General features: G+C 47.5%; 2 protein-coding genes across 6 annotated transcripts; one reads left to right on the top strand and one right to left on the bottom strand.

Moving 5' to 3' along the window:
• Positions 1 to 5817: 5817 nt before the first annotated feature.
• Positions 5818 to 24468, bottom strand: TSNAXIP1 (translin associated factor X interacting protein 1; the record flags this gene model as incomplete). Its single annotated transcript, XM_082489649.1, has 15 exons — positions 5818 to 6061; positions 6861 to 6967; positions 7298 to 7421; positions 8227 to 8336; positions 9301 to 9462; positions 11489 to 11617; positions 12614 to 12744; positions 13020 to 13179; positions 13771 to 13940; positions 14748 to 14898; positions 16857 to 17053; positions 21180 to 21273; positions 22676 to 22799; positions 24117 to 24220; positions 24448 to 24468. 15 exons carry the CDS (start codon positions 24466 to 24468, stop codon positions 5833 to 5835), a joined length of 2013 nt encoding a protein of 670 aa, XP_082345775.1. The 3' UTR covers positions 5818 to 5832.
• Positions 24469 to 30857: 6389 nt separating this feature from the next.
• Positions 30858 to 112576, top strand: RANBP10 (RAN binding protein 10). 5 transcript variants are annotated; one of them, XM_082489234.1, is made up of 14 exons: positions 30858 to 31073; positions 32056 to 32167; positions 53414 to 53466; positions 80330 to 80497; positions 88974 to 88996; positions 93402 to 93586; positions 100167 to 100279; positions 103349 to 103457; positions 104461 to 104609; positions 107326 to 107521; positions 108543 to 108667; positions 109554 to 109699; positions 110179 to 110290; positions 112054 to 112576. In XM_082489234.1, the coding sequence occupies exons 1-14, from the start codon at positions 30869 to 30871 to the stop codon at positions 112182 to 112184; spliced, it is 1827 nt and encodes a 608-aa protein (XP_082345360.1). In that variant the 5' UTR covers positions 30858 to 30868; the 3' UTR covers positions 112185 to 112576. The 5 variants fall into 5 exon arrangements, with proteins under 5 accessions (XP_082345360.1, XP_082345361.1, XP_082345362.1 ...); XM_082489235.1 differs by having other exon boundaries at positions 109557 to 109699; XM_082489236.1 differs by lacking the exon at positions 30858 to 31073 and adding an exon at positions 31619 to 31709.
• The last annotated feature ends 9857 nt before the right edge of the window (positions 112577 to 122433 follow it).

A 122433-nucleotide genomic window follows, 5' to 3' on the forward strand; every position in this document is an offset into this window, starting at 1 on the left:
CTGTTTGCTGATGTGAATTGAAACTGGGAAAATATACTTTATATATAATTAAATCTTGCAGGGAATTAGCAAGTAATACTCTTAAGGCAATTTGAGAGCTGAGACTTTCTGGTGTGTGCGTGGTAGGTAGACCGGGAGAGGTTCAGGTGGAGTTAACGGTGTGTATGGGGTTTCCGTGGCAAGGTTTTGGTCGTGGGATGGAGGAGGGCTACAAGAGTGGGCTTTGGCCCCCAGGTCGGGCAGAGCCAGTTCCAGCCAACTCCAGAATGGGCCCACCACTGGCCAAAGCTGAGCCCATCTGTGACTCTGGTGGCACCTCTGTGACAATGTATTTAAGAAAGAGTAAAAAAGCTGTGCAGCAGCTGTGGGAGGGAGGATTGAGGAGAAAAATGTGGGAGAAACAACCCTGCAGAGTGAAGAAGGAGGTGCTGGAGCTGAGACTCCACTGCAGCGTGTGGAGAAGACCTGCTGTCCCCCTGCAGCCCGTGGAGTACCATCGTGGAACCGGTACCCACCTGCAGCCCATGGAGGACCCCACACCATGGCAGGTGGACATGCCCTGCAGGAAGCTGCAGCCTGTGGAGAGGAGCCCAGGCAGGAGCAGGTTTGCTGGCAGGGACCTGTGGAGGACCTACGCTGGAGCAGTTCTTGAAGGACTTTATCCCATGGGAGGGACCCCACACCGAAGCAGGGGAAGAGTGAGGAAAGAGCATGAGGCAAAGTGTTACGGATTGACTGAACCCCCCTGTTCCCCATCGCCTCTGCACTGCTTGGTGGGGAGGAGACAGTTGAGTCTGCGAAGAAGGAGGGGTGCGGAGGAGATCTTTTTAATTTTGCCCGTTTCTCACTACCTTACTGTATTTTTAATTAGCAATTGTCCTGGTTTAAGCGACACAGGATTAATTTTCAGTAATTTTACTTTTTGGTAAGATCTCTTTTAACGCTTGGGGAAAACTGCACTTTTAGAAGACTCCAGTGTCTGAATCTGTGAAAATACTTACTTTCTAGCCAGCTGTGGTGCGTGGCTTTCAAGGTCTCGCTGTTTTCGAGCTCGCCAGGTGCGGGGATGAGGAGCAAGACCCGGGCGCTTGACCCACGCTGCCCAACAGGGTTATTTCATACCACGAACGGCACATTCACTGTAAATTAGGAAGTTTGCTGAGGAGTTCTCTCTCTCCTGTGATGACTGCCACCCTGAGAACTCCTCGCCCCCGTGCCGGAGCCCTCAGCCCTTCCCTTCCTCCCGCAGCTGTAGCTCTCGTAGGGTCCCACATGTGCTGTCCCCCGCGGGGAGCGCACGGCTTCCTATGGATAGAATGGGCTGAGGATGATCCTTGGGTGTTTTATATTGGTATTGGAATCAATACTGGTTCTTTAGTGTTACTAATGTTAATCATCGAGTCTTATTCTATTAAATCTGTTTATATTTCAACCCCGGGTTTCCTTGCTTTTCCTGATTTCCCCTTCCCGGGTGGGGAGGGGTCATCGGGTGAGAGAATAATTGTCTAAACACCAATAAATTATTGTGAGTTCCTCAAACCATAACAGCAATAAATGAAATCTTCCCCAAGTTGGGTCTTTTGACCGTGATAGGAATTGCTGAGCGATCTCCCTGTCTTTATCTTGACCCGTGAGCTTTTTCCATCTGATTTCTTCCCCCCGCCCGGCTGAGGAGGGGGAGTGCGGGCGGCTGGCAGCCAGCCGTGGTTAAACCGCCCTGTCGCAGATGAAGGCTGCGCCTCCCCGGGGGTTTTCTGCCGGCCCTGGTGCTGTCTCCTCGCTGTCTGCCTACAGAAATGTGTCTGGAAGGTCCTCGCTCCCGCCTGGCAGCGTCACAGGCAGTGCCAGGACCTGCTCTGCAGAGGTCAGCCCGCTCCCGGCATACGATCGTGTCCCACCTCACCATCCGAAGCTGCGAGATCCAAGCAGTGGCTCTGTAAGTAACAAGCGCAAATAAATCCTCTGCGTCTTTGACACACTCGGGGGGTTTCTGCTGCTCGGCTCCCATGAGGAGCAGGGGGGCTCAGCCTCCCCCCCACCGCTCCATACAGGCAGTTGCGAGTCCGCGCTGCGCTCCCTTGTGTCCCTCAAGTCAGGAAAGCAGAAAAGCAAAGTCATCACGTATGATTTCACTGCTGAGAGTGAACCGAACCCGCGCCAGCAATGAGGTCAGCCACAGCAGAGGGTTTCAGGTGCAAAGGACTGTGACTTCGTAAAAGGATTCACAAGCTGGGAAAGAACGAGGCCCATCACACGCACAAGCTTCGGAGGGATGGATACGGATAGCAGACTTTCTCTCGGGTATTTTTCTTCAGTGTCTTTCCAGGGGATCAGTCTGGCACCCTAATGTGGTTTCCTTTTGTTTAGCTAGTCTGCAATTCCCAAGAGAAGACAAGGGGCTTGTTTAATTTCTGAGAAAAATTATTAGATTTTATTTTTTTCCCCCCTAATTCTTAGTATCTGTGTCTTGAACTTGAAAAACTTGAGCCTTTAAACTGATTAATCTGACCTAAACTGGAGTCTTTTAAATTGATTAATTAATTTCCAGGCATCTGTGAAGCCGGGACGGCTCAAGCTGCTGCTTCGCAGCCTCAGACAGGACAGAGTGGGGCTGAGCGTGATCCAGTCGGGGTAAGTCAAAGCTCAGTGCAAACATTATCTCACCAGTGGCTCTTCCCACGCTCCTGGGCTGGGACAGCATGTGCAGGCTCTGCGTGCACCGGCACAGCCGGTTGATGGTCACACAGCACAACTGCCCACCCCGAGCCCTTCCAAAATCCCACTGGAAGCACGGGTCCCTCTCTCTGCATTAAGCTGTGTGCGCAGTGTAGTTTCCCAAAACTACAGCCAAAGGGCGCAGTTAATACAGACTCCGGGAATTCCAACCCCGCTCTTGGCAGCACCACTTGCAAGTTAAACAGGTTTTGCACAACGCTGAAGGAAATGATGGCCAATAAAGTTAAAATCTCTTTGGCAGGCAGTACCAATACAAAGGTCAGTCATTTTTCAAGTATTTTTTTTTTTTTTAAAGTAATTCTATTAATACAACAAAGGGTTGTTTTTTTTTTTTTCAGTATTCAAAAGGAAGCAGGTTTGTTCTTGGAAAACTTGCAAATATCACAAAACTTGTCCCATAATAGCAGAAAATGTATTTTTAAAAGGATTTTTTGAGCGCGTCCTCAAGGCTTTGTGTGCCAGAGTTTGAAAATTTTGACCTGAAGCAGTAATGAAGTTTGCAACTTCTTTTCTCTGTGTTGCTGATGCACCCCGACGACCCTCTTTTCCAAGGGAGAGACCCTCCCAGGGAGAAGCTGCTGTTCCTCCTTCCCTCCATCCTGCTGCCTCCCCACGCTGCAGGGACAGACATCTGCATCCCGCTTCCTTGGCTGCTGCGTCCTCGTCCGAACGGCTTCCAGCTGTAGGCAGCTGTTGGGGCTTGGGAATGTTGTGAGAGGGAGAGGTAAGACTCCCCGTTGTCTTCTGCTGAGACGTGTTCAGCGTCTCGTTGCAGTCAAGTCGGGGATAACTAAATTCAAGACTTTTAGGGACATGTTGTTCAAGTCCTAACACTGGAGCTGAAAGGGCTAAAGAGGTACCTGGTGCTGTAAACAGATGTGAAGTTCGGGGGATCTAAAGTCGTCGGGGTGTAGTTCCCACTCCCTGCAGCCCACTGCTTTCTCTACCTCACCTTTAGGAGCTTTTCAAAAAAGCTTTCCAAATTTGATGTTCATCTACCAGATGCTTTCTTGGTGTTTAAGTTCCCCGTCCTTTTTAGATCTACTGACTTTTGCCCTATTACACCCCCTCCTTTCCTAGATATACCTGCAGTTAGGACGTTTGGTTTCTAGCTAGACAATGCATTTCCCTTTTCAATCCTTTTCTGGTGCCTTTCCTGGTATTTTGTGATTTGTGTTGGAAGTGCCTGGCAGCGAGTTCAGTATTCAAGGCAGAAGCCCCAGGGCCCTCGTCCCTCTGGGTGGTACTCGCTCTCTCACGCAGGCCAGTTCACAAATGCAATCGGGTTTTGCAAACGCTCACAAAAAATAGTGGTGTGGGTTTTTTTTTTTAATAAGACGACTTATTTCACCTTTCCTCTTTCTACTTTTCAAGCTATGTTATGAGAAAAAGAACGGGTTTTTCTTCTCAGGTTTGTTCCACTTACTCAGCAATTGAGGCACAACTATAGCAGAGCTGTTTTCCTCTGGGCTTTTTGTATCAAAATCCCTTATTCCCCTCCCTGGAGAGGGCGATGTGCTGGATAGAGAGGACGCTAACGAATAGGAAAGATGAATTGATGCCAGTGGTTGGAAAAGCAGTTACCAAAATTCACGTGGTGTCTTTCTTGAAGCAAGGGACAGGTTTCCGTGTTTCTGTGCTCCGATTGCTGTTGCAGCTCAGAATTCGATTCGACCTACTCGTGGGGCAGCACTTGAATTTCTTTCAAAGTGACATCATGCTGGATGACAGCATCGACTCCAAGATAAGAGCCTCCTTGGGGACAGACATGATCGCAAACCTGGTGGGAGTTGAACTCGCCTTTCCCGCACACCCTGACTGTGCTGATGGCACCTTATTTTGCGAATGTTGTCTTTGAAACCCTCTCTGAGCCGAGGAACCTTTAGGCCAAAGGACTGAAGCCACCACGCTGCAGCCTGGAGCGCGATGGTGGCTTCTCAGGTTCTAGCAACGGCTTGCTGGAGCATCGTTGTTTTGTCACCAAGCAGAGAGCCCGACACCCGGGGGTGTGAAATCTCAGTTTGGGGATGAGGAACCCTCCCACGGCAAGTCTCGCTGGGCTGAAATGACTCTGCACAGGCTGCAAAAGCATAGCGGAGCGCTTCGCTGGTTGAGCTGAAAGTGCTACTGATAGCTCAGGCTAGCGTCGCCTCTCAGCTGCTGGTTACCAGCCTGGGCTCTGTTTGCGTGGGAAGAAGGATTTAGCGCAGTAACTCAGACTCTCAGCTTGGTGGCAAAACCTGTAGATCAAACAGGAAGGACGGGGAACTGCTGGAGAGGGTCCCAGCAAAGGGCTCAGAAGATAATTAGGGGACCGGAGCATCTTTCTTACAAGTTGCTCTCTACAACTATCTGAAAGGAGGTTGCAGAGAGGTGGGAGTCGACCTGTTCTGTCAAGTAACAGGGGATAGAACAAGAGGAAATGGCTTCAAGTTGCGCCAGGGGAAGTTTAGATTGGATATTAGGAAGAATTTCTTTACTGAAAGAGTCATCGGGCATTGGAACGTGTTACCCAGGACAGTGGTGGAGCCCCCATCCTGGAGGTATTTAAGGGTCATGTAGATATAGTGCTGAGGGACATGGTTTAGCAGTGGGCTCATCAGTGTTAGGTTGATGACTGGACTATACGATCTTACAGGTCTTTTCCAATCTAGGAGATTCTGTGATTCTGTGAAAGGCTGAGGGACGTGGGGCTTTTCAGGCTAGAGAAAAGAAGACTGAGGGGGGATCTTATCAACGCTTATAAATCCTTCAAGGGAGGGTGCGGGGGGATGGGAACAGTCTTTTGTCAGTGGTGCCCAGTGACAGGACAAGAGGGAACGGGCACAAACTGGAGCATAGGAAGTTCCATCTCAACACGAGGAGGGACTTCTTTGCTGTGCGGGTGGCAGAGCACTGGCACAGCTGCCCAGAGAGGGGGGGAGTCTCCCACTCTGGAGCCATTCCAAACCAGCCTGGAGGTGTCCTGTGCCACTGCTGGAGGTGCCCCTGCTCTGGTGGGGGGTGGGACTGGGGGAGCTCCAGAGGGCCCTTCCCACCCTCACCAGTCTGGGATTCTGTGAAACGGTCCATTTATTCATAACACCACAAGTCTGCTTACTCTCCTTCAAAGCCTCTCGTGCTTCCCTCCCTGGGTGAGGGCCCTACTCGTCTCACGTCTCCGGCGAGCAGTCTCTCGAGTGCCGTTTCCACAGGCACCGCTCCTTGGTTTGCCTCTTCACTCCGGGCCAGGTAAGCCAGGCCAATGTAGGTGTCCAGCGTCTGATCATCAATATCAGGATTGATCGCGCGGAAGGCGGTCTTCAGATCGTCTGCCTTCACCTCTCTGTTCAAAAACAACTTGGTCACTGCCAAAGGAACGCTTACTTATTTGTGTCACCATGAGAATCCATGCTGCTTGAAACCCAGAGCAGAGCTGTCTTTCAATATCATCATCTCTGCCTCCACTAGTAACCTTTTGTTTAGTAAATATGCGCGTAATAAAGACTGCTCAGCACAAGCTTTCAAACTGAACAGAAGTTAGGAACTGTTAGATTTGTGATAACCTGGGAAGACCTTAATTTCGCTCTCTTGTGCACTGTGATATCCTTTGTTACAGAACTACATTTTCCTTTGCTAATTTGGTGCCCACGTCGGACAGGACTTCACGGGCATCTACCCACCTTCGGTGTTCTCAGCGCTCGGTGCCTGGCATCACACTTTTTTTCCTAATGCCGTAACTGCCTCTTGTTTATCTTGTTTAGAGGTGGGAATTATTTCTTTAAATTGGCAGTTGTCAGTCCTGTTCGCTCTCCCCACTCCTCAGAACCAACCTCTGAGGATATACAGGATTTTATCTGCTGGTTTTGGAGAGCTGAGGAGTTGTCGAGACATGAGACTTCAGGTACTGCAGGGGGATTATTGGTACAACCAATCTACTCTACTTGCTGCCAGCCATATCCAGGCCCTTTGGGTCAGGAACTGGGGCTGTGCCGTGTTTTGTAGAGCTGGGCTCAGCCAGGTTTCAGTATTTACTGCGATATGCACAGCCGGGGTCTTCCGTAGTGCAGGAGGCCCCTGCGCTGGCCATGCGCTCCTCTGTCCCCATCTGCTGTCCCCCATCGGCCCCTTCCCTCCAGACTTACGTTAAATCTCCCAGCTTGTTCTTCAGCTGCCTCAGGTACTCCCGCTTCTCCCTGACGTACTGGCTCCTGAGCTTCGCAACGAAAGGTGCGGCGTTCCCCTCCTCATCCTGAAAGATATTACAGGTGCGTTAGCACTGAACGCATGTTCCAGTCTGGAACTGCCCCTCAATGCGTATTAAAATAACTCAGCTCCCCTAGAAATGGAATTTCCCTGTGAAAAGTGGAAATGAAGAGAAAGAATATGGAAAAACTCCTATCGTAGAAAAGGCACGAGCTTGTGTTGCCGTCTTTTGGAGACGGCCTTCGGGTGTTACAGCTTGTGGTGGGCACTGCAACTTTGCTAGTCTGGTGAACCTCGTTAGTCTGATAAAACGAATTTAAGCCCTAAATTAGGCTTAATGTGAATCGAAAGGAAAACTTAAGTAACATAATCTTACTTCTTTGAATAAGGATACATAGTTGATGAGGTCGTCAGTGCTGTCCAGCTCGTACCGGCTTGCGTCGACTAGTTCTTGGATTGACTTGTTCCTTTTCAGGGGAAAAGCTTCTCTCACCGCCGTGCTGTATGGAGACAGGCAACACGGGCAGGAGTGTGTGTGCTGTTACAGTACGAGCACTTCGCCACTGCCAGTGTGGCTGGCTGCGTTTTAGGCTACCAGAGGATACATGTATTCCATGGGCCAGATCTTCAAAAATTCATTGTTCTCATAGGAAACACATTTTGAGAACCTCCTGCACCTTCAGACACCAAAACAAGGGTGAAGCTTTCAGCAGAGCTTCAGACTCAGGTGAGCGCTGGATGCTGAGCTACATGGCAAACTCTGAATGCAATGTGGTGGCCCAGACCGAATTGGTTAGTGTGTCTGTGCCAGAACTGTGCTCCAGCTCGGTGCTGGAAGTGGCTGGTGCTTCTCTTCTGTGCCACAGCCCAAAGAACCGCTGTATGTAGCGTATCACTGATGAGGGCACAGCCGGTTGATTGACTGGGAGAAGACTGACAAACCTTGCACCCCTAGCAAAATTCACAGGAATGCTTTGTGACCTATTGTGGGAGCTCATGGGAGCGCTGGGCAGGGTCCTGTGTCCCCGCAGGGAGCGGGGCAGGGCGCAGGGGCTGCCAGCCCGGCCCACCGCACGTGCAAAGCACCCCATGTCCGCTCCCAGTGCTCTTCAGCGGCACTGCTGGAAAGCTGCAGCATTGACATTGGTCTAAACCTAATGCAGAGGTTAACGGAGTCGATACAGGAGTTTAAAAGAGAGAAAAGCCTCTCCCGGTTGTGCTGGCAGACAAGCAAAGCAGCGTATCACAACATCTGACGTGCGCCAGACGTGGGCAGAGCCCAGTGGGCAACAGTCGGCCTCTTGCCTGAACCGCTCGCTGGTCAGGGCTCCGCTGTGGGCGCTGTCGCGGGCAGCCAGCTCCTCTCGCAGGTTGGAAATGAGCCGATTCTGGCGGTGGTACTGTTCTTCACCTACCTGTGAAACAGGGAAGGTTCACAGGTGAGCAACTGCCCCGTCTGTCCCTTGGACCGCCTTCAAGAGGGAAGCAAAACTGCCAAAGGACTGTGCTCGCTTCTAAAGCAACTTTTCCTGGAGGGGCTTTCAGTGATTTCCAAACAATTACGCAAGTGACACAGCGGCCTGCGGGGTGGCTGTTCACAGTGGCTTCTCGTTGAACAACCTGCTGCAGAGCAGTTTTCCTGCTGTCACGTGCAGGAGCTCTGAGGGCAGATGGTGAGAATGGCCCCGATGGTGTGTCGGGGGCGCGGGGCAGAGGCTCGCCCCTGCGCATCTGGGATGGCTGTCAAACCCCCAGGTGCAGACGCACTCCCTGGATCCCCCAGAACGGCAGTGACCTCCCTGCCTGGATAGCTGGACTTGGTCCCAGCCCCTTTTCCATTTCCAAGCAAGACACAAATATAAGAGGACCCGGGGGGGCGACATGTCTTTGTTTTGCCGGAGATGGAACGATGTGGCCGTGTAGCTGAAGCTCTCCAGCTCTGATGTGGTGCTGGGGAGCAGGGAGCAAGGCTGCCAGGGCCCGCACAGCGCTGCAGTTCAGAGACTATGTCCTGATCTTCACAAACTGCACAGGGACAGATTGTGAGTCAGGAAAGACCTACTGAGAGAGGGAGGTGTGTATGGAAGTGTTGCAAATAGAAGGCCTCTCATTGGAGAGAGCAGATACAATGTGACCAAGGTGTTTGGGAGAAATGAGGTCTTCTAGAGGCTCTGTTGGGAGCAGTAAGAGCCTGCCGTGTCTTGCATGGACAGGATTCCTTTCTCTCGTGTTTACTTTTATTCTCAGGAGAAGGTGCAGCTTCCCAGGGGAAGGAATGGGAGGTGAAGCTGCTTTGCAGAGGAACGCTTGCCTTGCCTGCTGCCTGTCACACCAGGGATGTCTGGGCAGAGGTGCGGTGTTGGGCTGCGGGTTGCTTACCTTCCCGGTGAGTATGTCGTAGAATGAGCTTAGGACATGGTTCGATCGACAGCGCCTCATGTTCTCGTAGAGGGTGTAAGACCATTCCATAGCAGCGGCATCTCCGTACTTCTTCTGGAGGTAGCTGAGAAAGAACTCGGGCAGACTGGATCGCTTCCCCGTCTGCGGATAACAAGTGAGTAACTCCCATAAGCAGCAGAACTAAATCTGCCCATTTGATTCTAACTGTTTGTGTACAGGTGTCTGTCTTTTGGGGATCTCGCACAGTGCTAACACAGCACTAGTGCTGGCTGGAGTCTTCCTCGTCATTAGAGCCTTCAAAACGTCTCTCCCAAGTTTGTTCTCTAAATGTGGGTAAGTTTACAGTGAAGCTCTTCTGTTGCTGAGACCACTGATAAAGTCTCTCTTCTCCTGCCCGTTTTTGTGAAATCTGCAGGAACTTGCTGCCTGTGAGGCACTGCCCTTCTGTCAGACTCAGCTGCACTTGGCTCACGGGTAGAGACATGGAAGCAGTTATTGGAGAACAGTAGAGCCAGACAGCGATAGCAGCAACCCTATTTGCCCAGGAAAGCGAGCTGTAAGTACAAAGACAGCTGCTGTAGAAAACATTAAGCCATTTAGGGCTGATCTCAGAGATGTTTCTAGGCTTCTAGCTCAAGAGAAGAAATCTGTAAAGTGACTCTGCCTCCCTCAAGTTGCTCTCATATGACTGAGGCACCGTTAACAGGGCTTGCCCAGTACCCGAGGAGATGGTATCATACTTGTGCCTAACGTAGGAAGAATTAAACGGCCACTTTTATTCTCTTTTTGAGTCTTGTATTGCCCCAGACAGGCAACCCATAACATCTGCATTAGCAGAGAACACACACCTCACCCCTCTGGCCTCCAGTTGTCACTCCTACCCCACTCTGGACAAAGAAGGGGAAATTCTTTGGGTTTTTATGTAACAAAACCAAAGCACTTTTATATTTATTCATTTATCAATATAAACTATATTTTGCCCCTGCTCCTCATTTTACCGGAGTGACACCTGTTCTTGCATGGGCACAAACACTACGGAGTTTAATGACTGGATGACATGGGTTAAAATCAACCCAGCAATAAAACTCTGGCCTTGCTTTGGCCGCAGAGGTGTCACCAAGGTTTCCACCACCTAAGACCAGACACTGAATAGTCACGATTGCATGCCGGTCTGCAGAGCACCATCACAGCCCAGAATGGCAGCAGTCAATCTAGCCAAGGTCTTAGAATCACAGAATGGTTTGGGTTTGAAGGGACCTTAAAGATCACCTTAAAGTCCCACCCCCCTGCCCTGGGCAGGGACACCTCCCACCAGCCCAGGTTGCTCCAAGCCCCGTCCAACCTGGCCTTGAACACCTCCAGGGATGGGGCAGCCACAGCTTCTCTGGGCAACCTGTGCCAGGGGCTCACCACCCTCAGAGTGAGAAATTTCTTCCTTAGATATTTCTAATCTAAATCTGCCTTCTTCCAGTCTGAAGCCATTCCTCCTTGTCCTGTCACTACATGCGCTTGGAAAAAGTCCCTCCCCAGCTCTTTTGTAGGCCCTTTAGGTACTGGAAGGCCCCTACAAGGTCTCCCTGGAGCCTTCTCCAGGCTGAACAGCCCCAACTCTCTCAGCCTGTCCTCATAGGAGAGGTGCTCCAGCCCTCGCAGCATCTTTGTGGTCCTGAGTGTGGCTGATTCGGCTCAGGGTAACTGCAGTGGTTCCTCCGCTGGTTACCATGCCTTCTGGAGGAGTCTTCACTGACAGCTTCAATGCTCTTGCGCCAGCTGCTGGACCACTGCAGTTGACAGCCCTGGACATCAAAGCAACCAGGGGTGACTTCTGGTTTCCCAAATGCCTCTGAATTCACAGTGGTGGCTGGGCATCACCTGCTCTGTGAACACTCAGCTGTCCCGGGAGCAGGGCTGGCAGGAGAAGCCTCTTTGGCCTGGGATGGAGCTATACCAGTTATCCACGTGACACTGTCCTAATCCACGAGTCGGATCCCTGGGGAGCCCTGGCAGGCACGGGATTACTGCCAACTGAAGTGGTTTGTTCTCACAATGTTTCATGCAGCTCGATCCAGATGCAACACCAGACAGGACAGGGGTGAGACCCTGTCTTCCCAAATGGGCCCGACTGTCACAGCGTAGGCTGTTTGTGGAGAAGGAAAATGGGACGAACCTGCTCTTCTAGTGCAATTTTCTCCTTCCAGACATCCTTTAGGATGTTGACCACATCCTTCTTAGTCAGCTTTTTGTTCTTGACTTCACCTTCATGCCTCAGGTACACAGGAATATCGTCACCTTTGCCCTAAGTAACAGAAGAGGAACACAGACACAGGTAAGGCATTTGCCTCACTGGCAGCGATGCAGCACCAAAGGCACGTTATCGGCATCTAAAGCCATTAAAATGAGTCATTTTGTGGATCTTGTTCCCAGTCCTATAAAACACATCTGTCAGCAGCTCTGCAGTGTGTCTCAAGTGCTCCAGGGTGGACAAAATGGGATTGTGCGAGAGGTTCTTCCCAGCAAAAATAGAAGAGGAAAGATCTTCCTTGGAAACATCTTCCAGCAATGGCAGGGCAAACAGTTCAAGTTTCTGGAAAGGCTGAGGAAGAGCTGTTGAAGGACCAAAGAAATGCTGCTCTGTCCCTGAGAAAACCTTTGGACACAGCAATGCTTGGTATGATGTGGAGAACCCTTGTGACGTGTCCTTGTCCCTGTATCGTTTCCTGATTCCCCCACGTGCTGGGGTGCAGTGCAATGGGACAATGTGAGTAGAATGAACTTCCCCATGCCATGAAAAGGAGTCATTCTGTACTATGTAGTCTCGCTACTTAGTCACTCTCGTGCTTTGTCTGAGTTCATCTCATCAGCAGAGAATTAACCAGTGAAAAAACGAATACTGCTCTGCTGGATTCTTCCCTTTTGCTGCAGCCACTGCCGGGGGGAGGGACAGGGCAGAAGGACGAGGCTTATCAGCAGCAGGAAGCTGTTAATGTGCCTCAGCCACATAGTGCGGCATTAGTAAGGGGCTCTAGGCCTCTAGTAATACCTGCCTGTCTGGTGATTCACGTGGCATCATTGTAAAGTATGGTGCTTCAGCTGTGTCTTCAGTATGCTCGCTCTGTTTCAGCTTTTCTATTGCACCTGAGGGTTCCTAGCTTTAAACTTTTCAGTGGTTACACTAATGGGAAAGTGAATATTGAAGACACCAGCCAGGAAAGCAATTCTCCCACCTTCCTAATGGATATTTATTAACAATTAATCGCAGTGGAAACAAGCAGAGAAGAAAGCTCGCACATACCCATCCAGGGAAGACGTTTATCTCTTTTAGTGCTCCTGTTCCTATTTCTTCCAGAAGCACATCCACGAGCTGCTCGCTGGTCTTCCCCGCAGCCAGACAGCCCCACCGCTCAGCTCCCCCAGGAATCGCCTCTGCAACAGCAAAAAGACACTGAGATGCTAGAAGAGGAGAATGCACCCACGCATGCTGGTGTTGTGCAAATCCCATGATAGATACAGATCTCGAGACATCTAGTTTGTCTCCTAAAATGCCTAAGGCAAAATGGAATACCCTGCAAGCTCCTCCCTCTCAGGCCACTGCCTATAAGCCCAGGAGGAAATGGGGTGTTGCAGGTAAGAAACGCAGCAAAGCAAAGCGTTTAAAGATGAGCTGCCTTAAGCCAACCACTACAGAATACATTTGGCACCTGAACACTTTGCCCAGTTTGGCCGGGGCGTGCAGTTGTGCTGAACTCGCTGGAGTTCAGCGCAGAAGTTGTCTCGCTCTTCTGCGGTCTCTCTGTGGATTTCCAGCAGTGTTTCATATTCCTTATGGAGCCAATCAAAATCCTTCCGCAGAGTCTTCATCTAAAGGACACAGAAAGGAGGATTGCAACAAACCGACCAGAGTAACAGAAAATTTCTGTTGTCTTCAGACAGCCCAGGTGAGGGGGCAGTGTAGCCCATAGACATACGGGGCAGGGACAGCCCCATCGTTGGGTTTGATGACCTTGGAGTTCCAGTAGGCTAAAGGAGCCATTTAGTACTACTGGAAAAGGCAAAAACCCAGCTAGATAACCGTTAGTAGCCCAGCAGCATTTTCAGTCAGCCGTTGTTCGGGCAAAGCTGTGCAATGTATGTGAGGTGAACCTAGTTCATTTATTTACATATATGATCTCAAGCTGTGGGCTCTTGCTGGTCTGCAGGCCAGTATTGCTTTTATGGTTAACTGAGTTAACTCTGTTAAACCTGATATTTGTGATGGTTTTGAGTGCTCTGACAGTTTGAGATTCCAACAGATAAGGACCTTTTGGGGCAGTGGCTTTTCATGTATTTCACGTACAAAGAACAAAGGAATGCCCTTATGTGAGCTCTAGGCTTACTGAGTCCCTATCCCAACCTGAACACTGAAGCAGCATGTTATGTTTGTATTTATGTAAATTAGGAGCTCATGCTCACCTCCTGAAGTAAATCAGAGTATTTTTTCTCCAGTGACTCAAAATCTCTCCTGGGCACAACATCTCCGTAGTCTGCTATCATTGTGTTCAGCTTCACCTGGGCTTTCGTGAGGTCCTGCCGAGCTACCTTTAATGCCAAAGTTAACTTCACCACATCTTCACCCTTGACATCTTTAAACAACAGCCATTGATGAAAGTCCACGACAGCAAAATTGCAGTTGTAGTTTTCTAAATCATCTACTAAGCTTTTAGACCACATAACCCTACAAAGTGTCGGGAAGAGCTGAACGGGTGTAGACTGTATTATTATTAAGGAACCGCAAGTGCAGGAGTACACTGCAGTGTTCACATTCCCCCCCTGCTGTCTTGTCTCCTCTCCCATGCACACATACGTATTCAAAGGCTCAGGCTTGGTTTTGATGAACGGGAAGGACCACAGGTGGGGAGAGCCTTAGGAGATGCAATGGCTACAGCCAGCGAGTAAGAAGCAGTAGCGCTATGAGTGCCTGTGACCCAACTATGGATCAGCAGAGATCAGGTACCGAAAGGGTCCCTACCGCCACGAGTAACCCCTGTGCCGGGTGTTTGTGACACCTGGATTTCAGCAGTTTTGTCCATCTTTGTGGACAGGCACGAAGCTGGCAGCTGTGGCTGGGTAAGACATGCTGACGGTTGGCACCAGAGTCAAAAAACATAAGGAACTTTTGCACTGGGCAGCTCCTGCCTTCAACTGATCTATTGTGCTAAGCAGGAGCGTACAAGACGACAAGCAATGATTTAGTGAATCAGATCAGACTAATAGGTACCTCCCTGCCTATTCCTTTTCTACCTGTTTATGACCTCTGTGTCCCTGAATTTGTCTAACTTCTTTCATGAATCAAAGTATATCTGAAGATATTTCAGAGCTACTCTGAACTTTTCCCACAACGCTGCACCCACGTGTGTGCATCTGAGTCTCTGTGCCGGACAGGTTCTTACAGAGCTCCACTCTACCTTGGGCTTGGCGACGTATCATGTCCAGCTGTTCATTATGTGTATCGTTCAGTTTTGCCAGAAGCAGTTTGCGGGCACCGTACTCGTTGAGATAGCGAGCATACTCCTCAGCTACGCTTGTCTGCAGATGTTCCACCTGCAGGAAACAGAGGCTTGAACTGTCAGGAGCGTAGCATCAGTGGGAACTCTCGGACTGGTTTGCTGGGTCTAGAGCAGAAATTAAGGAGCAGAGAGTGGGATAATGGAAGCGAAATGGGACAAACTGGAGCAGGAGAGTGCGCACAAGAGAAGACTGTAGAAAAGGATGGACCGGATGAAATACAACAGAAGAGTTCAAACTCGGATATAGTGTGCAAAAGGGTGCTCCATCGGAGTGTTTAGCCTTCCAGAGACTGAATTATAAACGTTTCATCACCTGAGTTACATCATTTCATAGAATCACAGAATGGTTTGGGTTGGAAGGGACCTTAAAGATCATCGAGTTCCACCCCCCCTGCCCTGGGCAGGGACACCTCCCACCAGCCCAGGCTGCTCAAAGCCCCGTCCAACCTGGCCTTGAACACCTCCAGGGATGGGGCAGCTACAGCTTCTCTGGGCTCTGTTGTAAGCCTGTATCTAGAAAACCTTCCAGCAATTTATTCTGTCCCTGTTGCTGGTGACACAGGAGACAAAAATGCTGCTACTCTTATCAACTTACTCCACTGGAACTGGTGACAGAAATGGTGAATAAGGAGCCAACATAGTCTGTCCTGAAGCTTGTTCTTCTTCACCTTTATAACTTAAACCTGGGACTTAAACTAGTGGAGGAAAGCAAGTTCAGGCAGAGTTCCTCATGGTGTTATCACACCTCTGACTGCAGCAGAATTGCTGTGTGACAAGGCCAATTTGTTTCTTCCGCCTGCTCGTTTTTCACCAGAAGGATGATACAACCCTGAAACAGGCTGCCCAGGCAGGTGGAGGATCACTGTTCTGGGTGGATCTCAAAACTCGTATGAGACAAGCTCATGGCTGATCTGATATAATGTAGGTGATAGTTCTGCTTCATATGGCTGGTTGGGCTGGAGACTCTACATGTTTCCTTCCAGCCAACACTTATTTGATACTTCCTGAATTAGCTGCAGGAGCTGTCAGGGCCCCGTGAGCCTTGATTGTCCTGATCAGCCCCAGCGGGACCCTCCACCCACGCACCGTCTGCCCACAGCCGAGGACCTCTGTTTAAGCTCAGGCCAAGGCTTTTGGTCTTTGTTGAACTACGCTGTAGGTGTATCTACCGCCAGTCCTGTCTCTGCGCCCTGACTGGACCTTGGACTGATGTTGTAGGTAGCTCTTCTCCTGGATAGACCCCTTTGAATGTCCATTGCAGTTTTGTCTCCAAGTCCTGACTCTGGCCCTATCTGCCACTGCTCCTGAGTGATTGCTTCCTCCACTCCACCACAGGTGGACTCTCGGCTTAACTGCCTCATAGGGAACTGCTGAGGACCACTGCTACCAGCACCTTTGGTGGAGCTGTGAGACTGTGCCCTGGTCGGTGGGGCTCTGGCTGTGCTGCAGTCACCCTCAGCTCCTGGCTTGTCCCTCCTCATGCAGCAGCCTTGCTCTTGTTGCTCAACAGTCGTATCATTTCAGCCCGAGTAGCTGAAACCATTTGAGAACTGTGTAAAGTGGTAATTTAAATTGGAAAGACAACTAATCTTGCCTATAGATATCAATGCGACTCCACTGGCAGCAAGATGAACGATACAGATTTAAACATGTGAAGGGTACAATGTTGTAAAAGAGCGCATGTACTTTTAACTAAGAATTTAAGAACTTAGTACTACAAAGATATTTATTTCCTGCCCCCTTCCAGTGTGACTGTGCAAGAGCCAGATGGGACGAGGTACAAGCGAAGGCTTCTGACAGTGGCAGGACAGCCTGTCCCAAGGGAACAGGATATTCTCTGGAGCTGGCCGAGATGCAGCATCACTACCGTGCCAGATGTTCCAGAACTTCTACTGGCACCAAAGGATGAGAACCTGAGAGGTAAGAGATCAGAGGTACAAAATGCATCCAGCTGAAGCTGGAAAACATTTGACCCATCATTGTCTAATTTACCTGAGTCTGAAGAGAACTCTTTTCTTCCTTCATGTTGTCAATGAACTTTAACAAATGTTGTTTCTCTTGCTTTAACATATTTATTTCATCTTTCTCCTTTTCCTGCAGTGCCAGTATCCGCTGGGTGCACTCCTCAGACACAGTTGTGATCATAGCCTTCAGGGGCTCGAGGGCACGAATTGTCTTCTTCTGATGAGCTAAAGAAAGCAGAGGTGAGTTCTCAGCGTGAGCAACAAAGCCTGAATTTTACTCGGCTGGGCCATTGGATATTCAACCCCAAAACAGTGCTGGTGGGAAGCGGGACTGAACACGGAGCTTTTACGGCTTGGCCTGGTGAGTGCCTAAGGACTGGGAGGAGTATCTTGTGGGATTATATCCGTTGTTTATCCAGCTGTGCACGTGAACTTCATAAGGATTGTTACAGAAGGGTTTCTGATTTGAGCTCATGCTATTTATCCTGGTTTGGAAAACAAAGGAGGAACAGTATTTTATTTTGTTTTCTTGAGCACTTAAGGTTTTGATAAGATATAACGAGCACTGATAGCTTCATCACGTTTCGCTAGGATGGAAGGTGTCACCATTTGAGCACAGGAAGCATATGGGGCTAAAGACAGCTGGTAATTAGCAATATAGCCTCTTTTCTGGAGGCACACTCTTCATGAACTTCCATGTGCTTTCTTGTCTCCAAATGTATGGTCTCACGCAACCTTTTTGATACAAATCTATTGTCTACTCACTCTCCCCTCTTTTTAGGTATGCCTTGACCTCTCTTCTTTGCCTTTCTCTTCAGTACATCTAGTAACGAACTCATGCTCTTCTTGGCTTCCTCTGCTGTAGCGTGAGCTTTTCACTTACAGCTATTTCCCCTTGGACTTGAACATTTTTCTTAAAGATATCTACCTGAGGAACCTAGTGACAGTACTTGGCTCGGGTCCCACGTCCTAGTTACAGGGTAGAATTCTGTCTGATGTCACCTCCTTGGTGTGGAGGCTTGTTTTTCTGACTAGATGGAATTCCACCAGCAGAATAAAATGATCAAAGACAGGATATGGTGTGGTTCAAATGAGGCTGTGAGCAAACCTCATTTTGTTTGTGAATAATGGCATTATTCAGCAATCAAAACTGTTCACTCCCTCTCCTGAACAGGAGGATAGAAATGCTGGTGGATGCTGAATAATCTGACTTGGGAGTTTTTTATCTCATCAATACAACCTGGTATTAGTATTTATGTACAAATACTATGCAACAGATTTTGCATTTTTAAAAGTTAAAACGCATACATAAATCTAAGAACAGGAACTACTTTTTGTATTATACTTGGGTGTGCATTTCCTTCCCATGCTATAACTGTACCAAAGGTTTTGCAAAACTCTTTCACTATGCTACTTGTATCAGGACGAGAGATGACAAAAATTAGAGCACTAGCACAGGGATTCTGCCACTGGGCTCTTTGGTTGCTCAGTGTGACCTTGTTAAAACTTCAGCAAACTTGTTTTGAGGTGTAGTTTCAGTGTTTCACAACTGACTCCTGACGACAAGCAAACCCCTTTAAATTAAGCGCGACAATATTTTTAATTGTACCTGCCTAGTATGTCAGAAGTTAAACCACAACTTGCTAGCCACCAGAGTGATTATTTTGTAGAGCGGACCTTGGCCAGTGCCATCCGAGAACGTTAGCTCTCTGATGACCTCTCCAAACTCTCCCCATGCCAAGGAAGGACAGACATACTCCCACTTTGGAAAGCGTTCAGGCCGGGGCGCAGCTCACTGCATGTACCAAATCGCACATACCAGAAGCCTTAGCACCACAAAGGAGTGAATGTGAAGGCCCTGTGGACACAACAACCTGAGTAGTATTTTAATCAAGAAGTGGATTCAGCTGTGGATAACTTCACCAGGAAGACCTACTCTGCCATTCAGCTTTGTCTGGGAGGAGCTCCCAGCAACATAACCTTTCTCTAGGATCAGGGTAACGGCTGTAGGGATTTGATGGCTCTCCCCTCCACCCTGCTATTTTCCAAATTCTGCTTAGTACCTTCACATTCACGTGGATTGACTCCAGAAACAAAACCTCAGTGCTGGCTCAGCACAACCTTAGCCCCCAAAGAAGCTACAGCTGCAGCTGTACGTCCAGTTCTGGCAGAAGACAAATGGTTGCAAGCAGCCAGTCCGGGCTGCACATCCCTGTTCCCATCAGGGGCTGCTCCTTCTCCGCTCTGCGTGCTCAACTATGCATGTACTTAGACATCATGCTGCCAGAATGATGCAGCTACATATACAGTTTTAGGATGTAATACCTTTTTTTGATTTGTTTTGTTTTTTTTTTTTTTTTGTAAACCAGATTATTCTGACTGAACTGGGAATACGTTGTAAAGCTAGCAGATTCAAGGGGAGAACCCGCTCCGGCAGTGGGTGCAGTGGCGAGCACCTTAAACATCATATAGGCTAAGCTAGTACGGGATCTACGACTAGGGTAGAAAAACCAGAGTAAGACAAAGCAGCTAAATCAGACTACGGAGATAACAGCCAGTTGGCTGAGAAATACAGTGCTGTGGGGTAAAGGCGGTTTGGTTTCAGTTTCAAAAGGAACTGAAATGCTCTAGATGGAGCATGCATGTCAGGTGGAGTGATGAGACATCTCTCGAAGCAAAGTGTTTCATTTATCAGCTCCAAAGCTGCACCTTATGACTCCAAACACTGTAGTGAGGGGACTATAAAATTGGGATGTTAGGAGCCCTCAGAATGGCCACATCTCACAGATTTTAAAGAAGTTGTTTTTGCTAAGCACAGTAATTTAAGAATAAAGGTAAAGATTTAGGAGTACAGTTCTACAAATCAGTAAATTTCCTTCCTCTTCTCTTTCTTTTGTACTCTTTCTGCTCTCAGACGCTTGCTTTTGTCTCTTCCCTGGCACAGACACTTTCTTGAGCAATTCAACTCGCTAAACCAACAGGAAACTTTGCAGCTCTCGGTCTTTTGTTTTTCTTGCTGGGTGAGTTGACTCAGCCCGCAGAGGTGCCCAGCGAGCTGGGGCAGCCCGAGCAGTGGGAGTGCACCAGCAGGACTGGGGCTGTGGGATGGTTTCTGTGGCCGTGAGGGGCTGGATGAGCTCACTGCTTCCCTGGCCGGGCAGGTGAGCTGATGGCTGTGCTGGGCAGGGAGGAGGGAGGCCTGGAGCTTACTTACTGGTAACCCCATCCAACACCCTTAGCTGACGGGGGATGGATGTCATGCCAGCCTCATTGGCAAGGTAAAACCTGTAAATAGGAAAATGAGTCCTCAACATACAGAAAGGTGGGAGGATCCCAATCCCAACTTAAAAAAAAAAAAAAAAAAAAAAGTCCATATATTTTATTCTTGGCATGCTGGTTCACTGGCATTCAGCTGATTTAAAAAAATAAAGCTCTCATAAAAGATACATTTTGCTGGGTCTCCAGAGACTTCAAAGAAAAAAAAAAAAGGGAAATATCACATATTCACAAGGAATATGGAGAAGCCAGTAAATAAATGTTTAAAATAATTAAAAAAAAAAAAAAGCTTCAGAAAGCAGTATAGGATGGACACCAGTAATGTCTCTGGGAGCTGAAGCAAAGAAATGTCTACTAAAGAGCTCTGGAAAGAAACTGATTTTAAAAAATGTGGTTTATATAGTGATTAGAATTGATTTATTCACCTGATTGAAGGCTACTGTGCCTTCAAAATATTTTTGTCTATAATGAGGGACTGTGATTAGGTAGTCCAGGTAACAGGTACCAGGATAAACAATATCTATCCTCTAAGAGACTGTTTTAGTAGAAAGCTGTTGACATTTGATAGCTGCTCCGGGCCCAGTGTGAAATGAGCTCCTGGTTACAGTCTATTTCTAGCCCTCTGTGATTGTTTACAAAGTACTGGTATCGCAGTGGCATCTGAATGCCAGGCAAAGTTTAAAGCACACTAAGAATGGCCAGGGAACAGCCAGTTCAGTTCTCTGCCCTGCCTTGCTTCGGCAGTAATTCAAGCTTCAAGTTACCAGTGCAAGTGCATCCAAATATATTAGTTCGATACACTCCACGAGAAATGCAATTGTCCCAGAAAAACCTCGAGACATTGCTGTTGCCTGAACTATGTGGTGATGAAGATTTAAAAAAAAAAAAGTATCTAAAAATCTTAGATCTAAATCTAGAAATCTACAACATTATAGGAAAAAAGGCCTCCAACAACTTCATCAGTTGGCATCTAATTAGGCTGTTCATCGTACATATGTATCCAACACAACTAAGCTCTGTAAGAACATATCTTCATTAGTGTTTTTTCCCCACAGGTCAAAGTCCAAGAGCTTACCCAAGGTAACTTCATATTCATTCTTTATAGCTGACAGCAAGGGCTTGTAGGTCTTGAAGTTGTCTATGAAGAATTCAAAGATCTCTCTGTAGGGCTGAGAGAAGAAAGAGAGCTTGAGAAAACATTCAGTGGCACGATTTTCAGAATTCAGAGATAGCTGTTTTGTCCAACACAAACGGCATGCAATGACAGTAAGAGTAAGTATAATAATACTGCTGCCACGTTTTATTTTGTCTCTCCACCTTTGGTTCGCCATCCCAAATGCCTCATATGAAGGTGGAGTTCTCTCCCCTGTTGATAGGCACCACAGCATGATGGAGAGCAAACAAAGACTGTAGCGGCCAAAGAGAAGCTGGCAGAGGGCACAGCTCCAAAATATGATACTGCTCAGCCGGAGCAGACTAGAACTCGAGGATGTAACAATACGGATGTTAAAGATGGGTAACAAGGTCATATTGCTGCTCCTGTTGCCTATGTTGTTAAGTGAAATGGCAAGCTCTGCAGAGCAGAGAGGGTCTCTCTGCAGCTGTCCTTCTCAGCAGAACAAAACTTGTTCAGAGAGGATAGTCAAACTCCCATAGTGAATCTGGGCCATGGGAAGGCTTCACTAGCAATAAGGAATGTTCTCTCTGAGTGTATCTTGCTATTAAATACAATTAAAAATGTCATGGAAGACAGTAAAAATATTTTCAAAGCAGTGACGCATTTATGAAACCTCTCTTTTCTCTTGACATTAGTCACTCCGTTTCCCTCCAGTCTCTTCTATCTTTCTCCATCACTACAGGATTCCTTTGGGAGCGAGAATTTGAATTCATTTGTGCAGAGAAAATCAAATCCAAACTTCCCACAGTCTGCTCTAATTGCAGGATGTTACAAAAACAGGAATACCCACTCCTACTCTATCTGTGCTTAAGATTAAAGTGGTGGTTCTCAGTGTTTCCATGAAGTGGGCCCTCAAACACTCACAACACACCCCCCGGGATCAGACCCATTAGAAATTAAGAATTTTGGGGATCCTGATTAGGCTTAGGCAAGAGCTAGATGACAAAGGCCTTTCTTGTCACATGCAGAAACCTAACTTCAGAAATGAGAAGTTTTGCAGTGAAAATTTGGGAACATACACACTTGCTGCTTTATGGGTTTACACAGGAATCTTCAGGAGTTTAGTGACTAAACTCTGTTTCACATCCATTTGAGATTACCATGTCTTTTTGAAGACTTGGGCTTTGATTTGAAAATTGAGACTGTTATAGAGGATGTGGAGTACACAAGAAGATGCGAACAACCCAAGAACATGTAAACCCAACATGGAAACAACAACCCAACATACAAATAACTTGCTTTCTGTGCAGGCCCTCTAATGTGAGCTGCAAACCCGCTTATCCAATACGGCCCATAGGTGCCTACTCTTCTCATCAGTTTTTTTCCTTTGGATGGTCAATTTAAGTGATCCATCTCAGCAGGTAGTTTCAAGTCAAGAGAACCTTGTATCAGACCTGTAACGTCAGTTCTTGAGAGTTCTTTTTAGTCAGATCAAGGGACTGCAGCTCTTTCCTTAAGTAGGACTCCAGTTGCTCCAAGTATCGCGGCTTTGGAACGGTGAGAAGGGCCTGTTTTTTGCTGCAGAGACATAGGAAAAGAATGGACGCATGGAGTTATGTGTGTCTCATACATAAGAATGAACTCATAATAAATCAGCTCAAGGATCTTGGTTTTCTTCCTACTGCCCATTGCTTCACAGCAGAACTTTGTTTTTTACTGTAGTACATATATATTCTGTCAAAGCATACAATGAATTATTTAAAATTCGTTGATGGAGCAGGAATCTAATTCAAGACATCATGCTATTACTATTCTTCAGTTTAAGAACTTCATAATGCTTTTTGATATAAAAAGGCAGGCAAATGGGTTCTTTATGGCAGAAAAGAATAAATGCTAATTACGCTATTTGGAACGGATGAAGGAAGACAGCCATTTGAAAAGAGATCCGACAACATACTACACCTCCTGAGGTTCTAGGTTCCTCAGAAGGTTCTAGGCCAAATGTCCCTTTGCTGGATGTTATCATGCATATTTCATATTAAAACCAGCTAGAACTAAAACAAAAAAGTGCAACTATCCTTATTATATCATCCACAACTGTGTCCTGCAGTCTTAGAGCCCTGAGTTGCACCAACAGGCTGTGCAGGCTCTTCCCCTGCCCCCGGGGGTTTGGCTGCCTGTGGCTCAAGGGGAGCTGGGACCCCACAGAGTGACAGCAAGGCAACCAGGGACAGTGATCTGCCCAGCAGGGCACAGTGGCACAGGACTTGAATAAGAATAGCAGAGCAGGTCCCTTCATGGTAGCCAGGGTCATCCGTAGTTCAGTGACGGTCAGGCAAGTCCACAGCGATGAGGAAGGTCCAATGCCAAGCTGGGAAGTCAGGTCAGCAGGCCAGGGGCAGTAAGGTACAAGATAGACATGGCTACACCATAGCTCCATCAAGAACCAGAGGTGAGCAAGTCTGAGTGAAGTCTTCTCACACAGCTCTTTGCACCATCCGGTCCCAGGTTTACCCAGCTGTGCTGTATCAGAACCAGCCTTCAGCCCAGGCACCCAAACACCAAGGACTGAAGAAGAGCTTGCAGAGCCTGTTGATGCACTCAGAGCCCTGACAGCATCCTATATAATGTCGGTCAGTGAATCATTAAATGATAGCATTTTATGGTAATGTTTATACTAAGCGTGACTCCCTATTACGTAAATACTTGACATCTCCTGTGGCGCTACTAGTCAGAACCAACAATGTCTTCTCTGTTGTGCTGAACTCTTGTAGGGTAACCCGACATCGTTGTCCTCACTAATGCTGGGAGAGGTTCTGCTCTGTAAGGTCTTAGTTTTCAAAACCTGCTTCCAGCAATCCTGGTGACTTAACCAGTAGCACAGGCTGAGCTTACTCAGACTGTCTCTCCTCTGGGGTGCAGCAGGGTCTGTGATTCCTTAGGATGGTCTGCCCAGACGCAAACGCCGGCCATGTGGACCAGTGGCCTCGAGCAGAAAGCTGGAAAGATAGAAAGGAAAAAAAAAAATCCCTTTGCTGTATCCAAGCTCTACAAACTCACAACAAAGACCCAAAATCCAGAATCAATACAGTGAAAGACAAGGGCCATACCCTGAAACTCTTCTCAGCCAGGACTGACCATACCTAAAAACCAAGCAAACTTATTTTGTTCTTTGAAGAAATCATCTTCCCAGACTTGTACCATTTGTTAAACACCGCTGACCAACCTCCTGGTAGCTATCGTTCATGCTGCCTAGATTACATGATTGCGGGAAAGCGTTCACATCTTTGGATGAAAAATGGTATCTTGGTCTACACTGGGACCCCTGGCAGATAAAGCATCACATAAACAAATCAGAATTTTGTGTTAATCCAGACAAAATACAAAATTACAGCTTTGACTGAGGTCTTGTTTCTACTAGGGAGTTTTGCACTGGAGGGAGGGTGACAGCAAGCGCACGTTGAGCTGGGTTAACTCCTGTAGATTATGAGTTTTAAATGCAGGTTGGTGACCTGCACCAAAACCAACAGCTGAATTTGTGTCAGTGCAGAACATAACAAAGATAAGGTCTGAGGAACAGATTTAGGTCTGAGAAACAGTAAAAAAGAATGTGATAAATCAATTTTCCTTCAGAAATTGCAAGCTCTTCTGAAAGCAAAATCTTGTTGTTAATTTTAAGAGTCTGTTCATTTCTACCTTGGCGCTTTCTCAGTGTTTCTTAGGGGGGGAAAAAGCCAGCTATGCTGGATTGCTCTACTTTATCTTCATTATTACAACCAAATAATTAGTAGACGATGGTCCAACACAAATCCCTCCCTATTCCATCTATAAAATCTACAAAAAATTAATCATGGGCAAACAGGAGGGTTTGACTTTCAAAACCCAAACTTCAGACTGACCAAGCCTTGAAACAGTTAAATGTAAAGCCTCAGCAGCTTAAATGCCCTAATTTCAGTGCAATAAGCAGGAAAATTACATTGGAGAAATAGTAAGATTGGAATTTATTGAGAGTTGAAAATCTTTTGTACAATGAGGAAAGAGCTTACAGAATATCCCAGCTCCAGAGATAAAATAATACTTTAAGTTCTTGTGCTAATATAGCACACAGCTTGTCATAGAAGTGGCACATTCCTGAAATACAACCAAAATGCTAATGAAAAAAAAAACCAAACAAAATAAATAACATATGGCTTTTATAGACCTTAAACTCCCATTAGTTTGTTGGTATACACGTTCCTGAAATTTATTTTCTCATAATTTGGATATAGATTTTTCCCATGCTTGTTTATTTTATTTACTAAGACTGGTAAATACCGGGGAGCAGATGTTCCTGTAGGATGTTTTTATCCTATGATTAAACAGCACGCCGTTGTGTGGTTTCTTTTTTTTTTTTCTTTTTAAACTATATGGGTCAAATTCTGGCTTCAGTATTTGGCATGTACGTTCACTCAAAAAGTTTCAGCCAAGAACAACATTTATATTCATCTCCTCTTTCCTCCACCCTTAAAAATGCAGTAATTAATTCACAAAGATGCTGCATCTGAAATTCAAGAGTTAGCAGCAACATATAGATTTTCTCTCTGTACATATTAAAGAAACATTAAAACAATTAAAACTTGCTTGAGTTCCTAATAGTTTGGGATGGTCCCTGGGCTTCCAGCAAGATTCAAAGTTGACCACGTTAGCTAAAGTTTGGATGTTTCATTGGAATTCTTCAACTCACCGGAGTCTTCTGTTTCTTGGACAGGATGTATTTCAGACTGTTGATACGTGTTTGGCAAGCTGGAGTCTCGGAGGAAGATTCGGGAGTGGTCCTGTGCAATGACAAGAAAGAAACTTTTCAAAACATACAGAATTAACTAAATATACAGTGGAGATTGAGAGTCTGGCTCGTGTATATCTAAGGTAAACAGTCAATTACGAAGCGCCCGATGGATGAAAATATCCAATAATATAATATATAATATAATATAGAGGGAGGCTCTAATGGAAACATTTGAGGTAGAACTGAAGTCCAGGATTTGCTGTTTGATAACTGGCACAACATTTGGTACCTTCCTCACTGTCCCAGTGAGAGCAACCAGGCTGAACCCTGCGGCTGGGCTAGCCCGAATTAAGTGGTCTTCTGAAGAGGAGAGATTCAAAACAGCGCTAGAAAACCTGTCACCTGTGGGGCAAGAACCAGGATCCGGGGTCCCAAAAGTGCCTGCAAAGCCAGGTCCCTGGGGTGGCAAGTAGTGTCACAGCACAGATGGCCCCACTGCCAGTAGAACCAGCAAACCACGGAAAAAATATAACCAGGAACTCTCTTTCCTAGACTAGAAACTGGCAGATAGAGGTGAATGGCCTTTTAAGAAGTAAACATACAGTTGCATGTGTATTTTAGGGAAAATTAGGCTGGCCGTGTGTTATGGTTTGAGAAAACCCACAACAATTTATTGGCGTTTAGACAATTATTCTCTCACCCGATGACCCCTCCCTACCTGGGAAGGGGAATCAGGAAAAGCAAGGAAACCCAGCGGTTGAAATATAAACAGATTTAATAGAATAAGACTCGATGATTAACATTAGTAACACTAAAGAACCAGTATTGATTCCAATACCAATATAAAACACCCAAGGATTATCCTCAGCCCATTCTATCCGTAGAAGCCGTGTGCTCCCCGCGGGGGACAGACACGTGGGACCCTGCGAGCACTGTGGCTTCGTGAGGAAGGGAAGGGCTCGGGGCTCCGGCACGGGGGTGAGGAGCTCTCAGGGTGGCAGTCATCACGGGAGAGAGAGAACTCCTCAGCAAAATTCCTAATTTATACTGAATGTGCCGTTCGTGGTATGAAATAACCCTGTTGGGCAGCGTGGGTCAAGCGCTCAGATCTTGCTCCTCCTCATCCCCGCACCTGGCGAGCTCGAAAACAGCGAGACCTTGAAAGCCACGCACCACAGCTGGCTAGAAAGTAAGTATTTTCACAGATTCAGATGCTGGAGTCTTCTAAAAGTACAGTTTTCCCAAGTATCAGAAGAGAAATTAGTCCTGTGTCACTCAAACCAGGACACCGTGATAGGGCAAAGCGATCCAGAGACCGCAGGGAATCTGCCGGCGCTGCACTGGCACAATGTGACCACACACTCTGCTTGGTATCCCGAGCATTGGCTTCAACTGCCGGCACGGTTTCACGCTTGAGTGGCAGGTAGCTGTCATCCCTTCAGCAGATCTAAGTCTCCAATCACCTGTTTTCCGGAGGAGGTGCCCATAGGGTAAGCTGGACTAGCTTTTGGAGTCCACCAAGGGCCAGCACAGCCTTGGGGTGGGAGATCATAGCTGGCGGGTTGTTGGCTCTCCCACCCCGGTGTATAAAACAGCAGTGGTGTATAAAACAGCAGCCTCAAGCTGCAGCGCTGTGAAATGTGGTCAGAGCTCAGCACTGCTGAAAGGGGGGACTCTGTTTCTCCCCCACCACAACAGGCTCCTGGTCCCTAGGTAGTGTTAGCTCTACTGTATGTTGGACAACTCTTGAAGGTGTTTTAGTCCGCTTTAGTGTTTTCCAAGGGAAAATCTGCATTTACCCAGTTCAGGCTGACTAAATCCATAACATGTGACTTAACATGCCCAGAGAGGCTGTGGAGTCTCTTTCTCTGGAACCAAACCCGCCTGGACGCCATCCTGTCCATCCTGCTGTAGGTGACCCTGCTCTGACAGGGGGGTTGGACTAGATGATCTCCAGAGATGAGAGATGATCTTCCAACCCCTACCAATCTGAGATTCTGTGATTCACCTCTCAGTGGGGAAGGGATTCTGCAGCTGGCGGTGAGGATGGAGACAGAAACCCCAAGCAGTTGGGTCAGCTTGCCCAAGGAACCACACCTTCGGGTGAGACTCCCTGAGCCGATCAAGCTGCTTCCTGCTCTTGAAAAGCCAAAGCCTCTCCTCCTTCTCACCGTATCCTCCCGCTGCTGCCACTGCTCATCAGGCCTCTTTACAAGCTGCGCTAAGGCATCACCTCAGCAGAAAACTAAACAAGCGTCATCTTTTAATTTTGCTGAGTGATCAGCACAATGACATAGGCAAGAGAAGATTGTAATTGGTGCAACATGCTTTCATGGCACGAGGAAGGAAACTGTGGAAGCTTGTGCTGTGTGCCTGGCTACAGGGAGGGATGGAAAAGCAGCGGCAACCAGGAGCCACGCCTGAGAAGCTCATACTCCACTGGCCAGGGACACTCCAGGGCCAAGGAGCAGGATGAATATGAAGTGACCGATGGTCAGAATTGCAGAGTGTTTTGAAAGTCTCCAATATATAACAGACCGTTAAATGTACGTTAACTCACGTTTTAGAATCTGAAGGGCACTTTTCATGTATTTAAGCAAAATAAGGTTCCTAACCATCCAGAAATCCATCTTCTTATCTGCAGCTAAACTTGCGACCGGTTTGATACTCAAAGTACTGAGCCCTCTCTGCTTCCGTTTGCTTCATAAAACTGCCTGCACTTACCACCCAAGAGCACGTGTCTCTTTTTTTCTTCTTGCAGGTTAGGAGCTTAAGATAATGGCAATCTTTACAGCCATGTCAGCCAGCTAGGCAGTCAGAACACTACCAGCCATGACAACTTTTCACTCACCTGACAAGAGCAGGGTCGCCAATTACAAGATCCCATGTTTGGCAATTGAAAGGTGCTTGTTCCCAGGGAACCACATTAAGTGAAAACAACAAAAGAGAAGCGCCTGCAACTTTTCCTATGAGCAAAAGCAATTGTTACTTGGAGTGTGGTACAGGCAGCCTGGATCTGGAACCTATGGCTTGTTGAGCACTGTGAAAGCTAATGAAACTGAAGCAAGGAAAACTTGCTTGTTTGATGAAAGGTGTACAAAACATACAACTTCAATATCATCAAAGTCACTTTTACGACAGGTAAATTTTCTTAAATGGATGCAGACATTGCTGTCCACATTGGAGCTCTCAAGCAGAAAAGGCAGCGATAGCATGCTTTCAGACTACCTGCATCATACAACTCTGAGATAAAAACCCATCTGCAGGTATAAATTAGGCCTTCACTGTGCCGGAGGGAAGCTCAAGACATTCAGAGAAAACTTGGCCTGGCCATGAATGCTCCAGAATTTTCCTTTTGAGGCAGCCCAGGGAAATGTCAGTGCCTCCAACAGGCCTTAATTACCCTGAGCAGCCTCAGCTGAGACCCTCACCCATGTACCCTCTGGTCCAGGAGCTCGATTTCAGCTCAGGCCTGAGCCACTTTGTAGTACTTTGTACTGCTTTGGCCCTCTCCCCTGGCTGTGCCTTGGAGCCTTGTCTCCAGTCCTGTCTCCAAGCCGAGAGGTTCGCTCAGAACCTGACCCATTGCTTGGCCTCATCTAGGACTCGAGGTAAGCGCTGTCGGGGAGGGCCTTGCCCATGCTGTACCCACCTTCAGCCGCCATCTCTGCTCCTTGGGGAGCAGTCCTGCGCTGCCAGAAGGCAGATAAAGACCCAAGTGCTAGAAGAAACTGCTCCCTTTGAGGAAAGGAAAAGAAAAGAGACCTCTCTGCTTTTATAACTCTTCAAACTAACTAGAACAAGGTATGGATGGCAGATGCTTTGCTACAGGAATGGTATGGAAAACAACTGGTAAGGAAGAGGCACTGCTTTCCAAACAACTATAAACAGTAACAGCGGCAAAGTAAATACCACCGGAATCGCTCAGCAAGTCCCTCGCTCCACTGTGAGCGAGTGTGGCCCTTGCTCCAGGAATGCCGTGGCCCTTGAGGGCCTTCCCCGCTGTTTATCGACACCTCCAGACGGCCTGGGGTGGGGAACCGCGTCCCGCCGCCCTCGCTCGGGCCCGACGCCGGCTCTGGGCGGGGCGGAGCGGGGCGGGACGGGTTGCCGGCCCGTCGGGGTAGAAGGGTCGCGGAGGCACCGCAGCCCCGCGGGAAAGGAAGGGAAGGGAAGGGCGGCCGGTAGCCCCCGATATCGGACGCCGAGATCCCCTGCCCGCCCGCTCTCCCTCTGGCCCGGCCCGGCCCAGCCCTTACCCGCCGGCCGGAGCGCGGCGCGCCGCCATGGCCCGCACCGCCCGCGCTGTTTACACCGGTCGCCATGGAGACGCTTCCCCCCCCCCACCTCTTCAGGACCCCCCTCGCGTGCCGCCATAGCTGTCCCGGCAGCGCCTGACAACCCTGGTGCCGCTCGCCAGCCTCGGCGCGGCTCGGCCCCGCCCCGGCGGGAGGCGGGATCTGCGGAGCGGCCGGGCCCCGGGCGAAGCCGACGGAACGGCGCTAGCCCGCCCCCTGTGCGGGGCGGTCCGGGACCGGCCCGTGCGCGGAGGCGGCCGGCGGGCACCGGCAGGCGCGGGGCGGCCGCTGCCGCGGGGCACGCTGGGAAAGGGAGTCCGACAGGCAGAGGCGCTAACCGGGGGTGGGCGGAGGGGGGACACATTTCCCAGCGTGCAGGGCGCCGCGAGGAGGGGCGGGGCTGGGAGCGCGGGGCCTGTCGGGATCTGTAGTCCCGCCTAGCGCGAGAGGCGGGCAGGCGGGAGAGGCGCGGACTCCTCTTCCCGTCGGGCAGCGCGGCCCCATTGTGGCCACGCTCGCACGCCATTGGCTGGCGGCCGGAGCCGGGCCTCGCTCCCCGCCCGGTGACACAAAGCGAATCCAAGATGGCGGACGCGGGCGCGGGGAGCCTGCACGGGGGGGACGCGGCGCTGCCGTGCCCGCCCGAGGAGCAGGAGCTGAGCCAGCGCCTCCGCCGCCTCTACCCCGCCGTCAACCAAGAGGAGACGCCGCTGCCGCGGTCCTGGAGCCCCAAGGACAAGTACAACTACATCGGCCTCTCGCAGGGCAACCTGCGCGTCCACTACAAAGGTGCCGGGCTGGGGCGGCGGCGCCGGGTTCGGCTTCGGCCTCGGCCTCGGCCCGGAGCGAGGCGGCCCTTGGCCCGGCCGCTCCGCGGGGCCTGCCGGGCGGCGGGCCGGGCCGGCAGCCCGGGCCTCCGCTTGGGGCGGCGGCGGGTCTGGCAGCCCCGGGGGGAAGGGGCCGCCTGGGCCGGGGAGCAGCGCGGGGACGGGCGGGAGGGGTGAGGGGGGGGGGGCCGCCGAGCTCCGGCCGCGGGGCGGGGGCTGCTCGTCGGGGGAGCCGTGGCCGTGGGTGCCGGGGTTTTCCTGGGCTGGGGAAGCGGAGGGGGTCTGGAGCCGAGGGCCCTTCCCCCCGGCGGAGCGTGCTGCCTTATACAACGCTTTGCAGTGTCACCAGCCCGGGCCCGAGCCCCTCTGTGTAGCCAGATCGTCTGTTTACTCTGTCATCCTGCTTAAAACCCGGCCAAGAGGTCGGATGGCACCGACCCGCCGCCTAACTGGGGCTTTGGCTCCTCGAGTTTACACAAAATAGATGCTCGCAGACTTCTAGGACTTGGGGAATCACAGTGATGTTTTTCTGGCTCGCTATTGGAGGCTGTTCTCCCTACCCACCCAGCGGAGAACTGATCATTCCTTTGCCTGCCTGGTTAGTAAACACTGATGTCATTCCCCTCTTGTGTAATCATTTTTGTCTTCTGTTTGTGTACATTGGTCTTCAAACTATGTATGTGGGGAGGGGGGAGAGGTAGTGCTGTGATTCTTTCTCAGTAACTTCACAGTGAAAACAAAAGGAAAAGCTCCAGTGCTCGGAAGTGTAAGGATTCTTTGTGGTGGCAGTGCAGGATTGTATATTCTAGTTCTCTGAAAAGCGTGCTTTAAATTGTTGGCTATATGTAGAAACAGATCCCCACTGTGTTCAGACCATAGTGTTTTAGAGCAAAACATGAGAGAGTTCAAATGCCATAGGCGCTTACATTTCTGTTCTTTCCCAGGTCACGGTAAAAATCACAAAGATGCTGCTTCAGTCAGGGCTACGCACCCTATACCTGCAGCCTGTGGCATTTATTACTTTGAAGTGAAGATCGTCAGTAAAGGTAGAGATGGGTAAGTGCCATATTTGAATCTGATGGTTGATGATGTGTATTTAGCAGTTCTGCTTTACTCTGACCTCCTTTCCGGAAGGGTTAGAGGTCCCATGGCTGTCAGGTGTAATAGGCAGGTACATCACGGGGAGGTTATATTCTCTTGGTCAACAGATGTAAATGTGGTAGAATGCGCTGGAAGTAGAAGCATTTCTACAGCTGCTTTCTGTGCTCTTTGATATGGGCAGTTTAAAAAATTTAGGAAACTTGGGGTCTCTGGTGCAATTTGAATTAAAATAGTTTTTCGTCTTGCTAGCTAGGTCTGATCACTCAGATTTCTGGAATTATGCTTCAGAAGTGGAGTGAAACAGAAGGGAGGAAGCCTGAACTTAATTTTGGACGGTTAGAGAGATGTTTGCGTAGAGCAGAGCAGTCATAGCAGTACTTGAGCACTGGAAGGAGAACTTCGGAGGCTGTTTTTTAGAAATCCAGTAGGCATGACCAAGGAAAAGATGTTCAACGGGAGGGAAATGAGATGATTGTGAATATAAGCTGGAATCTGTGCTACGTCTGTCGTCTCTAGTCTAGGACCTGAATTTGGACGCAAGTCATTGTCTCAGAAAAGGTTGCATCACAGAGTATCATGACAGATAACAGCTGTGGAAGCTTGGGAGGCTGTGCTGGAACCAGAATGCTAAATACGAGAAGGTTTTTCCTGACCTATAATTTTTGTTTTTTTTTTTTTTTTGTGGTAGTATTTAATACTGTAGGCTGTTGTTGAGACTGCGTTTGCTCTATCGGTCTATACTACTTTGAACAGTAGCAGGTGGAAGAACTGCAAAAGCAGCAAATCCTATCGGTAGCATTAGATGCAGCCGTACTTTACTAGGCGGCACCTCAGTGAACTGAACTGGCAGTGGGGTTTTGGATCTCGTCCCATCTTGCGGCCACTGTATTGGGCGTTATTTTGATCCAAAATGGAACTGAACCAGGATGTACTTGGAGTTCCTTTAAAGCCATATATGGGATGCTGGGAAATGTGGGAAAGCAATAAAGGGACATTTCTAACAAGGTCTGGGTTCCTACTACTAGTTTAGATTTAATTTTTAACCACGATAAAGGTATTAGCCTGCTTTGTGTGTGTGTGTTTGGCATTTTTCATTGCTATAGGATGAATATCGCAGATATAACTATCCAGGAGGGAAAGCCGCGCAGGACATTTGAACTCTGGTTTAGGGGTGTTAGGGAAGGGCAGCAAGCATTCCCACTAAAAACCAAATTAAAGTCATAAATTCTTACTGTTGAATTTTTTTGTTGTTGGATTGGGAAGTGGCCTATTTGTAAAGGCACTTGCAAAGATCTTGAATTGTGCTGCATTTAGGCCTGCAATGATTAATAGGTTATCTGCGCAGAGGTGGATGCTGGGCTGAATGCATTACAAATCCAGTGGAAAGACCATCTTTATTCTTTCAGTTCACTGACTTGGCTATTAACTGCTTGTCTGTTTTGAAACCCCGCACTTGGTTAGTTTATGTAACTGCTAAAATTAAAATAATTTACAGTGAACTTCAAGACAAAGAAATCACATCATGAAAGGTCACTGAACAGCACTTAATCCTTACTGCATTCTAGACCAGTCTTACAGGGAGATAATGGAATTTGCTGCTTGTTTCCCAAGATCAGTTTTCTATATTAATAGTCCGTTGTTGTTTTTACTGTATTCTGTAATTACAGTTACTTTCCAGGAATACTTTCAAAGATATGCAACCGTTTGTATTAACATAGCAATACGGACGTGAGGCGTTGACAGCTATGAGCCGAAGTCAGGGCAGCGGTGAGCCTTTGAGAGCTTCTCTGGTGTCTCAGCCATTCCCGTGCCTTGTTTTTCTTTTGCTGGTAGAGACCTCCGGTTTTTATCTCGCACACTGTGGTGCTGGGGATTTGTAATTGTGAAGTTATATTGTAGCTGCTGCCTGTCTGTCACGTCAGAAGGTACTCTTGTACGTCTCATCTTTAATAGTTCCAAGTCTGCCCATTGGTGCCTCGGTATGTTGTAATAGTGAACTGCAGCAGAGACATCTCTTCTTAGGAAGCTCTCCAGTGTTTGTTACACCATGGTGGCTTCAGTTTAAAGGAATAAAAGTCCAGAAATCTACAGAAGGGATTGGAGGGGATGAAAGGAAGTTTTCAAGCAGCTTAAGTGGCAAAGCATGTCCCCACGAACTCAACTGGAAGCCCTTTAGCAAGAGGAGCCTTTCTGAGCTTATTTCCAGAAAGGCTACTTCAGGTGTAATTTCTCTGCTCTGTAGCTTGTTATTTTATTTGTGCTGGCCGGAGTAGGGAGGTAAGGACTGCCTGATGTTACCCACTGTGTCTCTCTTGCTGGAGTTCATGATAGCTTTTCGCATTTAGGTTTAAAGTGTGAACAGGTGGGGTTCAAAACAAGACTTACTCAAAAGATACTTTGGTGGAATGAATTTCGGGAAGTGTGCTTTGAGTTCTGATTGATTTTTGCTCAATAACTCAAAGCTGTCATCTTTCTGTGCTAATAAATTGTTTGTCTAGTGCTCTACACTATGGTTAGATGCTGACAGTTGGTAATAAACTACAGAAACTAAGGTTGCAGGTAAGAAGTGGAATAGAAGGTCCCAGTGGTTTTTACTGAAGATGTAAGAATCTTGAAGCTCACATGATGCCTTTTTGCAGCCTGACGAGGTGTTGCCCGTATATGATACACTCTGATAAGAGGATTCTTGAATCAGACAGTGCCAGTTCTGGATTGGCAGTGTCACCGTAGTAGAGGAACCTGAGCTATAGAGACAACTGAGGTATTGGTACCACCTTTTTAACTTCTCCCTTCTGTTACTTTCAGGGGGCTAAGGTGATTTAAATACGGTATGCTGTGGTTCCCTCCTTTGTTTCCTCCCACCACGTTGTATCCTAGCAGTAAAAACAGGCACCCTTACCCCCCCCCCCCCCCCGTTTTTCAGGCAGATTACTTCTCTGCTCAGTTTTGCAAACCCCAGTGCCAGCGCAGGGGAGGAGGGAGCGACTGCAGCAGCACAGACACCAGTCGCTTTAGACTGCCAAGGCACGACACCCGCAGCTGGCAGAAAAGCTCTTTTGCATTGCCTTTCTCCACTGCCCTTTAATGCACCTGCTCCATAAAGGTGCTTTTGTTAAAGCAGCAAATGAAGTGATTTATGAAAACTCGCCCTTTACTATCGCTAGACTTTTCTTGCCTCAGCATGGGTAAAATCTGGCTTAGTTTACTGGCGGGTATTTCAAAGCAAGTACAGCATGCAAAAAAAAGTCCATTTGGTGCACTTAAGAAATTTCTAAGATTTCCCAGCTTTTGTTAGCTTTGGATCTTCCACTGCTCATGCACCGAGATGTACCTACAGTCCTTTGAGTTGAAAAAAGATGATTGAGACTTAATTTTAGCTGAATGGTGGTCATTTCTCATCCTGGTGGTTTTAGTCTTTATTGATAAGAGGTCATGTTTATTTATTGGGGTTTTTTGTTGTTGTTTTGTTTTTTCCTGGGAGAGGGGAGGCTGCCAGGCTACCATTGAAAAATTGTCTTGCCGAGGAGGCCAGGTAACACTTAACAAATCAGATCTGTCAGTAGGTTGATCTGTTGTTTGTTGCTACTCTTTGTTTGGGGACATGGCTCTTACCCTCAGAGAGTAGAAGAGAATTTCGTTCACAGTCTCTAGTTCCAGCCCTCTTCTCGCCTCCTTGTCTGTGCTGAACACGCAGGGAGTGGTTCCACCACGCTTTAAAGTGATACAAGACAAGGCTCTGGGATTCTGCCCTTCCACTTGCCATACGTTTGTGTGCCTTCCCACAGTCTGCTACCCGGTCCTGTGGTGAGCTGGTTCGAGGAGATAGCTGGTTGAAAGCTGGCCACATCAAAATAATTACGATGATTTAATCTATTGACGTCACTGTCAGAAATTGCTGCGTTTTTTTTTTTTTAAATTGAGGACTACTTTTCAGGGTTGTGCTCTCTGAGGTGGGTTGAAGGTGCGTCAATAAAGGGACGGGCTGAGCTGGGGGAGGGAAGGGTAGGATTGCAGCAACCCTCATTTAGTGCCATTCAAAGTGGTGTTGGACAGTTTTGTCTTAAGACTTGCTGGATACCTAATTCCTGAGCCATTGTGTGCGTGTTCCCGAGTGTTGTCAATTGGAACAAAAGGACGAGAGGCAATGGGTCACAAGTTGTGCCAGGGGGAATGCCAGCTGGATGTAAGAAAGAATTTTCCTTGGGAAAATGGTTAAGCACCCAAACAGGATGCCCGGATAGGCTGTGACATCTCCATCTTCGAATGTGCCTGGGCAAGGCCCCAGGCTGCCTGATACAACTTTCAGAGTTACTTATGCTTTGGGCAGAAGGATGAAGAAGGAAGGTCCCAAGGTCCCTTCCGGTGCAAATCTGCATGGTTCTGTGGATGGCTTGCTTCCAGCATTCCTCAGATGCGCAGACTGGCAGAAACGTACGTGACTCTTATGTTCCTGAGCTGCCACAAATAACTCATGCTTTTATCACGGTGGCGTTTGTAACAGTTCAGCCTTAACTATATTTGAAGCACTGGACTCATATTTGAGAGAGAGAGAGAGAGAGAGAGGGGATAAGTGTTTCGGTTTGCTGTTGATTTGTCAGCCCATCTCATAGCTTCTGCTGCCCCATTAGATGATCTCTGCTCGGTAAACAGGAACAGCCTAAGACTCATCAGGGTAGGGCAGTCAACCCACAACTCGCAGCCTGTTGTGACTCAGGAGGACAATTCATCTTTGTTGTCCTCTTTATGCTGGGGCAAGGTGAATTGTCTCATGGGTGGCCGTACTTGTTCCTCTCCTCTGCTTTGGTTTCTTGACCTGTTTTTACTTCCTGCATTCATGCGGTGGGTTGTGATGGAGTGCGACTGGGGAGGACATCCCAGAGGCTGACCCTGATTGCCCACAGATTCCTGTTTTTAGCAAAAGTCACCTGTCCGGCAGCCTCCTCTCCCATTTCTGAGCTGCTCTTGGGAGAGACAGCCCAGCAGCCTGTGGGTTGCCTTTGCAATGGCATTTTGCTGTCAACAGCTGTCTTTTCTGGTGATTGTTTGGTTTTGGACAGTGCCTTACTCCGGCATACTTTGGCGTGCTGGCCTTCTGCAGCAAGTCCGGCCTCTCCGGCGGTGGCAGAGCTGCCGTCTGTCCACGGTGGCTCTGCGTGTTCAGTGCAAACGCAGCGAGTGCGGTCTGCGGGCAGAGGAGGTGCCAAGTGGCACAGCCCTCCGTGCCAGGGGAGCCGGGCGGTTTCACGAGGACTTTGAGCCGTCTCGGGAAAGTGCCAGTCTAGTTTTTCTTCTTGCCGTGATTTTTTTTTTTTTTTTTGACCCCTTTCCTTTGTGCCAGCGCTAGTGACTATGTCATGAGCGAGCTGGATCACGTTAACTGTCTTTTTGCTGGATAAGTCCTCGATACAGTGCTTTCTGTGTATGAAGCGGGGAAGGGGAGACCCAGAAGGGTGGAAGATGGAGGGTTGGGAAGACATGGGCAACAGGGTGTGTTGGTATCCTTCTTCCAGCACTGGCTTGAACTGTTTCACAGTTGCTTTGAGACGTCCAGAGATGTCGGGCAGCACTAGCTTAGGTTGTGTGCATTTTTCTGAGAGAGGGAGGAAAGCGTACTTTGAGGAGAGTGGCCAAAGAGCTAATTTAGCTTACTCCGTAACATAGTTTATTTAAAATTTTCCTTTAGCTTTTTTACACAAGTGCACCGTACCCCCGACTTAAAAATAGCTTAGTTTCTCTCTGACTGAAAAAGGAAAAATAAAGGTCAGATGTACTGGTTGTTTAGCCGTCTTTACATTAGTAACAAGTAATCTGCCCCTCTCTTCCTTGCTTACATTTCTCCTTGCCAACTTTCCATTTCTCTTCAGCATATGGTGAGTGTGATTGCTCTTTGGGAAGCCTTTCGCTCGCGTGCCCTAATGGTTTCCAGATGTTGAGAGAAGGCCTGTCCGTGAAGTGCTCTGACGTCGGTGGCTTTAGCGGCACGGTTGGCTGTGTGCATCCATCGGCTGGTTGTACTGCGACACCTTATAACGTCACGCGTGCCTGGATGTGGCTGTAGGGAAGGCTAAGGGATACTCTGGGGCAACTGAGGATTTCTAGTGTCTACGCATGCTGTGTGGTCCCTTATTTGTATCTGATAAGCCTGTAAATAATTGATTTCCTCCCCTTTTTTATTTTGTTCCAACCCGGTTTCCAAGAATCCACAACCAGCACAGAGAGGGGGTTGTTCTTCTGTTTGCAGCTATGGCTGCTTGCTTGAATTTATGCTGTTCCGCAGACGTTCATTTAAACAAACCAACACATAAATAAATCCCCCCAAGTGGGTTCAATAAACAGTTCTCACCTTGTTCCCATTTGCAAACAGTCTTGCCCAAGCAAGGCTCGCCTGCTCAGCTACTGCCTGGCTGAGCTTTGGCGCTCTGAAGCACAGAGACACTCTCATTTTCTGTGGAGGTTTCACCTCAGTTGATGACATCTCATAAGAGTTGTTATTTTTTGTCGTCGTTCTGCTAAGCCCTTGCAAAAGGGGGTGGTACCGAGGGCAGCTTTTTCAGTGTAAAGCGAGTTGTGAGATTGGAATATCTGATTTGCTGTTGATAACTTTTTAAATTGCCTTTTTTTTTCTTTTTTTTTCTTTTTTTTTAAATCAATGAAGTGGAAAGTGAAATTCGGTGCTTTATAGCAGTATCGTGGGCCCATCCAGTGTAGTGGTAGAATATCAATTCCTCATTAAAATCGTTTGTGAAATTAGGAAACGGAATGGAAGTAGTGATGGGGACGGGTGACTTCATCACTTGTGATGTGCGCGTTTAGGTATGCCTGAGGTATCTTCTAGATCTAATGCTGTGATGTTTTTTATTTATATTGATTTTTTTTTTTTTTTAATATGTGTGTATGTCTGTCCAGTTAGAGTTGTAAGATTTTGCACAGTAAAGAATAAGAGTTTCGGGAAAAGGTTTTTTGCTTGCTCCTTGCCGCTCCCCATGCTGTTTCTGAATTTCTGTGGTAGAAGAGGTAGGAATATGGCAAAAGTAAACTCAAGCAAGATCAACTGAATATCTTCAGAATACGTGTAAAACATTATGCTTCAGTTCTTCAGAATGTGTTTACAGTTAATAAAGCAAATCATAGAATAATGGGAGCTAATTGTTTAAATGTTCTAGGGTCTAAGCAGTTCTCTGTTTAATAATTAAATTGTGCAAGTTGTGTAACTTTTATGGAGAGGAACCTTTTTTCCTGCACTTACGAAGCTCTAGGATGATGAACCGTTAAAGAATTTACCATCTACTCTGAAGCCTTACTTTTTCTGCCACTGGCCCTGTAAAGCTGAATTGGATTAACCGCGTTACATCGACTGCGCTGCCAGATTGATTTTCTTAACTGCTTTTCTGGCAGCGGGGTTTACGCTGTACCTGTGGTATAAGGCTGGATCTCTGCACACTGCAGTTTCAATCCCAGAGATACAATCTTCCTTCTTGTTTACAAGCTCTTTGTAGGGATGCTCTCCACATCTAGCCTTCATTCCGTGGGGTGGAGATGTCAGCCTGTAAAGATCCGGCAGTTCAGCGTGCATTGCTTTCCCAGCGCTCTCCCTAACTCTCTGGTTACTTGTTATTATTTTAAAGAGAAAGTATTCTTATTTCATAAATACATCTGTCAAAACTCTCTGTGGGTTACTTTTTTCTCTAATGTGTTTTCCACGTAAAGAAAATAGTGCTTATGTAAGTATTGCAGTTATTTATTTTTTTTTATTTCATGAAAACTTACGCTAGCAGGTAAATCCTCCTTGCGTAAGAATTGTTACTATTGAATTCCTGATTGAAGCCTAAAAGTAGCCATAGGGACGGGAGAATACCTCTTAAGAGAACGAGCTACCTGGCGGCAGAGTGTTCTCTTCCGATTTGGGTATTGTGTTTACATTGTTCCCTCTGTGCTTTAGTGGAGAGAACATGGACTCGAGCTGCTGTTCGAAGCTGACTGTTACGATGGGCTGAAATGCAAGATTAGTCTTCGGTGTGAAACTTGCAGTCTTTATATGACTTGCCCTCTTTTGGACGCCTTTCTGTTAGATATTCGCAGTACCTCTAGTGTCTGTCTCTACTGTTTTCTAGGCTTTGTTCATGCCAGGAAAAATGGCCTGTGGCTTAGACTCAAACGTTATCTTAAGTCCATTCCATCATGGAAACCTGTTTAACTTCCCAAATATATCGAATAAAAAATTTGCAGCCGCTCTGAACAGTGCGTTTGGAAGTGAGGTTTGTTAATCAGCAGGACAAACGGAACGAAAATTCTACTTATTACAGTTGGGTGTAACCAGAATAAATAATCAGAGTATTAATATCAGTAATGCTTTATGCTTTTCCCAGACCGTCATGCCATTTGCCGCTGACATGGTTTATGCGAATTTTGTTGAATGCCAGCTGACTTAGAGAGCAAGTCAGCTGTCAAGAGTGAAAAATCTAAAGCTGGAAAAGTAAGTTGGTGGGACGCCTTAGCTTACAGGTACAGTTGGTTTCGACCACGGTATATCGCAGGCTTTGGGGTCCTATTGGATGCGGTGATGCTTGGGGTGGCAGATGGAGAAGTTGGCTACTCTGGCCAGAGGCTAGCGGTGATTGTAGTCCATTAAGGCTTGTACTATGCCTTTTCTTTCTTAAATGGTGCTCAAGTCAAGTCTTCATCTCTGATCCGTATTTTCTGTCTTTCAGTATTCCTGCATAGATTGCTAATCTACGTCATCAGTCTTTTCCCTCCCTGAAGGTAACGCAGAAAAGATTTGACCCTTCCTACGGCCATCACATACCAGTTTGAACGTGATCCTGAAATTGGAAGGGAGCTGGGAATCTGATACCTTGGTCTAGCAAAAATAGTCTTTATTCTTCCTCTGTAGTTTTGTCGGTATTTACTCATAAACAGAGTGAGAAGATGTGTTGTTACCAGGTTGCTGCCTCTTAATTTTGTTCTCTCGCTCACCTTCTTTCCAATGCGCTCTGGCTTTTAGAGCTTCTCTGCCTTTCTGAGGGCTGACGTGCAGTGGACTTCTCCATGCCTCAGGATACTTGTAGTTGTTTTTAATGAGGTCTTAAGAATTTTATTTTCTTGCCTTTATCTACTTCTTTTCAGCCTTGCATTATTTGTCTTTACTGACCTCTGCTTGGGGAATTGGGATTCTTTCTGGAGCCCGTCAGTGCTATTTCTGAAGCATTGTTACAGAGCAGCACAATATCCACGAATAAAACCAGAAACGCTTCCACTTTAGAGATTCATTATAGTCCATTATGAAGTAGTTCCAAAATATTTATTGTCGGAGGCAGTTGAAATCCAGTATTTTATAGGTAACTTTTTTTTAAGCAGACGTAACTTGTTTTTTCACTGCCTTAAAATAACATGCCCCTTCCCCCACCGTGACTGCGACAATGTGGTTTCAGGTGGTAAATTGATACGGGTTATCATTTCTCGCCACGCTTTAAGCCTGGCATGAAGTCAGGGCCCACCTCGGACAACAGGAGCTGTGCACAAGAGCCTCTGAAAGTCTCTGAAATGCCACCGCTGTGACGGGGTGTAGTGTTAATCTCTAACTTGCTAATTTAGCTTGGTTATTTTAGACTTAACTGTGTGTGTTGAAAGAGTGGGGTGCGCGATAGCTGGGAGGACAGGATTCCTACCAGGTAGGAGTGGTTATTAAAAACAATTGGAGGATGCAGTAAGCCCTTGAATCACCCGCTGGCCTCTGGAAGAGAGCAGCATCCCTTGTTTGGCTCGTGCCTCAGCTGGGTTGCTTGGTCTTGGCCGAACCACGTCATAAAATGCCCATCCCAGGAATTTCTGCCACGTGTTAGCGATATTGTTAGTTCACTGAGCAGGGAACGACAGCTTTACTGGAAGTCATGGCCTACATGGCCTTATTTAATGTCTCTGGTTTTAACTCTTTTGAGTTTGGACCTCGGCATACGTAGTAAAGCATGCTCTGAGGAGCACCGTGTCAGGGTGTTACCGGCACAGTAAAGAAGAGTTCTGGGCTTGTGACATAAGATAGCCAACCAGTGCTAAACCGATGGCTTATTCCACCTTCTTTCCCAGCTTTCAGATGAGGTGGATTTTGTCTGCCTTCTAGGTGGACTTCAGGGGCACTTGGAGGAGGAGCAGCATGGGTTGTTTCACCATCCTGACTCGGTACCTTTCAACAGGTTAAGAAATAAATAAAGGGAAATGGTAATATCTTTCTTTTCACGGGAGAGCCTCGATAAATCTGCTCTAATTGTCGAAACCAGAATTTTTGCTGAGTACTGTTTTCAGTTTTCTTGGTCTCGCAGCTTTTTGGGTGAAGAAATGCCTCCTTTGTTTGAAGTGTGCTGCGACCATGGACTAATTGCTTTCTCCTTCCTTCTGCCCCACCTTCATGTTGCATATTGCAGTGCCTCCCAAGTGCTGGCTGCTTTCCAGGCATTCAAAGGGATTTTTAAAAGCGAAGAATATCAAGTACGGGTATAGATGAGTTCTGTTGCACTGTTCTCCTCTGTTCTACCCACTGAGTTCTTCGTTCCTGCACTTGAAAAGCCAGACAGGTCCAAGTGCTGGAATTTCTGTGTTAGCTACTTGCTGTCAAAGGGCAGGTCTGTGCTTCACTGTTTCTGCCGGGTTCATGAGGATTTTTGTGGGTTGCTCGCACAAAGTAGCTTTAGACTTACCAAAAAACTCTTCTGACGTTGACTTTTTGGCAGGTTCTCTGGGTATCATGTTTGTTCTGAAGAAACATCTTTTGACTCAAAGAATTGCTTGCGACATGGGTGGATTCCCCTTCTGGGGACAACCCAAATGCAGCCATCGGTGTACTCCTCTGCTTGTATGGCTGCGTAACACTTAAACCAGCCTCTTTCCAAGATCCCTATCTTTGAATTTAGGTTAGTCAAATACTGTCACTCCTGTGAAATAACTTTTCTTATAGCTTTTTGGGTCACTTCTGCCCAGTGACAATATATCACGCTTCCTGGCTGAGTCAGTGCATCTGAGATCTTTTGTATCTTTGAGTTAAATTTTTAATTTAGAAGTACAGTCATCATTTTGGCTCCTTCCATCTCTTTTCCAGGGAGAGTCTTTTTATTGGCAGAAGCAAAACATAATATATCTTCTTTTTTGTTTTTTTTTTTTTTTAATATACAAATTTAAATTGCAGTGCTGCCCTATTTAAACGTCGCTGTGCTGGAGTAGCATACGTGCGGATGTTTATTGCTGAAGTACTCGGAAACTAGGGGAAGGTACCAAAAAGCTTTGTCTCTTTGAACTTAATCTTACTGCAGTCACGGTGTTGTAAGATCCAGAGGGGGGAAAAAACATCGGCAGTCCAGCTGGTGGTGTGCCACGCAGAGACGCGTGTGGGACCAGCATCCTTTGGTACGAGGGTTTGCTCCCGAGGTCCCTCCGTCATCTGCCGTGACCGAGGAGAGCTGGTGTGTGGATAAAAGAGGCAGAGCTGATGTTGCGGCTGGGGCTGAGCGTGGCTGATTCGGTCTCTTCAAATTTTAAAAAGCAGCCGGTATTGACTGGGCAGGGCTGAGGTGCAGCAGAAGTCTGGAAAAATTTGGTGCTATGGTAACTGCTGAGGCTGCGGGTAAGTGGAAACAAGATTTCTGGTTGAATCACTAGCATGTGTCTGCGTTTATTTTTGGCTGTCTGCTCTATTTGGAATTGATCTACTGACACAGCGTTTTTGAAGCTTCTGATCGGGTGTGGGGGGCAGTTCCAAGTATTCAGAGTTCGCTGCCGAGAAGATGGTTTTAGGAGATCACTTTTGTCTGGCTTTGGTTAAGGTATATATCTTACATATGATGGATAATGGATTTAAATGAATCGTTGCTCAGAACCTTAAAAAAAAATTTTTTTTTTTCCTGTTTGAAAGTGGGTGCTAATATGCTAATGTTTCAGTGCATCCTCTTCTAAGAGGCTCTTTGAATCCCTCAAAAAAGGGCTCCAGTTAATGGATGCCCCATATGGAGTCTGTCCACACTTGAAATCTCCAAAACCAGTGATGATGGAGGCAGGCGGACTCTGTAGGGATTTATGGTGAATGATATTGAATGTTATAACTTACTCATTTAAAAAAACCAAGCAGTAGGTTGTGCTTGATGATGCCTGCAAATACTGTTTAACTAGTTTTGAATTTGTTGTGTGCACAAAACCGGTTTGGAGCGTTTGGAATGGAGGAAGTGAGAAGCTGTTCTGCAGTTCAGAAAGCAACTGATGCTTTCGGTGGTGGAGGAGTTGAAGATGAATTTTTTTTTTTTTTCTCTCAAGTTTCAAGAGAATAGAGCGATTTTTAATCTGAGGCTTTGTAGGTCTCAAAGCTCATTTCATCCATCGCTTCTGGTATGTTAATCGATAGTAGATGGGAAAAGCAAAGTAGTTAGAATCTTCTAAAAGACAAACCAGCAATCAAGTGTGTGACAATCAGAAGTTCTGGATATAAGTTGTAGGCTGAGGAGTTGAAATCCAGCATGGTGAGAGAGTCTTATTTTAGGTTATCTGCAAATTTTGTGTATAGTTATACAGTCATTATGGTCTTATTTTTAAAGTTTGTCTTAAGCTTTAAATGGGAGCGTAAGTTGAAGAGGAAAATTTTGGGAACAAGGAAGGCTTGTAGTTATGTTCTTTTTTTTTTTTTTTTTTTTTTTTTTTCCCCAGTGACACATTTCCAAGGTGTTGTGTATCTAGATTAAAGTGTACTCTTAAATTTAGAACTTCTGGATCTGTAGTACTTGCTTTTTATAAAAGAAAATACAGGCTTCCAGCCCTAATTTAATGCTGTCTTGTCTGAAAATGGAAAGATACTATTGTATGCGGTTTTGCCCTAGGTTATGCGCGTGGGATTTGCTGCAGTACACATAAGAGGCAGGAGAAATCTGCATAGAAAATAATAAAGTTAAGCAGGATAAGCTGAAGTGGGAGATGACCTATTTTATCCGAGTTCAACAATTGTGTTACGTCTTGTAATTTCCATCAGTTTGAGTGTTGCCACCCTTATGGTGGCAATGCAGTGCAATGACCCATCAAGGGACGGGGACAGAAGGGGAACCCTCAAAACGCTGCAGCCATGATTCCGATGAAGCTGTGCGCCAAGGATGTGTGCAGCAGTGGTGTCCGCTCTCTCTGTTGAGTTCCAGGTGTGTGCTCATGTCAACAGCAGCAGAAGTAGAGCCGGAGGAGCAGGCAAGCACCCTTGGACGGCAGGGAGGCACGGAGTTGGCCAGCGTGGTCAGGTGAAGGTGGTGGGGAGTGTCTGCCAGAGGCATTGGGTGGCCTGCTCCTCGAGAGATTGTTTGCTCAGTGTTTTTTGGGCAGGCCAGACTCAGGACCAAGCACTCTGCTATTACTGCACCAAGCTTAGATGGTGCCTTTATTGTGCGTGCAAACAATTTGGGACCTTGAATCACAGCTCCCCTGGGGCTTGAGCGATTGGCAGAGGTGGCACTTCTCACTGCTCTCTGAAGCAATATAGACCTGGGGCATAGTTCTAGCTGGGGACTGCGGTCCTGACTGCTCGTACACGTAGTTGGGGGCGGGGGGAAATCAAAACAGCAAACCCCACCATCTAGCAAGGAAAACTGTAGCGGAAGAGGGTTCCAGACTCAGTAGGAATAAGAAAATGGAAATGCTAACAAGCTCGCTGTCTTATCTGCCAATGCGCCAAGAAGGTGGCGAAGAAGAGCTAGAGCGCTCCCTGCAGATACAGGGAGAAATCGTTCCATGTTGTGCCTGGAAGGCTGTAAACGTACCCTTACAATTCAGTTTATTCTTTCTAGATGTGTGTACGTCGTGTGACTCTGTGAGACTAAATTTTTACATGCCATAAATGACTGCTTTGGAGAGGCTGGTCAGGGAACTCATGAGAAAGGATGTAACTTCTGACTCATGCTCTGAGCAGTGCAGAAAACGTTTCCAAAAAATGTTTGTTCATAAGTTGCTCTGCAGCGCTGACTGTAAGTACTAACATTCAGCATTTTCTGAGAAGCACCATAAAAAGCCCCCCAAACCCTAACACTTAAGTGTTTGTCAAAAAAACCCCACCACCCAACAACCGAAAAGCCAGAAAAGAAACCGATATAAATTGACAAAGCTTGTTTATGAAAAGTCAATAAAAAGATGCAATCTGAAAGGTAAAGTGCTTTCAGATGGCGTGGAGACTGTTTAAGGAAACATCACGTTGGAGAATGAGAGTAAAAGCGTGTGAACTATTGGAGAGACTCGACCTGACAGTTGTCATAATTAGATACGAGGGTGAGAGAGGATAGGCATACACCCTCCGACAGTTGAAATCTTATTAGATGAGACAAATGGAAAGAATAAACTTTTAAGTTTAAAAAAAAACCCAATAAGGTTGACCAAAAGACTCAAGGGAAATCTGGCTCACGGTCTGAAAAGTTAAAGGAGTATTTTTCCCTCCCAAAACATCAGGGATGGGAAGCAAGCTGGAGAGTCTGCAAAACCAAGAGATGATTCAGAAGAACTTTTCACAAAGGGCTCTGAAAAAGTAGGAATGTTTAGAAGCTCCCAAATTCCGGTATTTGCTGTTAAAGGATTATCTGGCTCAAGTCAATGAGTTAATACAACAACAATGTCATTTTTCAATAAAAACACATACAAATCTTTGCTTTTAAGTGATTATCCCGTTGAAGGGTTAATACAACAACAGTTTTATTTATCCCTAAAAGACAGGAACAAATCATTAGGGGTTATCTGGTTTTCATTCAAGCGGTCTAAAGAATGAAGTAGTTGAGGCATTAACTGTGGAGTTCGATGTTTAAAAAGTCTTGATTACAGAGGAGAAAAGGGAGAGAGGTGTGTGTGTGTGTGTTTTGTTTTGTGTTTTTTGTTTTTTAAAGGGATCCAAAGGAATGAAATCACACAGTGCTTTCTCTTGAAGTCTCTTCTATCCCTGAGGTCTCTACATCAGAGCAGAACCTTCCTTGTTGCTTTTCTTCCAGTGGACGCTATGTTCAGGAGCCCTTCAGCCGAAGAGCTAAAGTGTTCCGGGCGATGCACCAGGCAGCAGTTGTCATGGCGTGTTTTGTTTGTGAGTTCAGGGTTGTTCTGCAGATCAGGAACCAGTCTTTCCTGGATGATCCATTCTCCTTGATGACTAGGAAGAAAGCTGGGCTCTACTGGTATGATCAGATCAGGACTTTGCTTGAGGCATACACGTGTGCCTCAGGAAGTTCTGTCTCTCCTCAACTTTGGGAGATATCGTGCTTTCTGCACTTCTAGCCAAGAGTTTGCTGCCTGTCAGCAAAACTGTCCTGAGTCAAGATGTTGTTGAATAATTTAGGTTGGAAAGGGTGTCTGTAGGTCATCTGCTTCAGCTCCTCACTCAAAGCAGGGCCAACTTCAGCAGTTAGATCAGGTTCCTCAGGACAATGTGCAGCCAAGTTTTTGACTGTCTCTGAGGGTGGAGATTCAGTAACTTTTCTCAGTTCTTCCAGTGTTCAATCACGCTTAAGGTTAAAATCTTTTTAGTAATACCTAATCGGAGTTTTCTTTGTTAAAACTTTAATCTCCCCTTTGCCTTCTGCTCTTAAGACTGAAAAAACGCGTTTCCCTCAGCCTCTCCTCATCCGTCGTGGGGTTTGAGCCCCCTGAGCGTCTTGGTGGCCTCTGCTGCATTTGCTCCAGTTCATAACTCGTCCTTGTGCTGGAGAGCCCCAAACTGAATACCATACTCAGAGGGGCTGAACGGAGGGGAGCAGGTCCCTTCCTTTGACCCGTTCATCCTAGTACAGCCCAGGACGTGGTTGGTGGGAGTAGTTCTCTTTATTGTGCTGCTTAATCATGTTGGGTCTTTCCACCCTCCCCCTTTCTTTCTCCCCTTCCTTTTTTCCTTGGCTTTCCTGAGTCTCCAGGTCACAGGTATTTGGTCTGAGCCTGTAATATGATGTCTGTACCTCATCTCTCTGTTCCTGGAAGCATTTTTCTTATCCTTGATCTCTTATCATTTAAACCAGTTACTGTTCTATGAAGTGACTTTCTTTTTGTACCAAGATAATTTCTTTAAGATCTTCTGGGGAAGGACCTTACCACTGCTGGAACACAGATGTTTTGCTGATTTGCCGGTAGTGCCATGTGCTTCTCACGGCAGTTGTTGGTGCTGGAGGGTTCTTGGGTGGGGTGTTTTGCAGCCCGTGTTTTCTATCGTAATAGGGAAGTGGAGACCAGTAATTGATCTCTGTCCTTAAAAAGCTCAGCCGTTTCACTGACAGACAAGAGCAGAATAGTGACTAGCTGCTATTGTCTTAGCTGATAACTGCCACTGTGCTGTCCTTCGCATCTCCGCTCAGGTGTGTTTCGGAGGAGTTCCCTAGGCCAAAGAGAACCAATGGCTTCCCCTCTGGCCTCTGTGCTAGCAGTTAGGGCATTTCTTCTGAGATGAAACATTTTTTTTCTGCTTATTGGTTACCGAGGAGTAGATAGTCTCAAGAATAGATTCTTTCATCCTTATAGTCCTCTACTAGTTTAGGTTTTGGGATAAATGCCCAAAAGTCTTGCCTCGTCTCTACCCAGTTCATATATCCTTTGAAGCAATGCTGGTCTGTATCATCAAGCTTTCTACTTCCGGACACCTTGCAGACTGTGCAGGGCTTAATTTTGTATGAATCCTCCCCGCTCAACTCTTTCGTTCCATCCTGCCTGGTTACTCAACGGCACGTGGCAGCAGAAGCCTTTGGGATGTCTTTTGTGAGGCTGTACCTTGGCAGCCTCTAATCCCTCCTTGGAGGGAGTGCATGCCCAGGCAGGTGCCAGCTCACCTTTGGCTGACAGTTCCCTTGGCGCGGGTGAAACGATCCCTGTTTGTGCTGGAGGAGCTGGTTAGCCTGTGGTAGGGAAGGGGGTGCCCTTGAGCTCCTTCCACCATCACCAAGCAAGATGAGGAGGATTATTTCCAGGGTGGGGCCAGTCAGATCGAAAAGCTTAGGGCTACCATCTGCAGAAAGTAGCCGTTTCACCCGTGTCCTGGCGCTTGGAGGGCAGGGCATTTGTTGGCGTTTCTGCGCTCATGGCATTTGTTGGCGTTTCTGCACGCACTGCATCTGGGCTGCGTCGCACTGGGGTGTCCACTGTCCTGTTTCAACGAGCAGAGCGCCTGGAGCTCTTCTTTTTATAGACAGGCCGCAGGCTTTTATCAGAGAATATCAGATTTGCTACATAATAGTGTATATCCTAGATATTTTGGACACCCTAACAAATCTCTGTTTATCTTTCCAAATGAGAAATAGGAAATCCAGCCAAATGTCCTGGAATCTCTGCTCTGTGACAGAAGTGTTTCGGAGATAAACTTGTTTGCCCTAACTGCCATCAGGAGATTCAAATCTTCTGCTCCTGAACTGGCTGCTTCAAAGCCTCTTTCGGATATTTTTCTAAGTTCAGTGATCTTCTTACTATTTCCTTTGTCAAATGCTAATGTTTTCCTGGTGCTTGCGTAATTACCTCATTTATACACAGTCAGAGCTGAAGGACCTGGACTGGCCTTTCTTGCTGGTAGCTGGCTCTTACGTTGGCATAACTCTGTATGTCAGCGTTCACCCCAAGAAACTTTGAACTTGAAGAGCTCTAGTCTTGCAGCAGGAAAACACTGAGCTGGGTGAAGGAAAGGAAGGAAAGTCATAGAATCATAGAATGGTTTGGGTTGGAAGGGACCTTGAAGATCATCCATTCCCACCCCCCTGCCCTAGGCAGGGACACCTCCCACCAGCCCAGGTTGCTCCAAGCCCCGTCCAACCTGGCCTTGAACACCTCCAGGGATGGGGCAGCCACAGCTTCTCAGGGCAACCTGCACCAGGGGCTCACCACCCTCACAGTCAAGAACTTCTTCCTCATATCTCATCTAAATCTCCCCTCTTCCAGTTTAAAACCCAGCAGTAGGTTCTCCATATCCTGATCATGTATCGTTTTCCTCTGGAGATAACCCTAAGAGGCCAGGGGCCAGCTAAAAGGAAAAGGTGGACCATGTAATGGTTAGCAGTTCGGTGGTCGGGTATAAAGATAACTGGGTTTGGGCCTGTGGGGAGAATGGCATCGTGACTTAGCTGGTAGCCATGAAGTACATAGCTTTCCCAAGGCATCTGAATATTGTACCAGTTGCTGGGCATGAAGTGATGGTTGTGGTCTTGAAGGCATAGGGAAGAGCAGAAAAGGTTCTGCATGTAAAACAGTACCAGAAAGAGAGGTGAGAACGAGCAGTGCTGGTGTGTTGGCTGAGGAGTTGGTCTGAGGAGGAGAGGTTTGGATCCTCTGGAACTTGGGGCACTTCACAGGGAGGTGAGTCTTCCCCTCTGCTCTGCTCTGGTGAGATCCCACCTGGAGTACTGCATCCAGTTCTGGAGCCCCCAACATGGGAAAGACATGGACCTGTTGTAGTAGGCCAGAGGAGGCCACAAAGATGCTCCAAGGGCTGGAGCCCCTCTGCTGGGAGGGCAGGCTGAGAGAGTTGGGGTTGTTCAGACTGGAGAAGGCTCTGGGGTGACATTATAGCAGCCTTCCAGCACCTAAAGGGCCTACAGAAGAGCTGGAGAGGGACTTTTTAGAAGGGCATGTAGTGATAGGAAGAGGGGGAGTGGCTTCAAACTGGAAGGAGGCAGATTTAGATTAGATATTAGGAAGAAATTTTTCCCTGTGCGGGCGGTGAGCCCCTGGCGCAGGTTGCCCCGAGAAGCTGTGGCTGCCCCATCCCTGGAGGTGTTCAAGGCCAGGTTGGACGGGGCTTGGAGCAACCTGGGCTGGGGGGAGGTGTCCCTGCGCAGGGTAGGGGGTTGGAACTGGATGATCTTCAAGGTCCCTTCCAACCTAAACCGTTCTATGATTCTGAAATAGAGTGTGATTTTTAAAGAAGGGACTGATTTAATTTAAAGCACTGTGGTTTCAGGTGTTTAAAATCTGGAAGGTCACGCTAGCAAGAGGTGAAGTGTACAAGAAGGACAATGTTGGCCATGTTTGTGAAGATGTGGTGCTATTTATTAAAGAGGTCATAGACTAAAACCTGATAAACGTATCTCATAGATCTCTATGCACTAAAATGCCTGTATGAAGAAGCAAAAAACCAGTTATTCCCATTCCCATCCTGTTTGTTTGGGGTGGTGACTATGATTGAGACACAGAATTCAAGTGCAGGGAACTGTTGCTGCAGGAGACTCAACCCATGTAGCTTGAAACAAAGTAACTTTGGGGTCAAATTCTGAAATAATAGTTTTAGACGTGGTTTATGTATACCTTTACATGAACAAGAGCCCAACAGTCACTGTTAATTTCAAAGATCAGTAACCTAAAAACATGGAAGCTTGTTAAGAACGAACTGAGCGGGGCAGCTCTATCGGTGGTTCCGGGCCATATGAAGAGAATTACAGACCATGCAAATTAACAGAAATAGAACAAACAAAACGGGTGCGGGCATAAATATTGCAGCGAGGAAGAAGAGCCTTTGCGAAGGCTGGCCATGCCCCGATGAACGCAGGAGTAGATAATGATCAGCCTGCCTGGGTTTGCAAAAGCTCTGTGGTCCAGTCTCAAAAATCCTTGCGGAAGGTAAAGGAACGGTGGGATAAAGTGAAGGAGATCATGTGGTTGAGTGATGGGTTAGAAGATGAGCTGACGGGTAGGAAGCGGGGCAGAGAAACGAATGTCCCAAGCGTCCCTGTCGTGCCCCCTCTCCTCCCTGCAGCTGAGGATGCTCACCTGGGGATTTCTGCGGGGGTGTGTGCTACACCTTAATAAATGACCTGGAAGTGAAATTAATAGTAAGGCAGTATTTTTTTTTGCTGGTGATATGAAGCTAATTAGAGTTGTAAAATCAAGGGCTGACTATGGATGATAAAAGGAAAGATGCAGTTCAAGCTGGATAGATGTAAAAGGATTCTCATGGGGGGAGGATAAACAATCCAAACTTGACACAAAAAACGGTCCCAGTGCAGGGACAAGTTCTTTGTGTCCCGGTTCCATGGAAAAATCAGCTCAGTTCTCATCTGCAGTCAAAAAATAAATGGAATAATTGAGAACAGGAGGGGGAGGAAAAGAAACCGAAAGGGAGAACATCGTTGTACCGTTGTCTGTAGTAATCGCCATGTGTCTGTGTTTTGTGACCGATGCCTGCGGTTCTGGTTTCCCCCTGCTCTCGAAGAAGATACAGAACTGGAAGTGTAGCAAGAGTATTAAGCGGTATAGAATAGCTTCCGTACGAGGAGCAATGGAGTCGACTGCGAGTAGTCAACCTTGAGAAGAGACCTTTGGGGAGTGGGGTGCGAACGAGGACTTTAAAATCCTCGTGAAAGTTAACAGGGAAATGCTGCTCCTCTCTTCCGATTCTGAAAATGCAAGTACCAAGCAAAACTAGCTTGAGCAGTAGTTGAGTGGTGGGGCCGCGGGACGTTGCCTTTTCAAAGAGCTTACACAGGTTCAGAAAGGGATCAGGTTAACGGGGGAAAATCTATTGGGGTGTGAAATACCGAAAGGCCGCCTTTTCCTTAGGAAATTCTGTAAAATACATGTTGGGCAATGAAAGAATGTTCTGGGAAAGTACAACTGTTTGCTCTGTCCCACGCGTCCACCACCAGCCATTCCTGCAGACAATATATTAGGGTGGATGGACGTTTTTCTCGCATACCATATGCACCCATTTGTATTTTTTTTTAATCTTTTGTTACACACCTATTTTAAATATTTTTTCCTGATATGTTGTTGAGGTCCCGTCCCTGGAGGTGTTCAAGGCCAGGCTGGACGTGGCCTTGGGCAACCTGGTCTAGCGGGAGGTGTCCCTGCCTATGGCAGGGGGGTTGGAACTCAATGATCTTCAAGGTCCTTTCCAATCCAAACCATTCTATGATTCTGTGCTACGTGGGGAAAAAAACCCAACCCCAAATTGTTGATTGTTTTCCAGTCCTTTTCCTACCACTTCAGAGCGAAATAGTAGCTGCAGTTATATATCGGAAAGCTGTCGGTCGCTAAAGCAGGCTGGCATTTTATCTTGGATTCAAGAGAAGACTAACAAAGTCTTCTCTTTTCAACATTCTTACCTTAAATGATTTGTGGATTGTTTTGGTTTTTGGTTTTTTTTTGTTTTTTTTTTTTTGTTTTTTTTCTTTCCCATTTACTTCTGCTGCGGGAAATCTTGTGGATTGGCCATTCTGTGCTTGACTGATATTTTGTTTGGTTTTTTTTTTTTTGAAGGTACATGGGAATAGGACTTTCTGCTCAAGGGGTCAACATGAACAGGCTTCCTGGTAAGTCACTGTCAAGATGGGGTTTGGCTCACCAAATCTGCGGTAAAGCCTGTGTTAAATGTTCATTTGAAATAAAGATTTTAATTTATGTGTATGAATTAGTGAATGTGTGTTTCTATTCATAAAATGTCATGACTGAAAGTGTGTTAAATCTGGAAATTTCAAACTATTGAGTGTTATCCTAAACTGAGTTTCTAGTATTGTTGATGTAGCCATGATGACTTTAGCAGTTAACAGAAATTAATATTAAATTAAGGAGTAGGATGATGAACTTTCAGACATGCGAGCTCTTCTTTGCGTCTGAAAACTAAGTAGCAAAATAATTTGACATTTAATCTGTATATCCCACTTGACAAATTTACATGAAAGAATCTGAAAATGACAGGGAAATTGGCCCGTCAGGTTGTCTCTCCTCTCTTCTTTCCCTCTTCCCACTGAAAAACTAGAAAAATGGGATAGAGTGGCATTTGCAGTTAATATTGTTGCTTCCTTTTGTTTGTAGTGTTTGGTTTTATGTTAGCCTCTAAGTTGGTTAAGTAGCTTCTTTTTAAAAATAAGTAATCAGCAATCTTTTTGTATAATTTTTAGTTAATACGTTGGATATTGTTATGATCAACCTAGTGACTTCTGTAGCGGGAATTCTTTCAGCTGGGTTTGAAACTAGATGTTTTCTGTGTTTGGTAGAAAGTAAACGTTCTTCAAGTGTATGAATGACAGCTGATTCCCAGTGGTGGTTTGGTTTTGGGTTGGTTTTTTTTTTTTTTTGGTCTTGAGAGTGGTTTACTTCTGGTGGAGCTGTTTTAAAGCTGAAATGTGTGTTCAGCCCTTATTACGCATCTTGGTATCTCCGAAGAAGAATGTTTTCTGAATGTCTTAACAAAAGGAAGAGCTTCCGTAGGGGTTGCGCTAAGGGCCCTTGTGAATTCACTTCTCGGTGAGGATTTTGCTTTCATCTTCACTGAGAACTTGCATGTTGAGAGAGTGGAACGCGCTCATTTTTTTTTCCTTATAACCTCCAACTGAAAACGTTGCAGCATTGGAGCAAAATCCCTGACTGCTCTGTTAGCAAAACACGTGATTCTGTAACTCTCGAAGTTCCAAAATGTATAGTTCTATAGCTATGTTTCTGAAATTCTGCTGAGACTGCAGAGGGAGTCTCAGCAAGCAGACGAAAAGGAGACGGAGCCAGCCGGGATCCTTGGATAATTCCGAGGAATAGCTGGTTTTCTGGTGCCTGTTCTCTTAATTGTAAATCTGCTGCTGAATTTTGCAATGGCACGTCTGCCTTGTCTTGTTACTGAAGAGAAGCGTGGAGATCTTGGAATACATGAGGGAGCCTTTGGGACCTTTTGCATTGATAAAGAAGAAATTTGGAATCGTAGGCTAATTGCATTAGTTAATTAGTTCAATTAAAATTTCACTAGTGAAACAATAAGCGTTGTTGTCTTAGTGACAGCATGTCAGTGCAGCGTGCGAGCCGTTCAGAAATCACAGCCGTGGTTCACAGTTGCAGACTGACTTTCCTTTTCCAGGTACCACTTTGATCACGTTTGATCGATGTCGAGAGCCTTCTTTTCGCCACTCTCAGAGGCACGTCCTGAGACCTGTTGGTCTGACTGGGACACAACCTTCCTTGCATTGTTTTTTCTCTGGTAATTTGAGGCCTGCCTAGAGAGCTTGTGGAACCTCTAACTTTGGAGATATTTAGGACTCAGCGGGACATGGCCTTGACCAACCTGATCTAATTAGACCTCCTGTGAGCAGGGGTTGGACTGGGTGACTTCTGGAGGGCCCTTCACTCCTCAGTTATTCTGCACTTCTATGATAACTCTGGTTTTTGGAGAATGTTTTCAGTGACATCCATGTTTTCTCTGGAGATTTTCAAGACCCGCCTGGATGCAGTCCTGAGTAATGTGCTCTAGGCAATCCTGCTTTAGCAGGGGAGTTGGACTAGATGATCTCTAGAGGTCCCTTCCAACGCTGAAAATTCTGTGACACTGCAAACTGTATTTGTTAATAATTGTCATGCCAATGACAGCATATACACATTAGAGAGAGAGATAAGGTCACAGGGCTTTGTCCACTCGGAACTAGACTGGGGAAGGCAGGACACTGCCAGTTTTCTCAAGTGATACTTGGTTGCACAAAGGTAGGGAATGTCTACATGAAGATGATCTGGTGTAAACAGGTATAGAAGTCTCAGTTTTCAGACTCCTCCTCTCTCTGCCCTCCCTCTCCCCCCAGTCCTCCCGACCCAAGTGCCTTGTGTGCGTGTACAAGGTGAAGCATGAGTCTGGTCCCATCATCTCTTCCCAGGGTTGAAGTGCTTGGCTGCTTGGAAGAGGAGTTGTTTGGCTATTAAAGGAGCATGAAATGACTCTCCGGCTCGTGCAATGGAAAGATGGGTGGGATTGTCTTGGGATTGATTTGGTCTGTAGACTGCTGCTTGGATTATGCTTAACCTAGGAGTCTCCTGGGATTAGAATACACAGAGAGAGAGAGAGAGAGATAAACCACGGTTGAATACTAACCTGAGATGATACGTACTGAAGGCCATAGGTGGGCTGTCCTGAAATTGAACAGCCAACATATTTTTTTTTTTTCCTTTAGAGACAAAGAATTAGCCAAAGCACTTCTGATAAATGGCTTTAAAGACCCAGAGCTACATAAGCAATGTTTTGTGGCCAGTTTGGGTCAAAGTGCCCGTTATTTCTAGAGTGTATGTGGCGAATGTGGAATTCTTTTCTGAGTGAAATAAAACATGCAGTGAACTTGAGACTTCAGATAGCCCCTATTTAGCAATGAGTTGTACAAATTTGATCCCATGAACCTGTTGTTTGTTTGATCACATGCAGATGATGCTGCCAAGAGGGATTCTGTGGGCACAGTTAGGTCGATCTCCCATCGTCTGTGTAAAATGAACTGCATGGCTCCGTTTTACAGCTCACTAATTATCTTCCTGGCTTTTGGAGAATGAGTCGGATTTATTTTTTTTTATAGTATATTGCTCAAGTAACTGAAGTGAGAAACATGTATTGGGCTTAACCATTATCAGGTCCTTCGCAGCGCAGAGTGAGTGAGAGCTCAACAAAGAAGTGACAGACTTTGGAGTCTTGACTTGGCTTCTTGTCAAAGTGTAATTTTAACTTTTTGTGACCTGAAACCCTGCCACTTTTGTCTCCCTAGAACCTTTCTAAGTCACTTCTGCTTTAACAGAGCAGTTTTCGCTCCGTGTGCTGGCAGGGCAGCGTGTGACCCACTGCAAGTAGTGGTTTGGGAGCCCAAAGCCCGGTATGGCAGCCAAAGTTGGTACCTTTTTTTGTTCCCAGTTTCAGTGGGGATCCTTGGCACCCCGTCAGCCCTCATTCAAGGAACAATCTTGCTGCTGGGTTCTGTCTCAGACTCCTTCCACCCCCCCCCCCCTTCCCCGAGAACAAACACTTTGGCCATATCCAGTTCCAAGTCAGGGCATTCATGCTTTATGCCAAATTTATTTTGGCTTCAGCCCAGCTCAGCGCTGGCGGGGGTAACGCTGAGCTTTCTCTGAAGGTTGGAAGTGCGATTGGAGCAACCTGAGCGTTTCCTTAAACCACCCCTCTCTGCGTTGCGAACAGGACCGCTTTTACAGGGGGGTGCCCCGTCCCTGGGCCACTCGGGATTTCTGTGGGCTGTGCTTTGAAATTCAAACAGCAGCTCCGAAATTATTGTGGGATTTTCATCGAAGTGCCAACTTTTGTGACCCTGACACATCTCGATTTTTTTTTTTTAATTATTATTTAAGCTTTTAAAAGTCATTTAGAAGACTTACTAATAAACGTGCTGCTTCAAACTAGGGGCTTTTATTGAAACGTCTGCTCACTTCTTTCCCCAGATACAACTTTTTTTTCACGTGTGCTCAGCATTTTGGTATCTGAGGATGAGATTACGCATTACGGGTGAACTGATCTAACTCACTGTCATCAAAGGGGAGAAACCTGACCCTTCCTCTCCCCCCACCTACAGCTGCACAGTCCCTCTTCTTTCCTTGTGCAAGCCCCTGTCTCTGGCACTTGTCACCTCCTTGGCCAGGATGGGTTTCAGTCCTGGCAAGAACCTGCTGCTTTTGTGCTGTGTTGGGGTGGTGACAGGCTGGTTCCTTCAGAACTCGTGGAGCAATGCTCTTACCTTTGCATCCTGAATGTAACATCTGAAATGTTTGTTGTGGTTTTTTTTTTTTTTTTTTTTAAATTATTTAACCCTCAATCCAGTAAGTTTTTCTGAGCCCATCTGAAAACGTGTTGGTGGTTTGCTACAGGTTTCACCTAACCTTCATAAAATGGAGAAGAGAGGTGTTCCCGCCTTTAAAATAGATGAGATGTGCACATGGGAGATGATTCTTCCCTGCATGTGGTGTTCTGCATTGGTTCAAGTCCTTCATGCTGCTGAGAGATAACGTTTTATTTGTTCTAGCTCTTTGAGGGTAACCCAGCAGGAACACACAGCCAGGCGGAGAGGGAAGGAGGGATGATTCTCTATGGTAGCTGCAAGGTCTTAATTCAGCCGAAAATGTTGTGAAACCATACCCTTAGGCATACCCTGCTTCGGTTTCTGAAACACCATAGATAGGATCTGTCCAATCACTTTTGGAGACTTTAAACACCCTCGGGTTAATAACTGACTTGCCCCGCTGTGCGGCATTGTGAAAGGCAGTGCTAACTTTCACAAAACAAAACAATGGTGAGTGAAACTTTGATTATTTTTTCACCTTTTCAGAAGAAAAGATACTGCTTGGCTTATTCCCTGTCTGCCTGCTTCAAACTCCCTATTAAAAGAACAAGTTTTCAGATTCAAGAATGTTTTACAGACTTGAATTGGAAACCGGCTCCGTATTGGGGTTTGGCTTCTGGGACCGTAATGCCTTAAGCTGGGTCAGCAAAACCAGAAACAGTTTGTCCAACTATCCCATGTCTTTGTTCAGCAAAGTGTGAGTGATCTGTTTGTGTAGATACGTAGGTTAAAATAAAAATGAGCACTGGGAATTAAGACTTCCCCATGCTGCCCTCCTCTGAAAGCCATCCATCCTCCTCCATAAGCCACCAACATGATGAACGGGCTCTCCGATTTAGCTCTGTTTGGAGGTCCCTTCCTCTCCTTTGCATTCTCCACTTGCTGATAGGTTTCTGTTGACATTTATAGACAGGACTTTATTGCTTCTCAGGTGATCTTGCGTGTTATCAGCGGAGATGCAAGCAGGGGAGCCAAGGCTGTTGAGGAATCTCTTTCTGTTCCTTCCTTTGAGAGGAAAAAGGTACTGGTTTCTCCCCTAGGAATGCCCACAAAGGTTTTTCAAGCAGGTGTGCTCCCTTCCGGGGGTGACCAGAGAAGAGAGGCTGGATGGATGTTGTATTGTAGGAACCAGTGAGAAACTAAAGGGACTGGGCTTGTTTAGCCCGGAGCAGAAGAGGCTGAGAAGGGATGTGGTAGTGGCCTTTCACTATCTGAAGGAGCTTGCAGAGAACGTGGACCCAGACTCTTCTCAGAGGTGCACAGTACAAGGAAAAGAGGCAACGGGCACTAGTTCCGACGTATAAAATTCTCATGGGAAATAAGATATTATTGCCCATCAGAGTTGGGGATGGATTACTAGAGAGGTTTTCAAACCTCAATTGGCCGAGGCTCTAGGCCTGAAGTTAACCCTGCTATGAGCAGGGAAGTCTGGCTCGAGACCTCCAGGTGTTCCTTCTAGCCAGTTTTGGGTTTGGGGTTTTTTTCCGTCACTGCCAGGGGGTCTTTCTACTTCAGTTGTGTTTAAGGAACTTCATTTCCGTGCATCAGCTTCTGCTTTCGGTTGCCACTTTCTGTGACTCCAATGACAAATGAAGGACCTGTGCTAAAGAACTTACTCCCAATGGTAAATATAATAATTATAGAAGATGAGACCTCACCAAATCATCTGATCTGAAGTTAATTCAATTATGCATCAGTCCTGCCTGACAGGTGTGTGTCTAAACCAGTCTTTCATTATCTTTCTGGCAACTTCTTCCAACACTGTCCTTGTGTTGGACACTTTTCCTGATGACAAAGCTGAATATCCCATGTAGTCGAAGCCTACTGCTCTTGGGTCATGTGAAAGTGGAGAATAATGAATTTCTTCCCTCTTTGTAGCTGTATGCATGAAGACCTCTATCACTGTTTTGTGGTCTTCTCTCTAGACCAAACGTCTCCCTATTTGTCATATTTTCTTGATTTGTGACAACTCTTGTTGACCTTTTCTGAACTCCATCCACTGGGTGCATCACAAGCACCCGTGTCTTACTCCCTACAGTAAAAGAAAATATTAAAATTCAGAGCAAGTGCCGGAAGCGGCTCTTAGCCCACGCTGCAGACAAGGGCAAAGGAAAATCCTTGCCAAGCTTTCATGATCTCTAAGGCTTAAGCAGAAAGGGGAGGGGAAAAGCTCGATGGTTAACTGGGAGAAGAAGGGCCTTCCCCCTTGGCTTCTAGAGCAACCAGCAAAAGCCCTGAAGTATGGGATTAAATATATGAACAGTATCTGGCAAATTAATAGTGATTCAGTCTGCTTTCAAATCCTCCTGGCTAAAGCAGCATTTTGGACACCCGGCTTGATTTTTCTGTCGTTAGAAGTAATTTCTATTAAGTTTGTTTAACTATTTATGGAGCAGATCAAGCTCTGTCTTAAAATACCTTATAGTATTTGTCCTGCTGCAAAGCTCTTCCAGAACTGTCCTTAAAAATAGTTGCCCAAAATAGCACGTGGGGTTTCCATACAGTGTCTTAGTAAAGTCTTGTACAATGATGCTCACGCTTCCTTGTCTCTTTAGTAAGTATACCCCAGATGTCACTTTTCTTCTACTCTACCTGCTGTGTTGAGGAAATAGAACGAATCGAAGGTTGCTTTTAGTTTAGATGCGGTTTTAATTACATAGTCTATTCTTATTGCAACTTGTTGACACATTCGGAAAGCAGATGGGTGGAAAAAAGGACGAGAAAGCAGTGGCAGTCCAAGCTGCTGACGGTGTAGAGTCCATGTGTCAAGGCTGAGCGAGCAGACATCAGGCTATGGTGTAGAGTCCATGTGTCAAGGCTGAGCGAGCAGACATCAGGCTATGGGCAAGCTGCCTGTTGTGCTCAGCACATGTCAGGTTGAAGTAAAGCTTCTCGTGATTGATGCCTCCAGAGCATGTAGGGAACCTTGGAGCACCATGGAGGAACCCAAATTCCGTTCTGCCCCTCCAGTATTACCCATAAGGAAGGCTTAATGCTGTAAAGAAGCACGGAGACATTCAATTTACCAACCCTTTGACCCCTGTTTTTTTCTTAGTGTTGCTGCGGCTCTTCATGGAGACCTTGAGACCATTGAGGCTTCTAGTTAGACCACTCAAATTATTCAAGAACGTCTGAAGGAAGTCTTGTTATTTCTTAGAAGGGGTCTGAGTACTTGCTTTTATCTGATTGTTGCTTATAGTCCTCTTTTTCTTGCCTGTTTTCCTTGTATTTTCTACTTGCGCTTTGTTGGGTCCTCTTCAGGACTAAGCGCCGTGGAAACCTTTGAGTACTACTTGATCGAGTTTTGGGATAAAAGTGATTACTCGAGTAATTTAATCAGAGTGGTACCAAAATGTATGCTTGATTCAACATTTAATACTTTTTATGGCAACTTGGATCTGTTAACATTACTTCTGCTAGATCGGTAATGGCGATACCGTCTAGACCGTGTCCTGCTGGAGTTATTCGATGAAGAGTTAGTATATAACCCAACTCTGCTTGCCACTCTGTGTTTAAACCTATCCCTTTGCTAGCCAGGAGGAGATTTGACTTGTCAGGAATTCTATTTTATTTGTGCAGTGAGTATAGCCCAGGTGGAATGGTACCCAGATCTTCATTCTGGTGTGTGATTTGCATATAGATAACTGTAGTACCCATAAGGAATTTCATAAAGACCTCATTATTTAGTACCTGTGTAAATTGTAGAGGATGGCGATTAATTTTTGTATGTCAGGTTAAGGAAAATATAGGGTTGATACTGATTTTTTTTTTTAAATAAATAATAAATAGATGTGTATTCCCCCAAAAACTGCTTATGGGAACACCTCCGGGACTTAGTTACCCATGCAGTCCTTCAGCTGGCTGTGCCAGTTCCTGTCCACAAACTGGCCTATGCTGCTGGTACCCTCTCATTTATCCTAGCAAACCAGTTTGTGGGCCTGCATATGAACTGGGTCATGTAATTGGGTTAATACTAATGGGCGGGGGGGGTGTCACTGCTTGATTTTGGGGTTGTTATTAACTTGGATCTGTTCTATGGCCCAGTTGATGACACAGGTAGTGCAGGTTGAAACCACTCCTCCGTAGAAACTTCATTCTACAGAAACGTGTGGGTAGCAGTGGTCTGAGATTAATTTTCATAGACATAAATATTGCTGCCACTGAAGACGTATGCTGAAAGCCTTAATTAGAGACTGAGCATGCCCTCCAATTGAGTTATCCACTGATCGTGGAGATTTTTTCTGAAGGAGCATCTTGTTGGGGTATACTGGGTTGAAGCTAGATGATTGGCGGGCGTGTCTCTTTAATTTTTGATCTTTCTGTGCCACTTTTCAAGTTTTTTTTTTTTTTTTTAAGATGACGGCTGGATATCTTCGTTCTGGTTATTACTAAGATGATATTTGAACTTGATTGGATTTTTTTTTTTTGCGCTGAGCTTTGTTGTGTTCAGTCATGTGAAAACAGATGTCAATGAAAGCATACGCTTATTTTGCTGTTACTTATCTGGTGCTTTGTAGTCCAGATGAGCAAGGGACGAAAGGTTTGTGAAGCCACTGAGCTCAGAAGGGCTATTAGCTATTATTAGGAGGGCTGTGTGCTAGTAGTGGTGGTGCAGCCTTCATTAGCGTCTGCAGAATACGGGTAGAGCACCTTCTGTCTTGATGTGGTGGGTGCTGCTCCAGATATGGAGGTGTCATGAGGAAAAATCAAACGTGGAGGATGGAGGAGAATCACAGAATCATAGAATGGTTTAGGTTAGAAAGGACCTTGAAGATCATCTAGTCCCACCCCCCTGCCCTGGGCAGGGACACCTCCCACCAGCCCAGGTTGCTCCAAGCCCTGTCCAACCTGGCCTTGAACACCTCTAAGGATGGGGCAGCCACAGCTTCTCTGGCCAACCTGCGCCAGGGGCTCATCACCCTCAAAGGCAAGAACTTCTTCCTCTTATCTCATCTCAATCTCCCCTCTTCCAGTTTGAAGTCATTCCCCCTCTTCCTATCGCTACATGCCCTTGTAAAAGGTCCCTCTCCAGCTCTCCTGGAGCCACTTTAGGCACTGGAAGGCTGCAATAAGGTCTCTCTGGAGCCTTCTCTTCTCCAGGCTGAACAGCCCCAACTCTCAGCCTGTCCTCCCAGCAGAGGTGCTCCAGCCCTCGGATCATCTTTGTGGCCTCCTCTGGCCCCGCTCCAACAGGTCCATGTCTTTCCTATGTTGAGGGCTCCAGAACTGGATGCAGTACTCCAGGTGGGGTCTCACCAGAGTAGAGTAGAGGGGCAGAATCCCCTCCCTTGACCTGCTGGCCACACTTCTTCTGATGCAGCCCAGGATGAGGTTGGCCTTCTGGGCTGCGATCATGCACGGCTGGCTCATGTTGAGCTCATCAATCAGCACCTGCAGGTCCTTCTCCTCCGGGCTGCTCTCCAGCCATTCTCTGCTGAGCCTGGGGTTGTGCTTGGGATTGCCTGTCTTGGGCAAGAATCCTGCCTTGGGAAACTTCTAGGCCAAATGCCTTCTGGCTCTGGCTGATCTGGTGCTGATATGTTACAGAGGCCATGATGTACACGTGCTTGCCGTGGCTGTTATTGCCTTAGAGTACGATGGGATGAGGGCATCTACAGAAATTGTCTTGGTGGCAGTGAAGGAAGTTCTCTGAAATTAAAGGACGGTGACTTCTTGCAAAGAATGTGTATTGTGGAGGAGGTCAGTCTTTTGAAGCAGAGGCCACCAGAAGTTCATTCGCAGTGAATCGAGGGGAATTCCATTAATCACTCCAAAATACAGAGAGAAGTGAAAGATCAAAGCAGAGAGAGCCTCTGACCTGCGGTGGCTGCGGGAGGAGGGCTGCGATCCCACCACCGCTGGTTCTGCTTCCCCGGGCTGAGCAAACCCTACGCGTGTATTTTGAGCAAGACACAGTGGAGTAGCTAAGGAAAGTGTCCCGTTGCTTAAACGCAGGTTACTCGGGAGCAGTTAGCAATGCCAAAAATGTGGGGTCCAGTAGGTGGTGAGGGGGAAAAGCAGCCTGAGAACTGCTCCAAAAACTTCCCTTGGGTAGCCTGGTTGCTGCCAACTTAACTAGGTTTTGACCTGAAAAAGTAATTTGTATCTGTCTTCAACATCCTGAGAGGTTATCAGAATGTTTCGAAATGGCAGGTTTTGGTGCTGCGCAATGGAAGAAATGAGAGTGAAGTGGGTCAGTGTGTTGGTTCAGGTCCGGAGTTGTGCAGAATGCGTTTTTAAAGAGATTCTTCAGCATTCGAGAGCTCAGCTGGATTGGTGGAGATTGCCGTGGACAATAAACATATACTGCCAAGAAAAAGATACGCATTCCAATAGATTTCAGATTTCTGGCCTGTGTAAGTCAGAGCCTTTTGGATTTGTCTACGAATCTTTTATTTTTGGAAGTGGGGTGTATTTTTTAAGCGAGTCTCCTGGTCATCACCACTTCCTGTACTTTGATTTACCTCTTCAGTTGTGCTACCCTTCTTTCTTCTGAACTAAACTGGAAGATGCGCTCCGGGATCACAGTTAGTGCCCTCCAGCTGCTAGTAACTATTCAGTCCACAGGACAAGGCTAAGTAATACAAGGTACCTATCCCCATTTAAAAAAAAAAAAAAAAAAGTTTAAAAATCTTGTACTGGAGAAATAGTGTCCTGAGACTGATTGAAACAGGTTCTTTCATTCTCCAGATCCGCTCTTAATGTGCGGCACTATGTGCTGTTTTCAGAAAAGCTTTTGGTTACTATTATTTTATTTTTTAAAATTTAAGTCCAAATGAAAGTCATGCTAAAGAAATGGATAAGGAATTTGATCTTCTTCTAATAAAACAAAAGGATTTCATTTGAACTTAAGTTTTCACATATTTTTAGTGTAATAATTTTTCCCATATGGAATCAATGTCATGTGTTCAGTGTATGTAAAATTTCATCATTGGAAAGTAACCTGAGAAATACTCGTTTTCTGTTTATTGTGAGCATCTCTGGTTCATTTATGTTGTTTCTTTTTTCATCTTCACTCTGTTCTATGTGTTTGCGGTGCCTGACCAGATTTTAAATACAGCATGGGTCCCCTCCTGCGTCTATGTTAAAGATTCATGATCTCTGAGTTTCGCTGGCATTACTTAACTCGCCTTCATCTTGTTTTCTCTTCCTGCTTCTGCTCAGTGCAGATCAGTAAACACCCTTTAAAAAGGTTGTTCTTTCTCAAAATTGTATGATCTTTATTAAAAAAAAATAAAATCCTACATGTCTTTGTGAATCTTGTCTTATGTGATTGACCTGTCCACTACCAGTCGAGCTCTGCTGAGCTCCACTTAATTGCTCAATCGTCTTCTCCTCATCCCACGTAAGCTTTCACGCTTTCCAGTTTGCTCCGACCCTAGTTTGTATGTTGAGATCTCCTGAACTTGTATGAGAATTCCAGCTTGAATACTGAAGTGGATTTGATGCATTTGCTATGAATTCATTCGTATCCCATCTTCAGCTCCTCGAAGAACTGGAAGTTCATTCTTCCACATTCTTCAATTTTTCGCATATCAATAGTGGGCTTTCTGACAAAGTTTGCATTTGCACGATCTAAATTTTGGCGACATCCAAAGTCAAAACTTACTGGTATACAATTAAAAGAATTAACTGGGTGTACTGTGTGTGAGTGCGTTGTGGTATGGGAGGGGAAGGTTGTCGCCAAGGATGGCTGTGATGGTTTTGTTATAAAATATACATTGAGTTATGTGAATTGGTATTTTAGATTAAAATTGTGGTGTTAGGGTGTTTGAATAAAACCTGAATTCAGATCAGCTGTTCTTTTAAAATGTGTATGTTCTCTTGAAATCAGTAGTTTGCAAGATTTTTGTTCTTGAGGAGCATGGTAGCGTTTTATCATAGAGCCATAGAATGGTTTAGGTTGGAAAGGACCCTGAAGATCATCAAGTTCCAACCCCCCTGCCATAGGCAGGGACACCTCCCACTGGCCCAGGTTGCCCAAGACTATGTCCAGCCTGACCTTGAACACCTCCAGAGATGGGGCCTCAACAACCTCTCTGGGCAACCTGTTCCAGAGCCTCGCCACCCTCAAAGTGAAAAACTTCTTCCTAATGTTTAATCTGAACCTGCCCTCTTCCAGTTTAAAGCCATTCCCCCTCGTCCTATCACTACGTGCCCGAGTAAAAAGTCCTTCCCCAGCTCTCCTGTAGGCCCCCTATAGGGACTGGAAGGCTGTAATAAGGTCTCCCCGGAGCCTTCTCTTCTCCAGGCTGAACAGCCCCAACTCTTTCAGCCTCTCCTCATAGGAGAGGTGCTCCAGCCCTCGGATCATCCTCGTGGCTCTGCGCTGGACACGCTCCAGCATGTCCATGTCCTTCTTATGGTGGGGACTCCAGAGCTTATCTTCCCTGCTGCTTCTTTGCTTGGGGAGGGTGTCTTGCATTTGGCCAGCCCCTTCTGGGGACATACCTTTTATGGAGCCTGGCAAAGGTGGTCAGCTCATAGTCAGCGCTGGAAAAAGAGCTTGATGTCCACACCACTTTCAGAAGGGAAGTTGTTGGGGCACAAAGGAGCCCAGCTGAGGAAGCTTGAGCTGTCTTGGGGAGATCCTTAACCAACCTTCACTACAAACATGCTGTGCGGGAATTGTAAGAAATGCACAAATTTGTATTTTAGTTTATGTTCCATCCTCTTCTTCTTCCCAACGGTTCTTGTATGGGGCAGTCGGGGTGCTGGAGTGTGGTGTGTAGGATCTGTAGTTCCTAGCGGACGGACTCATACAGCTTTTCTAAGCTGTGGAGAATCGGCCTCTATTCCCCAATGCACTCCTGTGCTCTGCTCGTTAGGTGTGCCTCCCCTAATGAGTTTATCTTGCCCATAGCTGGGTACAACTTGTTTAGGTGGGACACGTTCTAACACATGAGCCTTCTGCAAAGAGCTGATAGTGGGGCAGTTGGCATGGCGTGGAGGAGTTGGGCAGCTATCTTAAGTACACTGCAATGACACTCGCTTAAGAGTGACAATGGAGTGGTGATGATGGAGTCCTCGAGTGAAGTCAGACGTGACACTCCTCGAATGTGGCCAGACGCGACACTCTCTATCAGATGCGTCCAGAGCTGGAGAGTAACAAAACCAGCTCCTGAACCATCGAATTGGGGTGAATAACCTTCTGAATTTAGGTTAAATTTATTTCATGTTTTATTAATGCCTATTTATGTGAAGATTAGGATTAGGTAAAGTAAAAGTTACTGTCTTTTTTCCCCTTCAGCTCATGTGTTTGCTTGTATTGATTGCCCTGTCTGCAGCCAGAAAAACTGCTGCCAGCCATTCCGTCGGGGTTTTAGGGAGGCGTTGTTTTTATTTTCTTTCTTTTCTTTTTCTTTTTCTTTTGCTCTTTTTAATTAGACTAGGTTTTGGGCACACAGACTTCAAGATTGAATGGAGGAGGCGGACCAAAAGCTGAGCTTTCAGTAACCAAGCTTCACCTGGGAACAATTGGGAAAGTGCTTAGCCACATCATTCAAGCTGAACAAAACCATGGGTCAGTATTTCAAGGCAGTAACCTTGGCCTTGGAAGATTAACCAAAGGAAGCGTTTCCACTGGCTTTAAAGTGCTCAGGCATCAATGTGGATGAGTAAGAAGTGATTCTTACTCAGGGCTTCTGGCTGTCCTGCGCTTTTCCGTGCCCTGATTTCCACGCCGTAACTCTTTTGGAGGTGGGCTGGCTCCTCGTAGGGGTTCTGCACTCTTTCCTCATGCACCGTGTTCCCAGAAATGTGTTAATCCTGCTTTAGCGGGGGAGTTGGACTAGATGATCTCTAGAGGTCCCTTCCAACTCTGAAAATTCCGTGATTCCATGATACGGGTTCGCTGGAGCCCACCTTTGCGTGGAGCTTTCTGTCATCCGACAGGTTGTGTTGATTTTGTGTCACATCAAACCAAGAGTTTCCAAAGCAGAGCGGAGATGGCGTTGCACGATGAGGTTTGTGATTTGGTCTTCACCGATACTACAGGTTGCACCTCCAGCTGTGGCACAGGTTATGGACAATCCAGGTAATCTTAGTGACAGTCAAGAGCTGACTAGCAATTCCGAGACAGCAATTTAGCTGTCAACGAGATTTGTCATCAGCACTGCTTATTTTTCAGATAAAAAAATCCTTTCTAGTGGCTGTACCTATTATTTGAGCCTTTCCGAGAAAAGGTAACATCAACACAAAGCTTAATTTCACTGCAACTCAAACTGATGGATAGCGGCTGGTTTTACTGATGGATAAATACGATCCTCTTCAGAAAACCCTGTTGCTTTACCTTAATAGATGTGGAAAGTATTTAAGGAAACCTCAGTTTAGAATCTACAGGGCCTCGTTGCAACCCCTTAACATCATGAGATGTGCTGCTTCTGGGAGACTTCTCTCTCCATAAGGCCTTGTGTTTATAGAAGTAATTTCTTGATCATAATTTTCTTACCTCATTAAATACCATTTAAGGGATTGTTTTTAATAGTAGCTGGACGCGAGCCCCCTGTGTTCCGCAAACGGCTCTGACATCGCTTTTGGCTGAGTCATTTAATTGCTCTGCCTCAGTGTCTCTGTAAAATGGCTTTTGCCCGTTAGGTTGCAAGGTTTTTCTGAAAGCGTCTTAATATTTTCTAAAGGTATTCTTGCCCATCAGCTAAAAGTTGAAAAGCTCACCTGGGAATGAAAATGCCAATTATTAAATATGATGAGATTTGAAGCCTGTGTATGTGATAAGCTTGGTCTTTGCCCCTGCCACTTAATAGATAAACGGCAAAACTCCGCAGCTGATTTTTATTTTTCTATCCCTCTCCTCCCTTGTTTTGCACCCCCGCACTTCTCCCCACCCCTCCAGCGTGGTGTGCCAGGGAATAAAATAGATATAATTGTACCATGCTGACCTGATAGTGCTAGAGAGCTTTTTGAGCCTTGCCTTTGTAGGTAGAACCCACCTGGTTTGTAGCTGTGCTTTAACGATGTTGTGCTCTTTACAGGGCTATAGCTACGTCTACAACGTAGCTTGTCTTGACCTCTCCGAGATAGGAAAGACCAGATCATGTTCTGACTCTGGCAGAAGATGCCCCGTCGAGCTTGTAAGTTAGGAGGGCTTGCCATCTTTATTCGTTCAAGGAAGTAGGATTTTTATCTTGATTACCGTGTTCTGCGGTGGGGTGCATCCTAATTAATAGAGAACTGGATTCATTAGCAAATCTCTGGGGCAGGTGGAACAGACCGTTCCTGTTGACAAGGTATTGCCCGTGCTGCAGCCTTCCAGAGCTTTCTGGTTTTGTTTTTTCTCTTTATGAGTCAATGGGTAGCGTCATTTTATATAATTAAGTTTAGACTGTGGTTTGATGTTGTTTTGAAGCCTAGTTAACGTGCAGTAGCTGTCAAATGGTAAGAGTTGCTGTTCTGGTCTAAAAATCACCAGGCCAGATCAATATTGTTAAAAAGGGAATTTTACAGTGTTACTTTCTGCTTATAGTCTCCTGGATCAGGCAATAGCTGTTAGCACCCACGTTCTGTTGGATCTCCCAAATTCTTGCAGGCCTTGTTAGCTGTCTTTTTTGGAGTCTTTTTGATCTTTGGGTCACTGTGTCCTTTTGACCCTGCTCTCTGTTAATATGAGAGAGAGAAGTTGGGAGGGCTGGAGCCCCTCTGCTGGGAGGACAGGCTGGGAGAGTTGGGGGGGTTCATCCTGGAGAAGAGAAGGCTCCGGGGAGACCTTAGAGCCCTTTCCAGTGCCTAAAGGGGCTCCAGGAGAGCTGGAGAGGGACTCTGGATCAGGGAGGGGAGCGATGGGATGAGGGGGAACGGTTTTAAATGGAAAGAGGGGAGATTTAGATGAGATATGAGGAAGAAATGTTTCACTGTGAGGGCGGTGAGCCCCTGGCGCAGGGTGCCCCGAGAAGCTGTGGCTGCCCCATCCCTGGAGGTGTTCAAGGCCAGGTTGGACGGGGCTTGGAGCAACTGCTTATTGCGGGAGATTGGACTAGGTGACCTTTAAAGGTCCCTTCCAACCTAAGCTATTCTAAGATTCTATGTTTTCTCTCTTCTCTCTCCCCCACCCCCCACTTTGGATGCTTTAAGTCCTTGGGCTGAGCTTTGTCTCTTTACAGTTGCAAGTGCAAGTCCTTTATTCAGAGACATTGAATAGCCTCTGAGCCAAAGCTACAGCCAGGCCTGCCAAGAGTCCTGTGCTCTTTGATTAGCATCATCTGGTGTTGCTCTGTAGGGGCCAAACCGGCCTTGGATGAATCTGCTTGATTTGCTTGGATGAATCGCTGGGACGCGTGCGGTGTTGTTGTGCACTGCACCTTTACCGTGTGCACGATTCAGTCTACAAAGACTATGGGACCTGAGCTTGTCCAACCCCTGCTTTAGGAATTTTGTCCTCTGTGGGGTGAAGTGGGTTTATTTTCTGTTACGTGCATTGGTCCTGTTGTGCAGTGTTTGGGCTTCTGCTGCATTCCAACTCATTTTGCCACCTTGCAGAAGAAGTGGAAGCTGTTACGAGAACGCGAAAGTTGGGGTATTGCTAGCTTCGTTTCCTGGTGTCCCTAGGTAAGTGGGGTTTAGGGATATTTTTTTATTCCTTGATACGTTCTGGGCAGATGTCCAGGCCCTTGAAGTTCTGCCAGGAAGATGCTGTAATACGCTAAGCACGCTGTTCCCTGGTCCTATTCCTGTCCTGCAGCTGGTGTTGTGACTGTACCTAGACAGTTGTTCCATGCCAGGATGGTGTCTCCCCTATTCCCACCACCCCGGATCTATAGCATAGGTTGCTGTGGCCACTGAGCAGCTATTTTTGTCGTCTGGTAGTGGAAGTAGAAAGCTGAGTTGCAACGTTAATAGTTGATCTGATCCTGAAGCATGGTTGAATGAAGAAAAACAAAGCTGCCTCCTTGCTCTCGCCCGAGCATCTGACGTCTATGCAACTTCATATGGTTTGGCATAAATCCTATAAAACTGGGCTACAGCTGAGATGTTGCAGCACCCCAAGATGGTTCTTGGGGCAAGAGGCTTTGCGTCACCAGGCATTCAGCTTCGAAGGCTGTAGGAGCACAGGGGCTTGCTCAGCCCTCCCTTTGCTAGGGGCAAAGGTGTGCTTGCACTGCTGACTCTGGGCTAACGTGCACCAAAGGCACATCCACTGGCAGAGCCAAATCCACTGGAAGATGGTAGAGCAATCAACACAGGGTGGTTCTACTTCTGCTGTGATAATGGCTTCTTCCCCATGTTTATTTTTGTCCTGTCCCTGTAGACACCGGTCCCTGCCTGGGACTGCTCTGTCCAGGACATCGTAGAAACAACTCCTGCTTCTCCCTGCACCATATTCATCTGTTCAGCTTCTGTTTAATGTACTTTCCCCCTCCACTGACATCATGCTCTGCCGCTGCCAAAGACCCGGGGCTGGCTGAGCAACAGCAGCCCGCACGGCGCAGTGCGTGGAAATGGCCCTGCCTCCAACCAGAACGCCGTCCAGCAGCAACTCTGGGCTCCGGATCTGGCTCCCCCCTCAGCATCCCGTTCCTCAAGCACTGTACGAGCAAGGTTTGTACATCTGTTTCTGCTGGACCTCGGATTCAATAAATCTGATTAAAATTATTTTGTTCGGTTCATTTCAGTGTGTTGACAAAAGTTCTTGTCCCTCTGCGGCTAGTGTTTGCACACTACATGCCCTGGCCCGGGCAGCTGCGGGAAGCTCGGATTGCTGTCCAGAAGAGTGGGAAGAGGAGTGCCACAGGCAAAATTCTGGAAAAGAACAAGGAAGGGAGAAAAAAAGAAAAGTGTTTCAAAATAGAAAGAGAGAAAGTAGGTACAGTTAAAATAAGGACTGCTCTACTGTCCTGAAGAATGAGCCTCCAAAGTCCCACATTCTTTGGGATGTAAGAGAGAGAAATCCACCATTTACCAGTCTTACTTCAGGTTCTTTCTGAGGAACTTCCATCTTGTCTTCCTACGGCCAAATACATACTTCACTGGCATCGCTTACTTCTTGAGCTGTTTGAGGTTTCCATGATGACAGGTCAGGTTACCGCTGAATTTGTTGTGAGCAGGGCCCTGCCTTTCGCGGCAGCTTCTGCACCAGGTACTGGTTTCCTTGAATGTATGGGCTGAGCTGCAGTGGAACACGTTTGTCCCCCAGAATGTGCATGGGCAGGACGTCCACACATCAATGGTAAAGTCCATCTGTCTGTCATCTTTTTAAGCCTGGCAAGCGGCAGAGCAGGAACAGTCTGAGGTGTCGGGCTCTAACTTACTGGAACAACCATCTTTTCCATGATCCCCACGAATGTTGCCTTCCTGGTTCTCCTGTGCCCACTGGCAAGTCTAGAGTGTTTGAACCGTGATGCATGGGTGGATGTCATCAGTTTCCATTCTTCTCCACGCTCTGCACAGAAGGAGCAGCAGCCCAGCAAAGACCTACTGCTCTTGGTAATATCCATCAGGGCATCCTGCGCTGCGTTGCCTCTGGTCTAGAGCACATGTCTGATGAGGAGCGGCTGAGGGATCTGGGGGTGTTCAGCCTGGGGAACAAAGGAGGCTGAGGGGAGACCTTCTCTCTCTCTACAGCTCCCTGAAAGGAGGGGGTAGCGATGGGGGGGTCGGTCTCTGCTCCCAAGAACAGGCGATGGGACAAGAGGAAACGGCCTCAAGTTGCGCCAGGGGAGGTTTAGATTGGATATTAGGGAAAAATTCTTCATGGAAAGGGTTGTCAAGCATTGGAAGAGGCTGCCCAGGGCAGTGGTGGAGTCACCATCCCTGGAGGGATTTAACAGAGGGGCAGATGTGGTGCTGAGGGACATGGGTTAGTGGCGGGTTTGGCAGTGTCAGGTTGATGGTTGGACTCGATGATCTTTAAAGGTCCCTTCCAACCTAGATGATTCTATGTTGTATATGGCCTGATGTTACACGCTTTCAAAATTGAGCAGCACGTCCAGGTCCTTGTGTTCCCAGATGTGTGACGCCGGTTTTACCCAGTGCCTACTAGAAGAGGTTCTGTGTGCCATGCTGACGCTCTAGAAACAGAAAGCTAAAATGCCGTGTTATTTCCACAGTGCGAAGAGGCACATGGTGTCCTGGCCCAACAGTACCACTTCCCAGTGGCTGCTTTGGGAGGCAGAGCCTGATCTCAGCTCTGGACCTTAGGCCCATCACAGGATCTGCCCAAAAAGTCAAGAGTAGAGCAGGGCTGACGTTGAATGGGCAGAGTGGGACTGAGCAGGGATGGATGTAGGAGAGTTCGGCGTACTAGTAGCCCACTTCGTCTAACTCCAGTGCTCAGTTAAGAGCGAGCATTTATGAGTTGATCCTGTAACTGTGTCCTAAAGTAACTCAAGTCTTTTCTGCCATGTGCTCTGGCATTGCATAATTCTGGCCTGTGTATCAAGCAATGGAACTTGCTGTTCATTTTTTTTTTTTTTTTCACTCTGTGTTGGGATCAAGATATTCTGCCAAGAAGATCAGCGTATCTGCTTTTTCTTGCTAGCAGGCCAAACAGAACTTCAGTTTGGTGCTGAACATGTAAAAAAGTCCTCCCAAGCCCATGGTTTCTGTTTTTCTTTCTTCGCGTTCTCTGATTGATTGTGCGGTCTGAGCCATTCTGCATCTGTCTGGCTGTTAGTAAATACTATACATCTGTTTCGGGTTTGGGGGTTGAAGTGTCCGATTCAAAGGGATGTCATTTTAATCTTTTTTTGTTCACTAGCTGCTGAGGTCCTACCTGCGCTTATATATTTGCATTTTCAAAGCGCCCTTGTCTTCAGAACGAGCTGTAGTGAGGACAGGAGCCTTAGGAAGCAGGATGGTTAGGTTCTGCTTCGACCACTGCCATGGGCCAGTTGGCCACATCCTTTCTGTTCTCCACCTGTCTCCCCTCTTTAAAACGGTTTTGTGCTTTTGAAGAAAGGATGGGGAAGGAAAAGGAAGGAACGAGAGAACTGTGCTAACTGCAACCTCCAGCCACTCAAATTCACTAGTTTTCAGTCTATAGAGTATGGTCTTTGGGAGGTCCGTGATCTACTTTTCATAAGAAAAAGAAAAGCACATTTTTCAATCTTGTTGTCCGGATTTCTGAATTTTTGGAAGGAATCTGTGCTTGCATTTGAGAATTTTTAGTCTTGGTCAACTGCACGTAGGTGTGAAGCGTCCATTGCTATCGCCGAGAGACTGAAATGGGATGTTATTTAAAGCCCACAGTCTTGTTGGAATGAATTACCAGTCACAAACGGTTCATGCACGGGTACTCCAAGGGTTTTCTGAGAAGCCGCTGCCTGCACCTCGCTAGCCCAGGCTGGAAGATTGCGAGCCGCAAAGGGTGGTACGACAAAAGGTGCTGGAGAGGAGCTGTGGGAGTGGGCTGAGGCTGTGTGCACCGGCGCTGAGATGGCAGATGGGAATCGGCGCAGAGAGGACACGGTCACGAGAGCGATGATGCCTTTCGGAGTGATTACAATAGCTTCATGGAAACATCAGTTCAGTGGTAAAAAGGATAATAAAGGGGAAAATGCTAGGATTAACTCAGAGCGGGCTAGGGAACAGTGCAGAGAACAACCGCAGCCTGCTTCCCTTCTCCATGGTGCACCTTCACCTCCATTCTCAAAAGCAACACTGTCAATCCAGAAAAGGTGTGGATCATGATGGTCAGAAATGCAGGGAACAGCTATATAAGCCAGGAGTCATCTGTCTGGAAAAGAGATGATTGTGGGGATTTTGTAGAGGTCTATACAATGATGTATGTTCTGGAGAGGCTGAATGCATAGTCTGCTGCCTTCTCCAGTGCAAGAACTACAGACTGTCCGATGCAAGTGGTAGGAGACACGTTTTCACGCAGCTTGCAGTTACGCCGTGAAACTCTTTGTCGCAGCATACAGTGAATGGTGTGTGAATATTTATGTACGCTTAAAGGAGGAATAGACAATGTAATGGAAAGAAAATCCTTTGAGGAGTACTCAACGAGTGCAACCTCCATCTGGCTTAGTAGGTCTGTGCCTGCGGGTGGTTGGAAAGCGGTAACGTTATTCAGTAAGAGCAAGATATATGCGTGTCCTACACTTATGCCATCTCATAAGCGTCCAATTTTTAAACAGGATACTTATCTGAGTTGACCCCATATCCTGTATGGCCGTTCTTTTTAAGGACATGCGGATAACTTCTCATCTCTGCCTTCTGGGTCACCGCAAGTGAAGTACTTGAGCACAAGTGGTGGGAAGGTTAAACTGTCCAGTGAATTTGCAGATGTAAGTGTGGGGAAGGCGTATGGGAAGTCTGATTCAGCTCTTATTAAAACAGTGTTGGATTTTGTAAAGCAAGAGGCTATTGAGTGACCGGAGGTGTGAGTAGTGTCATAGGAGTCAAAGAAAGGTTGTAATATCATAGACCTATTACTAGGTGGCGATAGTAACTTGTTAATGATGCAGAAAAGTCCCAAGTTTTCAGCAAGTGTTTTTGTATTTGGAGAGAAGTTGGAGGATGTATGTGCAAAATACATGTGATAAGTTATTCCCCTCTCTGCCGGTAATCCAAGATAACGCCAAACACATTCAATAGGGATACGCTATTTGAATCAATTGTCCCAGATAACTTTGACCTAGAAGTATCAGAAGTGCTGATTGTTATTTTTAATTAAGATTATTAGGAAATTTCAGGAGACTGGCTGAAGTTGGCCAGTGCTGGAATGACCTGTATGCCATTGCCCTCATGTTTATTCTGGGCAGAGTTTTAGAAATACTGATACGTTATTTGAGTAATAAATAACTAAAGGTTAGGCATATAATTAACGCCACTCAGCTGATGTTTATGGTGAGTACAGTAAGTTCTCTCACACCAGTCTGGCTTGTTCTTTTAAGATGTCCATGGTGATTTGATAAGGCTGACAGTCTAGATTTAAAACACTTAGTGTTGTGTCAGGTCCAGATTTAGCACTACACAACATCTGAGTTGAAAAATTCAACTCTGTATCTCATTAGCAAAGTGCTGGGTGAGCGAGATTTCCTTGACTGGTGATATTAGTGGTTGTCTGTGGAGAATCAAGCTTTTTCCAGACACCATTGCAATACATACCAAATTTGACACTGCCCTCAAAGCCTTTATCCAGTCACTTCTCATTGGAGTTCTTAGAATCATAGAGAATCATAGAATGGTTTAGGTTGGAAGGGACCTTGAAGATCACCGAGTTCCAACCCGGCTGCCATGGGCAGTGACACCTCCCACCAGCCCAGGTTGCTCCAAGCCCCGTCCAACCTGGCCTTGAACACCTCCAGGGATGGGGCAGCCACAGCTTCTCTGGGCAACCTGCGCCAGGGGCTCACCACCCTCACAGTGAAACATTTCTTCCTAATACCTAATCTAAATCTCCCCTCTTACAGTTTGAAGCTGTTTCCTCTCATCCTACCATGACATGCCCTTTTAAGAAGTGCCTCTCCAACTTTCTTATAGGTGCCCTTCAGATACTGGAAGGCCGCAATAAGGTCTCCCTGGAGCCTTCTCTTCTCCAGGCTGAACAACCCCAACTCTCTCAGTCTGTCCTCCCAGCAGAGGTGCTCCAGCCCTTGGAGCATCTTTGTGGCCTCCTCTGGCCCCGCTCCAACAGGTCCATGTCTTTCCTATGTTGGGGGCTCCAGAGCTGGATGCAGTACTCCAGGTGGGGTCTCACCAGAGTAGAGGGGCAGAATCCCCTCCCTCGCCCTGCTGGCCACGCTGCTGGGGATGCAGCCTGGGATATGGTTTGCCTTCTGGGCTATGAGAATGCATTGCCAGCTTGTGTTGAGCTTCTTATCTACCAACACCCCCAAGTCCCTCTTCTCGTGGCTCTTCTGCATCCCTTCTCTGCCCAGCTTGGATTTGTGCATGGGGTTGCCCTGACCGATGTGCAGGACTTGGCCTTGTTGAACTTCATGAGTTTTGCACAGGCTCACCTCTCCAGCCTGTCCAGATCCCTCTGGATGCCACCCCATTCCTCCAGCATGTTGACTGCTCCACACAGCTTGGTGTTGTCGGCAAACTTGCTGAGGGTGCACTCCATCCCAACATCCATGTTGCCAACAAAGATGTTAAAAGTACTGGTCCCAGTACGGGCCCCTGAGGAACACTGTTTGTCACTGCTCGCCACTTGGACATCGAGCCATTGACCACAACTCTTTGAGCGCGAACATCCAGCCAATTCCTTATGCACTGAGTGATCCATCAGTCAAATCCATGTCTCTCCAATTTAGAGACCAGGATGTTGTGCGGGACAGTGTCAAATGCCTTGCACAAGTCCAGGTAGGTCATCTGCCTGGACTCATCTCATCAATGAGTTCATCACCACCTTTGGTGGTACAGCAAGTACCGATACGGTGAAGCACAAGTCTTAAAGGAGCAGGAGGAGGGTTTTTAAGTCAGATCAGTCGTGATCTGTAGGTAATGAAACTTTTTTTTTTTCTTAGACTACAGAACTTGTAGTGTCTGCATTGGCACAAGTGTTTTGTGAAATTGCCCTCACGGTTGAGCACGCAGTTGTGTTTCTCACAGTCGCTCTACCTGGTGCATGGTGTGTAAGCATCTGACCACTTCAATGTAACTGATGACAAGTTCTTACTAAATGCTTTGTAATGCCAGGAATGTTTTGTATGCAGAAGAGCTAGAAGTCTGTATTTGGGTTCTGTTATTAAGTAGCTTAGGACATAAATTGATTAGTTATCATCTGAAGTTACCAACAGCTTCATTAGAGAAGTTTGCCAACTGTATCCTGGGCTGCCAACCGTATCCCGGGCTGCATCAGAAGTGTGGCCAGCAGGTCAAAGGAGGTGATTCTGCCCCTCTATTCCACTCTCATGAGACCCCACCTGGAGTACTGCATCCAGCTCTGGAGTCCCCACCATAAGAAGGACATGGACATGCTGGAGTGTGTCCAGCGCAGAGCCACGAGGATGATCCGAGGGCTGGAGCACCTCTCCTATGAGGAGAGGCTGAAAGAGTTGGGGCTGTTCAGCCTGGAGAAGAGAAGGCTCCAGGGAGACCTTATTACAGCCTTCCAGTCCCTATAGGGGGCCTACAGGAGAGCTGGGGAAGGACTTTTTACTCGGGCACGTAGTGATAGGACGAGGGGGAATGGCTTTAAACTGGAAGAGGGCAGGTTCAGATTAAACATTAGGAAGAAGTTTTTCACTTTGAGGGTAGCGAGGCACTGGAACAGGTTGCCCAGAGAGGTTGTTGAGGCCCCATCCCTGGAGGTGTTCAAGGCCAGGCTGGACGTGGCCTTGGGCAACCTGGGCCAGTGGGAGGTGTCCCTGCCTATGGCAGCGGGGTTGGAACTTGATGATCTTCGGGGTCCTTTCCAACCTAAACCATTCTACGATTCTAAGTTCTGAACTGACACACGTGTTTTGGGGAGCCTAAAATAATAGATCAGCGGTGGCAGCCTTTCACTGGCCAGCAGCAGAGAAAATAAAAGGGATAGTGGAAAGGAGCCACACTGTTAAAAACTCAATATTTCAATGATATTTTTACTGGATGGAGTTTTAGCAGTGGAAGTTTGACAACAGACTCTAGAGCCCCTATCGCTCCCTCCTTTGTTTTTGGCAACCCGATTTGGCATCGTTCTCGAGCGTGCGGAGGGTGCTGTCTGTGCTGTTGTCTCTGTCTTTCACGAAGATATTAAACAGGACTGGTGTTACCGTCAACAGCTTGTTTGGAGCTGGTCCGAGGGAAGACTCATGGGACATCTCAGTCTGTTCCTGTGGGTGTGTGGGACTTAACCGAGGAAATTATTCACCATTTCTAGACTAGGATTCGCTAGACGTCTTTCACACCTTTCACTCCTAATCTTTGCCCCGAGGTCCAAAATCTCAGACCGTGGCATGTTTCAGTCTTGCTCCATTCCCTGACTTGTCCGTTGGCATTCGTGTGGTGTGGTGCAACAAACGGAGGGCCTTGGCACGCACCGAACGTTTCACGCTTTTCTGAGAAACCCTGAGCATGTGGGTGCCGCTGATCATAAGATACTCGGGTGCATGTAGCTGAGCACCGTTTGACGGGATTGAATTTCTAGTGCCCTCATGACGTTGTTGTTTTTGCAGGGATGGTGGCTCGCAGAAGTGCTCCAGCCCACCTTCACAGGGCTCCTCTCTGTGGTTTGCAGTGGGCTCGGTCTTTTTTTTTTTGCCTTATTGCAGAATGTTGCGCTTTCTACTTTTTTAACCCCTCTCCTCTCATGGTCATTGCATTTCTTCTGTAGTCCTTTTGCCAAAACCGTTGCTCCCCATTGAACAGATTCTGCACTACCCTTAGGTTGTATAAGGTCAGTAGATGGTGAAAGCACTTTCTTTCACTTCCACTTCAGTTGGCGCAGACTGCCCAAGGATCCAACCGTTTCCATTCTAAACACAGGTGGTTTTTATTGAAGGAACTGTGTCTGTTCTCAGGCTTTTTGCTAAGAAGTACATCTCTCTGTGAGATGTGGGTTTGATTGTGTAATTCACAGGAAGGCTCCAAAGAGCTGGAGAAGACCCTGATTTTTCTTGAAGTCTTATTATAAGACAGTGTGTCATGCTTTCTTTAAACTGCCGGGGCTGGTCTCCTAAGAGAGGCAGGGATAAGCCATCTTGAGCGGTGGTGGCACCTGAAGTTGGCAGGCACAGGTTAGTCGACTCAGGTGGCATTCGCCAAATCACTCTGTGGCCGCCACCACGGGAGCACTGTCCTCTCTTCTGGAAGAGGGAGATGAGAGTCCTGAAAAGAGAAGACCAGTGCGTTGCCTGAAGAACCCTTCAGCTTTTAAAGTGTGGATTAGTCTCTCTTCTTTGCAGTAGTTACCAGTTGTATCTGGCATTTCTACACGTAAGAAATTTGCAAAAGAATTTACAACAGAATTGGGGTAGAACAGAACAAAATCAGGAACTCGGAATGATGGAATTACTGTGAGATGTAGAAAAGAGCAAGTAGGCTTTAACCCTAGGCACAGCGTTACTGGCAGAAGAAAGAAAAGATATTAATGTTAGAATTGACCACTTGGAAAATTGCCCGTTGACATTTAAGGGTTGTGTTTTAAGCTGCGCGCAGCATGGGAAATGTTGTTGCCCAAAGGGAATGCAGAAATCCTTAGAAACTGTTAGAAGGGAAATGTAAATGTGAGAGTGCAAAAATTGCCCCAAGCCATTCGGTTACGGCTGTGAGCAGCACGTACGGACAAAGCTGCCATTGGACGAGAATTATTTTTTTTTAAATGGTTTTGCTGGAAGATTGTTTTAGTGGGAAACACAAATGTTTTACAAAGGGGAGCTTGTTTCACTGCAGGCAAGATAAAACAGAAACAGGGGTTTAATGTTTTTTTAAAACAAACAAAAAAATATTTGTCTTTGCCAAAATGACTTTTGGCAATCTGTTCTTTTTATTAGTTCTCATAAGGAACAAACGAGGTTGAAACCCAAATGATGAGCTATGATTGATGATCATTAATTTCTTTTCAGTTACCGGGATGTGAAAATCGATATTGGGATTAATCAGAAGTGGGAATCAAGTTGTGTCTGGCAAGTTGTGTCCTGAGAGCTGTAGCTGCCGTGTCATTCCGCTAAACTGGCGTCGTTGCTGACCTGTTCTTCTCTCTTATCTTTTGCAGGATGGGATAAACATTCTTATGGGTACCACGGCGACGATGGGCACTCCTTCTGCTCTTCGGGGACAGGACAGCCCTATGGCCCTACGTTCACCACTGGAGATGTGATCGGCTGCTGCGTTAACCTTATCAACAATACCTGCTTTTACACGAAAAACGGCCACAGTTTAGGTAAGGAAAGGAAGGTGTTCTCAGGAGAGGCCCCGCTCTCGCTGCTGCCGTTTACTCCAGTATTTTGCATGCGTTCTAACTCTTGTCCCACATTTGTGGGTAAGATTTAAGAAACGGGAGAGAAAAAGAGCACTAAGCAGCAGTCAGGAGATGGAAATGGGCTCCAAGACGTGAATATTTCCAGCATCCCCAGTTTCTGCCCCTTTCCTCTGCTACTGCACAGCCGGTGGGAGGTTGGATGAGATAGCTAATGGCTGGGATACAGGGGAATAAAGAAGTGGGAAGTTTAGTCAGTGTATTGTTCGACTGACTACAAAGCCACTGTATCCGTCTTTTCACTTTTTAAAGGGACTTTTGTCCCTCTGTAAACTTTTAACACTTTGGTCCAAGCGTTCCCAAAGTCAGACATTAATTCAACATAAGAAGTCTTACTTAAGCACTGACCTATAACTTGGTTCATTCCGCAGTTGTGTCAGTAGTTCCCGTAAAGTTAAGGACTTCAAAATTTTGCCCAAAGGAATATCTCACAGATGTTTTCCTGGCATCCATCGTATCTGATTTGTCGAAAATAGAAACTTATGGCCATTTGCACGTACAATGTTTTTCCCTTGGATGACATGAATAAATAAATAAAATTATTTTCTTTCTTTTTTTTTTTTTTGTCACATAAGACATGCAGTAAACTTTGATAAGTTCCTCTCACTTTTTGTGCTGGAATTCATTTGGTTTGGCAGGACCAAGCACTCCTTTCCTTTGCTTCTCCTTGCTGTGTCAGTTCTACTGTGTTGAATTCAAGACGAAGCAGCTGGTGGAAAAATACCCCACTCAAACCACTTCCCAGAACAAAAGCTGGTTTGAGTTACTGGCTGGGCTGAAGGAAGGAGTGGGATTGGAGTGCAGCGTGTGTCTGGAGAGTGCATAGTTTCTGGTGAGCTCTTGGGAGAAGTACTGGGCTCCCCAGTATTAGAGAGAGATGGACATACTGGAGAGACCTCAGCAAAGGGCTGCCAAGATGATGAAGGGACTGGAGCATCTGTCCTAGGAGGGAAGAGCTGGAGCTGTTCAGCCTGGTGAAGAGCACTCAGGGGGATCTCATCAATATGTCTAAATACCTGAAGGGAGGGTACAAAGCAGACAGAACCAGGCTCTTCTCACTAGTGCCCAATTCCAGGACCAGAGGCCATGGGCACAAACTGACACACAGGAGGTTCCCTCTGAACATCAGGAGACACTTTCACTGTGAGGGTGACCAAGTGCTGGCACAGGTTGCCCAGAGAGGCTGTGGAGTCTCCATCCATGGCGTTATTCAGAAGTCATCTGGGCACGGTCATGGTCAGCCGGCTCTGGGTGGCCCTGCTGGAGCAGGGAGTTGGACCAGATGACCTCCAGAGGTGCCTCCAACCTCAGCCAGGCTGTGGTCCTGTGAAAGTAGCACACAACGCTACAGGTATAGTAGAGATGTGGAGCTGAGATGTGGGCTTTTCCCCCTCAAACCTCAAGAAACATCCTTCCTCTGAGGCAAATGCAGAAAGGCATGATGCTTGTGCAGACAAACTCCTTTTGGAAATTTGTTTTCAGTTTTCATCTAATTTCATACCCGCTGTTTGTTGAGTTGTGAGGGGATGGTTGCCTAGAAATGAGGCATGTGCCTTCTGAGAAACATTCTAGATTGAGTCTGGGACCATGCATTCAGCAACTGGTCCTGACGCTTCACAACATGTCAAGAGGTCTCCAGCCCTGAATGGAAAAAAAGATTCTTTGAGCATCCTTTGAGACTTGTTTTTAACATTCTAATTTTATAAATGAAGCCTTGATCCGGTGGAGGAGCTTCTCAGAGCTGAGTGTCTGATCTGGCTTCTTTTTTGAAACTATAACTATTTATCAGCCAGACTGTTTGATGCTGGAGGACTCCTAGTGAAGACTTGTGGCTTACTACGTAGCAACATCAGTCACTAGTGGAGACACTAAGAGTCCATAAGTATTAGTTAATTGCCCAGATTTCTAGTAGCTGGATTATTCTAAATTTAACTCATGGTCTGTGGATGTTGCCCTGGTCAGTCCGGTACTGGGAAGACAACGCTGATGGCGTTGCTTAGGAATGAGACAAATTCACCATACAACAGCGACTAAGGTGCTGAAATAGTTAAAAAGATTTCACAAAATCTCTCCTTTTAGTTGCTGTCCTTGATTTTTTTCACGTGTATTTACACAGAAGTAGTGTAGTGGTTTGTGCTGTGCCCCTCTGGCTGTTTTCCCTTGTTTGAGTAGGTGGTTTTCCAGCTTCCCCGTTTTTCACCCTCACGGTGCTGTTACTTTTCGTCACAACAAAAATGTGGTGGTCAGGAGGAGGCCACGTCTTCTATTTAACGAATACAAATTTGTTAATTTGAAATTTAGTTTTTTTTTTTTTTTAGTGACCAGGAGTCTGCAGAGTAGAAGGGGTGTCAGCTGAAAAGTTGTCCCATGTTCCATCCTCCCTTCTGTTCCCAGAGCCGTGCTGTGCCGGGGTGTCCGGGCAGGTGGAGCCAAACAAAGAGCACAGTTCAGTGACTTCTGTATAGCATTTCGTCATTACCGTCCTCCCATTCTTTGCCTTGTGTCCTGCTCAGAGATTTGTTTCGTTTGGGACATCTGGAGGTCTTTGCCGCAATGAAGTTGCCTGGTCTTCTCTTCTTGATTTTTAGCGTTCCTTTTCCTTCAAAGATGGGAGTTTGGGTTCCTTCAAAGATGGGAGCTTGGGTTCCTTCAAAGATGGGAGCTTGGGTTCCTTCAAAGATGGGAGCTTGGGTTCCTTCAAAGATGGGAGCTTGGGTTCCTTCAAAGATGGGAGTTTTGGTTCCTTCAAAGATGGGAGTTTGGGTTCCTTCAAAGATGGGAGCTTGGGTTCCTTCAAAGATGGGAGTTTTGGGTAGAAAGCTCTTGTTTTCTAGTCTGACATTGAGTGATCCGTTGGGGAGCAGCCTACCCCAGCAGTGAACAGTGCCAGTGGGAAGAAACAGGAAAGGAAGGGAATTACATTATACCGTGCCTAGAGAACAACAGTAGATCATAAGAATTGCTGTCTCCTGGGTGTCCTCCTTGTGGACTTTTCAGATGTATGGTACAAGATGTGAGATGTATGAGAAAGTTATAGGTAGGAGACTCTCTTGAGTGTTCACAACCGGCTCATTTGTGTACCAGCTCCTCCTTCAGCTCTAGTGGTTGTACTCAGAGAGGAGAGGTGATGCGGTTAGAAGGGCAGTGATGGAAGTACGAGGGAGTCGCAGCCCATCAGTCATTGCTGGGCTGAACCCCCACCCCCTAAAAGCTACCGGAACATTTTACTGTCTTTTTACAAAAGCAGAATGAAAACCTCAGCCAGGAAGACTCTTGTTAAGGGCCAGTAGTGTCTATTTGTGCCATTGATAAAGGAACACAACACTCAAGAGAAGTGCTTCCCACTGAATGTTGAGGAGAGCGTGTCTGAGCCCCAGCAGACCATAGATCCCAGTCGTCTGGCTCTTACGCAGTTTCTCGGGAGCACTGAGCGGGTAGAGGTGAGAGAGGGGGTGAGGCAGGTCTCAGCAGAGGAACCAAGACCACGTGGAGGCAGGAGCAATGATTTATTGGAAAGTCAGAACACTTTCTGCCCCAGTGGAAGCATCTCCATGAAGATCCCGAGCATTTTGTGATACTTACGCTGACCTGAGAATCTCATTTCTGTGTTGTGTAAACCCCAGATTTACCAAGAAAGGGATGAATGTGCTTTTTCTTGATGTTCCCTGACACAAAGCCGCTGAAGCTGTATCGCTCTCCTCTTGGGAAATTAGGTCATTATGTAATCCTGCGGCAGATATAAAAAATATTCGTGAGACTAATCAGCCCCTTTGCGATGCCAGTTAGCTTGACAAGCAGGGATTCAGGGCCCTGCCTCTGGGCATTTGAATTTCTCTCGCTTTTGGTGGAATTACTCTAGCTAAAGATGATATTCTCCCTTCGCCATTTCTCTCTGCACCATTTCATCCTCTCCTTTTCATCTGTTAATTAGACACACCCCCCCTTTGTTTTCCTTGCAATTTCTCCTCTTGCTTAATTATGATATTCCATGGTCTCCATACTTTTCCATTTAATCGGATGCATCAGGAGCACTGTATAAAAACTGTTTTCTTGGCCGTCACAAATTCTGCATGTTCTGGTTGGAGCTAAGTCTTGAACTTTGGAGACGTCTCATGAAAACTGTTTGACATCGTTTGTAGTCTTAATTCTCTATTATGAAAAATGTCTTTAATGTCTTCTGACTGCTGATGAAATGCTTTTGACAAGTTCTGAGCAGAGTCCTGGCAATAAAAAGCACGATGAGATGTGGCTAGAAGTGTGGTGAGAGTGAATTAGGAGATGTGAGGAGTGTTGGGGCTCCAGCCACAGAGCAGAGAGCTTTGGACACAGGACGTGATGGAGGAATGTGGCTGCTACGGGTGTCCAGAATTAAGTGGATGAGTTTGCTCAGGGGCTAGTGTGGGAGCGTTCCAGATCTCAGACTTTGACAGCAGACCAAGGTAAATGGAGCAGCAGGGCTATAAAAAGAGCCTGCAACCCTCTGAAGTCTTGGCATAGAAAACTTCCTGTAGTCTGAGTTCTCGTGCGGGCGCTTGGAAAGACCAAGTTAACCTGTAAAGTGAAATGCTCATTCTCAACCAGTTTAGAGATTAACAGGAACAGTAGAGATGATGAAGAAATCTCCTTGTCATAGAGATCCGCAGATGTCCATCCCAGCTTTGCCCAGGTTTGTCCTCAAACCAACTTTGCAGAGAGAAAGAGCGTTAGGAGGTTTAAAACAAGCCTTTAAAGATGAACCATGGACAATATCGAACTTGGCTGCAGCCTGGTTTCACTGTAAGAGCAGTTTTACCCGAGTGGCTTGGTTGGATGATAAGTGTTTCTGGGAGCGTGTAGAGCTGGGTGAGGAGAGCTGTAGCGCCTGTCCTCAGCAGCAAGTCGTAAAAGTATTTGAGTATTTCATGGGCTGACATCTCCTCATCTCCTCTTTAAAGATTCCCATGTTGCTGAACGCGATGTTGTGTATTGCAGTGGATCAGCGCTGCTTATGCATTCTCTGAGTTACGATTACCTGAACGGGGGCCGGAGGAGTACCCTGCCCTGTAGGGAATGGAGTGTTGCAGCTGATCACCCAAACGTATGTTGTCTTGTGCAAATTGGATTCTGAAATGTCTTGTGAAGAAAATGGCCAATGGTGAGGCAGACAGGATGATTGGTGCTGGGTGGTGGGTAGAGTTGGGCTAGAAGGTCCACAAGGATGTTGTGTGCCTGGAGACGTGTGTGTGTTAGTCACGGAAAGTCTGTGGAAGGGTTTGATTGCACTGAACCTTCATTTAATGTCTTTATATCACTGCCTTGATGATCAGGTTAACATCGTGGACTTACAGGAGAGGCTCTTCACACACTCGCTCTTGCTTCCTGACCTCTTGAGCGATCCAGTTCTTACATCTTCAGATTTACAAAGTTTGTTATTTTAAATTGGATCCAGGGTTTGGAGGTGCTGCAGAGGAAGAGCGCGGTTTCGAATTCAGCTGCCTAGTCAGAGCTGTGTTTCTTTGGCTTTCTGCTGTCTACTGTGGTGGATGCAGGTGTGTAGCAGAGCGGATTCAGGATGAACTCTCTAAGCAGACATATTTGTGCAACAGATCCAGTTCTGTACACATAAAGCGTTTTATTGGTCTTAGTTACATAACAGGGTGCAAAACATACAAATGCCTTAATTTCAAGGCAATGTAATAAGTTTGTTTATAGAGTCATAGAGGAATTTTCATTGGGAGGGATCTCTGGAGGTCATGCATCCAACACCCTGCTGCATCAATTAGATCACGTTGCTCAGAAACTAGTCAAGTTTTTACTGCCTCCAAGAACAGAGATGCCTCAGGGGGCTTTTCCGGTCCTCTGATTCAGTGTTTGACCACATTCATCCTGAATTTTTCCCACCTAATATCTGATCTGAATTCCCCATGCTTCAACTTGTCTCTGTTGCCTCCTGTCTCCTGTCACCACGCATCTCTGGGAAGAGTCTGTCTCTGTCTTTTCTATACCCTCCCATAAGGTAGTTGTAGGCAGCAGTAAGTGTCTTCCCTAATATTCTTCAGACTGAATGACCCCTTTTCCCTTAGCCTCTCTTCATCTTGTTGGCCTCTGCTGGACTCACTCCGGTCTCACTGTCTGTCTTGTATTGGGGAGCCCAGAGGTGGACATGATACTCCCGAGTTTAGACTCACAAGTGTTGAAGAGAAGGGAGCAATCTCTTCCCTTAACCTGCGCTCTTACTAATGCAGCCCCAGCTGTACTCCTACCAGTACAGCTCAGGAGGTGACCTGCTTCACTGCAAGGACCTGCTGCTGACTCCTGCTCAACTTGTTGCCCAGCGGGACCTCCTGCGTCTTTTTCTTCAGATCTGCTTTCTCTCCAGTCAGCCCCCGCCTGTCCTGTTTTCTGGGAATATTACAGCCTGGTGGAAGGGCTCTTCAGTCCCTTTCGTTGAGCTTCGTGAGGTTTATGCTGGATCATTTCTTGAGGTTCTTCTGAATAGCAGTACGCCCTCCAACGTATTGTCCGCTCTCCCGTTTGATAACATCTGTGAGCCCGCTGAGAGTGCACGCCATTCCGTGGGCCAGGTCGTTACTAAAGACATTAAACTGTATCAGCCCTTCCATCGATCCCTGAGGGACAACACTTGGACTTTGAGCTGCTGATTACAACCCTTCGATCCTGGCAGTCCAGCCAATTTTCCACCCACCTTGTAGTCTGCTCAAAAGTCATACGCTTGTCTGTGGGCTGGAAGCAGCTCCACAAGTTGTCATGGCAAAGCCGAGCCACCTTTGGCTCTCAGTGATCCTGGGTGGCAGAGGAGGACTCCAGTGGGCTGCAGACTCAAAGAGGTTGACCTCATTCTAGTGTAAGGGTAGAAACAAGCTTTCATCCAGCTGAGCAGAACAAGTGGGAAGTGAAAAACGAGTTTGAGTGAGGAATGATATTTGGGCAAAGTGACGGAGTGAGAGAAACGCTTACGGAATGTTTTTCTTAGCCAGGTACTCAACATCACTCGTATACACAATTTTTCATAGAATCGTCGGTTGGAGGGGACTTTTAAGATCATCAAGTCCAACCATCGAGTTGGTTGGGTTCTGGAGAGGGTACTCAACAGACGAGGTCCAAACTGCCATGATGTTAATTAAACCGTATTGGCTATCTGCCAGGGTGTTAATTAAACCTTACGGGCTGCTTATTTAGCAAAATATTCGGGATTTCTTTCTAAGCATTTGATTTTGGAGCTGTGCTGTTTTGAATAGTAATTATTTGTTTCCTACGTTGACTCTGAAAATTGGTTTAAATTACAGTTTCAGGCTGATGTGGTACCATTACGTTGCAGCTCTTGGTTAGAATAGTTCTAACATTAAACTCGGAGAATTTGCTGTGCTCTTGCTTCTGTGCAGGCTGTGGTGCGTTCCAGTGCCAGGCAGGAGGGACCGCTGCGGGGCTGAGAGGTGGGACGTGTGCGAGAACTGGGCATACTGGGGTGGGTACCAGCCACCTTCTGGCTGGGGACAGAAAGCATTGCTGGGAGCGCGCATGGGGCAAGGCGGCACCTTCCAGATTGATTCCTGAAATATTCGCTTAAAAGAGGAATTAAGCTCAGCCGCTCCCTCTCGCCGTGCTCCTGCCTCGCTGCCGGATCCGGATCTCGCCCGTGGGGGATGGAGGGACGTGCACCACGTCTAAACCAGAGGCAGAACATCGCAGAGCGGTGCCGGGGGACAGCCTGCGTGCAGCTGAGCGTTGTCTCCGGCCTCAACTCCCTTAGCCATCCTAGGCTGCCGCTGCTTAAATATCTCTTTTCCTTCAAGCCAAGTGTAAACAAAAAAGGGAAACCGTACACTTTTTTTCCCCATCTCTCGCATCTGGAACTGTAGCAGCGTAGGTGAGGCTGAAGCTGTGCTTTGCGCAGTATTTCTCAGGTGCTCCTGGCTGCAGCTCCGTCCCGTTGCAAGGCTGTTCCCCAGCTGTACTGCGAAGTGTTCAGCGTTCATTCCTGTCTCTCTGGCTGGTAAGAAGAACTAGTTACAGCCTAAACCAAAGCAACGTTATAGTGAAACTCTGTTTCTAAAGCCAAAGTGAGTCTTGAGAACAAACTCCGTCGTAGCGACACAGGGAGAAGCAAAGAAAAGAGGAGCTGCTTTTTAGAAAATCAAATTTTGGGGGAGAGATGTCCGAAACATTTAGGCTTTTCTCTGAACCTTTCCCCAGATGCAAAACCTTGCAGAGGAGGGGACCGGGGAGGGAAGTTACTTCTAAGTACGAGAGGTGGTGAAATGCAGGGTCAGAGCTGGGATTTATTGAAATGCAGTAACGTTTTGTAGCATGTTAAGGATGTAGCCAAGCAGGGAAAAAAAAATCCTTTGTCTTTTTAATTCTAATATTTTTCCCCCCACAGGTATAGCCTTTACAGACCTCCCTGTAAGTACACCTATTTTCAGTATTTTAACTAAGGATGCAAACAGAAGGGAGGGGGAAGAGTGAGGGGGTGTGATTTTTTATTTTTTTTTTCTTTCTGTTTGATGCCCTGTTAAAAAAAATGGTAATGCATATTACTGAATGATGGGGATGCTCCTTTTTCTGAAACTCCGTAATCCTGTGGCTGGGTTTGCGGGCTACTCACGTGCCTCCTCTCATCCTTCACCGCCTCTAAGAATATGTTGCTCCTTCTGGAATTAAAGCAAGGATTCAAACTTCATTGCAGGTCACTGTCTTCCAAATGCAGCTTCAACTGTGGGGAGCATATGTGCAAAGTCATTGAGTAGCCACTCACGTCCCATCATCAGAGAGCCCCAAAATGCCTCATGTTGTTATTCTCAGCTCTCATCCAAGTTTTGCAGCCGTGGTGGAGTTGCTGGAGGAACATATTTGGCATCCACGTGGGGCTGATAGTTACTCCTCTGATTGGCCAACCCCTATGTCGAGTTACTCTGGAGTGCAGCGACACCAGCTGAGTTACACCGGGCAGTAACGTCTAGTTGGGTCCTACAAAAGCACAACTTTCCTAGTGGGTCATGAACAAATAAACAATTGCTCTTTTTCAGACCCAAGTGTTCCTGGACAAGGAGCAGGTGTTTAGGAAAAGAAGATAAAACCAGGTCAGGCATACAGCGGCACATCACTGCATCTGTTCCTTTTGGACACAGAACTTCTTGTCCCTGAGGTTGCACTGCTGTCTCTGTACTTAATAACCCCAAATTAATTTTGTCTCAGGAATTTCTTAGTTTTCATGACTTGTTTAGGCTTCCAAAGTAATGGATTTTCTTGGCTGACTTCCACATTGTGTGGAAGAAAGCTTGCTTTTCTTTGTTTTGCACCTCCTGCCAAAAATTTCGTTTTGTTCTGCTAATTTTTGTGTTATGAGAAGTAACGACTAGCACTCCCTGTTCACCTTCCCAATGGGTTTTATGGCTTTGCAGATCTCTCCCATATCCCAACCAATGTCTGCGCTGAAGGACGTTCCAAGTTACTTAATTTGCCTTTTCACATCAGCTGTCAATACAGCTTTTGGTTTTTTGTTCCTAGGCTCTTTGAACTTGGTATCGTTGCAGTGTAGTCTAAGCCAGAAACACTCTTTATGTGGGTTGTTTCACAGTGGTTTATTCATTGGTCCAAGTACAGTTTATTAAAGAATATTTTACCTGTCCATGAGCACCCAACATAGGAAAGACATCGACCTGTTGGAGTGGGGCCAGAGGAGGGCCACAAAGATGCTGCGAGGGCTGGAGCACCTCTCCTATGAGGACAGGCTGAGAGAGTTGGGGCTGTTCAGCCTGGAGAAGAGAAGGCTCCGGGGAGACCTTATTGTGGCCTTCCAGTGCTTAAAGGAGCTCCAGGAGAGCCGGGGAGGGACTTTTTCCATGGAGTGATAGGACGAGGGGGAATGGCTTCAAACTGTAAGAGGGCAGATTTAGATTAGGTATTAGGAAGAAATTTTTCACTCTGAGGGTGGTGAGCCCCTGGTGCAGGGTGCCCCGAGAAGCTGTGGCTGCCCCATCCCTGGAGGTGTTCAAGGCCAGGTTGGACGGGGCCTGGAGCAACCTGGGCTGGTGGGAGGTGTCCCTGCGCAGGGCAGGGGGGGTGGGACTGGATGATCTTTAAGGTCCCTTCCAACCTAAACCATTCTGTGGTTCTGAAATAGAGTGTGATTTTTAAAGAAGGGACTGATTTAATTTAAAGCACTGTGGTTCCAGGTGTTTAGAATTTGGAAGGTCACGCTAGCAAGAGGTGAAGTGTACAATTAGGGCAACGTTGGCCGTGTTTGCGAAGATGTGGTGCTGTTTATTAAAGAGGTCGTAGACTAAAACCTGATAAACATATAGCATGATGTCTCTTTGCGTCTGGCAGGGTGGGGGAGATACGTGCAGTTCCCAACAGCTGCTAAACAGAGGACACATCCCACATGGGAAAAATGGAATTTTAACTCGGAGATGGTCTGAGAGAAGTTCGGGGTAGGCAGCATCCCCTCAAAGACAAACATACCCAAAAGTGGCTGAAAAATACATGATATGTTGTAACTTGGGGTTTTTTTTTTTACTTCTAACTTCCAAGTATTTTGGGTGTCTGATTCCTGGCTTCGGAAGTCCTTGGGTTCATAATACTAAAAAGTTAAGTTAATAAAAAGGTCTAAAGTATAGACTGTGGAAAAGATCTGATCCCTCATTAAAGATATTTCCTTGTCAGCTAGATCTGAAAGAAAGGAGGACTTTAAATACGGCATTTTCCTCTGGGAGCTCCTCCTTTATCATGCTGTATTTCTTTGCACACCTCTCTAACCCAGAAACTTCCTCGGTGTGAGAACGGGAAAGGAAGAGGTGCGCTGAGTCAGCAATGATGCGATCATCCTGGTTTCTGATGTCACTTCCCAGCCTGTATTTATAGATTCATTTTTTTTTTCTTTGATATTTGAGATTCGGTACTTTCAAAGGTAGAGCAGATTGATCAGGACCTTATTCAGTTGAGTTTTGAAAATCACTGAGAACAGAGATGCTGCAATCTCTTTGGGAACCTATCCCGGTCTTTAATCATCCTCGCAAGGAAGAATTTCTCCCTCATGTCCTATCAGAATTTCCCTGCCTGCGGCTTGTGCCCATTGTCCTTTCACTGAACACCCTTAAGAAGAATTTGTCTCCATCTTTTTTGTCACCTCCCTTTTGGGAGTGGGAGACTTGCCGTTAGATTTTCCCTTTTGCCGTCTTTTCTCCAAGCTAATTCCCTCAGCCTCTCCTTGTCTGCCAGGCGTTCCGGCCCTCTCACCGTCTTAGCACAGCTCTGCTGGACTCCGTTTGTGAATGTCTTTCCTGTCCCGGGGACGTGGATGTGGAGGCGGGGATCTGCGCGATCACTTCCCGCGACGTGCTGGCTGTGGTTTCGCCGATGCGCTTAGGGTTCTGCTGAGTTCCCTTAATACCTTTAGTAAAAAGTAAAGATCGCAACTACAGTAAGTCTCAAGGGAAGATCAATGGCATTGCCAATGTCTCGGGGCTCTGCAATAGTGAAGCATTAGTTGAATAAATTTTCCAGATAATTGTAGGAAATCCCATGGCCCTTGCTATAGAGGAGGAGAGAATCATCCTTGCTTTCTTCAGGATGACCATCAACCCACCAGTAGTAGTTCTCTCTGATTTTACCTGGAGAGAGAGGTCTGCTCCTGTGCTGACCTAATGACTGACACGGGTTCAACCATGAGCAAGACACCGCAACCAAGCACCTTCCAGACTTCCACCGCGTGCATCCGTGTGCCTTGCCCCATGTCTGGTTTCTGGCTGCGGCGGTCTCCAGTGTGTTAGAGCAAAGCGAAAAAAACCAACGCCAAACAGTTCACGAGTAGCGTGAGAGCGCTTTCCTCCTAAACCCCGCGGGCCGGCAGCAGATGCTGCGAAGCGGAGGATTAGCGAAGTCTGCGTTGCAAACAGAGAAGTAATTTGTGCTGCAGAAAAGTAACGCGACGGTGAATGGAACCTTCTCTTAAAAAATGTGATCCAGAGCGATGAGAACCAGGCAGCCCTGTACCTTTTCTGATGCCATTTCTCTTTTCCCCGCATTTAGGTGGGCTCAGGGATTCGGTTCGTATCCATAAGCTTATTCTTAAAATAGCCTGAATTCAGAGAACTTCTAGATAGGCTTTGACCGCCTATTTTCAATTAGGTCATCTTTGGAAGCTGAACTGTTGCCTGAATTTTAGAGATATTTTCAGGGTGGTAACCTTTTCATTTTCCCCCATGCTCTGGTGGCGGGTCAAAGCTTCCATTTGGATCCATACGCTTGTTCTTAAAAAGAAATTGGTAGTGGAATTTCTCGTGTGGATGGCTTGCTGCCTTGGCATCATCGAAGACTTAACCTCAGAGCTCCACTACCACCCGTTCCCTTTTCGTCAGAGCTGTAAAATACTCAGACAGCACCTTCCAAGGAACAAGGGAGTTACGTTGAAACAGCGGAGGATGCATGGATCTGTTGATTGAGATGATGCCCCTTTCATATTTTTTTATTATTATTATTATTATTATTAATATTTGCTGGCTCTTGAACTTTAGTAGAAATTGCGGAAAACGAAGCCAGAAAGCGGCTGCGCCATAGGCAGCAGTCACGGCATCCGTCACAGGCCGCTGGGGGGTTGAACCCTTTGCTCCGGTTTTATGCGATACCTTTTAATAACTGCACAATAAGTCACGGGGTTCCTGGAGATGTACCTAAAGGGCTGTGGCCCCCTCTTATTCCATTACGTTTTTCAATGTAAAGAGCAGCTCCTTTGTCTTCCCAAACCCCATAACTGGAACCAGGAGGAGAAAGGTGGCTCTAATACAGGTTTCTTTTTCTTCCTTCCCAGTCAAATCTCTACCCTACAGTGGGTCTCCAGACTCCAGGAGAGATAGTCGATGCCAACTTTGGGCAGCAGCCGTTTGTGTTCGACATCGAGGACTACATGAGGGAGTGGCGAGCGAAGATTCAGAGCACCATTAAGCGGTTTCCCATAGGAGACAGACTAGGCGAGTGGCAAGCCATGCTGCAGAAGTAAGTCCCTGTTCTGGTGTTCCACTTCTTTCGTTCTGTTAGGCTTTAAGTACTTTTTCTTTTTTTTTTTTTTTTTAAGACTAATTTATGCTTTCTTATAGCAAAAATTGCCAGTCAGTGCATTTTGCTCAATTTGTTTTACCCTCTGTTTTGTTGTTTAATAGTCTTTCCTACGTAGATTGCTGCTGTTTCAAATGTAAAAGATATGGGAGAAGTTTTCAGCCAAAGACTGCATGAAAGCTTGTAGGAATGGAAGAACATACACTTTGAGGTGATGCACTGGGGGAAGGGGAGTGGAGAGGACACCATAAAAACTCTTAACGTAGGAGAAAAGCCAGTATGTAAGTCAACTGAATTCAGAAACGAAAGAGCAAGAAATAGCCTAAACCAAAGGCTCCCAAACCCAACCTAACTGAAAACCCAATTACGGCACTTTATAAATTTATGATTATCGAATGCATTTCCCGTTGCAAAAAGGATTGAGTGGCACTTGATGAGAACAATTGGCGAGAGTTGTCAGAGGTCAGGAGTACCTTCTGCCTGAAGAAAGACAGAGTTGACTCAGGCTCCGCAGCTTGGAAACAGGTAACTGCGGGAGGTGGACTGTAGTCGTCTCTCAGTCGTTTACACCATGAAGAGCATGACTGGAAAGTGATTACTCACAGTTTCTCAAAGCACGAGAATTGGAGAAGATGCACCTTCTGGCTTAAAAACAAAATAATGTGTTTTTTTTTCAGGAAGTATATGAAACTGTGGGACTTGCTGCTGCCAGAATTTGTGGTGGTTTAAGTATAAGTGGATTTTAAAAGATAGACGTTTAAATATTCACAGTAATTCACGGAGGCCAATTCCATAGTTATATTTTAAACCCCCGAGTCTATGTCTGATTGCTCTGTCTCTGATTACAGAGAGCTCTGTGTTTCACCTTTTTAGTATATTCTTTCCCTAAACACCTCGTACTGGTCACTGTCATCCAGGAGACTTAGAAGCAGCCATGATCGCATCCCTGTGATCGTTCTTGTTTTTTGCTGGTCTTGTATTTAGTTATTTGCAGGTAATTCAGGGCAACCAGCAAAGCCTTTGACAAGCAAGTAGCAGAAGCTATTGTAAATAATAATAACACCTTTCTTCAAGAAAATAAGGAGCAGGAGGCCAGCCAGAGAGTTTGTAGGACCTATAGAGGATTGCAGTGTAAAAAGAGACCTTGGGGAAGATAAGACCATATCCAGTTGAATTCTTTGCCTCTGTGTCCAGAAATCAGGTAGGTTGTCACGCTGGGACGCTTCCTTGTGAGGGACTTGGCAGAGGCTGTGGCTGGGATTGAAGTGTCTGTCAAAGAAGCACTGGAAGAAATAGGTGAGAGGAAGTGGAGAAAGTCTCTGGGATCCGATATTTACCCCGAGTCCTAATGGGACTCAAAGAGAAAACAGGTGAGCTTGTGGCTGTGGAACAGAGTTTCTCTCCAAACTGCCTTGGGTGAAGAGAAGGGGAGGAAGGTGTGTATGGCGCCGTGTTTCGTGAAGGGTTTCAGAAGAGAGTCAGGCAGCGACGGGCTGAGACAACCCTGATGTCTGGCTTGGACAAATCCGTAGAAGCACTACTGAAGGGAAGATGCATTGGGCACGTGGAGAAATAGGACGTGGGTTTTACAAAGAGGAGCCAGCAGACACGTGGGTATGGTTCTTGGGCTGCTGTCTTTGTCCGGGAAGTCCGAAAGGCTCTTGAGAAGTTCCCTTGCTGCAAACTAAGGGGGAACTAAGCAGCCGGAGGCTGAGGGCACGTGTCCAGTGTGGGTTATGAGTTGTTTAAAAGAGAGACAAGAGAGGGAATGTGTGAGTAAGGGTTTGTCACTTTGGGAAGAGGAGACCGTAGAGAGACTTGGATGCGTGCTGGTAGCGTCTGTGATGTTGAGGGTGTTCAGAAATGGCTGGGAAGAAGGGACCCTCCAGGAAGGAATGAGATCTTTAGGTTATGATGAATGATTGCATGAAAATATCAGCTCATGTTTTTGCTAGCAAGCAGAAAAAAAAAAATAATGCTAGAATTTGTTAGGGGAAAAACAGAGGACAAAAATAATTCTGTCACTGTGTATGTGGTACACCCTTAATGTGAATACCATGTGATATTTTGGTTCTTCCTCTCCAAAAGTCTGTAGGAGAAGTGAGAAAAGCATGGATAAAAACCAAGGCAGGATGTGCAAAGGTACGGGGTGGGTGTACGGCAGGGAACAAATACACGTACCCACAGCATTGTGAGGGGTAAGGCAGAAGTGTGGAAAAAAATATCCTGAGAAGGTGATGAAGGAACAATTGTACTGCAAGAATTAAAGGGAAAGCTGCCCGGCGGAAAAGGACCTGGGGGTGTTGGTCAACAGCCGGCTGGATATGAGCCAGCAGTGTGCCCAGGTGGCCAAGAAGACCAACAGCATCCTGGCCTGTATTGGCCATAGTGTGGCCAGCAGGACTGGGGCAGTGATCATCCCCCTGTGCTCAGCACTGGTGAGGCCCCACCTCCAGTGCTGTGTTCAGTTTTGGGCCCCTCACAACAAGAAAGACACTGAGGTGTTGGAGCATGTCCCGAGAAGGGCAACGGAGCTGTGAGGGGTCTGGAGCACACGGCTGGTGAGGAGTCGCTGAGGGACCTGGGGGTGTTCAGCCTGGGGAAAAGGAGGCTGAGGGGAGACCTTCTCGCTCTCTACAGCTCCCTGAAAGGAGGGGGTAGTGAGGGGGGGTTGGTCTCTTCTCCCAAGGAACAGGCGATGGGACAGGAGGCAACAGCCTCAAGTTGTGCCAGGGGAGGTTTAGATTGGATATTAGGGAAAATTTCTTCACGTGAAGGGTTGTCCAGCATTGGAGCAGGCTGCCTGGGCAAGTGTTAGTCACCATCCCTGGAGGGATTTAAAGGATGTGTAGACGTGGCACTTACGGACATGGTTTAGTGGTGGCAGTGGTAGGTTAATAGTTGGACTCAATGGTTTTAAAGTATCATTTCACATGTGCCTTGTTCCTGTATGTTTTTCCAGGAGTTTGCTTGTGCCAGTTGGGAGGTACAAGTACTGAGCTAACTGGATGTTTGGTCTGACCCAGCATGGATGAGATGTAACAAGTGGCATTGACTTAAACGTTAATTTTCCCTCTGATGTACTGGATTGTTGACTTTATGGGGTCATTCCACTCTCTGCAACGCATCTTGTCAGGCTGTCAAGCAGGGTCTGCTTTTGGAAACATTTCTTAGAAGCCACAGTTAACGAAGACGTTCCTTGATATTTAAATGGAAATACCTGGTTCCTAGTGCTCAGAAAGCAGCTTGTTCATAAAAAGAGTGTGCCCTGCACCTTTGCACGTAAAAGCACCTGCATCGGGTGAGAACACTGGTCTGTCATGCGTTGGTTTATGGATATGTTAACAGCACAGGTTCCTGCAGCACTGGAGGTTTTTTTTTCCTTTCCCTGGTAAAACTGACCATTTTTTGCCACCCCATTATTTAACTGGATATTTAGCCATGTTGGCCCTTTCCGTTTATCACATGATAACACAATTTCTTTGAGAGGCTTTGCCGAAAGGCTCCATGCAATATCTTTGGACAACCGAGTGGATTGCAAAAGTATCTCTTTTCTGCCTGCTTCCAGACTCCCTCCAAAAACATCACCAAATTAGAGAGCCGTGACTTCCCTTCATAAAAGCTGTTGGTTCTTCTGCAGTAGGACCAGTTTATCCTTGTGTTCTCCAGAATGGTTTCTTCTGACGTGCATGGTGGAGGCGTCAGGGTCACTGCTCTGGAGTTCCTCATATCTCCTTTGGAGTTTTAAGAATCATCATCGTGTTTCCCATCTTCCTCCTCTCCGTAGGCAGGTTCGGGTCTGGGCTTGCACCTCACGTTGGCAGCCCAGCTGTTTCAGCTTGGAGCTCCAAGCTCTCGGGCCAATGTTTTCTTGTCTGGTGGCTTTGTTAGGATTCCTGGTATCTTAGTTAATCTCTAACTGTGCGCAGCCAAGCTTCTCCTTCCCTTCAGAGACTCTCCTCCCTGGCAGGTCCTGAGAGGCGCAGTCACTGGGGAAGGTTGGCTGTCGGGAGTGGCTCCCTGGAGAGCAGAGGAATCCCAGACTGGTGAGGATGGGAAGGGCCCTCTGGAGCTCCCCCAGTCCCACCCCCCACCAGAACAGGGGCACCTCCAGCGGTGGCACAGGACACGTCCGGGCGGGTTTGGAATGGCTCCAGAGTGGGAGACTCCCCCCAGTCTCTGGGCAGCTGTGCCAGTGCTCTGCCGCCCGCACAGCAAAGAAGTCCCTCCTCAGGTTGAGATGGAACTTCCTATGGTCACGTTTGTGCCCGTTCCCTCTTGTCCTGTCACTGGGCACCACTGACAAAAGCCTGTTCCCATCCCCCCGGCACCCGCCCTTGAAGGATTGATAAGCGTTGATAAGATCCCCCCTCAGCCTTCTCTTCTCCAGACTGAAAAGCCCCACGTCCCTCAGCCTTTCCTCAGCAGAAAGATGCTCCAGTCTCCTCATCATCTCTGTAGCCCTTTGCTGGACCCTCTCCAGCAGTTCCCTGTCCTTCTTGACCTGGGGAGCCCAGAACTGGACACTATACTCCAGAAGAAGAATTAATCTGGCAGACTTCTTCATGTGTGTTGCACTCCTGGGTATGCTGTCACTGGAGAGGCTGATCTGATGAGGTTTTCAGGTGCTTGAAACCTTGAAAGGGACTCGTGTGGATAACTCATCTTCTTTATGTGTTGTCACAGTCTTAGAGGATCGCTAATCTTTTTAGTGTTTGCCATGAAGAATCTGAGTAGGAGTCACCTGAGACTGGAGATCAGCTGGTGTGGTTGATGGCGGGAGGAGGAATGGTGTAGGTCCCTATTTCTGATAAAGCAGAAGGACTCGGCGTTGTCGGTGTGAGAATCTTAAGTGGTACCAAGCAGAAGGAGGAGAACTTTATGTAATTAGTCCAGAGAAGCGTGCAGTCGAGTTCTGTTTTGAAGAAGCAAAGCCACAGACAGTACATGCCACCACCATAACCGCTGTAGGTGAGAGAAGCACCCCTAGATGCAGCACGGAGGTGGCTGCTCCTGCGATTTGAGCACTTCTGCTCTCCGCAAGTTTCAACCATGGCTCCCAAGCGGTAAAAGCTATTCCTTTGGAGAACCTGGGATTCTGAAAGGTTTTTGTTGTCTGCATGACCGTGTCACAAAGGTCATAGTGGAGTGCGATAATGTTCCTCCAGAACTTCAGGAGAGGTACCCCTGGATGCAAACGTGCTGCTGAACGTTTGAGAGCGTGCAGCACTGCTGTCGTAAGGAGCTGAGACACAGAATTGAGAAGTCATTGCTGAAAATTAGCCCGTACCCACGCAGGGACGCTTCCGGTGGTGCCACGGGCAGAAACGGCGTAGGGAGGAGCTCAGTTTTTGCGTAGCTTCGTAGAGCATTTAAATCTTTGCAGCCTCTGACTCTGGCTACTGAATTACACCGAAGCGGGAGTTGGCTTTTCCCCTCCGTTCCTGCCGGCCCGGATCACTGTGTGCAGTGTTTCGGCCTGGTCGAGCCGGGGCGGCCGGGCTGCTGTGCGTGACACCGAGGGATGCACTTCATTACCACGCCAAGGGCCAAGGGCACCAACAGCGGCCAGAAGCACTCGTTTTTAAAACAGGTTTTAAAAATTACACACCTGCTTACAATCTTATGGCTGAAAATTATTGCTGACTCGTAAAATACCTTTTTCTTGTACTGAAAGTGGCTAAGTTGAACGTGCGTTTTGAGTTGTGACTTGATTGGATCAGTACCGGCTTCATCACGAGAAACCTATTTTGGGATTCATCGCCAGAAGCTTTGAAATCCTGTGCTGGCTTCCTAGGTTTTATTAAAATCCTATGAGCATTAACATTTACCCGTCACGTCCTGGGAAGGCACGAATGCTTTAGAAATGGTCTGTTCAGAAAGATGGTTTTGTTGTGTTTCTTTTCTGACAGTGATACTACCCACTCCCCCCCAACAGTTTTTTAAAATACAACTTAAAAATGTGTTAATGTTTGTAAAATCAATACTGACGGTCTACTCTTCGTAAATCAGCAGATAAGAGATACGTGTAGAATTCATAAGGAGGTTCAACTACCAAAGATATAATTGCTGGCACAATAAGTGATGGAAGAAATTCAGGACCAGAATCTTTTTTTTTTTTTTTTTTAAGATCTACTTGAAAGCCATGAGCCTCTCTGGGGTTCAGATTCCATGTCTCTATAGGATGTCACTGGCAGTAACACAGTACTGAGCTCTTAAGTGACCCTTGGACAGTAATTAAATAAATACTGTGTATGCACTGGGAGTCTTAATATTTATTTTTTTTCCCCTTAAGGTGAATTTAGAGTCTCCCTTCTGTTTGCCGAGGACCAGATACCTGTGTAGTAAAGTTACACTGTCTGGACCCAGAAGTAGGACCTGGTTATGCCCTAAGCAAGCTGAGTTTGGTCACTAAAATTGCAACTTCTGTTGTGTTGATGTTTGTTTTTTTTTTCCTCCGGTGTGATTACCCTGTTTTTACCAATACTTTTACATCTGTTTGTATTTTCTCTTTTTCTAGTATGGTTTCGTCTTATTTGGTTCATCATGGGTACTGTTCAACAGCAACTGCCTTTGCCAGAGTCACGGACACCACAATCCAGGAAGAACAGACCTCAATAAAGAACAGACAAAGTAAGTCTCGCGGGTAGTCGTGCGCAAAGCGTGGCACGCTGGCCACGTGTTACCTTCAGGGCTCTGCAGAGGAATGAAGTGCTCTGGAAGTAGAAGAGTTCTTCCACGACAGTACAAAGCTGTCCGCAGCATGCTGATGGCTTAGTGTTGCTGCCTGTGGGTCAGTAGAGCTTGGGGACCACTGCTTGGACCGCTTTTCCCATCGGCACTGTGTCCCCTCCACCCTCTGCTGTCTTTGCCTGAAGAACTGCCCTATTCTTTGCCTGTCTGCTCCGAGAAATGCCCCGCGTGTGTTGAAGAGAGTAAGTTTTTTGATCAGCTTGGTTAATTTTCCTCAATCTCGTTGAAAAATCAGTAGCTGATTCCTGGAAGAGATGAGGTGACTCGCAGCTTTGAGAGGAGCGGTTTCACGCGTCAGGCTAAACGTGATATCCAGGGCAGAAGGTGCTTTCTTGGAGGTAGCGCCAAAGTGGTGGAGAATAGAATGATTAGCTTGGACTTCAGCTGGGCTCAGGTCACTGCGTACCAGGATCCCTTGGGATTTGGGTTCTTCCATGCAGTCTGTTGCAGCCGGGGCAGTTTCATTAGGGTGGTCACAGGGACCCAGACATGTCAGTCTCTTTTGACTACAGCTTCCAGACTTAACAAGTCTTCCAGTCCCTTTGCACATTTTGTCTTCGGGTAAATTTTTTGCATACTAAAGGTTTTGCAAATTCACAGCCAACTTGTTTAGCTCACACTAGGTGAAGAATTTGTATTCTGTGTCTGGTTTGGTTACCGCTGTTTCCTCCAAAGCGGATGATCATCTCTCAGTTGGTAAGGCTGTAAGTGCTTTTGGTTCCTGCAGAATAAGGCTTGGAGCTTTCTCCTGCTATACTGTTTTTTGGGGTTTTTTTTTTTTAGCTTTTCTATTCACAGGCTCAGGCTGCAGAGTCACAGAACGTCGGTGTGTTTTCTGCATTCTCCTGGCTGTTGAATACGGGCTACGTCCCGCTCTGTACATTTCCCTTCCCTTTGTGAACCCTTTCTCATGTGACTGTCACGTACCAGGAGCATCGTGCCCCTTTGTAGCTCACTCTCCATACATTCCATACGCTTAGCCAGCATTCAGGTTCAGCTGGGGACTCTGCTTAGTACCCAAAATTACTTGTAGTTGCTGCCCGTTCGTACCGGTGGGCTTTGTGCTTTCCAGGTCACGTGGTATGCAAGCCTGACCCCCGCCGATGTTCTTGCTGGTGTGGGTTTAATTGGTAAAAGCTTTACAGGAGGCAGGCGAGACGGGGCAGCCTCGTTTGTCTGAGGACAGGTGACGAGGCAGATGGGAGGGAAGGAATTCAGAGCTCTGAAGTTGGGGCTTAAATAAAAGGTGCGAGGAAAACACAGATGGGAAAACAAAAAGAGGGGGAAGTATAAAAGGCAGCGACATCTGTGAGAGTTGCCAAACAAGGCGAAGAAGGGAGCTGTCAAAAGCAGCGAGACGTGAAAACGGACGTGCAAGTAAGTAGAAGAAACAGAGCGCGAAATGAAGGAGACTGCGCAGCGCACGTTGGTGTGAGAGCTGCGTCTTTGGTTTTGGCTTTCAGCTATGATAACAAGCAAATAGACACTGAGAAGTGGGAGCCGAGACAAGTCATTGCAGATTGTTACTGGGGATTACTAATGAGGATTACCGAGCTGGGCTTTCAGCTGCTCATGACTTGCGAAAGTCACAGCCTGTTGTTAGGCTCACAAAGCACCTCACAGGCAATTCAAAACCTTCTCTCTGTTGTTTGTAAGGAGTCCTGGAAAAACAGAGAAGGAAGTGCAGTGCATTTTTAGTTTTAAGTACATTTAGTTTGTAGTTTTAAGTACACATAGAAATAAAAAAAAAAAAATGTGAATCTCAGCAGCTTCTCCGAGTGTTCAGGGATGGGATCTCAAGTGAAGTCTTGCCAATGTGTCTTCTGACCCGCTGAAGGAATATACGTGGGACAAGGACACCCAGGATGATAGATGGCTTCTGCCTTGTATCTTTGCACCTCCTAGAAGCGTACAACTTGTTGAGCTGTTTCTAGCTTAGTCTGTAGCTGATTCTGGGAGCTAGCTTACAGGTGCCACGTCCTCTCTGCAGGCCAAGCACAGGGTGCTTCTCTGGGAATACATTGAGGTGGGACTTGCAGGAACCCAGTTTTGTTGGTATAATTACTTCTACTTAGAGGTAGGGATATTGGGGAAACACTGCTGTGCTGTGGTTTAATCCCACAGACCCTTTAAGAATACTCTGCTTATCTGATGCTCAGCCATACCTACGCTTCCAAGCATGAACCAGCCAGAGGATGTAACGTGGGAGTGACCCAGGGACTTCCCCTCTGAAATTGTCATTTCCCCGGCAGCCTCCTTGCTCCCATCCAGTTGTTGTGTCCTGCTTCCTTTTCCATCGCTGCATAGCTCTGTCACTAAAGGACTAAAGTCCCAGAGCACCGCACCCCAGCACATCCACTTCGTCTTTCAGATCCTTCAGAACCTTGGTGGTTCTGAGCTCCTAACAGATTCTCCCTCATTTTCACAGGTTTTTCCTTATCCTAATCCATAATAAATAGAATCATAGAATCATAGAATGGTTTGGGTTGGAAGGGACCTTAAAGGTCATGTAGTCCCACCCCCCTGCCATGGGCAGGGACACTTCCCACCAGCCCAGGTTGCTCCAAGCCCCGTCCAACCTGGCCTTGAACACCTCCAGGGATGGGGCAGCCACAGCTTCTCTGGGCAACCTGTGCCAGGGGCTCACCACCCGCACAGCAAAGAATTTCTTCCTAATATCTCATCTAAATCTCCCCTCTTTCAGTGTAAAACCATTCCCCCTCGTCCTGTCACTACATGCCCTTGTAAAAGGTCCCTCTCCAGCCTTCTTGTAGGCCTCTTCAGATACTGGAAAGCTGCTCCCCGGAGCCTTCTCTAAATGTGGTCCCCAGTTCTTCCTAGCCCTTGTGGAAGGTGGTAGTGGGGGGCTGTGTGGCACATGTGAGACAACCCTTCTGGCTGTTCTTGTTGGCCGGTCCTGTGTGTCAATAGGTGTCCTTTCATTTTCAGGAATACAGAAGCTAGTATTAGCAGGCAGAGTGGGAGAGGCTATAGAAGCCACCCAGCAGCTCTATCCTGGCCTCCTAGAACATAACCCCAACCTGCTCTTCATGTTAAAGTAAGTATGAATAGCTTTATACTCCCTAATACGTGGATTTTTACCCCTGTGTGGATGAAGGAGGGAAGGAAGAGGCTGTGGAGCCATCCAGCCTGGCTGCACACCTTGGTCTGAGTTCAGACTGTCTGAGATCCCTTTGGGAGCAGGTGGGAGAGGATGTAGGTCCAGTCCTTTGCACAGTACTTGCAGCAACGTAGACATAGCCATTTTGTTGCTCAGACCTGGTATGGCTTTGCCTCTTGAGGTCAGGCAGAGGTGGGTGAAATTTTAGCTCCGCTGACTGCCAGAAGCTCCTTCACAGATGGCCTTTAGTTGTCTTGTGGAGATCTTGTCACGTTGGAGCAGGTGGCAGTCACTGTGAAGGTTCCTAGAAAGGCAGATGGATGGAAAAGGCTATCTGGGGAAGAGACCAAAGAGGTCTCTTTAGGGCCTGGGTGTCCCAGTTCTCCCAGCCATACAGAGTGGCTGTCCCCAGCCCCCTGAGATGTGTAAGGACAGTTCCCAGTAAAGCTAAACGGGGAGCTGTCCTCACCATCCTATCACTGTGGAGATGGCATTTTTTACCCTTCCTTGTCTATTTGCCATTGGCCACCAGGTTGATGGAGTAGTGGAGGAACTGTGACATGTGGCAGATTCAGTATCATGTCCCTGAAAGAAACCCCCACAGTCGAGTTTTGGAGTTCCTGCAGAGGTGGTGGAGATGAAAGCATGCTGTAAAGGAACAGTTTCTTCTTAGCACAATAGAAATAAACTTGCTTTCTGGGAACGTCTTCAACGTTCGTTAGCATCAAAGTTGCAGTTTCTGAACTACTTCCTCCCATAGCGTTATCAGAGCACTCGCAATACGAAGGTATCGGGAGTCTGAAATGTCTTTTTCGAAGGCGAGAAATTGAACTCCTATGCGGGTTCTAGGATTTCTCCGCTCAGTAATGAAGGAAACCCCGACGCAGAGCATCCTGGCTGTCACGCACCCTTTTCTCCTTCTTTCCTCCTATGAATTCAGGTGTCGGCAGTTTGTGGAGATGGTGAACGGGACAGACAGTGAAGTCCGTTGTTTCAGTGCCCGCAGCCCCAGATCCCAGGACAGTTACCCCGGGTCCCCCAGCTTAAGTCCTAGACACGGATCAAGCAACTCACACGTTCATAGTACCGGTAAGTGTGTTCTGTGTGTCTCCTGGTGAGAAGAGCAAATGTTAAAGGGCGGCTGCTGTCCGTTCCCTGCTACTTTCTGTACATTATTCTATGAAATGCTCCTTTCCTTTCTGATACCCAGCTGAGAGGACGTACTGTTGTCACGGGCGTCTATGCTGTTACAAAATTGGTTTTGCGTTAGTTATTTTCCACAGCCGATTGTTTGCAGAGCAGATTTTTTTCAGAGTAAAGAAGCTTTTGATGGTGGCCTTCTAGTGCAGCCACTACTGACTCAGTGTTTCGCTGACCGAGCTGTAAGAAGAGGTCTGGAAAACAAAGCTTGTTTCCCACACCTTGGAGTCTGCAGAAGAATTGCTTTCCAGTAAGGACCGAGCAGAAGATGCGCTCTTCTGGCCAGCTGAGCGAAAGGTTAAGGGGATGGCGTGCATGAGAGCTTCTCCTTCTCCCAAGACTCTACCTTGCAAGCTTTAAACATGTGAGAAGGGAACAGTTCTGTACTGCAAAACCCATCGCTGAAACATCAACTCTTTGCAGTTTGGGAAATTACTTTAGGATTTGAAGTGGAAAGAACAAGGGAAACCAGGACACCCAAGCTGTCTTCCCTGGGTAATTATTGACTACGGCTTTGAAGATGGAGCGGACTGCGGAATATGACCTGAAGAGCCCCTGAAAATACTCTGAGCTGCTTCACCGAGCCTTGAGCTGCTCACAGACATCTGAGCATTTGGTTTTGGTATTCCCGCTGCTGCGTGTGACAGTCGACAGGCAAACGTGTAAGGGAAAGGAAGACAATTATGTGAATGTCTCCAAGCGCTCGCTCGCCTTCCCAAGCCAGTATCTTTGTTTTCCTGTGTTGTGTTGTGTTGTGAGAAACCCTATGTATGTTTCTCTGACTAGATAGTCAGAATGATCCCATCAGCCCATAAAAGTTCTTGGTAATACCTGTTTTCAACCGGGAGATGAGATGCCTACATAAAACCCACCTGCAATGCAAGGCAACATTCATATGTATTTGTCTCCATACATGGGACACCACCTTCCACAGGTCTCTCTGTCAGACCTTAGTGCATTCAAAATAGTGATAATTTCATCAGTTGTGTTTCAAAGATTAAGCAGAGCTGTTGCACACTGCGTCTTTGCCATTTAAATGCAAAAAATGACCTTTTGTTTGAATCTTTGCATTGTCGTGATTAAAAATATAAATAAATTCCCTAGCTGTAAATATAATTGTGGGATCAGCTGATCATAGAATGGTTTAGGTTGGAAGGGACCTTGAAGATCATATAGTCCCACCCCCCTGCCCTGGGCAGGGACACCTCCCACCAGCCCAGGTTGCTCCAGGCCCCGTCCAACCTGGCCTTGAACACCTCCAGGGATGGGGCAGCCACAGCTTCTCAGGGCAACCTGCGCCAGGGGCTCACCACCCTCAAAGGCAAGAACTTCTTCCTCATATCTCATCTAAATCTCCCCTCTTCCAGTTTGAAGCCATTCCCCCTCGTCCTATCACTCCATGCCCTTGTAAAAAGTCCCTCTCCAGCTCTCCTGGAGCCCCTTTAGGCACTGGAAGGCTGCAATAAGGTCTCTCTGGAGCCTTCTCTTCTCCAGGCTGAACAACCCCAACTCTCTCAGCCTGTCCTCCCAGCAGAGGTGCTCCAGCCCTCGGATCATCTTTGTGGCCTCCTCTGGCCCCGTTCCAACAGGTCCATGTCTTTCCTATGTTGGGGGCTCCAGAGCTGGATGCAGTACTCCAGGTGGGGTCTCACCAGAGTAGAGTAGAGGGGCAGAATCCTCTCCCTTGACCTGCTGGCCACACTTCTTCTGATGCAGCCCAGGATGGGGTTGGCCTTCTGGGCTGCGATTGCACATTGATGAATTTGGATATATGGGCATCACTCCTGGAGGAACAGCCATGCCAGGTCATCTAGTCAAGATCCTGTGGTCAATATTGGTTGCCTAGGAAGAAGGCAAACCCATAGTGAGGTTTTTCCGAAATAGTATTGTGCCCCTAATGATTTGCAGTTGTCTTAGCCAGTAATTTTTGAATCCATATAAAACTTGTGGTCATCACCAAAGGTTTGTGTCACGTGTCAGCGAGTTCCACAGCTTGAGGAACACCTTTTGTGGGGAAGGGGATGAGTTTTCAAGCCTGACTCTCTTTTCAGTGATGTCTGTTCTCCGGAACGAGGAAGGTTAGCTTGTGATTTTCAAGAGGATTGTTGTTATTTGCTGAGTGTTGTGTGAATCAGGTATATGCCTAATGGAAGATAGGTTGTGGAAAGCCTGGGAAGTTCTGCTTGCAAAGAGTTCTCGTGGCCCAGTTTTCAGGGGTGCTCTCACAGTTTTCCTGGATAGAGAGCTTATAAGAAATATTTGGGTTTGTGAGAAGAGAGTTTGTAAACTTCTTTACAAACCCTCCCGGCTTCATATTTCAACAGTAATTTCTGTGCTTGTGCGAGCTGCTTCTGCTGACCTCTTATTTACAACCTATTTTTGGAACTTCCTTAAGCTGTTGCTGTTGAGCAGTGGGGTTCCTTCCATATTCATTTGTGTGTTCTCTAAACCCCGTTGAATTTAAGGATGATGAATAATAATTTAAGATCTGCAGTATTATTTTGCTTTCTTCCTTTGGGGTCTGCTCTCTTGCTAAATTGTTGACTTCACAATAGAGTGGTACTGTCAGTCTGGTCTCATTTTTCCCTTTCTTCTTGACTTTCAGGAGCAGATAGTCCCACCTGTAGCAATGGAGTCATGTCCACAAAAAGCAAACAGAGTCACAGTAAATACCCAACACTGAGTTCATCATCTTCATCTTCCTCCTCCTCCTCCCCCTCATCTGTGAACTACTCAGAGTCCAATTCTACAGATTCCACCAAATCTCAGCAGCACAGTAGTACGAGTAACCAAGAAACCAGGTAATTTATTTTTTTTTCCTTTTTTTGACTGAGGAGGGTGAGATGGTGGGAGAGGGCTCAGTCTGCTTTCGGAAGAGCCAAAACATCGGTCCTGCTCTTTTGAACAACAGAGTAACTCTTCCTTATCTACAAGGTCACTACTGTTCCCAGCGGACACAAGCCTGTTCCAGTTCCCCTGTTCTGGCCCGGGGGCTCATCTCGTAAGGAGTATCATGATGCTCTTGTTTCAAGCACCAGGCTGTCCCGTTAAACTGATGCCGTCAGAGCCCAACGTGATCGTTTGCGTAGAAGCTCTCCCATTGAGCTGTTGCTGCTGCCTCAGCCAGTCGATTACTGCTGCCCTTCAGTGGGTGAGGCAGCAGCTCAGTGCTTACTGGGTTGGGGCATTGCCCTCTTGAGTATTTTCCTTGGGCTGCCTCTACCTGTTGCCCAGTTCCTTCCAGATGAGTAGAATCTCTTGCCGATTGCAGCTGGCACTCATCCTCTGAGCGCAGTGTGCAGGACAGTTTGTAGTCTCCATCCTGACCTCTTGAGAGCCGTACAGCACCTAACCTAGGGAGAAACACTTGTTCAGACTCAATTTACCAGAACCATGTGATAACGCTGAATTTATGCCCAAGTCCCTGCAAGATTTTCTCATCGTTTCAGTTAATCAGTGGTTAATCAGCAATGTTGGTTAATCAGCCAACATTTCCCTCCTGTTCAGTATGTTAGTGCGTTATCTGTTGTCTGGCTGCTGTTCGCTCTCCCAGAGATGACTGCTTCCTGACGGGAAGCTGATAAGCACTCTGCACCTGTAGTTACGACAGGCACTTTCAGAAGAGAAACCTGTTTCAGAAGTTGCCTTCAAAAGCCTGTGACAATTTTTGCTCTGCTGAATTAGACCATCTGGCTCCCTGTGGTCCGTCTGGCACCTTTCCTGGTTTGCTGGTCATTGCTGGGCATCGTTTGGCATCTGAGCTCTTCATTTCTTACTTTTCTAATGTAGACATCTGGCCTTTCTTTCCTCCTTTCACCTCAGTGACAGCGAGATGGAAATGGAGGCTGAGCATTACCCCAACGGAGTCCTGGAGAATTCATCCACCAGGATAATGAATGGCACCTACAAACACGAAGAGATCCTGCAGACGGATGAATCCAGCATGGGTAGGGCCTCAGAGGCAGGAGGGGTAAAGGGAAATAGAAAGAGCTGGTACAAGAGTTAAAATTGTGATTGGATCGAGGGGGAAAAAACATGTATTTTGGGATTCTTTCCCCACCCCAGTGAGTGAAGTTCTCGGGATGCCTTTTCCACGGGGAAAATGAATCTGTCCTGCAACTAAAACCAGGTCTGGCTTTTCGTAGTCTGGCAGCAGTGCTGGTGACATTGTGGAGCAGAGAAAGCAATAGGAGTCAAAGTTTTGTTTGGTGCTGGTCATAAATTCCAGCTCAGGGCAGTCCTGGCACTTGTTCCAGCTGGGGGACTGACCTGAGCCATGAAAGGCTGCTGATGCCCAGCCACCAAGTGTCCTCAGCGCAGTGTGCTCAGCTACGGCTGTCTTTTTTGTGGGTGCTTTAGCCAGGAGGGAGAAGATGAGTTTGCTACTCTACCTCTGAAACCAGCGATTCCCCCAGTTATAATGGGTCCTGTGGCCACTGAATACTGGGAAGTTGGTGGTGTTGGCATCTCTGAAAGTTTTCTGAGTCCAGGGTTAGGCCAGGGGTTCCCGTGTTGTGTCCGCTCTGTCACACGCATGAAAGGGTGACACAGCAGGAGTTGCAGGCTCCCGTGATTCTATCCGAGTACATGATTTGTAGGTAGTCCTCAGGCATTAAACAAACTGAGCTCAAATTTTCCCTGTACCTGACAGATGCTGTGAAAAAACTGGCTGTAGTGGTGCAGGGATCAGAAAAAGCTTCCTCTGGGATAAACTTCGAGCAGGGAGCAGCTACCTGCTCCAGAGGGGGAAGGAGTTTATGGGTAGCGTGATGCAGAGTGGGCAGTGATGGGGAATGGGAGATGATTGTTACTTCTCCGCCGCCTTTCCTCTAGAAGACAGCTGCCCCCAGAGGCAGCTCTGCGGAGGGAACCATGCTGCCACGGAGCGAATGATCCAGTTTGGACGGGAGCTGCAGATGCTGAGCGAGCAGCTTTGCAGAGAATATGGGAAGAACACAGTGCACAAAAAGATGCTTCAGGTGAGCCTGGGCCTCGTGCTGCATGGCAGCAGTTCTCTGGGCCAGGGCTGGGGTTGGGGGCTCTCTCGCAAAGCTCTGGCGGGCCCCCACTTCTGCAGCTGGTGAGGAAGAGGGGGACCTGCCTGGGGATCAGAGGTCGAAACTCAGTGAACGCGGAGCACCTAGACCCGCTTCTCGGCACAGGAGAGAAGAAATACGGCTTCTGCCTGCGTTCGCTCTTCTTCTCTCCAGGTGACGCTCTGCCTGCCTTCCCGTGCCGCTTCCCCTGCCAGGTGGAGGGGGCACCCTCTTTAATCCACTCTCTTGATGGCCCAGTGGGGTCCCTTGCCGCCAAGAAGAAAAGGGCCGTTTCTTTGCAGGAGGTAGGCACCTGTCACCGTGGCGATGGCAGGAGGTGCCCCGGCCGACGGACTTGGAGGTGTTCCCGTGCGTTTGCAGCCATGCATGACCTTACTGTGCCTTTCTCTTCTCTCACACAGGACGCGTTTAGCTTGTTAGCTTACTCAGACCCTTGGAACTGCCCCGTCGGTCAACAGCTGGACCCAATCCAGAGGGAACCTGTGTGTGCTGCTCTTAATAGTGCTATATTGGGTAAGGTCTGGTTCCTCTGTAAGCGCTGCCCGCTGGACATACCCGCTCTCAAGGGCTGTCCTGTGGCGGACAAGTCTGTGAGTGTTAGGAAAAGTTCAGAAACCCTTGTGTTTAGCTTTTGCCTCCCTTGCCAGGGCAGTGATGCAGGAAGGCAGGCCTCCTCTGCCTCTCTCTCTCTTTGAAGAGGGGTGAGGGGGTGCATCTGTCGGTCCCATCTGGGGTGCCCCACGTCCCCAGTAGCCGATTCAGTCTAAACCACCACAGTCTTCCTCAATGCTGCTTCCAAGGATGCTCCTCGGGATTTTCCTCCCCTGCTTACTGAGGAAGCCGAGATCTCTTCAGTGCATTTCCTGCCCCTCTTCTTGCTCTGAACCCACCCGAATCACTTCGCTGGCATTAGCAGGGGTCTTTTCCATGCTGTTTGGCTTGGCAGAGTTTTGTCCCGCCATCATCCTGCTTTCTGGTAGGGAACGCAGTTGCTCTGTTGCAGCAGCTCGTAAGTGAAGAGGGTTTCCGTAGCGTTGGCTCTAAAGCAGAGGGGGGGGCAGAAATCCAGGTACCTTTGATCTTGTGTCGGACATGCAGAGTTAAATGGGTCTGTCTTCCCTTGGAGCATCGCCGCTGCGTGTTCCCATCATGGGCTGTGCCTGCTAGAGCCCAGAGAGCCTGGCGGCCCACAGTCAGTCCAGTGTTGGAATCGGGGCTGTGGTAACGGTCCAGTCCTGTTGCTCTGTCCCTTCTGCTCGTACCTGTGCTGAGGGAACCCGGCTCTGTGCAGATGTGGGATCACAGGTTGGTTTTCTTCAGCTAGCAAAACAGTTCCCCTTTTTCTGATGAGCTTTGCTCCGTGTGTCAGCAGGATGGATCAGGGTTGGATCCGGGTATGAGCAGTCTCTTGCCCTCCTGTGTGCCCTCAGAGCTGAATGTTTGTGCCTGGTCTCCCGTTTTCCTTAAACGAGAATGTTCCCTGGCCCAACAGCTTGTTGTCGTTTACTCTCTTATCTCGAACCTGGTATTGTAACTACTGCAGTAGCTTTCCCTGATGGAAGTCTTACGCTTGCGATCAATGAGTTGTCGTGTTGTTGCTGACCTTCCTGACATCTTCAGCTACAGAAAATCCCATGATGGAGAAATGGTTGTAGTGATAATGAGGTCATGGCCTGCCACCAGTCTGCAAGGAAGGGATTGTTTCATCCTAGGCAAGGCACTTGATCCTGTCACCAGACCCTGCACATGCTGTGTCATCTCTCGGGTAACTTCACAGGACGTTCCCCAGTCTGGGCTAGCTCAGTCCATCCACGGCCGGCCAAACGCTGCCCGCTGGACGGCTTCTCCGTCTCAGGAACCCGGGCTTGGCTCCTGAGAGGAGAGATGGAGAGGTTGCCTCTCACTTGGTGCCAACTTCTCCTGCCGTTCCTTATTCTTCCGTGCTTTGATCTCATGCTTTGAGCGTTTTCTGGCAGGCACTGAGGCAGCAGGAGCTCCACTGCCTTTTTCTCGCTCTGGCCACCGCGGCAGCACTTTCTCAAAGGCCCTGTTGAGCTGTGGCCACATGTGGGACGTGTCATGGGTGGTGGGGTGCGTGGAGGAGCAGCAGTGCAGAGCCAGCAGTACTCAGGAGTAGCTTTCTTCCAGAGCCAGCGCCTCCTGCCAGGGATGCTGGGCTTGGTGCCCAGGTGGGACTGAGAGGGACCCAAGTGCAGGTTAGCCGGCACGCAGCCGGGACGCCTCTTCTAAACAGATTTCTTTTTTTGCCCCCACAGAATCTCAGAACCTGCCAAAGCAGCCCCCGCTGATGCTTGCCCTGGGCCAGGCCTCGGAGTGTTTGCGGCTCATGGCTCGCGTGGGCTTGGGCTCCTGCTCCTTTGCCAGAGTAGACGACTATTTGCACTAGCCACCAGAGCAAGATGGAGTTGACATCGTTGAGTGCTGCCCTTCACCCTCCGTTGCTGCCACTACACCACCACCTCGTTCGATAGCCTGACCTCCCTGCTGCCACCACCACCCCCTCTAGCGCACGCACACACACTGCCTGTGAAAGGATTGAGTGAGTCCCTCACTGTGTGGCTTTTCCTGACCCCAGGAACGACTGGCAGATCTTACCCGTCTCCCTGCCGTTGCTGCGGCTCCAGCGGCACTCAGTATTTCGCTGGTTATTCTAATGTAGCGCCTTCCGATGTAGGGGTTTCTCTTTGGTTTGATTTGAGTTGTTTCTCATGGATCCACCAGTATTTTATCTGGAGAGTTTTGCTGAGCTGGTTTCTGCTGATTTACTGAGGAAGCTCATCAAGTTGGTGACAGCTTGTTCTTTTCTTCCCTTCTCCCTCCATCGTGCACATACAGCAGCATCTTCTGTGCTAGTTGCCTGAACTCTTCTCGCAGTGGCAGTTCAGAGGGATTTTTTTTTTATTATTATTATTTTATTTGAATCCTGTTTATTAAAAAGGTCTCTTCCACCTCCACAAAGTCACCGATGTATTTATTGCCCACAGACTCGGTCCCAGCTGTACACATCATACAACCCTGCAGGAGACCTGGTGAGGTAGGTCCTGTTGTGTGCTAATGATGGCAATTGGAGGAACTGGTCCTTCGTGGTGCGTGCCACTCTAAGAGCACAAGGCTCTCAAACGCTTGTCTTTGTGAGTGGGAAGAGTAGAAGACTTGACGTTGCCTATGTGAGTGGCTGCACTGCAGAAGCATCTCACAGCCCTGAGAAATAGGTAAATCCGGCTCTCCCAGCAGCTAGAGGGACAGGACCGGTGAATATGAAGTCATCTACCGCTGCACTGGTAGAAGCAGGTCATGTTGGCCTTCAAGAAACATCCGTGGGTGCTGCTGCCTGGTTGGGCTGTCAGGTTTTGTGTTAAATCACAAATCCCCGTTTTTCTCCGTAGAGGAGGGCTCTGGCACGAAGACTCAATAATAACAACAGTATTTACTGACCTCTCCACGTAACGTTGATCTAAATGAGCACTTCTAAATTTTAGAAGTATCTTGAGAACACTGGTGTGAGCTGCGCTCACCCTCGCAGGTTGCACATCGTGCCGAGATCGGGTTGCGGGTTAGGGTCAGTACAGCTTTGTAAGCTTGGAGCCGATCAGAAGGGAGCAGCAACGTCTTTTTAATGATTACTAAGAAAATTATCTTAGTTTGAGGTCCAAAAATGACCAGCGAGGCTCTGTGAGTGAGTAACCTCCAAATCAGATGGACTAACGTGTCCCTGCTGCGGTACGTGTCAGGCCCAGGGACTCGAGTGCTCCTCAGCTTTCAGCATTCAAACCATCCGCCTGTAAGTGTTTCTGAGCGCGTACGTTTAAGCGGTGAGGCTGTGTAGCAGGACCACGTGCTTTGCATCCTCTGGTGGACCGTTAGGAGACTTCAGGTTCGGTCTGGCTGCACGGGAGGGATTGTGACTCTGCACCAAATGAATTTTAGGTCAGTAGCTCTGAGGAGGGGCCAGGAGAGCTCAGACCCAACGTGTATTTTACTGCTGTTGACGGATTTTTTTTTTGATTTTTTTTTTAAGAGTCAGTGAAAGATGAACAGATTGTGTTGAAGTTTGCCTTTAAATGGAGGTTAGCCCGTGCCAGGGCTTCAAGCAGCAAGAGACCTTGTGTGCCGCTGAAGGAAGGAAGGTGGTGTGTGACCTCTTGTGCAGTAGCCCAGAGCTTTAAGGATTTTCCGGGTTAATTTGCAGCTGGAACGTGAGGTCTGAAATGAAGGTGGAGCAGCAGGGGGTGGGTGTCCCCTGCACCGCAGAAGACAACTGTGGCAGTGGATGTGCAGATGGTGTTGGAGGTGGTTGGGAATTGCCTATCACTACCTTTTGGAGAAGGTATACAATGTGTAGAGGCAGTGCTAGAGCCGTGGTGCCCTCAGAAAGCAGTCAACGCCAGGTTTAGAGATGGAGGAGATATTTTTTTAGTAGATCAACTCATATGGTTGAAAAAAGCAGGGAGAGCTCTGCGTACCGAAGCCTTTCTTCCAGGCAGACAGAAGCAGAGGTCTGCACGAAAGCAGAAGAATTCAACTTGCAAATCTGGGGCTTCTGTTTCAGTTCTGGGGAACAGCTCACGTGCCCTGAAGGCTCATCCATTGATTTTCAATTCCGCTCGTTGTCCCAGGGATGGATATTACCCCAGCCTGCAGTTGCAGAGACACTTTAGCTTGGTGAGCAGGCTTCCTTTCTGAAGCCTCTGGTGCTGGACCTGCCCAACCGAACCCATGGTGCCCCGGTGCCGTTGCTGAGCCTGAGGCAGCGTATGAACTTGCCCTGGTGAGAAAGTCTTCTGCAGGCTCTCTATTTCTTAGACCCAGGCTTATGGCACGCTGATGGGCTGATAGCGGGTATTTGGGTTGGAAACACTCCAGTACCTGGCTTTGCCCTTCACATTTGGCAACTGCCTCTGCTGTTGGTCACCCTTTAGGTTGCTGCTGTCTGGCTGCAGTCAGACCTGTCTTTCATCTTTGTAGCAACACCATCTTTATCTCTTTTCCGAGTTTTCTTTGTGCCTTCTCTTTGTGGTTCCTTTAAGCCAAGTCTCTTTGTCATGTGTCATATTAATGCCCCACTTGGTCTCTCAGCAAAGCTGTGCTGACTATCCTGGAGCGTTTATTTTTTTGTGTTCATTTCCATTTAGCTACAAAAAAAAAAAACAACAACAACAAACCAACAAGAGATGCTCCTGGTTATTCTGGTGCCAAGAAACACGTGATGGGATGATCTGTCTGGCTTCCCATGGAGACCACCCCTGTGGTAGAAACCATCTTCTTGTTGTGTCAAGGTCAATGCTTCGAGGCCACACTCTTAATGATGATTAATTGCATGCAGCAGGGCTGAGTCACTCTTCCTGCCCCTGACAACATGCATCATGTAGTGGCAGTAGATCCCTGTAGACCAGACAGCAGTGAGATGCTTTCCGCTTCTTGCACTCGCCAGCTCTGGTACCTGGTGTCCTGATTCTGGTTTTTGGGGAGCGTAGAGGCTTTTCTGCTGTGACGTATCTGTCCCATACCTGTTTCACTGGTGGTTTCTGCTTGTTGTGCTCAGGTTCTGACTAACATGGTGGAACTCGATGATCTTCAAGGTCCCTTCCAACCTAAACCATTCTATGATTCTGTGACTCAGTGTGGGAAAGAGGAATGTGTTTGTGGTGTGTGGTGGAGGTATGGGCTTCAACCTACCACTGATTCCTAGATCAGATTCCTGACTTGGTTTTCCCAGGTTGTTTTTCAGAGCCTCTTGGTCTTTGTCCCAGGCTGCTCCTTTGATGGTTCATGTCAGCTGAGACTCAGTTTGAATTGTTGCGGTCATTCTAAAAACCAAACAGAACTAAATTGAATTAAGGGCTTTAACTTTGAATGTGGTTTACACCCAACCACAGGCTTCATGCAATTTAAAAATGACTTTCATAAAAGTGATTTGGGATTTGTTATTCCAAGTGCCTCATGCTTGTCTCAGAAACAGATGAGCTAAGAACACCCCATCTGAGACTCTGCTTCATCTGGGCAGTCCCTCACAGTGTCACTTCTCCCAAGAGTCCTTCAGTAAAGCCATGTAAATGGTTGTGTAGCCCATAGTAGAAACTCCTGGCTTCTCATTTCTTGGTGAGGGTGACAAGGTCTCAGCTGTGGCCCTGCATTATAACGCTGGTGGCATTGGATATAGGACTTCCATCACATGAGGCTGACACGTAGGTTGCTCTCTGCTGGGCTGACTTCAGAGCCTGGAAGGTTTTCCAAACCACATCCAGACACTGCTCACAGCCAACATTTCTCACTATGCAGCCCCAAGAGAGGCTTTCTAGCTGTGGCGGCCTTCCCAGAACCTGCGAAGACTCCAGGGAGACCTTACAGCAGCTCTCCAGTGTCTGAAGGGCATCTACAAGAAAGATGGAGAGGGACTTTTTCCAAGGGCATGTAGTGATAGGACAAGAGGGAATGGCTTCAAACTGGAAGAGGGGAGATTTAGATGAGATATGAGGAAGAAGTTCTTGACTGTGAGGGTGGTGAGCCCCTGGCGCAGGTTGCCCAGAGAAGCTGTGGCTGCCCCATCCCTGGAGGTGTTCAAGGCCAGGTTGGACAGGGCTTGGAGCAACCTGGGCTGGTGGGAGGTGTCCCTGCCCGGGGCAGGGGGGTTTGGAAGTAGATGACCTTTAAAGGTGGTGTCCCTGCCCAGGGCAGGGGGTTTGGAACTAGATGACCTCTAAAGGTCCCTTCCAACCTAAACTATTCTATGATTTTATGAAACACTGCAGCTGTAACAACTGAGCCTCTTCCAGCTCTGCCGTGTCTACACAATCATAGGGGCTCAGCTCTCAACTGATCAGCCCAGTGTCACCACCAAAGAGGTGACAATCTACACAGTGGAGCGTACCCTTCAGCTGTGTACTCTGCACACCAGCCACTCCAGCTGCCTTCCTCAAACTCAACGTAGCAGCAAGGGCCTCTCAGAAGGATAACGTTTCACAGGGACTTGGTGGAAACCTGCTTTCATGGGTGGTGAACTGCAGCCCTTCACATCATGGGCTTTGGTTTTGAGCCCCAGTGCTTTGGCTATTAAGTGGCCCTTTGAGAGCAACATTTTGGGGACTCCAGACCTAGAGCCTTGGTTAAAGTGTCCTTCAGTCCTGCAGAGAGAGCGTCATGGAGCTGAATTCCATCACCAGGCTTTTCTCCCTGTGGACAAGGGTTCATACTGTCCCCATAAGTAGTGAGTGAGAGCAGTCACATAGACAGTAAAGTGGGAGAACTTTGGAGTGAGACGAGGCATCAACTCGGACATTTGGAGGCATTGGAGAAGCTGGGATAAGTGTTGCTGGGAGGTGTATCCACCTCATACACTTTGTACCCCAGCCTCTGACCATCTTAGTGGCCTCTGCTGGATGCAGTCGAGTTTGTAGACTCCCTCCCGTACCAGGGAGCCAAATCTTGTTCCTCTTGGTTCCTCTTGTTCCTCTTGTTCCAGATCACAGAATCACAGAATGGTCAGGGTTGGAAGGGATCTCTGGAGATCATCTAGCCCAACCCCCAGATGATTCTTCCTGCTGCTCCATGATCCTATCCTAGCAAGTGTTTGACAAAAGCTGATTCAAGACATACAGGGTTCAGTGAGCTCCAGGTCAACATCTTCCGTGAACATGGAGGGCAGCGGTCTGTCTCCCGTGCATCCTTGGGTGTGCTCTCAGAGCCAGCTTGTCTTGGGAAAACTTCTTGGTGCTATATGGTCTCCCTTCTTGCTCCTTTGCCTCCCCCAATCCCAGTGTTCTCCCACCTGTGTGACCACTAGAAGCAGTATCTGCAGTGTTTGATGCTGTGGGAGCTGCTTTAAGACCAGGGTCAGCTCTGTGGCTCGTACCAACAACGCATTTGTCGAGCATGGGCATGGCAACTCACGCTGTTCCTCCTGGGCTTTGCTTCTGCTGTGCTGGCCTAAAGGGGCAGATCTGCATGGGGATGATCCCTTTTTGTCACCGTACGGGGTCCCGTCAGCCTGCGGCTGGGCTGGCTGTAGCACTTCTGCTGTTCTTTTGGAGTCTGGTTAGAAACGGAGCATTTGCGTGTGGCCAGCGGAATGGAGAGGGACCTCCAGAGTGAAGCACTGGCTACGTGGCATTCAGCTGCTGGGCAAAGGTTGTCCGGTGGCTGCTGTCCCTCCCCTCCAGCCCCCCATTGCTCTGGGACATGTGGAAGATGTGTGGTTACCAGGGCTATGGCCTGCTTCTATTTCCAACGTCCTGGTGGTGCTCGCTGTGCTGTTGCCGACCTGATTTGGACACCAGGAGATGGAGCTGTGACTGGTGTGGAGTATGGGCCCCTTCAAGGGAGTGTCGTTCCTCATGGTTGCGCACACCTAGGATTTTCCCATCCGCTTCCTTGTTCCTTCTGGCTTTTTACAGGGACATCTCAACCTGTCCTCAAGCTGTGTCCTTATTTTTCACATAGTCTTATTCGGGCGTCTTTACCATTCTTGAAATAGCGTTGTTCTTGAGGCTCCCTTGAACAACTGGTGCAAGCAGAGCTGGTGTAACTAGCTCCAGGGATTGAATTCAGCATTTTCCTCCTTAGGCATCAGGGATGGTGAACCATCTCCTCCAGCAAAGCAAACCGTGTTGGATTGCTGTGACGCTGCTGTGCTTTGGTACCTGTCTTTCTTAATACTCGTGTAGCACGTGTTGCTTAGATGACAGTTTCAGAGTTCCTTCTGCCAGTGTGGGGTTGATGGAGAAGGTGAACCATGGTAGCCAGGCTATATAGCAGTGAATGCCATGAAGCTCCATGGTGCACATCATGGTAGTGGGAAGTTTTTTCCAAGGAAGAAGCAGTGTCCAGACTTCAGCAGGCAGAGAGGTCCATCACGCTTCAGTCTGGGGTGCAGTGATGTTCCTTCTCCTTCGAGAGAAGGAACACGTTTCTTGGCAAGGTGGTCCTGGTCCACCCAGGAGTCCCCTTTGCAGAAGGAGCAAGTTCCTTCAATCCCCACCGGTGTTAGAGCAGCCCTAGTGGTGGATCCAGGGGCTCCTGTAGAGAGCTGGTGTTGGGGCTGCAGCTGTACGTGTCTGTCCCTAGGTGTTCCTGCAAAAGGGGGACACGACGGGATGTGTGCTGTGTGCTGCTGGGAAGCAGAAGACTGAGTGATGGAACTGAAGTCCAGCAGCTCTTAGTGAGAGCCAAAAGCTGGCTGGGAGCCATGTCCCATCTGCGGTCTAGGTCAGAGAGCTGGAGGAAGTGTCTGTGCGGTGAGTGTGGGGCGGGAGCTGTAGCAGATTTGGGGAGGAAAGGGGAGCAGTTGAGAGCCTGGAGACCTCTTCCAGAGGAAGCACTAGCTGCTCTCCACCATTCTTCCCTGCAACCAGAGGTGGCGGGTGATGGATGAGTGAACGTGGCGTGTCTGTCCCTCCCCCGTGTCCCACCCCCTAGAGCTCACAGCCCGTAGCCTTGAGCCCAACAAGTCGAGGGTTCACCCAGGCTTGAGGAGCACACGTCCTGCCAACCACGTCCTGGTTTATTTCCAAGAGGGAGCCCTAACTCTCTCCTGCTCGCAGGAAGCCGACTCCCGGGCGGGATTTACACTCACATCGCTGCAGAAAGGTTCCTGGAGGCCGCACAGACCTCTACTCCTTGTTGAACTCCCTCTGGCCAGGCAGACACCTTTTCTCTGCTCGCTCCACCTGGGTCCAGGCACGTGCCCTGCCCCTGTGCTCGGGAGGGCTTTAGCTACGTCCTTCCTCCAGGAGGTCTTGCAGGTTGGGCTTCTCACGAGCTCAGCCTTGGAGAACGGAGAAGCAGCAGCGGCTTTGGGGATAATCAAGATTTTAAAGAAAATTTTTAAAAGAGACGAGTGTGGTGACTCTTCCAGACCGAGGACTCCGCGCAGGCGTTTGATTGGGATCGTCTCTCTCGGTCCTACCTGTGCACGCTCTTCACCCAGGGGAGGCAGGAGGAGGCTGCCGGCACCTGAAGCTCTTGGGCAGCGCGAGCCCCAGGACCTGCCCGCCACGCAACCGTCTTCTGCTGGTTGCTCGAAACTCAGGTATGAAATGCTCAGCTGGAGCACGGGGGGCGAGGTCTTTGCAGGTTCCCAACCAGCCCTTGGAGGAAACGGCCACCGTTGGGCTGCGACAGAGCAGATCTCCCTCTGCGGCTCCCGACTTCTCATCGCCTTTGGAATGGGGTGGGCTGGGGAGGGGGTGTTCTCCTCTTTGGTACAACATCGGCTCAATGGACATTACACAAATTGTGCACATCGGTTCGGTCTAAGCTTAGTATTTGTGAATTAAGTTATCTGACGCTTCGCATGAAAACTTCGAAAAGGGGAAGGGGGGGGATTTTAACTGAGAAAAAGCCTATGAAAATATACTGGAAATATGGTAAAGAAATCGACGTTCTGCTGTATATTGACAGAATTATTTTTATTAAAATACACATCCATGTGCAAGAGCTGGCGTGGAGCCGTGTGCTGTGTCACCTTCTGCGCCCTGGGGAAGGCGAGCGGCGGAGCCGGCGCAGGCGGCAGCTCCTGTCCCCTCCGACACCGGCGGGGGGTCCGGCCCTGCCAGCGCGGGGACGCCCGCCCGCGGGCAGGACGGGGAGGGTGGGTACAGCGCGGCGATGCCCCACGGCTGAGTGGAAGGAACCCCACGAGGATGAGGTGGCTCCAGGATGGGTTTCCCCCGGGCGGGGGTGAGCAGATGCCAGCAGAAGCCTGTCCCTGCCATTCCGCACGTCCCTTGGCGGTCAGGGCAGGTTCTTGGCTCAGACATTGCTGCCTCCCGTGGAGGGAAACGAGCAATTATCACTAAGACTTCCAGGTCAGCCCTACCCGGCTGTGATAACGGGTATTTATGGGGCAGTTCATCATGCAGCAGCTGCCCGCACCTATATATATGTCCGCTATAAGATTTTCTTGGCATAATATAAAGCACGCGATGGCCGTTCTCCAAAACGTTCTACAAAACTGCCTCTCCCGCAGTTGGCTAAGCCCTGCTAGAAGTGGTGGCCAAGGGGCGCTTCCAGCGCACGCTTGTGGTCAAACCCCTTAGGGCAAACCCTGGAAATCATTAATTGGTGCCCTTTTACAGCAGCTGTCCGGTATCTGAAGGGGCCTACAAGAAGGCTGGAGAGGGACTTTTTAGACGCGTATGTAGTGATAGGACGAGGGGTAACGGCTTCAAACTGGAAGAGGGGAGATTTAGATGAGATATGAGGAAGAAGTTCTTGACTGTGAGGGTGGTGGGACACTGGCACAGGTTGCCCCGAGAAGCAGTGGCTGCCCCATCCCTGGAGGTGTTCAAGGCCAGGTTGGACAGGGCTTGGAGCAACCTGGGCTGGTGGGAGGTGTCCCTGCCCAGGGCAGGGGGGTGGAACTGGATGATCTTTAAGTGCCCTTCCAACCCAAACCATTCCATGATTCTATGATTTTGTCATGGATCACCTCCTGCATGTTGGGTCCTGACATCACATGTTCAGTTACAGTCCCACCTGGCGGCATCTCACTCATCAGTACCCGTGAGTGATCCCCAAGCAGGAGGTCCCTGGGGTCTGGACGAGTCCTGGATGTCACCACAACTCCATTCCCCGTCGCCCCAAACAGGTTGTCAGGGCGGCAAATCCTCAGGAGTAACGTTGGTGTGCCCGGTGGAGCGCCGCTTTATTTTATTAATGAAGGGATAGAGAGTAGTAAAATCATAATAATGATTTTTTTTATTTCAGATGGTGGTTGTCCCACATTCCCATCTCCACCTTTCTCCTAGAGGGTGCGATGTGTCATCCCCGTACTATTCCCCCATGATCTGCTGCCCTTCCTCACCTCTTGTTGGCAATAGCGTCTTGTAACACCACTCACATCTTCAACACCACTCTTTGTGCAGGTCAGAAATTTCCGGATTAGCTGTGTGCCGCAGCAAGAACTGCTTTTTCTCCTTGAGCGTCGTGTTGTCCACTTGTAATATTCTGGTTGAGGGCCTATGTAGTTTTTATTTTCAGTGGCAAAAAAAAAAAGGAGGGGGGGGATAATCTTCGTAACCCTCAAATGGGACTGATTGGGGAAGGCTGCTTCGTTTTGTAGATAAAGTGTTTAAAGAGCTTATGAAATACCTCCTTGCACAGCTACCTGCACCTCCGTTTTTCCTTTCGGAAATCAACGCGGCCATCCTGGCCCTCGCTGTGATGGGCTGTGGAGGTGTAACCCTGGAACGTTGTGTCTGTCAAGAGCCGAGCACAATCCGTGAGACCTTCATCCCCCCAAATGTGATCCTGCTTGAGCTTTCCTTTCCCCCACAGCTTCGTCCCGTGGTCCTTCTGATTTGTGGGCAAAAATGTCATTTGGGACGGTTTTTCCTGTCCCCTGCCTACATCCAGTACCCTAAAAAATAGCGCCCTGCCCCGTGTTCTAGTTGTGAGCAGGAAACACTGATGAAGCTTTAGGTTGAGGATCAGTCCGTGGCACGGACCACGTTTCTTGCCTTCACCTCTCTGAGGTTTTCCCACCTACACTTTGCACCTCTCCCATGGAACGATGGACCCTCGACCTGCTGTTAACAGCCGGGGTCCTGTGGTGCTCCCACCCCTCCCCGGCCCTGCGGAGGGTCGGTAGCCGCGACACTGCTTCTCCTGGCCCAGTGGAAGGGGTTGTGTCCTCACCC

Source organism: Vanellus vanellus, assembly GCF_965231255.1.
Source record: "Vanellus vanellus genome assembly, chromosome: 12".
NCBI lineage: Eukaryota > Metazoa > Chordata > Aves > Charadriiformes > Charadriidae > Vanellus > Vanellus vanellus.

What these genes read in the sequence shown, in the direction of transcription:
- RANBP10 (XM_082489234.1), top strand. Translation starts at nt 30,869, where the DNA reads ATGGCGGACGCGGGCGCGGGGAGCCTGCACGGGGGGGACGCGGCGCTG. An exon ending in GTCAGTAAAGGTAGAGATGG is followed by an intron (nt 32,168 to 53,413) that starts GTAAGTGCCATA and finishes TTTTTTTTGAAG; the next exon opens with GTACATGGGAATAGGACTTT. An exon ending in TGCACAAAAAGATGCTTCAG is followed by an intron (nt 109,700 to 110,178) that starts GTGAGCCTGGGC and finishes TCTCTCACACAG; the next exon opens with GACGCGTTTAGCTTGTTAGC.